Below are 107163 nucleotides of genomic sequence, written 5' to 3' on the forward strand. Positions count from 1 at the left end.
TAATAATTATTAAATAGTAAATTAATTAGCGAATGCTTGGCCTGATTAACACAGAATAGATATAATATGTATAGGTACAGTCTACAGTAACATAAGCCGTATTGATTGCGAAATACGGAAAAATTTTTATCTGGCATGCTTATGGAGCAACATAGCATGCTTTTGTCGTATAAAGATTTGAAATATTAACAGCACAATACTGCACTTAAATTTTCTGGTACTGCAGTGTACAAAACTCTACAGATAGTTGGCCAGAAGCTGGCCAAACCGCATTCACTGTAATTGTGCCACTGTGAAAAATGGAAACAGTGTCCCTTAGTGTCGATTTATTGCCGGCTTTTCTAGCGCGTTATGTGGTATCCAGAAGGTCATGGGTCATAAAGATCGTGTTGCTGATAAACCGAGTTCCACAAACAGCCGTAAACACATGTTGGAGCTCCTGTAGAATTATCGTATGTGGAACAAAATAAGCTGGTTGCAGTTAATACCAACCATAATACACGTCCGGTAATCGTAATATCTTTAGCGTATTATATAATATTGGCGCCTTGTGCCGCCCGTATTTAAGAGTTTTGTCGTTTCATCATGAATATAAAATTTTCCATATTTTATATAATTTTTATATATGGCCTCAGCAGTGTCTACGGCCAGTTAAATGCTACCACAAACTCCAGCAGTGATGAAACTTTGGCCTGGATCAACACGAAGGAACACTGGATATTGTACGTGGACCCGGCAAATGCAACCACCGCGAACCATACCGACACCGAACCGGTAAAAACCGCGACCGAAGCCACGCGCTTCTTCGGTACAAGTCCCCGTGTCACCCCTGCCCCGGATGACGAGGATTACCCGGATGAACCGTACGCCGGGAGCGGCGATGGTTCCGACGCTCGTTCGACATTCGGACGGAAGCGTAAGCAGAAGATTGTGCCGGCTACCGCTGTCGACACAGCACCACGGGTGATTGTGTTCCGTACACAACGAAAATCTACTCGCACCCCGCTGCGAACTCGTAAATCCAAGGGAAGGAAGGCTGCTTCGGGATAATGTATCCTCAGCTGTTTCTTTTTAATTTAACGTATGGTTTATTTGTTAATGTTTCGTACTAAGCAGCCAAAGTATACATTTGCTAGATTGAGTGATAATTCAGCCGTTCTCATGGCGGTTTACGATGAGTGCCTAATCATCGAGTTCAATCAATCAGGATAATCAGCGAAACGGCTATGATAAGTGAGTAGAAGTTTACCGCGTGTGGGAATAAATTGTGCGGTTGCCGTTTCTCTCGAAACTGTTCAGTTTTATGCACCTTAGCAAATATATTATTTGTTCGGGTACAGCGAAATAATTCCGTTTTTAGATGGCCATACAAAAGGTTTCATTGAAAAACGTAAGCCCAACATAACCGTAGCAATGAGGTGTTTTTAAACATGGTAACCATCCGAAATGGCCATGCCATAAATAATTTCATGGCGCACTATAACATTTCGTGACCTAACAGCAAGTTTAAGCAGCGCGAGCCACAATGGAAGGAAAACACGACATACATGCACTACACAGTATGTAACAGTTAAAAAAAGACGGAAACAATTAAACATCACAAGATTTCTCGACTAGATAAAAAGACGGCATGATGCTCAGAGCAGTGAATTTCTGGATTTATGGTGATCCTGTTTGGCGGTTATTGTCTCCGCAAGACATCTCCAAGTGGCACTCCGGATCGCCGCTGCAGGTCGCCCACTGCTTCAAACCAGATGACACGCCCAGTTTCTGGGTGTAGCACCAGGCATCGCCCGGCTGCATCTTGTCCCAATCGGCGTACGCCCAGCACCAGCCTTTGTAACAGCCACACGTACTCAGCCCGGCACAGGAAGTAGCGCTGCTTTCTGACGCTGCAAATAATAAAAAATTTATTGAGAAGCTGTTATGCAAAAGCACTACGCTGTAGGTACATTCAGCTAAAGCTAAAGCGAAAAAAACGTAAGCAAAAGCACAGAATACGTATAGGTATCTGCAGGCTGTATAATGGTGGACTTTAAGGAAAAACCCTCGATGATATTAACTTACGCAGATGGATTAGCATGCCCATCGCTACGACCATGGATACAGCAAAGAGCCGGTTCATTTTCGCAGGAAAGAGATATGAACTTTAAAAAGTATGACAAGTGGAAGACACAGATAAAGTACGAGATACGAACTCGGATGACAAGTTGAGGACACAGATTTTTTCGGAACAGAAGTGTCTTAATTGGTTTTTATGTGAGAAATTCCACTTATAAACCGGATCTGTTTTAATAGCGTTGAATCTGAGCGCGGTATCTACTCATAGTCGCAAGATCAAGATGTTTTTGAAAACTGGTACCTATTTGTCATGAAAACATTATGAATTAAAACATGCACTCTATCAATAACAACGTTTTTTCCACACACGAGAACTGCAATATGCCATGTATCTAGCTAATATTTCTGACAAGTGAGTGCAGGTTGTTCGCGTCACATTGAGCTTTATTTCGAACATCGGTATCACTCACCGCATTCCTTCTCCGATCGTTTCCGCTGTTGTTATATATTGTCCCGGGAAAACTCATTCATTTTTGAACAAACCAAACATTTTCGGGCAATGACTGTTTAGTCGCAAACTACAGTACACAACAGCCGCAAGCTACAATGACATAACACTTAATGATCCCAGTCAACAATTATCAACACCGCAGCTTGCATGTTACAGAAATGCCCAGATGACTCATTCGAAGTAAAAGTACTGCCGGTGTCGGTTTAACGTAACACTAAGCGTGACTGAACAACTAGACAAAACAATTCGAAGGAAACCGCAAATGTTAGTCCCCAACGTTGCTGCGTTACCTTCACGAGTCCAACAACAAAGCGAATACGGTTACTCATCCGGCCCTTTTTTTAAAACTGTTATTATTAATTTTATACCCGACAAACATTTCTCGCAGCCGACTGCAAAACATTTTTTGGTCTCTCATAACAAAAGTACTTATATAAAAGTAACGCTCGTGCGGCGAATATTCAACAGTCCCTCTATGAATGTTCAACAGTTTCTCTAGCTATCCATTGCGTTTTTGATAACTCAATTGTTCTCTACCACTTTGATTTCGAAGATTTGTTACTCGCTAAAATGACCCAAATTCTCGTTGTGTCTATGTTTATGGCGCTGGCCATGCTGCTGACCTTTCGTAAGTGGACTTGCCTTGCCTCTGGCTAACATTGCTGTTTTATCGGCCCATGAGAACATTATAACATGATCACCGGGGTTGCAAGAGTGCTTTAACATATATATTTAAATATTAAGTTGTAACTTAGCTGTATTTTACTTTACGAAAACTTTGGTTGTAGCATCGGAAGGCAGCGCTACATCTTGTGCGGGACTGAGTACGTGTGGCTGTTACAAAGGCTGGTGCTGGGCGTACGCCGATTGGGATAAGATGCAGCCGGGCGATGCCTGGTGCTACACCCAGAAACTGGGCGTGTCATCTGGTTTGAAGCAGTGGGCGACCTGCAGCGGCGATCCGGAGTGCCACTTGGAGATGTCGTGTGGAGACAATAACCGCCAAACCGGATCACCATAAATGCTGTAATGGAGAGGTTGCCCGGGCTGTCGTCTAGTCGCATACTATTGTGATGCTTGGCTTTTTGCTGTTTTCATCGCTTTTGCGATCTAGTATATATATGTAGTAAATACTTTAAAAGCACCATATCTGTGCTCGTACATTAATAATTTATCTTTCTCTCCATTGCACTGTGCTCAGTAATTAACATTGTTATTTTTTTGTATACGACTCGTACATCCCTAGTGAACGATTAAAGTACAGCTTTAATTATTAAGCTGACGGAACGAGCTGCAGCTGTAACCTGTCCAAGGGTATGGGAACATAAAGAAATCAACAAAAATATTTTTAATGCAACAGTAAGCGCTGATATTTTATTAACTGAACTGGTCAAACTGTACTGTGAGTGTGCACAGATTCTGCCTGCCGCCAAAGTCGATACCCCTTATTACACTCATACCATTTACTTTGTATTTATAATCAGCTTCAGTAGCGCGTAAAGTTAAATAACCAGGTGATCATAGTTTAGAAAGATCACACTAACGATAAAATAAGTTTCCACAAGCACGGTAAACGGTACCGGAGCTCCTGTCATTTTACAGCGAAGCAAAACAAGCTGGTTTTTATAACGGCTAACCATGAAGCACAGAAAGTATCCGTACATCAATTATAACATAAAACTATCGTCGCACTTTAGCGTTTGAATTTAAGATTTCGCACCATCATGTGTATAAAACGGTCCTTATATTTCATAATTTTTTTAAACGGTCTCACAATGAGCTGTGTCTACGGCCAGTACAGTGCGCCTAACATATCGCGCACTTTTCGTGACGACGCTCTAGCCTGGATCAACACGAAAGACTTCTGGCTACTGAATGTGGACTCGAATGTTACCGTAACCAATACAACCGAAACCACACCGCTTAAGAGCGTTTTCAACGAGACGCTTTTCCTCGACACTTCCGTCACCACTACTGGAGAAACACCGTTAAGCTCTACAACGGCCCGCATCATTGCCGTGGACGATGAGGACTTCACCGACGCACCGTACTCCGGGAGTGGCGAGGGACCCGTAGCAACATCCCTTCGTAAACGCAAGCAGAAGATTGTGGTGCCGGCTGTAGATTTCGAGACACCACGCTCCATGTTGATGTCGCGTAGCGGGCGAAAACGGACCACCCGTTTACGCACTTCACGACCGGCGCTGATGTCCCGTAGCGGACGGAAGAAGACTACGCGTATTCGTACTTCACGGCGCACTCGTAAAATCAAGGCAAAGAAGGCAAATACCACGGATTCAGGATGATACTTAAAGCGAACTGCCTATGAGGACTTTAAGGGGACGATTTATCTTCCCATTTTTCATACTAATCAGCCACAGAATCCATTGCTCGTGTTGCGATCGAACAGCTATTCAGCTACCTTCCGGTGGGTGCACGAGGATTGGCCTATTCGCCAAGTTTATTAAGCAAACTTAGGAATAACGAAGCGTTTATGCAACGTTTTATTAGATGTTTGCCTTAGTTTTGTGAATACAGTAAATTGTTTCCTTGTACTAGTGCAGTTTTGCAGTTGCCGTTTATTGAGAATGCATAGGGCACACTTTTTGTGTCGTTGAATCCGCTGTTTTACAAGCATTATGGGAGAGCTTCTTCGCGTACCTGATGCACAAATAACGCTGACATACAATTTCCACATATCCAACTACAAAGTGTTCTAAATGTGTGTCATCAGAAAGGTCATACTATAAAAACGCGTTCATACCATCTATGCTGACAAGCAAGTGTTGGGCCGACAGTTTAAACAGCTAACTTCAACAGCAATTATTAGGTTAGGCACCTGTTAATAATTGATGCTGTTGCAACGTATGTCTGTTTTTTCTCCGCATGATTTCTTGCCATATACAGTGCTCAATGCTCATTAACTAATATTATTATTTCTTACTAGACATTTTTTAAGCTCTATTTGTCAGATCCGATCATCCAGTGCATATTATTTAATTACACGCCATTCAGCTATGAAAGCCTATCAAACAGCAAGTACAGTCAGCAATCACGTACAGAGTCTGAGTATCTGTACATTATTGCTCGCAACAATAGAGGACCACTTATTTTGTCAAAGTATTTTCAATGTAGAATCCCAGTTTACTTGCTACATGATAACTGCTCACACGCCCAGCTGATATGCATTATAAGTATGCTTACTTCCGGTATCAGCAACTTAACGTTTTGTTTTACCGTTTTCACTGATAACGCAATTATTGAGTACTGGAAACGGAAGAAGTCGATGTGGAAACGGAAAAAGGCTTTATAACGATTTCTTGTCGATTAAGTAAGAAAAACATTGTGTGTTCATTTTGTAAGGCTTGTGTGATCATTTTGAAGCACAACAACGGAATTAATGAATTCCCCTGAAGCCCTGATGGTCAACAAAACCTCAGCAACAAACATCATCAACACCTCAATCGTCCAGTACAAGTTAACGTTCGCATCGTAGTCCACACCCATCGAAGCAGCACTGGCCACGGTCGCGTTCCCGGCCGCGTCCACGCTCGCAATCCCGGTCTCGCTCACATTCATTGAAGCGGTCCTTGCGGTCACAATGACGATCCCTATGCTATAAAAGACGAAATTACCGTGGTTGGCCTGCTGCAGTCACTTCCGCTTGCATATATATCAAACGGGTTATTTCAAGTTTAAGTTACTCACTCTGCAGTCCCTCGATGCGCGCTTCTCTAGGAAATGTGGGATATCCATTTCTTCAACTTTCTCTGCCACAGAAATTTATTTTTTCATCAAAATTTTCCGGCTCTTAATTACTATTTTTCTATGACTTATTTTATGAATTAATTATTAAAAAGCATTATTGTACTACTGCTTTATTTGGTGCTGCGCTTCCCACCCAGTCAAATTTTTCCATTAATAAAGCAGTAAAATTATTTTGGAAGCATATTTTTGACTGTTACAAAAAAATTGCATAAAACTTACCGGCAGAAACTGTTCCGGCCAAAACGACCAATCCCATCAAGAGAAAGGATATTACTATAATTTGCTTCATGTTGCACACTGCTCTGTACAAAATGGCAACGCCAACCTGCATGCAATTATCGCACTAAAAACAATGAAATTTTGGCTGATAGCAGGTTAACTTTCGCTTTTTTATCGCTTAGCCGAAGCCACTGATCAGGTATCTTTATAGCGGCGACACTAACTGCAAAAATCTGCAAATCATTGTTTTGGCAACACCTGCAGGAAACGCAAGGTGTTTAGTATGCTGTTGCGCGAGTATATAGCGCAAGCGTGTTCTGTGGGTCATGAGCAGCATGCATCATGAATCACATACATATTCATCATCATAACGGGCGTGCTTAAAATGGATACAGTTGCGGATGCGGTTGAATGCGGTTGGTTGTTGTGGTTGAGTGCAGGATAGTTTGTTGTTGTGAGCAAGTCAAATGTTGTGGTTTGACGATAACAAGCAAATGATTGAGCGTGAAGAAAGGAATGAATCATTGTGTGAACCAATAGTGTGTCTTTGTTGTCTGCAATGTTTTATCTCTCGTAACATGTATTAAGTGCCTGGCTAAAAAAGTAGTGTGCGATGAAGTTGTCAAATGATTTAGTACATCACCATCCAGCCTCGGAACAACTTCTCTTGGAATATCTGCCTTTATCTTTGGATGCCATTTTGTTAGCATTCGAGTGTTGTCTGCTAATCTGCATTAAAGGTCATCGGGTCGGATCAGCCGCTGTTGTTTATCGTTGTAGTTAGTGGTAGAGAAAGGTCATATCCACCGAGTCGATCAGCACCTTTAGTTACGCGACATGGAGGGCATGTGTGCGTAGCGAGTAAAGGCAGCTGAAGGTGTGGAGCTGCGAGGAAAGGTTAGCATATTTTAGTAGTGGTGAGTTTATGACCACTGCAAGATTTTTTAGAGAAGCAGTTTTGCTAGCAGCAGTGAGTGTGTCCTGTTGCAAGTGAGAGTTTATTAGTAGTGGTGAGCGCAATACCACTATGAGTGCTAATTGTGCGGCAACAGTGAGAGTTATTCTGGTGCTATATTTGCTGATTGATATTGTGTCATTGTGGACGCTGTGAGACGAGCGACGAGTGCGGATTGTGAAAGGTCACAAGTGTCGCTTACAGCAAGCCACGCGTTGTATGAGCGAGTGGGAGAGCGATATCAAGTAAGAATACTTTGCACTGCTTACAAACGACGTCGGTGAATGTTTTAAGGCTCGTTAGTGCATAAGTTGGTGCCGGCGTTCTGCGGTTCTTTTGTCGGAGCGTACAACGATAGGTGTGTTGGAGCGGAAGCGGGTGCAGGTGGTCGACAACTAACGGGAGCAACATAACGGCATTCCTCTGTAAGTCGTATGGCAACTTATCATTTTTGCTTTCTCTTCGTGGGTCCTTTTGTTCATGACATATTTTAAACAGGATAAGTTAATAACGATGTGCAGTTGCTTTCAGTTTGTTTTTTTAAAATAAAGTTTGTGTCAAAAATAGTCATTTAGTTGACTTCGGACGAATGTTTGTTATTAACTGGTTAATGATAAAAATTGATCTTATGATTAAGTTGACCTTAGAAGATAGTCCTAATATTACTAGAATCGTAAATCATCAGCTTACTATAAGGGATTTCGATCATTTTAACAGTGTGTGCTCTAGATTGTTTGCGGATTTTCCCTGTATTCTTTCGATTTCTTTTGCATGTAAAAAATACAGCGTATATGGTGAGACCCGCTTGGAAGGAAATATTTATAAGCAGGACCAGCAGAGTAGAAACAGTAATACTTAAGTACGTATTTAGGTATATTTCGATGCCGTCTTTTCATGCCATTAATTTTCGAAAAAAATCGAATTAACTCTTAAATATCTCGATTTGTAGAATAATTAAGTTTTTTATCTGCGCAAGTCAAAAGTCCTGCTGACGTACCAGAAAGAGCGAATCTGTAAATCGTCGTAACCGATCGTTTTGACATGCCCCTTTAAAATGCGATTCTTTAATTTTTTGTTGCTGATGATTAAAAAATCTCTGATTGCATAAATCTAAGTTTAAAAAAAGTGCTTGTACGTGAGATGGCAGGAATTCGCCTTAGAGATTTACCAGTATTTGGTGGACAGTCCACCGAATCTGCAGAAGACTTTATGGACAGGTTTAACAGAATTAAGAACTATTTTTCGTGGAGCGATGAACAGTCTTTGGTGCATTTCGGTTTGTGCTTGACAAATGCTGCCTTAAAATGGTTCAAGAACAGCGAATCCAAACTGAAAAAATTTTGCGACGCAGAGCAGGAATTTTTAAAAATCTTCGGTAGAAATCTGTTAGACTTAGATATCAGTAAATTCATGTCAAAAAATTCCGCAGTTGACGAACCCTTGACGTACGTATACGGTGTGTTGGATTACATTGCTGCAACCCATGTCAGCGCTGGAGAAGAAGAAAAGGTCAGAATTCTTTTCGAAAATTTGCCGATGCAGCTCAAAGCAGATATGATACAAAATCGTCCCAAAACAGTCGAGTTATTTACTGAAAGGCTGCAGGAAGTTCGTAAGAAGTGTCAATATCTAAAAGCTGATGGGGAGGTGCCCGATGATTGTAAAATTTTCCCGCTTTCTAAGATGTTTTGACGTGCTACTGGAATTTCCAACTAGTTGTTCGCTTAAAAAAAATAATTCAAAAAAACAGAAATAATTCTTAGCTCAGTTAGCTAATAATTCATAAACACTAGTCTAAGTATGAATCAATTAAATTGTAATTATGCAAGTAATGTTCTTTTGGAGGTGGCGCAATTATCGGTACACCAATAATGCAAGAGAGTAAAACCTTTATGTACTTTAGCGCTGTGAATGATTCAGTCGCTTTGCTTAATTCTAACAGTTTTGCTGATTTGTGCCAAAGTGTTTTCTTTGTAGACGTTTAAGGGGTGCATTTTCATAAATATCTAGTCGTGGTTTATCAACAGCGTTTGTCAAAATTAAATAAAAAAAAACTAATTTTCTTAATAAAAAATTTTGAAATTCGGGTCTAATAATTGATTTGCACCGTACAATCGCCGTAGGTAAAATCTTTGACAGCGTATAAGCCGTTAGTGATGACTTTTTTTTACAATTTTGTTTTTGGAATCGCTGACTTCTGTTTGGAATTTAGTTGAATGTTTTAAAGTTGTGCAACAAAGCTGAAAAGAGAAATAAATGAGGATGTTGTGAGAGAAAGATGAGTAAATGAAATGGGTCAATATTTTGAGCACACTTTTATTGTTGTTCCAGCTTGCGCAAGCACTGTCGCTTGAATAACAACATATCAGAAAATTCGAGAACATTTTCGCATCGTTTTTTTAAGATAGCATTATGTTTTGGTACCTTTTGTCTGCTCAGGTAAAATATCCACCATGCGTTATGTTTTACACTAGAACGCTTTAATAACATGAATCGCAATTACTTATGCACTGGGACGCCTCTGCATATGTTCGGGTTATTCATGAAAAAATCGGCAGACAATTTTCAACAACAAATATTCTTGTGTGCAAGCTTGCCGGCAGCCCACTCAAGAAAATTGTTTCATAGCGGCAGTAGAAACATTAAAAAAAAGAAGAGAAGAATTTGGTGCTCAGGGTTCAGATTACAGTACATTAGTATATAAATTCCAAAACATTGTCGCTCATTCGGCTAAAAGATCCTGTCTTATTACGCAGTAAAAAAAAGCGATTCAAAATCAGCGTATGGGTTAATTCTAAATTCTGTATGAAAACACCAGTTCGCAAATTCGGTGCACTGCAATCAAAAAAGCGCAGGGTAATTAGCGGAAAATGGAAATTGAAAAAATCATGTTCATTAAATTGCACGAAGTCGGGACCACGATTTGTTTTTTTCTAATCGGAAAATTATCTGATAAAATGCGGCATTTCTTTGTACGTTTACATTGGTTGCGTTGTGCTCGTTTATTTAGGCTTTAGCTATTGAAGGTAAAATATTGTTGCATAATTTTCTGACCATCGAAACTTTTAAAACAGAGAAGCTAAAGATATTAATAGCTACCTTTCATTGTTGCCATCACCCATTAAAGCTCAATGCACGAGTTGCATATGATTCCTCATATATGCTTGATTTCTATTGTCGCACCCGAACCACACCCCATTGTTAAGTACGCTCTAAATCATATCATATTGCTCTGCGCTTATTAACGTAAAATATTGGCCTCAATATTCAGTACATCGGCAGCACTTAACTTTCCTTTTTCACTTTCTTCATGTTACTTGCTGGTCAAGATGCAATAAAAAGGCAAAATAAAGTTTACTTTCGGCCGTAATACTATGCTTTCATAAGCTTTACACTGCATTAAATATATTATATTTTTATATAATCAGTGTTTGAGTAATTGTCTACCTCAGCTGTACAGTTGTTGGTATTGGGAATTATCGGGATCTGTATTATTACTGAATTTTGTAGAGTACAACGTGCCATATTCACTACGTCAACTCGTATCTTTATATTCATACAATCCTACCGTCCAAAACGTAGTCAATTTTTTTTTATGGATTCGTCAAAGTGTGGTCAGTTTAAGTCAAACTTGGTCTTAAAAAAATCAATATTTTCCTGACCAACTTATTCTGAATTTTGATTTTTTTTTAAAACGTTCTGGTCAGAAAATTGTAGGAGTTGGTTTTAAGCGAGCAAAACGCAAGTGCAGTACTAAGAATACTTTACTATTGTGAAGCACAGTATGTAAAAAGTACAAACGGTACTGTAACCATGGATATGGATCTGTAAGTACACTTTGGTCAGTACAGCAGTTAGGGTAATGTGGATTTTTACGTAGTTCAAATTCTAAACAGCCCCCGACGACTGCCGGAACAGTCTATAAATTCAAACCTGACCTTTCCAATACAAACGTGCCGAGCGTGAAAGCGCGAGGCTTATCTTGTACTAACAATCATTATGCTTATGATACTCGTAAAGATTGCGCAATGTGCAAATGATATTCGTACCAATAATAAGTCTTGGAGATGTTAGTTCTCAGTGTGAGGGTCTAGTAATGGTGTAATTATTATGTGAGTAGGTGAATGTTATGCTTGCGTGTGAGGTACTTTGTAGAAGAACTTGTCAGCGGACAGCCTACGACAACGGGAAAGCCGGCTAACAAGATTCTGCATAGTCTGCGGTTTAAACGTTTCATTCAGCAGCGCCCTAGCCGGAAGAAGCTGCACAGCTGTTTTGTCGCACCAGCGCACAGCCAACTAGCGTGGCCAGACGGAAGGAGTATCTACCGGCGGTGCCAGCGGAAGTAGTGCTGCTGCGGTGTCCACGTCTAGTGCGAGTTGCAGCACTAAAGAGACGTGAGCCAGTGCAAGTAACAGCACGCGCGGGATATTGAGTGCCGTGATTGGTTCGAGTACGAGCGCTGAAACTTGACTTGTGCGAGTGCTGGTGCTGGCGCGGTATCCTTTAAAATTGTGTGAGTGGTGACGTTGGAGCATGCAATGCAGGTGACAGCATTGCGAGTGCTTGTGCGAGTGCTTGTGCGAGTGTTGGCATGAGCGAGCGTGAATTTAGTGCAAGTGTTAGCACTGAGAGTGTCCGTGCGAGTTGTGGTATGGGCAAGGTGAAGTCCTGTGCGAGTCAGTGCACAGTAGCGTGTGTGTCCGGCGTGAGTCATGGCGCGGGCAAGTTGGTTAATGGTGGCAGTTGTGACACTGGGAAGTCGATATCCAGTGCGAGCGATGGCTTTGCAGAGATGGTGCCGGTCAGTACGAGTGCCAACACTAGCGAGTGCAATGTTAGTGTGAGTGGCAATACTGGCGAGGATGGCATCGGAGTGAACGGCGCGAGTGGTCAGTGTGGTGTCAGTGTGAGTGGTGACAGTGGTCAGTGTGGTGTCAGTGTGAGTGGTGACATTGGCGAGTGTGGTGTCAATGTGAGTGGTGACATTGGCGAGTGTGGTGTCAATGCGAGTGGTGGTATTGGCAGCAGAGTGGTCAGTGCGAGTAGTGGCATTGGCGAGTGTGTGTGCGTGGGGAATACAGATTCAGAGAACATCAACAAACATGACGATATGTTGCGGACGTGTCAGGAGTTGTTAACCGGATACGTAGACCGGATGGGAGACTCATTACCATTTCCGGCTGAGTTTACATGGATGGCGGAGGAGTTGGCCCGGATTTGCGTGCAGTTAAGAGCATTAGTCCCACATGGAGCGCGGTTTACCCTGGAGTCACCAACCGATATCTGCTACGGACGCCACGTAGTGTACGATTTGGATAAGTTCATCTATGGACAGTTTCTTTACTACCGTGGAGACGACGGAGCGATGCGTTATGAGAGCAAATACGGCTTTGTGTACAAGGAGTGTGGCGCCCAGAAGGAGCTAGTGTTAGTGGGAGAACATCCACGATTCTTTAATCCATTTAAATGGTTCGTGGAAGAGGCAATTCGCAATACGTACGGACCGCGCTTGTATCACATTACACTCCCGGAGATGCGCCTTCAACACATCATGCGGGAGGTGACGGAGCGGAGAGCGCAAGTTGCAGCGGATGCGGCGCCAGACTATAGTGGCATAATGGAAACGCTGGACTTTGCGGATCTGCTAGTGCGAGGGGGGAGCGCGCCGGAAGTTGTGAGCGAACTAGACGATGATGCCGGTTATCACCAAACGCCGGCTGAGTCAAGTGCAAAGGCGGTAACAATGCAGCCTGCACCGGTAGAGAAAATGGATACGGATTCGGTGGATACCGGACCGGAAGGGGGCAAGTGCCATCCGAGTTAAGGGATGGCAGTCACCCTCTGGGACGGTCGAACTCGAGTGTCTGGACGGATTGCGGAGCGCGATGGTGTATTAAAGCGACCCATGACGAGGACGTCATGATTTATAGGAGAGGTGTGTTGCGCGAGTATATAGCGCAAGCGTGTTCTGTGGGTCATGAGCAGCATGCATCATGAATCACATACATATTCATCATCATAACGGGCGTGCTTAAAATGGATACAGTTGCGGATGCGGTTGAATGCGGTTGGTTGTTGTGGTTGAGTGCAGGATAGTTTGTTGTTGTGAGCAAGTCAAATGTTGTGGTTTGACGATAACAAGCAAATGATTGAGCGTGAAGAAAGGAATGAATCATTGTGTGAACCAATAGTGTGTCTTTGTTGTCTGCAATGTTTTATCTCTCGTAACATGTATTAAGTGCCTGGCTAAAAAAGTAGTGTGCGATGAAGTTGTCAAATGATTTAGTACATCACCATCCAGCCTCGGAACAACTTCTCTTGGAATATCTGCCTTTATCTTTGGATGCCATTTTGTTAGCATTCGAGTGTTGTCTGCTAATCTGCATTAAAGGTCATCGGGTCGGATCAGCCGCTGTTGTTTATCGTTGTAGTTAGTGGTAGAGAAAGGTCATATCCACCGAGTCGATCAGCACCTTTAGTTACGCGACAATGCATTTTAAGCAGGTCAAAACCCAAGATGCCGGATGATGAGTAATGGAATTTGATTTATATATTTCACCGGCAGCTCATGGCAAAACACACCAACACATCGGCTTGTTGCTATATAAATTTCGTTATTGCATTGATTAATAAGCACGGCTTACCGGTAAATTACTTTGAAAATACATAAAACTTATACGTAGCCGACTTACGAGCATAATACCGGTGTACTGTATTTTGAGTTTTGACGCTAACGACAATCAAAACAGCATCTACAAATACATAGCTGTATGATCAGCTTTCATAATAATTATTTACTGTACGTACACGGTACATATCTGTACAATACCTATCGGCTGCTGACACATTCTTGTTTAGATCTTTAATTTTCACAGTCCAGAAGAACAAATAACATACAACTGTAAGTTTGTAACTGAAAATTGTACAAGAGAACTTTGTTGCATATTTAAGTAGTGAAATACAGATATTATAACAGTTTGCAAATAAAATATTTTTATAATCTCTTCTGAGATGGAAAATGTTAGGGAAATCACTAGTCGAATCCATGCTGCGCGGCCTGTGCCATGAAAATACCACAATCCAGGTTAAGGAAAACAGTTATGGCTGATATCGATAACGGTGAAGTGACGCTTGAGATTACCGCAACCAAAGAAATCATTCCCGGCGCGACTTTATACGGAAAGCGTCGGAAATGATGAAATCGAAATGAACGCTAATCCCTAATGGCATGTGTGTCCACAACTGGTTGAGCAGCATTTTTTCCCGCTCGGGCAGTCTTTGCTGCTTTGGCATCCCTTCGCCGCGCGTTTACACACGCCAATAATACCTTCATTCTGAAAATAAAAATGTAGGTTCTATATTGTAAACACGTCACAGCATTTGTAATACAAAACACATACCGGATTACACGGTGGCACTGAGCGTTTTGCGATAAAATGGCTGATATCGTATTCTGCAAAAGAATCTGTCAAGCCAATTTTTAGTAACGGTATATGGCCATAGCGATCCCGCTAATCAGTAGGAACACTATGCTTTTTTTAAATAAATGGAATCGTGGAATGTGGCACCATATATACCGGCAGAGGCAGTTCCTGTTAGTAAAAGGAGTCCACAGAGAAAACCGATTGCAACGAGATTACGGGTCATTTTTTTGCGCAAAAATTGACCTGGAATTTGGAAAATATTCCAAACTTGTAATGTGCAGTATTACGAACAATACACAGAAATTAACTGCAGCTGACTTTTATACGGGAAAATATCTGCACCAGCTGAGATATGTATTTCTATTATGAGAATGGACAGTGTTCTATGCTCATGCAGTATAATATCAAAAATTTATTTCCCGCCACAGGGCTAGAAAAGGAAATCACCCAAGGGTATTTTTTACGTTGTTTTTTCGTTCCATCTAAACATTCAGGGGAAAAATAAATAAAAGCGGAAAAAGACTTATAAAATTCTGAAAACAGAATTCGTCTTGTGCATATATGTGCAGATTGTGCAAATATGGTTGGAACCAAATAGGCGAAATTGAATAGGAATACTGCAAGTTGCTGTAGAAATTGTATTTCTTATTTGATTTTGCAAATTTGCCTGACGCAAACAAGTTTCAGAAACATCATGTTCCGGCTCTTCTGGGTACAATCACTATAAACACATTTTTATGTAATTGTTACGAGTATAAATGTGGCTATATAATTATCCGGGATGGTGGGGAATAGTGGAAGATGGCAGTAAGACTAACCAACTATACTCGCAACAAAACAGCAGCTAGTGGCAACTCTTTACTGATAAAAAGTCCAAATGAACAGAGAGCATTTTCTGGCAGCATCGCAGGGCTGCTTATATACTCTAAGCATCACGGATAGAAAATCTAAATCAGCATAAAAACAATTAAGAAAGATCTAGAACGTTATTTAACAATCGGGTGTGGCTCGGGTGTGACAACAGAAAATAAGCATACAATGATGAATCTTATGCAACTAGTGCATTGATCGTTATTGTGTGATGGCAACAACTTAAGGGTCAGCTTTAGCTGCTCTATTTTAAACGCTTCGATGGTCATATAATTACGCAGCAATATTTTACCTATAACATAATCCAATAGAAGATTTTGCGCAGTGACCGTTTAGACGATTATTTCGTAATTAATCCTTTAGCTAAATTATTAAACCATGGAATTATAATTTGATTTTTGTAGCCATACTATTCAGATTTACCGGCTTACTTTTCAGATTGTAGAATTTGCAGATTTAGAACAGAAAATTTGCAGCGCACGGAATAAGTTATAAGGGCAACCTTGTTCTTTCGTCTATCGTATAATAAAGAAGAATAAACATGGCAAAATTAACGAAATTTTCAAGTTCCAGATAAACATCATTATGGCGTGAGTGGAACAATAAACTGTCCAGTCGTATGTTCTCAAAACTTCCAGACAAAAGCAAAACAGGACGTAAATGTTCGCAGTTCCTATTAAAATTTCACCACTCCCGGATTTATTTGCCGTGGCCTCTTGCCGCTAGAGCAGCGCAACTAGATTAGCCAATAGTGGACAATCGCTTATGTCGAATGGTTGGAAAATCTGGCATCCGCATTGACGCCGATTGTTGCTGTAGCATATATAAAAGCTTTTAAAGACTGGAGAAATCTGCATTCTGTTTGATTAAACTGTACTAGAAACTTTTTCGTTGCCAACTTGCCATAGCCTTTCGGTTATTATTTTGTAACGATTCGTAGACGTGACCTTTCATTAAGATGCATCGCAGTGTTATCGTGTGCGCCTTGCTGATGAGCCTGCTGCTTATGGCCGGAACGATTTCTGCAGGTAAGGTTATTCCATAGAGTAAACTTTCAGCGCATAACGTTCTTGATACTTTTGCTTAAAGTTTTATTTCATGTTTTTTTATGACTGATGGAAACGATAATAGTTAATCGATAAAGGTCATTAGGCTGAACATTTATATTACTGTGATGTCGCTAAATAACGACGCCTTTTGTGGTGTAGGAGCCATCGATCTCGAAAAGGTCCTGGAAAAACGGGAAACGCGCCGGGATTGCAGGGTAACCCATTAATTGATACTCGCTACTACGATTAATTTTTTTGTTTTGTTTTGGATAACATTTTTGAATTCATAAGAAACCAAATTTTGAAGTGACATTAGATTACGGCTGATTTAATTTTGGTTACTAAACATGCATTGAGATCGTTTCCATTACATTGGTTAATCACATTGCGCTGTTGTTTATCTAACTATTACGCTAAAATGCAATGTCACGATGAAATTTGAAGTAACTTCAGAGTTTTTTAAATTTTGGTCATTGGCTACCTAATATGCATCAAGGTTGCTTTTACTGGATCGGTTAATTATTGCGCTACTGTTAGTTAACGATTACGCTAAAATGCAGCATCATGATGATACTAACGTTTTTACCTTTTGTTTGCAGAAGCGGGACCATCACTGCGACCGCAAGGACCGTAAGAATTTCTGCGAGCATGATCGTGAGTGCGGACGCGGAAAATGCTGCTTCGATGGCTGTAATCTGCATTGTGAGAATTAAACCCATTTCTACCGTGTACTGAGTACCAGTTGCATGTATAAACCGTCCCTGAGTACCGTGCAGTTTTAAATTCATGAGCGAGCTTTTCTCTGATTTTCCCAATAATGGAATGTCTTTAACATTTCGGTGTGATTAGATGTTATTAGAATTGTCGGATATGATGGAGTTTCAGTAATGATAATATCTCAGTATGAATTGTATTTTGCTTCCGCGTTAAATCACCCTAAAAACTACCGGCTAAGAAATCGTAACGTGCGCCAAATAAAACACATGCATTAAGGATTGAAAAACGTTGATTTTCTTAGTTGACGAAATCCGCATCCGGTGATTCGGTAGAATAACAAGATTTGTCAAAAATCGGGCCGTAGTACCGGTGGAATATCTATGAATTTCGTTTGTAGTAAAATCGAAAATTTTCTGCACATCTTACGTTAGATAATTACATTTTTACTGCTGCCGTACTTCTGGGACAAATGATTTGTTTATCAAGGCACTGCATAACAGTTGTGCTTAACGCATAAGGTTTCATCGCCTAATTTTATTTGCACTTGGGAGAAAAGTTTTCACAGCGCGCGTGCCAAAAATGGGTCATCGCTCTCGTTGGGTGTTGCACAAGACCTTAAATTACATCGGCACGAAAATCCCCAAAATTTTTTCTGGACTGTGGTCACGTCGAACGTTGAATCAACATGACAAGTCCACTGCGTATAAAGTACTGTAAACTTTTCCAGCATTACGTTAGTCAGTTTTAAAGTCCTGTGACTATTTGATTTCCGTTAAAAATATTTTGTTTTTTGGAAAACAAAAACACCTGGAGGCGTTTGAAAATGTATATATTGTAATGAAGTACTGTTGTGTTGCACAAATAAACGTTAACATGCATAATGCATAATCGTCATTTGTCAACAAATAGCTTCGCCATACCAGCAGCATTTCGCGAGAATTGATTTTATTGCATATTACATTCAGTATAGATAATATTCCATTTCTGCTTGGGATAACATAGTGCCGCAGTCATATTTAAACGATACGCGCAAAAGTTCCGAATACGCGTAAACCACAAATAAAATATGTACAATTATGCCAGGATCATTTTTAAGAGTTACAGAGCTTCGCGGTCCGTAGCACTAGCCACTACTTGCACTGGTTGCCGCAACCCGTACTGCAGCACTTCTTCCCGCCCTTGCAGTCCTTGTTGCTCTTGCATCCCTTTCCGCCGGTGCACTGAGTATCGAAGATACCTTCATTCTGCAAGAATAATATGAAATGATTAAGTTTTATTAATGCGCACCCACGATACAATACTTGCAAAAACTAAAAAGCCGAGTTTTGCAAAAAGCCGTCAGATTGTGCACTTGAGAGCTTTCAACAATTCAACTCACCACATTGCACTTGGGCAGCGAGCGCTTCTCAATGTCATGGCTGACGTCGTCTGCAATCAAAGATTAATAACTAACTGCAAAACAAAATCCGTGTATGTAGCCAACCTAGCCAACCCCAATAAAAAAGGTTAAAAAATAGTAGCGTGTAAGGTGAATGAAATTAATTATGCCTGGGAATGCCGAGGATAGTAAAAATTTCTTACAAGTCGTTACTGTTCCTGCCAAAAGGAAGAGTAGCCCCACAATCAGGCTGACAATAAGGATATTTCGTTGCATGATGAGAGAGCAGGATCAAGCGCCACGTTAAGCAAAGATCGTCTGTTTCGAAATAAACGAGGCAAGCATTACAATACTGCAGTATAAATTGTCGGCGGTTTGTGTGCATTGCTGTGTTTACCGGAACTTTCCACTTGGATAACCTGATATGCCCGAAGCGCAAATACCGGATCTGTGTTCTGTATATGCCGGTGTGGTCAGGGTCTCTTGAATGTTAGTGTATATTTTGCAAGTGAACTGCTAAACCAACCTTTCCAGTACGTCGCTATGTGACATCCACAAAAAAAGCAACCGGCAAGGAAGTTTGGACTTCTGAACTTTTTTGCCACAGAACATTTCGCAGATTAAACTGATTTTAATTAAAAATATTTTCGAATAGTTTAAAGGTGAAGCCGGTGTCTTTTTCGAACATCATTACAGGTTTTAATTTACAGAGTACCAATGCATCAGAATAAGAACGGGGTTTACATAGTAGTTATATGTATTATTCAGCAAAAGCGGCACACATAGCAAAAAACTAAAAAGCTAAGCATCACAATATATTAGACTAGACGACACCAATGAAATCCTTCCAAAAAACTTCCATGACAGCATTTATGGTGATCCGGTTTGGCGGTTATTGTCTCCGCAAGACATCTCCAAGTGGCACTCCGGATCGCCGCTGCAGGTCGCCCACTGCTTCAAACCAGACGACACGCCCAGTTTCTGGGTGTAACACCAGGCATCGCCCGGCTGCATCTTGTCCCAATCGGCGTACGCCCAACACCAGCCTTTGTAACAGCCACACGTACTCAGTCCCGCACAAGATGTAGCGCTGCCTTCCGATGCTACAACCAAAAATTTCGTCATGCTAAGTGACAACTACGTTGTAATCTATTTATTACACTTTATGGGCATTTATTCGTTATTTAATAAAAATCAAAGACTCCAGGAGAGCATTTACGAAAGGTCATCAGCATGGCCACCGCCACAAGCATAGACACAACCAGAATTTGGTTCATTTTTGCGAGTAACTGACTTCCAAATAGAATAAAAAACGAATGAGTTATCGAAGAACGCAACAGACTGTTAAAGAACTTGTTAAGTGTTCAAGGATGAACTGTTGGATATTCGTCGCATGAGTGTCACTTTTTGTACGGTTTTGTTATAATCGACAGAATAATGTTTTGCAGTCGGCTGCAAGAAATGCTTGTCGGGTATAAAATTAATAGTAATAGTTTTAAAAAAAGGCTGGATGAGTAACCGTATCCGCTTTGTTGTTGGACTCGTGAAGGTGACACAGCAATGTTGGGTCCTAACATCTGCGGTTTCCTTCGAAAGGCTTGAATTGTTTTGTCTACCTAGTTGTTCAGTCACGCTTGTTATTGCGGTACACCGTCACCGGCTGTAGTTTCACTATAAATGAGTGAGTCATCCGTGCGTTCTTGCAGTATGTATGCTGTTTTAACATTCGCATAGTATCCACAGCTGTTGAAAGTGCGATAATTAAGTTGTTGTTGCTGCTCACGGCTGTTGTGTACGTAGACTTCCAATTTCGCAGTCATTGTCCGAAAATGTCTGGTTCATACACAGATGAATGCACTATTCCCGGTACGGCGTAACAATAACGGAGATGAATAGCGAAGGAATGCGGTGAATGATAACTATGGTCAGAATAAAGCTGAATGTGACGACAAACTTCACGATACAACTATATTAGTAATACGGCATGTTTCGTTTTCCTGAATGTAGAATACATTTGTCGGTAAATCACGATATCTTAAGAACAATATTTTCATCATGACAGATACTCGTACACGTTTTTAAAAACATTTCTCAAACTGCTTTTAATTAATGCTTTCCAACTCAACGCTAATAAACCCGATGCCGTATATAAGCGCCGCAGCTACTGGCCCAAAAACCAACATTTCTTTTCCAAAATCTTTTCTCTCTTTCACTTTTCATACGTTTCTAAGTTCGTATACTTACAATCTCGTTGCAGTAAAAATGAACCAACTCTTGGCTGTTTCCATGATCGTAGCGATGGCCCTGCTGTTCGATATGCGTAAGTTAATAAAGGTTGTTGAGAGTTGTTCTTTGATATATAATTATAGATAATCAGTGTTTTTGCATAACGGTTTCTTTCGCTTTAGTTAATAATATATGTACTGTATATACTGCTTTTGCATGAGAGCTTTTTAAATATTGTTTCATTTGCAGCGTCCGAAACCAGCGCCACATCCTGTGCCGGGCTCAGTACGTGTGGCTGTTACAAAGGCTGGTGCTGGGCGTACGCCGATTGGGATAAGATGCAGCCGGGCGATGCCTGGTGCTACACCCAGAAACTGGGCGTGTCATCTGGTTTAAAGCAGTGGGCGACCTGCAGCGGCGATCCGGAATGCCATCTGGAGATGTCGTGTGGAGACAACAACCGCCAGACCGGATCACCTTGAATCCTTAAATTCACTGCTGGGAACGTCCTGTCGTTCTTTGCCTAGTCGAGAAATCTTGTGATGTTTAGTTGTTTAGTCTCTGTTTTTTTTGCTGTTTGCTCAAATACTGTGCATGTACTTATACCGTGTTTTCCCTCCATAGCGTCTTATACAATGCTTTTTACGTTAGGTTACGATATTAAGTGTAGGGCGAAATGTAAATCTGTAACAAATACTCTTTAAACCTTGATATTTTACAAATCTACGCAAAGATTAATTATAAATAGCAGTATCGCAAAGTTGAAAACATTCTTTTCCTTTGCCAACAATTTGCATTACGGCGTATCGTTGCAAACTACTTCATTAATTGACGTGAATTGTCTAATTTCTATTCTTTGCGAGATTATGCAGGTATTAGCATCTTATTTGTAAGAAAAGGATGAGAATTTCATAAATTTTTCCCCGTTAATACGAGCACTTTCGGTTTCATAAGGAGAAGGTCGGTTTCATAAGGAGAAGGAGAACGTAACCGAAAACCATCTTACATCAACGTGCACCGGCAAACCGGGGTTTCTTATTGCTAATTAAAAAGCCGGCCCGTTTATTGTTACCGTAACCTTTGCGTGAAAAGTCTCGGATAACACTCGCCGAAGCTGGCATGGATGTACGGCCTACGAAAATATCGATCTGATCTGCAAAAATATTGATCCGATACCGGTTCGGTCATATGGTCTCTCCTCGCAGGGAGATCTATTATTGCAGTCACCACAGACTTTATTACTCGAAGAGCAAGGTTAACAAACCTGCGTTACTCTGTCGCATGGGAATTACAGATAGGCTGAGCAGATTTTCCGGGATAACATTTAAATTTTTACAGCATTATTACTAACTCATATAGACATTTACAGCTTTGTTAGTTAGCTACGCCTGGCATTTAGCTGCGCATACGTCACGGTGAATATTTTAATCTAGCAGTACAGTAATATTAAATAATTATATAAGGAGCTGACGGCAGCAAGTGCTCAGCTTAGCCTTTGCCAGCCCCTTTTTACAGTCATAGCAAAATTTAAAAGGTTTTAACGGTAACACAACGTACAGTGCGCTGCAATTTTGCGAACGTCCGCTTTCAACTGTTGACGCCAGCAAAATCAGCATGGTACGGTCCACAAAGTCAGAGGTGAAAAATCTGACCTTACTAACGTCAAAAAATTATGGTACCATTATGAACTAATTATGTGTTGCATCTGTGTGGCAGTCCAAGCTGGATTACTATGTGAAGTTTGTTGATTAAAATGATGGTGATTCCGAAGTGCGTATGCTAGAACCTGCTTGACGGTCACAGGGCCGGCACAAAGAAGGGAGCGAGCGAGAGGGGCGTAGACCACGGTGGGCTGTTCAGCGCTTCAAACTGGCGGAGGGCCATAAATTTTGAGCCATCCGCCGAGGAAGGTGGTCATTGTATTAAAAAATTAAAAATGTTAAAAACTTCTTAAAAGAACCCCAGAAAAGGTTGCAAAATTCAATAAAGTTAATAAAAGCTCCGCAAAAATTAAAGAATTCTGTTAAAACGGGCGAAAACGTTTATTAAAAACTTTTGAAAAATTCCGAAAAGAGTGCCAAAGAAGTGTGATTTATTCCTCCGCTGGATACCACCCACCCGGTTTTTGAGACCGCCCTCTGGCGGTAAAAAATCGAAAGCAGGGGAGCGGATAATCCCCGCCCCATTTCCTTTATGCCAGGCCCTTGGTCACAGTTGCCTTACGTAACTAAAGGGTAACTATGTAGGTGCTGTTCTGTGAAAAACAATACCCCTACTTGTACAGGAATACTGTTTTTAATATTGATATTGCTATTTGTTCCTTACCATCCCATTCGCAATAGTTACTCAAGAATTCCAAATCGTGCGAAGAAAAAATTTCAGCAAGAATTCTTAAATCTGAATTTACTTTTCAGTTATGTATCTCTACCTACTTACTATACGCATAGTTAAACGCATAAGCTTTGTAAAAAAATTTGTAGACCTGGCGCTCGAAGCTGCCGCCACGGCATCGAAGCGCTTACGTAATTAGTAATCTAGCGGCTTAAATTATCGAGAATCCTCTATTAATTTTCGATCGATATTTTAAACGTGTACATGTATGTTCCTTGGACGTGCATTACGCTCCAGTGATTTGGAAAAATCTACCAAGTACACAGCGCCTCGATCAACAGTTGCTGACGTGCACCGTTCTACCATTGAATGCCAGGACCATTCTCCACCTGCTCACACGTGCTCTGGCCAATCCTACCGGTTCGGGAAGGTCGCAGGCAGGTCGTATGGCCAAGTATTTCACTGCTACTTTGAGACAGTGGCGAACAGATTCCTTTTCCGTTAAATCGTTGTACGGTTTCCATTAGGCTCCGATCTCGCTAGTGTCGGTTTGGATTTGATTACTATAGGCTCCAACACGTATATTCTCAACTGCAGCGGTTCTATATGTTTTATCTACGTAGCCGACGTTTTGCGGGCGGTTGCATTGTGTGGCTGGTAGTGGTGTTGTGGATGGCAGCGCGCATCTACCGAAAGGTCAAGGTTCGAAATACCGGAATGGGTTTGGATGCCAATCTCTGTCGCATCTGCAGTGTCCCTCGATCCACGCATGGATTGCTGCTGGGAGCGAAAGCATGCAATGGCTGCGCGGTAAATACGGTAATTAACGGGGTTATTATTCAGAGTGGTTACGAAGACGGGGACAGGCACTGGCTTCTTAGAGTGGAGTGCCGTTAACCCCCGCCACTGCCCACTGTATGCGCGGCAGTTGAGCGGGTGGTAACGGTACTCGCCTCTTAAACCGGGGCTGCAACGTGTGTCCACCTTCTCGTAACCAATTTTTCCGTTATACCTAACTAGTTACCTACTCTCCCTTGGAGAAACAGGTATGGGACAGATTAGTAAAATTTTAATAACAAGACCGACGTTCACATTAATCGCAAGACAAACCCGCTTCTCCCATCTTCAGTCAAAAAACCGGTTTTTGCAAAAAAAACTTCGCACGCAAATGCTGCACCTGTGGGTAAAATCATAACGATATATTTTTAATAATATCGAAATCATTTTAAGTTTTGATAAACACTCTGTGCATCGCTTCCTTTCACTCTGCAAAAGGTAGCGAAAGGGAGTGTCCACCACCTTAAATTTTTTGTAATGTTAGATAAAGTGAATTTTCGGTCACGTTCTACGTAGATGATAAAACGAAAAAAACCTTCTATCATCGACTAAACTGCAGTCACTAGCAAAAGCCGGTATGAACGGTTGTGTTATACTTTTCAAAATTTAATGACTTTCACTTGTGTATGCTTCGCATAAACACAGAGGCATTTGGTTGCGCTTCAAACAAAATTCAATATTGTTACTACATGTGCCAGCACCAATTAATGGTGGAAAGAAAACTGTTATTGCTCTTAACTGTTTGTACGGGAAGCGGTGAACAATACGTGTACTTGAACATATCGCTTTTGGGACAGGCATTTTTTTCACGGGCGATAAAAATTCCACCCGAGCGTTCATTGAAATGCCCACTGTCCAATACCTGCTCGACCGCATTCAACATAAAACGCGTCTGTAAAGCGTGCCGGTTGAGACGCTGTATTGAAGAAGGAATGAAGAAGAAGCCACAGTGTGTAACAGGTATGGTGATGTGTTTTTTTTCCGTTACCTTTATTCGCTGGTTGTTTTGCACAGTTCTCTTTTTGATCCGATACACCGTTTGTTCTTAACGACTTCTTTAAACTAGAAGCCATTTGTGATACTACGGTGCGGTCCGCCACTGGGATAGGGTAACGACGAGTCTGTGAAATCGAGGCAGTTATAAGCGGCAAAGGTGCTCTCACCGGCAGCATTCGCTACAACATTTTCCTACAATCGATTTCACATTATCGTACGGGGAATGTGTGCTGCTCACTTAAACCTAGCTATGAAACGGGTACGGTTCGATGAGACAGAGAAGTACCACAGTCCCGTTCTGTTTAAAGTGTTTTACGTCATGAGCAGGCAGATCCCTACAGAGCTTTCTGATTCATATGCTCCATTGGCGAGTAATACTGTACTCGTATTTTCAAGAAGTGAACTTGCAGCTTTCTGTTGAGCTACAATCTACACGTTGGTTTTGGTTCCCCAAATAAGACACCCCACTGTCCTTGACGCCGCATAATTTACCTGACGCAAGCGGTAGCGTCAAAGCAAAGTAGGTCATTGTTGCAACTTGCAGGCATGTGAAATGCATCAGTGACGCGACAAAAAACGAGATGCTCATTTTAACGCATCTTCCGCATTCAATCACTCTTCTGCTCGAATGCTGTGTTGAGTTTCTGCAGCACACTGTTTTTGATTTAGCTTTTAAGTTTTGAAACCGAGGGCCGACTGGCGAATTCCGCTTTTTGGCCATATGTTATGCAAAACTAAAAGGAAACGGTGCTCAGAATTTGAAGGCAGCCAGTGCGAAAGGACTAACACGCAAGTAAAAAAAAAAGAAACTTACAGAATTTTTCAAATTAATAAAATCTGCAGTACGCCGGCACACCAGGCGCGTGGGACCTCTACCGGCGCCGGATGCCCTCAAAGGCTCAACCTCTTTCATTCAAAATTTACAGCTTGCAGATTTCGCGTAGTACAAATGCAGGGAAACGGAAAATTGATTTTGACAGGAATACAGGTTGACCATGAGAAGATCGTCCATGTGCGTCATAGGCTATGCTTTTTGCAGCTGACGCGCGAGTGTTACAGATGTTCACATATACAGGTGGAGAAAAAGCCCAGCCCAGCGACCTCCTCTCCCTGTCAGCCAGTTCCAGTACGGACATCGTTCCCGCTTGCAATCCAGCTACCGGCAACGCGTATTCCAACCTGCCAGCCGGGCATTTCAGCGAAGCTGCCGCCCGCACACATCGCAATAATTTTATGGATGTTTTGGAACTGCGGAAATCTGTCGGTAATCTGGTGTTATTTAATTCCTGTAGCGACGGGACAACGCTTTCTCTCTAACGCCGGCCGTAATACGTCGATATAAATGTTACTATTGATGCCGGCAGGTGATGTTATGACTTTAACCATGATGTACTGCGTAGGCTATCAAAATCTTCCCAATCTGCTCATCTGCTCCGGTTATACGGCACCGTATGCGGGTCGGTATTGGTATCTATCCAGAGAACGCAGCGAGATGCTGCAGACAGCCGCATTAAACATAACAGCTGCCTACCAGGAAGCGTACGGGGATTTACTCCACTCCTTCGATGTGCTGCAAGCATCGGCAGCACAGGGATTCCTGCCGGTAAGGAAAATGTTGAAGTATGATATAGTGGAATGTTGTACAGCCTTTTACATAGATTAAAATAGTTAATTTATTTAATAACAGAAGATTGCTTATTTGCGGTATAAAAGACCTCGAACGACAGCTTCCCTTCATGAATGCCACATAAGCTGCAAGCCACACCTTCAAAAGCTTGTTTAAATGCAAGCTTATACAATGCACACTCTTATGTGATTACCTTCTATTTAATAACAGAAGATTGCTGGTATACGATGTTAGAGACAAACGTTTGCCTTTGCAACTGCAGCACCAACCGCAAGCCACACCTGCACAAGCAGTTTGGGCAGCTAAAAGAACGCTAGAAGATCGCATGTTCCGATTATGCCGCTTCACTGCTATGCTGCCGTCATTTCAGAACTTGGGTAACGAGGATAGAAGAACGTTACTGGCGGAAAAGTATCTGATCTCGATCATGGTCATTGCAATGTTTCCGAATGACACTGAACCTCGCTGGTGCGTTTTAGAACACTGACTGGTCTAATATTACTTGCAGATAACCAATGCCCGATATTATTACCGAAGCGGCTATTACATTTATCTCACCGGCTCCGATCCGGCCGATTGTATCCACTACTGCCGCGACGTCAGGGAACAACTGCAGTTAGACCCTGATTTTGTGCAGTTTATTGACAAGTTCAATGTCATGTTCAATGATCTGGGATTGACGGTGACAGAGACATACATGCTGCTAACCGTCGCGCTCTTCGCAGCAGGTTGTATAAACGATCGATATTTTTGTTGGGGAATCGTATCGAGTACAAGCAGCCAGGTCTACCACTACGATTAGAAACACTGCACGTAAGATGAAATCAAAAATTTCCCTACATAGCGAAAAATTTATTAATTTTTGGGACCGGCATTAAAAGAGCTGTTGCCCGTTGGCTAATTTCGGTGTTGGTTGATTCCTCTTCGTCGAATTTTGTATAAGCTGGAAATTTACCGGCTGAGAACGGGTTTCCCATACTTGCTGCCGCCACCCGGCTGAAGCGTAACATTGCGACTAATCGATGAAAACAAATATATTTACCTAGTTTTTGCTTACCTGAACGATTTGTCGCAACGCCACGCCCCAATGGGTTAACGGCAGCGAGGGCTGCGGTTAGTAGTATTTATTTACGATCTGACTGCAGTATATTACAGGAATTTCAAAATGGCAAAACTGTGTTTCAGATGTGACCGAAATCGTTGACAAACCGACCATGCGCTATCTGCACGCTATTTACTTGGACGCTCTGTTCTATTTGGTGGGACACCGGCTAAATCCCGCGGAGCGACTGCCGGTGTATGCCAAAGTGGAGACGTTGATGACCATGTTCCCACTGGTGGATCGCATCACCGCTAACTACCTAAGCCATGTGAAGATTCCCAGTATTCCAATGAGACCCGAATCAGTTGTATTTCGCGATTGCGTAGGACAGTGAACTCATACACTTCCTCGTATGCAATTTGTTTTTCTAGACTTATATGGTGAAAATGAATTTACATAAATGATAAAGCCTGGTTTGATGCTTTGTGAGCTGGCGAGTTAACAAATTGTAATTTTGGTGCCCTGCTTGGTCATGTACGTTCATTAGTGACACTGTTCTTTTACATTTCTTTAGCGCGAAATTACTGGTGTATTTTGTTCTGAAATATCTCAGCTTTTTGTTAACATCAGCGGCATGCTATTTCATACGCACAAAACGAAAACGAAGGTTGCATGCATAATACGAGAGCGCAGTCGGACATTCATTGCTATGAGGAGGTTAAAACGCAAATTTAAAATCGGCGTTCACATTGCAAATTACACCCGTCAAAGCAGCAGTTTTCACGGCGACCGCAATCACGATCGCGCTGGCATCGGTTGACGCGATCCCGGCGTCCGCAATGGCGATCCCGACGCTGCAGATACACGGTCATTAAAACCAATCCTCGTTGCAACAAGAAACTTATTTATTCACTTACTCATGAAAGAGAAATCGAATGTTTATGTACGAACATAAAACTGCCGTAATGTACGTACCCGACAGTCCTGGCGACCGACCCGTGCCTCACGCAGCAGAGGATGATCGAGATCAGTGTTTTCTGTCAAAGAAAAACTATTTAGCTTAAGCGAGATTAACAGAAGGTTTAGCATAAAATCGCCGGTAATTGGCTACACGCTTCATGCTTGTAAATCCATTTGCGAGTATGTGCATAATCATGCACAGTTACCAGCCACCAATACTCTCAGAATTAAATGTACAAGTACAGCAATGCACTGAAAGAAGCACGTGAAAAATCTTTCCAATAGGTAAATTTCAGAAATTATTTTAATCAAGGGTTAATACAACAGAAATACATTTAAAATTTTTATTGTCGGTTGTTCTACAAATTTACCGGCAGGCATCGCAGCAGCCACAAGGATCAGTCCCAGTAATAACGCCGATATGACGATGGAACGGTCCATTTTGCAACTAAGCCGGGAAGGTCGTCAAAACAAAACTAAACGTGCCCAAATGAAATTATGCTGATGGAAATTATAGTGAATCTCGAAGTGTATTGGGAAAAACTCTGACATCAAATGGAATTAAATTAAAGTGCTAGAAGAACCCATAAACGACGCCCTCCTTTATATCATAGCACAATTCAAATTGCGGATGTCCGCTCAGTTACTCTTTGGAAAACATTTCCCTCCGCCTTATCTCATTGCGAAACATCTGTGCACATTGCCCTGTTCAAATAATGGGTTATATTCCGAAAGAAACCAATAACACCGGTATCTGCTGCTATTCCTTGCATCGGTCAGTATTGCGCAGTTCGACCGAAATGTCCGGTTAGAAAAACCTTTTGAGTGTAAGCTTTCAATATTTCTTTATTTCGTTTTCTTCAACGATCTCTTCCTGATTTTTGCGAGTATTTCTTGTACGCATTGATCTCGTGATTTCTTACCCGTCTTTCGCCCTCGTGCCTTTTGTGCTATGCACTAAAACGCGAACTCCACTGGCAATAAAGTTGTTTTTGGTTATTTTTTGTTCCTTTTCGGAAGCTCTGACTGGTTAGAGCGGCGCTTGTCAGTAATGCCTTTCCGGGAAATTCTTACAATTCATTGTACTGGTTTAAATAACAACCTTGAAAAACTTAATTGCCGTAGCTTATCATGGATGACCTTTTCAGCTTGCTGTAAAATTAATTTCAAACATCAGTATTTCAACTATCTGACGAGAATGCGTAACAGCGCCTAGGGGACATTTACGAAGCGTTAATTTTTGAAGATTAATCTTAGTACTTTATTTTTCTTCGTACCAGTTCTCATTCACAATTTTGCTTTACAACAGTAGGAAAATTACAATCATACTGTACTTGCGATAAAGAGTCATGATTATAGGACAGATTCTGCAATTCGGTGAACACAAACAGTTAGTCACAATGAAATACAATCGTTATAAAATAACTTTCCAATGTTGAAACAGTAGAATCGACGTGCTGTGCTTCATGACTTGTTGCTCGAAGACTTGGGAAAACATTCCAGGCCGCAATCTCGCAAACAGCATTTCCCTCCCGGGCAACTGTCACTGCTGGCGGTGCATTGGTTCTTTCTGGGACCTTTGCATTTCGATGGATTAGGGTGATCGTTCTATAGTTTAACACACAAACAAGTCAACATGTATCTCTGTGGCGGGTATATCATAGCTGTATAATTGTATTACATGGGTTATACTGTAAATTAATATAAGCGACAAACCAAACGTAATTAGTCGTTATTCCCTATCCTCGTATTATCTGCTGCCTGTTAGTGATATACCAAGCTCGCTAATACGACCGTGCTTTTCCTTACCGGACTGCACAAGGGAAGTGTCCGCTTGACAAGATGATGGCTGATGTCGTATTCTGCAAAGAAGACAACAGCCGGTTAATATACGTTCAAAATAAGAGCAAAATAATTACGGTTTTTTAAAATTATTCGTATCTTCATGTATATTCAGAAAAAGGGGAATTTTGCAGTTACCAGCAGATATCTGTGCGGCTAGCAGGACAAGCGCCGCTCCCAAGATCAATACGAGTGTGCTGCGATCCATACTAATCAAAGAGGCCGGTTAATAATTTTTAGTTCCGAATGTACGCTGTGCAAAAAACGCGATAAAGTTACCAGCAAACAACCAATTTAATAGTAAGTTGTTACACTGAAACGTTGACGGCCTCGATGCGGTTTTTTACCAGCGAGGTTGATCGCTACCGGCATTTTAACACCATGTTTTTTTTAATGGAATTACCTAGAAAAATGTTGCAAACGGTTTTGTCAACAGCATTTCTGAAAAAAACAAGCGACTGATTGTGAATCCTCTCGTAACTCACAGCTTCACAGAAAAAATATTTTCTTTTTTGCACTTGCGCTGAACTTAAGGTTTCCCCACCCGGGACTTTGGTTTTTCGTGACCAGGCATGCACTTCCCAAGTCCTTAACTCCCTAAACTCAATATTGTGATGCGCACTGAAACATCAAACAATGTATGTAGACAGGGCACATTTCAATAAACAATTTCCAAAACAACCCAATTAATTTCCAATGGCTTTCATTTAAAACACGAGTAAGCAAAAAACAACTTTTGGAAGCGCACCTTAGCGCAGCGTATAATATATATCGTAACCAGATGTTGCATCACACGCACATGTGAACATCGTCTAACGAGTCGGTGCTCGAGACGTGTGACCGTTTGGCACGCATAGATTTGGAATTTAAATTTTTATTATTTTTGGTAATGCTCTGAATTGGGATACAAAACAGCGTGTACATTGTACAGTCGAAAAAAATTCAAGAGAGTGAAGTTGCGAACTCAGGATGTTCCCTTCCGGTTTTGTGTATTGCTTAGGTTTATGGAGCAGTGCGAGTAAAGTTAGAGATAGCAGACAGGAAAACGGAAGACCGCGAGAATCCTGGTGGAAGCCTTATTGTCCAGGCTGGAGTTGACAATGGGTGTTTATCGATGGGATTAAAGGCTGTCCGTATGGGCGCAGCTGATGTTGATGCGAACATGATTAAACCGCAGTGCATAAATGCACAAAAACTGTGAAATCCTCTTCAAGTTGTCATTATCTCTTTTACTGCTCTGTCGCTACTTCTGTATAGAAAGAAAACTTTTATCTGACAGGAAAACGTTTCTCAGACATGACCTTTTAAGTCGTCCTATGACGCTAGGCCGTACTCGCAAAGCGTAGGTTGCATTTACATACAGCAATTAATTTTTACACTTCTTTACTCAGCTGTTTTCGTAACTGGCAAACAGTGCTTTTTATCAGAGAAATGTAGGGTGGAATTACAGTGAAGCGCCACTCCGATTCACAAAAACTAGAGCAGACTTGATGCATTTCATGACTTGCTGCTGGAAGATATTGGAACGCATTCCAGGCCACAGTCCCGCGTACAGCATTTGCCCTTGCCTTTGATTGTGTTACAGTGATCGCTGCTGGCGTCGCATGAGTGTTTTCTTGGACCGTTGCATTTTGACGGGTCAGGATGGGCGTTCTGCAGTGCAAGAAATAAACAGATTAAGACTCGTTTTTGGAGCGAGTATGGCAGAACTTGCTGTAAAGTATAGTTAGATATAGTTTAGGACGATCAGATGTGTTAGTTACGTATTTGATACTTATGTGTTAGTTACGTTTTTGATACTTTTTATGTCGTGGTGTACAGTAATAAAGATGTAGCCAGTGTACAGTAATAAAGATGTAGCCAGATAGAAGTTTACCGGGCTGCATAATGGAAGTGTCCGCTTGACGAGATGATGGCTAATATCGTAATCTGTAAATAATATGGGTCAGGTCCAAGCGTAACTGCGGTTTTGAAATTTAACAACCATTTCGCTCGATGCGCTAGAAGCAGAAACGTTATCGCGGCGGAAGTAAAAATTACCGGCAGATATCTTTCCGGCTAGCAGGATAAACGTCAACCCCAAAAACAACAGGATAACACTGCGTTCCATTTTATAGGAAAGTGTTTTAATAATGTGGTATTGGTAATGTACTTTGCCTTAGTTCCGCTTTTAACTTATCAACAGACAACAAAGTTGGCTTTCAATATGAAACTTTGACTGCCTCAGCTCTCTTACAGTATTGTTATTATGAATGAACAAGGCAGATTGCTAACGGCACTCGCACCGCATGTTGTTCTGTATAACTGGAAATCACCAAAAAAAATGCAATGAACGGTTTTGTCAACAGCATTTCTAACCCAGCCTGATTATTAAATTGTTTTTTATACATAAAAAGAGGAAACATGATATTAGCTCGAAGCATTTCTTCGTTACCGTAATTGAAAACAGTGTTGAAAACAAGCTGGTCAAATGTAAACAAACCAAACTACTCGTAATACACCAGCTTTATAAATTCCATAAATTACCAGCCTGCATAAATTGTATACCCCGTTTTATATCAAACATATTCTGCACTGTGCATTATGTGAGCAATTCTATAACCTGTGAGGTCGAAACAATGAGCAATTTCAAAACGAACTAAGTAATGCCAGCAGACTACAAAGCGCAACCTTATTAAAATGTTAAACTCGAAAATTTTAAATCATAAAAGCTCGAACATGTACAGAAAAAAGTTATTTCAATTTTCTAAAGTGTCCTTATACAGTTATACTGCAGTGCTGCACTTGCGCTTTCCACACCGGCCATTTCTTCGTGACCACGCATGCACTTTTCAAGTGCTAAAATATGTTATAATACAGTACTGACTACAAGTACTTACTGTACCATGAAACGTACTGCAACCAGCACACATTTTCATCATAATTATCAGAAAGACACTACTAACTTTCAACAGGTTTCACTAAAATTCGAGTAGGCAAAAATCATCTCTCGGAATCATAGCATATGCCATATGGCAAGTCCATGTTGAGGAAGATCTGCTTCTGTCAGAGGAATTGATTTTTTGGAGTGGCAGTCCGATTTCAGGTAATATGACCAATACAGTGCCGGCGCACAAAGCTGACAGTATATAAAGAAAAGTAGCCCCTGTAAAAACCCAATAATAAGTACCTTCAAGCGACGTTGTCATATGAAACCAGACTTTTTCTGACTTTTTCTAACTTTCCTCAATCTACTCAAGCGTCAAATCATCATGAATTACTCCTTAGCAATCATCGCGTTATTCAGCTGCACGGTAAGCCGATGAGCCGTTTCTTATCACCCTATTTTAGTGACCTTTGTAATAACTTTTAACCACTGCTTTATCACCCTATTTTAGTGACCTTTGTAATAACTTTTAACCACTGCTAATAATTTTCGAGTATCACCGTTAGCGAAACAGTTACTTACGCTCATGTTGCGATACATTTATTTATGTAGATTGCAAGTCGCATGCACTAACATTTACACTCCTTCGTAGATGCTGTTCCATGCGTGTGCTGCCATCGAAGAAAATCGCTACCGAGCCGGAGAACCACAAATTTCCGCCGAAGAAGACACTCCCTACCGAGCCGATGAACCGCAAACTGAACTCTCCCGTGCCGCTCGCTCCGTGGACAAAGGAACCACTTATGACCACCAGATCCGAGCTGCCCGCTCCATGTGGTCTTCCGAAAGTTCCGATGAATCAACCTTCAGCGACCGCCCTTACCGGCCTCGCCAAAGAGGGTAAATAAAGATACTTTTGACCGGAATAGGCCATCATCCATACTTTGCTGCCGGTTTGATGTTTATAAAGACCACAATGTTTTTCGAATCCCGATTTTTGCATATTGCTAGTTTGAACCAAGCGCATAACATTTCTGATACCATGGTGTTATGCTCTGCATCGGTTGTTTGTACGTGGCTTTCTTACTGATTTAAAAAGCTGATAAAAATGTTTGCAAATAACTAGCTTTCCGCATTCATGACACTTGTAATTCGAAATTAGCGTTAAGCGCGAGTTATCTGGAGTGCGGCTGTACTTTTTATAACATATTAATAATTTTGTAAACAGTTCAACAATAAATTACTTTCTTCACATACACTGTAATTATCGAAGCCGTGCAATCAACTTTTGATGCCATCAACTTTCTCACAATTAAACGTTTTGATATACCAGTCACGCAGATTGCTACCGGCATTTGCGTGGCGCGTAGCCTTTGTGGAAGATTTCCAAGAAAATTTCGTGAACGGTTTAACTTTGGTATTTAGCATTTCCGGATGACCGGTTGATTGATTGCCACTGCTTTAAAACCAGTGCAACAAAAACAGAGACAGTACATCAGCTCTGACATCTCTTTCATTACTGCATTTAAAAATGACATTCGCTAATCAAGCTGGTTTTATGTAAACAAACACAGTATTCCACAAAACACCGGTTTTTATAAATAATCTTACCTTGGTTTGTATCATACATTTTTTTCGTTCTATCCTGGCATTCTATTTTCTGCCCGTATTTTAGGGCAGCGTTTATGTATAGTGTACATATAGCTGTTAACTTACATTATACGAGCTGATATTGTATAAACCACTATACATATCGAACTATGAGCATCTCAAAACCGAGCTTAAGGAAGCAGATTTATGACAATGACCACGAAAGCAGCAACTTTCCTTAGATTTATAACTTTTAAACTCTAAATCATCACGAAACACCCAGATTTACATGAAAGAAATTATTTCTCTTATGTGCTGGCGCTGCACTTGCGCTTTCCCAACCATCCATTTCTTCGTGACCACGCATGCACTTTTCAAGTGCTAAATAATACTTAGTGCGTACAAGTACAATGTAGGACTAAATGGTCGCATAGCCCCATACCCAGCATTCTGTACGCAACCGGTGCAGTGCACTTGTACGAACCGGATATTTTGAACTCAGCCGTACAGTGCACTGCACTGCATTCGTACTGAATGTGGAGATGTTGGGTATGCGACCATTTTGTCCTAAGCTGTACCTGTTTTATCCTGAAACGTAATGCAACCAGAACAACCTTTCACCAACAATTTCTAGAATGGCACTACTAACATTAAGTGAGTTTCTCAAAAATCCAGTAAGCAAAACCGTTTCTAGGTAGCGCAGTATATTATACCTGTTTAGGAAGACCTGCTCTTGTCAAATATATTTACGCGTATTTTTTTGGAGTGGCACCCGATTTCCGGTAGTTCGACTGAAACAGCGACAAGCGTGTCACTGTTTAAGCGTGCAGCTGGTAGTGTTACTAGTATATAAAGAAATGTAGCCATTGTCAAAACTCCCCAGTCCCCATAATAATTTCTAAAAGCAAAAAAGCATTCCAGTGAGACTGTCTTATTAAGCAAACACCTCTAACTCTCATTAAATCCACGCAGTATCAAGTGTTGACCATGAATTACGCTTTAATGCTCGTCGCGGTATTCGGTTGCACGGTAAGTCGATTAATTAAAGTCGTATGGTACTGTTTCGGGGCTCTTTGTATTAACGTTTTGCACTTGGTCAACAACAATACTACATAACCGTTAGCAAAACGATTTCGTCCAGTTATGTCGCGATACACTCGAGTACTTTGGCAAGCCGAGTTCGATGACATTTAGTCATTTATACTCGATCGCAGATGCTGTTTTACGCGTGTGACGCCACGGAAAACGAAAATCGCTATCGAGCCGAAGAACCCCCGCTGGAGCTCTTTCACGCCCGTGCTCTTCGCTCCGTGTGGACCCCCGCGGACAAACCACGCTACAACGGCGGCCACAACATCCGTCCTCCTCGGTCCCTGTTGGCGCTTGCGGACGAATCAGTCGGTCTCCGTTTCCGCCCTCGTCGCCCATGGTAAATTGAAAGATAGTTTTAACTGGAACCAGCGAACATCAAGATTTTGCTGTCTGTCAAATATGTATAAAAAGTGTAAAGACCACCATATTTCTCGTATTCTGATTTTTGACTTCTCCTGCTTTCGTGCAACGGACATATGATTTTGGTACCATGGTGTGATGCCTGTCGGCGGTTAGTTTTTAATAGTGTCTTAATAAGTAAAGAACTTCTTTGGCCCCTAAAGTAAATACAATGGACTAACCTTCCGGGTGCATGACAATAAATTCCACACAGTTCTGTATTATATGGCATAGCCTCTAACCGGTTCGATTTCGGTAACATGCAACCTGAATTTCAAGTTGTTTCCCCTCTCTCATACGCCAATATTTACTAGCTACCTCTACGTTGGCACTGTGATCAACAAAAATGCCATCTACAATAATCAGTCCGAAACTAATACAGCTTCCATTACTGGCTTGGTAACCAGTGTTATTCGGAAAACCTCTACTTTTGAAAATGTCTGCCGCGTCTGCTGCATTTATTTTATTAGCTATGAGCCTATGACCATATTCCTATATTTACTTCCATTGAGGGCGGTAAGGACAGTCATATGTTTTGCAGGATTAAGACTGCTTTGCTTAGTTTTATATTCTGTCGTTACTGCTAGCAAAGTGATTGCATCGCATTCAGAAAGTTTTTTTTGGCATTGGTATTCGCTTAACTATCCCGCTATTTGGCGACACTCTAGAGTGTCGCCAAATAGCGGGATAAGTAGATAATAATGATGTGTCTAATATTACTATTAATGACGTCACATCCGTCTAATCAGGCGGCAGGCGAACACTTTGAACAGTAGCACTCACAGTCAAACAAACCCATTGAGAAATTGCGCGCATGCCGATAATTTCCCGAGTAGTAAATATTGTGGCGATTAGATACGTCCTTGCCGCTCATTAATGTGAGATCATCCCTATGACCCAATACTATCGTGAACGGTGTGTTGAGCTGCATCGTCACTTTCAATAATATAGAGTTCGCTTTAACAAAAATCTCACTCTTGATTTCTATATTAGTTCATTCCTTCATTCAAAATTTCTTTCCGTGGTGTATAGCATTGAAAATCTATATCGGTACGACTTATTTCCGTACAGTTTATACAAGGTAGCGGAAGAGACAATAACTGGACGAAGATTTTGGTACACGGACAAATCGCTGCTGCGGCGCTGACGATTATAATCGCGCACTTCTGATCATGTCCGGCTCGTCTCAAGATTACCAACACTTCTATACCGTGCAGCCGTTGGATTCATCGGAGGGCATCCGTTGCCATCTGCAGATTAAAGAAAGAGACTGCCCACCGAGGTTCTCCTTGAGTTTCCGCCAAGCCTGCTGGGTCATTCACGACTTATGCTGTCTCATACCGTGCTATGTATGCTTCCTTGGCTGTGGCTGGTGTTTAGATTGTCGGGCAAATTGTTCACAATGCTACAAAATACGTTCCGAAGCGTGCTCGTGCACCTGTTGCAATGCTTCTGACGCAAGTCCTGCTGGGCTAACGCGGACCCAGAAGCCGAATGGTGAAGAGGTTACCCCAGACCCAAGATAGAGATAGCATCCCGTTTACTGCAGCTTCTCAAGCGATGCAAAGTTTTTTGGAGTTTTAAACGAGTGCAATGTGCAAGTGAAGCTTCAGAGCATGTCAAATCACTTTTATTCTCAATTTTCTGAGGAATCGATGGGAAACTGTAGTATACTGTATATTTGCTCCCAAGAGTAAATAAAAATTTGCCGGTAGATGTACATTATGTAACGCGCAATTATAATGTGCTTTGTTATTACTATTTGTAAACGAAATATCGAGGTGGTGTTACGGTATTATTTAAGTCCTAGCAATAACAAAACATCCTGAGGATGCAAGAGCCGCCACCAGGCAAACTGCTAAAACATAAGCTACGGAGAACTTCCGACCAGCTTCTTAAACTCGTTATCCGAACTTCCACCTGCCGCTACCGCAGCGCGCGCCTGTTCCTTCATAATCCCGCAACATCGAGTGAACTCGCTCCCATACGGCCCATTGGACCATCCGGTCAACTCCAGCACCCGCTGCCCAATCTGCTGCGTACTAATCACCCTCTCAAACAACATGCTGGTGTTTGGGATCTTCAATGCAACGCCTGAATCCACCAGAAACTGACTGTTCTGGTGTTGGTCCGCCGCCATAGGCCAGGCTACTACTGGAACTCCGCCCCACACACTCTCCATCGTACTATTCCATCCGCAGTGCGACACGAAGATCGCCGTGGCCGGATGCGTTAAGACAAGTTTCTGTGGAGCCCAACGGACAATCAAATGATCCGTGTCGGTTTCCGGGAGATTCAGTGCCTTCAAACAGGTTTCTTCACGTTCTTTCAAAACCCAGAGAAACGGTCGATTCAACGATATCAGCGTCATCCAGATTTCGGTTAATTGTTTCGCTGGGAAGTCAATCAATAGACTGCCAAATGACACATAAACAACGTTGCGATACGCTTGTTTGTCGAGCCACTGCACTACAGTGTCGTCCGAGTCGGTGTCAACAGGAAACAGCGGTCCGACAAATAAAACATCTTTATCTTTCGTAACACGATGACCGGCAAGAAAATTGATAGCCTGTGGTTCCAGTTCACGTATGGAGTTCAGGATAATTGCTTGTGTGTTTTTCATTGCGGCTTGAATGCTCAGATTATTTTGTTTCATCGATTCGGGAATTCCGTGCGCCCCGATATCCGCGTTCCCGTTGCGAGGATGCAGAAACTGTTCATCCGGAATCGTCACCGTGGTTTCGGTAACCGCTAGTTTATTGCACAACGCTGCCGCCGACGCGGTGTGGAAGACACCGGTGGCAATGTTCCGTGCATGACACGCATCCAGAGACGCCGCAATCGGGAAATCCGCAATGACAAAGTCCGCCGCGACCGTGGCGTATAATTTCCGCAACGCTTCGTTTGAGGCATTGGCGATAACACTCAGCTGGCCAGCGCTGACATTTTTGTCGTTTTCCGGTGTTAGTCCGTCTTCCAAGGGAAGGAAGGTGATGGGGTACTCACTTAGTGGCGGCATTAAATTTCGCTCGCGGATGACGGAGAGTTTCACAGCGGATACAACAAACGTTACATCATGAAAATGAACAATTTTCTTGGCCAGTTCTAATGTAGGGATGATGTGCCCGAATGCTGGAAACGCAACCAACACGAAATGTTTTCGTGGATTTGACATTTTTTGGTGGAATGTATGGCAGTAATTCAGATCAATGAGAAATCTGCAGGCATGGCGATGTGATCATTATTGTGAGGCCTTTTTCGGCGGTGCATGTCGAGATAAACGCGCTCATCGCTATTACCTTGAGCGATAAGAGATACTACTTGCTACAGTACGAGCCGGTTCGTTTACAGATATGTACATACGGTATATTTTTATATTTGCACTAAAAACCGGTTTACGGCTAGCGGCGTTCATAAGCCACTTACACTTTGTTAAAAAAAGTGCGCTGGTGTACTGTACAATTGTACATAATTATCTAACAATATGTTTAACGTATGTACTGTACATATCGAGACAGGTGCGGTTACGAACAATCTATAGTTGTTACAGCCTAAATTTTCAATTAGTGACAAGAGTATTGCAGAGTGACGGCTTAAATTGTGAGCATTAAATACTAAAGGGCCTGCGAAACGGTACCACGTTAACGCACAAATTTATCGGCATCTTCTTCCGATACTTAGACACCGTACGTTTATACAGATTAACTGAACTGGACGGTGCTTCTTTAGGTCATCGTATATCGATTTGGTAGCTTGGTGGATGGCTCACATTCATGACAAGTTGTCAACCATTCACTTACTTAAAGAAAACTTTAAAAGGAATTATCGGAGATAATGAATGTTAATTCTGGCGAGCGGCATGATTTGCAAAGATTTTTGATGTAGTTCACGTCGAACGCAATTTTTCGCGTTCAAACTTCCATGCTGTTCTGCTGTACTCACGTATAGATAGTTACAGACAGATAAGTTCTTGATTTCACCAAGTGGTTGATTTGTAAAAATTTCTGGAAGAAATTCCATGTTGCTGTGCTTTAGTGTATTTGCTACTGCCGTATGCTCCTGCATTATGTTATGGCGTAATCTCGTCCGCGGCATATCTTGTCGACAATTATTACGTCGTGTCTCTCATGACTTGTATATAGCCGCTTGTGTTTCGTACATCAATTTTTGGAGGTCTTTATTTACGTTTTCTTTATCGAGGATTAGTAATAATTTGCATTTGCACAATATATTTGCTTTTTATTTGTGACTATCACCATATTGGCGGTTGCCCTGTTCTTTCAGCCCGGCATATTGCCGGGTGCACAAAACGCCTAACTTCATTTGCTTGCATTCTGGCTACCATTCTAGAACGTGGACGGCCATCTCGCACGTCAACATTTGTTATTTCCATTAGGTCATTCCTATATAATACGAGCTTGTGTGCTCCTGATCTATTACATAGATTTTATATTTGTACATAGATATTAGTATTATATATTAAATTATTTTTATATTGTATACATGTTGTAGGCTTACATATTTGTGATATGCATTACAACATAAATTTTATTATTGGTTATTATGATTATAAATATTATTATTATATATATCATCATTAATATTGTTATTATATATATTGTTATTATATATAATATTATCAATATCATTGTCATATTATTATTATATTGCTTGTATCATTATATCACAATCTTCAAGGGATTGGTCATGACGATAAGTTTCGTCATTTTACGGTTTTGCGATCATTAAGTTTCCCGTATAATCCTACTTTCCAAAACTGACCAGTTCTCTTATGGTTGTACAGTATATTTTAACCCTGCTAATTCGTCACTTGTACAGTTTCTGTACTTATTTATTCTATATTCCTACTATTGTGTGTCAATCGACATTTGGCGCTGATGCACATTTCTCTGCTTTATAATCAGTCACCGTGATTTCCGAATTATTTTGAGCGCAGTTTGCGTCGTCTGTAACCGGCATTGCCTTCCTTTCTACAGTTTCCGTATCAGTGCTGCAGCTGCCACGTTGGTCATTGATTGGATATTCTTATGTTCCTGTTTGGGGGTTTGTTTGGGGCGTTGGTGCTTGTTGTTAGATCATTGTGTTTTTCGTTGTTGATTCATTGTATTCATTAAAATACCCGGCAAACCCCGTCGTCGATCGGTTACAGCACACGCGAGCAACAGAATTAAAAGGAATTATCGGAGATAATGAATGTTAATTCTGGCGAGCGGCATGATTTTGTCTCGCCTTTGACATTAATGTGCTGTCGCGGTTGAGATTTATTGCTGGCCATCTGGGTGGTCAGATGGTATTCCTTGAGATTGCTCTGGCTTCATGCTGCCTTTAGCAGCTTTACATCTCAGTGTTCATTTGCAAAGATTTTGATGCACTTTGATTTTGATTGCACTTTTGATTTGCAAAATCATGCAGTTCTTATCTGTTTAATTTTATTTCATTGTGTCTCATTGTGTTTCAATGATTTTGTCGTTTGGTTCCGCTTGATGCCTCATAATCACTTAATGCTTATATCCGTTGGACACATGTGTTTAGTGGAAACCCGCATCATGATTCCTTTGTTGTCGTTTCGGTTCCCTTTGATGGCTTCTTATTCGGGTGTACAATATGCATTGCCTTCTGCTTGCATCTCAGTTCCCTTCATTCCTCAGTGATGACCATACTGTTCAGTTACGTAACTTGCCGCCTGATGACAGTCATAATGTTCTCCTAATCGCTTTATACAGTGATTCATAATTCTAAAATTGACCAGTTCTCTCGTCATTAAACAGTTTTGTTCTTTAATCCTGCTGATCGATCTGGACATTTGTTGGATATCAAGTGCGTTCTCGTCTTGTCGCGAGATATTATTTGCGTCCCATAATTCTGCTTATACAGTCCATCACCATGTATTGAGCCTATTGGCTATTCACGTCGAACGTCGAACTCGAAAAAGAACGAACGTCGAAACGAACGTCGAACGTCGAAAAAGAATAATATTGAATATGAACAGATATATAATAAATAACAGGAATACGAAAACAGGGATAATAAAATACTATTATAGCAACAGTGGAAATGAGGATACAATAAATAACAGCAGTAACAATAAATGACAATGAATAACACATATAAGACTGCAAGAGTAGCCAGAGTGTGAACAAATGAATCCATCAATACTCCAGACTGAAAGAACAGGGCAATCGCCCATGCGGTGGTAGTCACAAATTCACTCCGATTTCGAATTATAGAGACACCGTTTACTGAAACTTCAATGAAGAGAACTTAAATAGGACGCTCTAAAGTAACAACAAGAGCAGGGATGTAAGGATAACAGAAATAAGGATATACAAACAATAAGAACCGGGATGCAACAAACAATAGGAATAGAAATAACAGGGAGAAAGAATAAGAATCGCAATAATTATCACACGGATAACAAATATCAGGGACGACAAATAGAGAAATAAATAACAGGGTAACGAAGATAAAAATAATTCGGATAACAATAGGGATAACAATAACAGGACGAATAAAAATTATAACAACAAACAATAGTAAAACGGGAAGATAATACAGCAATTATAACAATAACGATCATGACCACAGCAAGAGCAACGGTACATAATAATAACAATAGTGTTTTAAATAAAAATAAGAAGGGTAAAATAATAATAACTTTAATATTACCAATAACAACAAATAATGATAAAATAATAATAATAATACATAAATAATATATATATAAATAAGGTAAAATTTTGTACACAAATATCAAATATGTACTGTATTCGCTCGCACATCCTGGACCACAGAGTGTGTGTACGGGAAAAACGCGCATTCAATATACACACTCTAACCGGGCCAAACGCGCGATTCGCGATTTGATAAATTTCTGATGTCTTACAACATCTGGACTGGAGAACTTCTTGAATAATGAAAAAAATTAGAGCTCTAACAATTTTTATCATGTTTAGGCTCGAAAGCAGCCATTAACATACAGCTTTGGCGTAAGCACGAGTTACAAACGGATTTTGTTGTGGTTTTGGGGTGCCCCTGGAGGGAGGGGTACGTTCCGCGTCAACATTCTTGATGGCGATGAACCACCGAACAATGCGAGCTTTCAGCTACAGAACCTTTTTTTCCAGAGTGAATTGCCATTTAAATGAAAAGACTTGATTTAATAAACAAAAATTCACAAGAAGAACTGTTCATCTTGAAACCAAATGAGGAATATTTCGTAGTCGTGCATTTTCGTGCATTTTGATGCACTGCAGTCGCAAATGAAAAGTGCAATTATGATATATACTATAATATAATATAATATATTGTAATCGCGTTCGACGTGAATAGCCAATAGGCCCAATACATGGTGATGGACTGTATAAGCAAAATTATGGGACGCAAATAATATCTCGCGAACAAGACGAAAACGCACTTGATATCCAACAAATGTCCAGATCGATCAGCAAGATTAAAGAACAAAACTGTTTAATGACGAGAGAACTGGTAAAATACCCTGCAACAGAATTAAAAGGAATTATCGGAGATAATGAATGTTAATTCTGGCGAGCGGCATGATTTTGTCTCGCCTTTGACATTAATGTGCTGTCGCGGTTGAGATTTATTGCTGGCCATCTGGGTGGTCAGATGGTATTCCTTGAGATTGCTCTGGTTTCATGCTGCCTTTAGCAGCTTTACATCTCAGTGTTCATTTGCAAAGATTTTTGATGTAGTTCACGTCGAACGCGATTTTCCCACCCACCCTATCCCTTTTTCCTGGGAAGGGCTGTGGAAGGGGTGTTTGCTTGTTATTGGTTCATTGTGTTTTCTTTCATCGTGTTCAATATTCCCCGTCGTCGATCGGTTACAGCACACGCGAGCAACAGAATTAAATGGCGTTTATGAGCACTGACGCCCTTAAAAACGCTTTTCAAAACGTCAGCACAACATCCATAAGATAGACTCTGTGCCACACATTTGTAATAAACTGCAAGCATTCTTAATCATTTTAGTTCTCCAGCTGTTTGATTTTGTCTTCAAGATATGGAATTGTGGGGATCTAGCTTCTGGAGAAGGGGTTGCTCCAGCGCACTGCATTCGATTGCTGCTAGATCTACAATGAAAACAATCAACTGTGTTTTAGCAACAACGATAAGTTCTACCAGGATCGGCTTCGTCAAGGACGGAGGGCGGGGTTGTGATGAGATCTTATGTACTCGTAAGAACCTTCCGGCACTGGGCTTATGAGCCGATGAATCCCATGTTAAATATTCAATTTCCTTAAAGCAACCTTTCTTCTTTTATTGCTTTAATATTGTTCATCTAAAAGCATAGAAATATTTTTTTTCTTTTGAGATATAGCGCGCCCGTATGTGATCAGAACTACAAGAAATAGTTTTTGGTCCCTTAAATTGATTAATCATTAATGTAGGGATACATAAACCGTGTCGTATCCTTCGTTACATGACTTTTTCGGGTCTCCTGCACAAGTCGCTCGTGGTTCTACTATTGCAAAGTTACGTTACCTGAAGAAAATTGCATGCTGTCTTCTGGGTTTACATTCTGGATACCACTGTGTACGGAAATGTCAGTTATTGGCTCTGCTGCGCTCCTAAAAATGTCGAGCTGGGCGGGATCACACAAGCCGACTGCTTGTGGATTAAGAAAGAACTCGAGCCCATTATGCTCCACCTCCAGCATAAGTTTGGGATTGTCCGATGCGGACGTCCACAGCGCCTGCACCGTCAGCGTGGCCCCAATCAAGCTTGCAAGGGCCGGTAACCAGCCGTAAAATTCTTCGGTTTGCACGGCCTGGAATGCAGTTTCCATGAGGATTACCCGAATTTTATCGCCAACCTGGACGAGAGAACCGTCGCCACATAACACTGTAAAAGGGAAGGATTGTTGCTTTTCATCGTTAAAGACGGCTGCTAATAGTCCTTATCTCCTCGGAATGCAGTTTAAAAGGCTGTACTGACCTTTGCCTATTTTCCTTAGTGCTTTCCGATTGACGAAGCTACTTGTCTTGTTTACTCTGACGCAGACATCGCCGTCTTCATTAAAAAATAGGATATCGCACAATTTTCCCGTCGAAACCCCATGACCATTATCCGGTCTAGAGGGCCTCGGTTGTAAAAGATCGGCAGTGTCGACTTTCCCTACGATGAGCGCAACATCTTTGGCCTTAATCACTTGGCCATCGGCATCGCGGCCCTCATAACCATCTGCATTTAAATGCGTTAACGTTACGAACCTTCGAATAATAAAGCCAGTTTCTCATTAGCTGCGTACCTCGGGACATAACAACTAGGGTTTCGGGATGACAGACTAGAAGTTTCCACGCCAGGGATGGTGCGGTGATCATCTTTAATATTGCATCACCGCTAGACGTGAACATCTCAACGGTTCCCCAACAACTACACATCCCTGCTTCGAAGTCCAGATTGTGTTCCACTTGTTTCCTCCGCACTAACGCTGGGTCTTGGCGAATAATAACATGGCTACCCACTACGGGCCGGCCCATGCGCAGTGCATACTTCAGGGTGTAATGCAGCAGAGTCCCGTTGACCATATGGGGTTTTATCCGCATGGCTGTCTTCAGTGCCTCCGGCGCTACATTAAAATATTCTAAATTTGTACCTGCATTTATATATCTGTATAACATTCGTGCATAAATTTTGTATAATTGTCGTAACAAATACGGAGCAAAAAGTCTGCCTTATATTGACATCATACGGAGCGCCGTTCAACGTCAAACATACCATTTGACGGGTCCAACCTGCTTCGCAGCACCGCATGCCGTTCCCCCCGAACAGCATCACACATGGTTTGCGCCAAACGGAGATAACCCGTACTAATGGCAAACCGCATACACCGCCACACATCATCCACCGCATACCGGTCAATGCCACCGACCGCTATCAGACAATCGACCATCTTCTGGTTGCCGAACATGGCCGCCATCCCCAGAGCGTTGACCCCGTGTTCGTCCTTCAGCGTGGGATCACACTCAGGATGAGCCAGAATGGCGTTAATCTTCTTAATCCGATCTTCTTCGTCCACACTGCCACCCGGAAAGGCACACATGGCTAACGCCGTTATCTTGTTGAAACCAGTTGAGGTCATGTTGATATCGATGAACGGAGTGTCCACGAGCATTTGGACAATCGGTATACTACGTCCAAAAATGGCCAGCATCAGCGGTGTTAAGCCGACCACTTTCTGGTTGACGTCAGTGTCTGATTGCTGCAGGATTTCTTGGACGGCGACAGTGGATTCACGTAAAATGGCGCAATGCAGTGGAGGTATATTTTGCTCAGGTTCGACTGGATGGTTAGCGGCGTCAACCGCCGGTTCGTTATCTAAAATTTCTGCAGCCACACAATTTGATTTGCCAAATCGCTTACCAGATCAATACTACAAATAACTTTATCACTTCGATCTAGATTTGAAATAGGCAAAACGAATGATTCTCAGTCGTAAAGCACCATACTGTATACGGCGTACGCGAATATTTACAATATTATGGGTGCGAAACCAAACCCCTGTAAATGCAACCAGTAAAGTAAAATTTGAAGCTGAATTTAGCGGAATATGACCTCTGCTGGTCATAAACGAGCAAAATATTTTCCTACTGAAAATAAATCGCATGACGGCATAGTAATACAGTTCATTCATTCGAAAATTTTGACTGCATATGATGAGATGGCTTTGGATTTGTGCATTCACATGCGATCCATTCAGTTTTAAAATCAGTTTGAAGCTGTATAGCACAGCATATAAAACGCGCATTATAACCTGAAGAAAAATTTCCAAAAGAGTTGTACTACATAATATACGTTACGCATACAGCGCCCTAAAACCCTTGTCGTTTCTAAACGTCGTACGGTGAGTGACCAGGACAGTGATCGTACAGTGAATGACCATCCCTAATGATCGCTGAGGCCGAATTCTTGTGCATATTACACCCGTTCCGAAAGTGAAGTAACTATTAACGTGAAGTAAGTTATTTGTGGTTGCATTTTATAAACGTACCCTTTGCAAGGTCCAGTAGCACTTTCTGAATCCCCTCCGGAACACTGTCCAAAATCGCAGCCACCAGATCCACGTTGTCGCTCTTCACAGCCCACGCACCCATCCTGATTATATCTTCCGGTGTGTACTGCGTAATTCGCTCACCGGGTAACAAACACCCAATAACGGCGAAGTTCTGTGTGAGTAGCGCCATTTCCAGCGCAGTTCGATTCTCGCGATTCCGTAACGCAAACCGGCATCGGGGGTGTGCTGCTATGAGTTCCGCTTTCTGCAGGATGCTGGTTTTGGAACTGAAGAGACTTGAGAGCAGCACGGCGGTCATCAGCGGAGTGTTTTGCAGTATTGTGGTCGGTTTGTTAACTTCCAAACGTGGACACTGTAGTAGCTCACGGAGAACGGCAATATCGACGCAATCCCGCAGTGCAAGCGTCAAGGGTGTTTCACCGTTACATTCCTGGTTGATTACACTAACTTCAGCAGTCGAGCAGAGGTGGCGTACTTGCGACACGTTCGCTTCAGCAACAGCTGCGTGCATAGGTCCAGCTAAATAGTCCATACATACCTCAATACTTCAGTGAATTAACGCTTTAATGGGCTCGTAGGTAATAACCATGCCAGGACCGGCAAAACTCAATAACAATTTCTAATTGCTCACAGTTTAACACAGAATTATTCTAAGTAGCGTGCTACAGGTTTATCGAAGGTGGAATGACTGGAATCTAAGTGAGACAGCTGAAGACGAATATGTCGCACATCCTCGACGCGTAACACAGCACGCGGAACCGGAAATCTGCACAGTGCTAGCTTACCTTCTGTGCTAGCTGACGCTCCCATGTTTCAATACAGACGTAGTACAGATCCCGTTACATGGAGATTGCTGGTACGTACCACTGCGAAACGTTACTAACTTTATGTTATTCGTTAAGGAGACATGATAACTGCTCAGTGTAACTACATATCTCGGATTTAATGGTAGCGGCATACGTATTATCGTGTATTGAATATTAACTGCCAGTGCAGTTTCTTATCTAAACACAGTTTTGGTTTTTACCGATATGATCGCAAGGCTTCCACGCGCTATTGTTCACAATAAATCAGATAGCCGACAAGCTGAAAGTATGTTATCAACACTTCGGTGTTCGTCTGTGTCTTGTGTTCCAAATCTTATCACTATAAGATATTCCTCTTAAAATCCAGCCTCCTAATATTGGGGTGCGTGAATACCTATTCGCCCCCATGGAGGACCAGCAATCTGTGTTTGCTGCATTAATTTTAAGTCATTTTAATTAGTTTATACCTTCCCACGTTAAACCGTAATGCGAGCTCACGCTGTTATGTAGACCGGATATTGCCAAAATATAAAAAAGTTGCCGTTGTTTTGCTAAAGTAGATCGGTAAGAAATTGTTTATGAGAACGGGCGAGAGTCGTTCAGCTTATTTTTTGCTTCAGAGTTTTAGTTTCGAAATGATGCGTGGTAATGCTATGAGCGTTTTGTGCCAAGTCTCATTCCGTGTTAATTGGGACAAATTCTTCATCTGATTCTATGTACGGAGCGCAGCTCGCTTATATGCATATTGAGAAATAAAAGTTCTACGTTATATTATTATGTTTTCCTATGTTATCGGGATGTCGTTAGTAAAATGTCGGTGTTCATCAAAATGATCAAATGTAGTCTGTTAGCAATCGGCTTATCATCGAGCTGTGGTTTCAACAAGCTGTCGGCTAATCTTTTGTTGGTCAGCAAAAAGTCGTCTGTAAGTTGTCGGTCAGCAAATTAGCGGTCAGCAATATTGTCGGTGTACCGAGCAAGGCACACTTACATATCTGCATACGTCCTCTTGAACGCCTGCATATCCGAGTTACCGGTATTACTATCGGATATTACTAGACTATTTGTGCAACAGGTCTTGGTAACGTTATTACAAATTTCGGGGTGCTTAAGCAACAGTTATCAGAAATTCTATGAATGTGTACCTGAATTCCATGAATGTGTCATTCATAATAATATGCTATCAAGTTTGTTCTATACTGTCAACCGTCTGTATCTGTACTATCAATTTTTTTGCTGATAATCAACGGACAAGCGTTTACTGCGCGGATGCAACCGATTAAGTAATTCTACTGGCTCACAACATAATTTCTTGTTTTTACAGCATAATCTTGTTTATCATTAAGTTTAGCACACGCTCAACGTCCAGATTTTAGACTCGAACAAGTCCATTTCTTATTGGCAAGGCAGACATCGAAACAGGGAATTTCAAACTCTATGGTACACAGCGGAAAATGCCATCAAAGAAAGCTCTGTTTTTTTCTACCGGCTCCGCGTTGGTCGGGCTGGTTTGGCTTGTATCCACGTCTCGGTACACCATGTTCTCCGCCAGGATTTTTGTCAGACTGCCATTCCAACCTAATTTAACCAACCGCACAGTGGATATTCTGGAAAATCCTTTGCCAGAAATCACCAATGATTTGGTGAAACCGGAAACCGTTGGCTATTTGCCGGTACACATTGTGCGCTTTTACAGGACTGTACCCAGTGGAGACAGCCATAGTTTCTGCTGGACCGAATGCATCAGTCTCTTGTCGGTGCTGCTGTACGTTCGCCCATCGGTCATCTACATTCACACTAATTATCCGGATTATTGGCCTTTAGGGCGGTGCTACATGATTACTGATTATTCAAAGATCAGACTGATCTATCGACGGCGACGCATGGTGGCCCACGGCCGACCAATTAAGCGCGTTCCTCACGAAGCCGATATGGTGAAGTATAGCGTTGCCTACAAATATGGCGGAATTGTTATGGACATTGATGTGTTCTACTTGCCGAAAATGATGCGTAAGTATTTGTAGACTTTATTCACATGCAAAAGTTTATCTGCCGGTTTCGGACCAAATTTGTATTCGGCTAAGTAAGAAGGTCGCTGATTTTGGTTAAACATAATCAGCAAAGGTTACCATAATTCAATACACTGGTTTGTACACACGGTATGATAAAAGACTGATATGGCGATGTATAGAGTACGTTTGCATTTTAGCCTTGTTAAAAAAAAAATGGAGAGATGGAAAGTACGAATGTTTGCTTACGCGGGAGGACCGCGTGATGAATAGCGGATTTATCGCGTGCCATAAAGGTCATCCTTATATTCGTGATACTCTTATCCGCTATCGCGATGATTACCGCGACAGCTGGCTATACAATAGCGGCAGCGTTCCCTGGGAAGTTTACAACAAAACTCCCGAGTACAAGACGAAACTGTACGTCGACCACCAGATGGGCAACCACAGCAACACATACCGAGGACCCATTCGGTACAGGGAAATACCAGCGTGGCATTCGTACTTCCACGGTTGCAAGCAGAACGAGAACAATACCATCCAGCAAGCGGTTAACTCGACCTTTTGGGAAATGCTGCATTTTATAGCCGCGGAAGGTTACGAGGCCTTCCCTTATTCGACTACGCCGAAAAGGACAACTGCCACCACGAGAAAATCAAGGACTGCTACGCTGCATACGAGAATCTCAGCTGTGCAGCCAGAACTCAGCCGTCATAAGAATGTGCCAAGCGTAACGTCACTGCTGGCTCTGCGTACATTTCAAGTAACGCCACGGCAGGCCACTGAAAATCGTACTGCGCCGCATACGATGACAAGCACGGCAGTCGTCTCCTCGACCGTGTCATTCAAACCGAGTATTTAGAACCACTGGACAGTCGAACACCAGGGCGCCTTGAATACCACAGCGGCTGGAAAATGGCCGCAGAAAATTCCCGGAACTAAAAATTCACACTGCGCAAACTCGTTTCATACCTGGATAAGTAGAGCAAAACGTAAGAAAACGAGGGAATGGGAACGAGGGAAATAGGAATTCAGACTGGTCGCTTGGCACTCATGATCCGTCTCGTACCATGTCAGTCGTGCTAATCGCTAGCTGATACGGTCGTATTATTATCGGTAAAAGAATAGATTGCCTAGGTATCATGGTTGCCTGTTATTAACCATAGTACCTTTGTTCATTAGAAAAAAGGTATTTTAAACTTTGCTATATGGAAATAACTGAACGTTAACGGAATACTCGTACAGTAACGTAACGAATAGATGTTCACGTACGTACAGACAATTCACCGTAAATATTTTTGGAAAGTGCCCTGTAGTGTCTACATTGAACACCCTGTACGAGTACACTTTTATGCGACAAAACGTTCGGGACATCCGAGTGCTTCTATAGTACTGTAGCAACAATAATAATAAAACATTTTTTATTGTATCAAAATGTTTTCTTCGGCCGTAATAGGAGCAAGAACAATAAAACGACGTCATGATCGAAGCAACCAGGCATAATAATGGCTGGCCATGATAAGTTTTGCGCAAATATAATCCGGCGCAGCCCATCTTGACCCTGTTACACACTGACCGAAAATCACGAAATTTTTTGATTATAAATTCAACCATGAATCTTTTCATGATGAATTAATTTGCATAAATTAACTCTTGTAAACAGACTGAGAACAGCTACCAAAGCCAGGTCGATTGGAGTAAATCAAATGGCTACGACGTTGTGTAGAACGGAATTTGTGTGGTGTCGCACCGGCAACCGCCTTGCCCACACCGTGCGTATTCACCATATTGTATGTAGTCAATGACCAAGCGGTGGAATTTTCACCTTTCACCCTTCAAATTTTAAACTACTGCAGCAAAAATTTGAAAAACTTAGCTTAAGTTATTGTTAATCTATGGCATGAATTTCAACTTCGGTAAAATAATACGTATAATTCTGCTTTCGTAAGGTTTATTGATATCACCGTAATTAGCATGTACCGGTAGTTACATGGCTAAAAGCGCAAAATCACAGCATCCGGTAGAAATCCGGTAGAAAACTTTACACACTGACCGCACTCTTCAGTACATACAGTGATACACACGTGCATACACATGCATTATTAAATAGATTTACTTATTGATTAATAAACCGAGCTTAAGCGCGGACCAACTTAGGCCAAAACGTGGTTGAATTTCCGCGATCTCGCAACAAAAACTGGCTCTACCGTACGTAACACCAGCTGCTACCCTGGGAAGCAATTCAATTAAGCTCTTTATGGAGCTTCCAGTTGGAGATCCTCTCGCCTTGTCGTCTGCGTCCCAGACCAGACGCAACTGACGGGCAAATAAAAATCAATAAACTGCGGGTTATACTTGATACCGCGGCAGTCTCGAAAAAATTTTCCTTGGAAAAATTTTCTAGTAATTTTGTTTAAGCACATGATAGCCAATACTGGGAACCCAGCCTTCCACATTCCTTTATCACATTTGAATTCTATTCCGAAATGAAGCCTCCTCTGCCATATAAGCCTCCCCAATACAGTTTGCAGATTTAGTAGCCACCTCGGTATTAGAAGCCTCTTTCCGTAAACGGCGTTATTTTCAATGCTTCAAGTTATTCCACAATACGAGATCTGCTGCTGCTGCTCCAGAAACGGAAGGATTAATTCAAAAAACACGGCAAGTATAGTTCTGCATTTTTTAAAAATGTAATTATTCTAACATTGGGCGAATACACAATTTTTATATTGGCATATTTGTATTAGTGCTGCATGAGCGATTTATACTATGCTTATATTTATATGAATATACTTCTATTTATTTATGCAGTATTTACATTTAAATAGAAATGCAAATCTTGCCTGGAATTTCCGTTCTCATGATCGGAATGGCCATCGGAAAGGCAATAAGAACCGAAAATAGCTATTGGTGGCAGCAACCAGGCGAAGTACGAGATACCTCCAAGTCTCCAACCAAACCGGCGTACGCATGGATTCCATTATTCTGGAAAGATCGCGGAACTCTTCCAAGCAGAATTTCAAATCTGAAACTCTGTTTGAAAGAGTTCCGCGATCTTTCAAAAAATATCGAACGGAAAGAAAGCTGACCAGAATGAACAAAAGAAAGATAACGGCAAACTGTTTATGTACGGAGGTGTTGGAATTGGAATAGGGACATAAAGACTATGGCGCTCCGGTCTCAGCAATTCTTGCGACAGTTACAGTAATTGTAGCAAGAATTGTTGAGAGTGTGGCGGTATTATAAGCAGAAAAAAGGCTCCATTGGATGGAGCTGTCTCCGCACGAAAGCCAGATGAATTGTTGTTTTCTGCAATTTAGTTCGATTTTTTATTTCGCAAAATTGTTAATTCAAACCGATCTAATTTTAAACTTTTGATTCTTGTGTTTTTAAGGTCATTCTACTTTTTCCCATTTTCTTTCTGTTTAATTTTAATCTTTATTTCAATTCTCTTTTTCATTACTTTTTCCCAGAAGGAGCTCGAAGTGCAAAGAATTGGATGATCTGAAAGGCGGGAAGCACTTGATTAATTGATCATCAACCAGATCAGCGGCGCGGAAGCCCGGTTTCAACCAGCGCCTAATGCCAACGCTAAACGACGTCATTATGTTTAAAACGTTTTATTCTATGGTATAGAATATAACAAACAGAATACGTTTCAAACATAATGTCGTCGATTATAATATTGCAAGAATCAGTTGGATTTTAGTACTCAATAGAAAATAAAAGTTATCAGGCACGGGTAACGTGTTGCAGTGTATTGCATGCAAAAAACAACAAGTAAGCCACTTTTAAGAATGCCGTTTTCCAGCACATTTTTTCCCTTGTAGTGATGGTGAGTGGTAAAATGTACTAACTGCTTATACTAAGTGACTGCAGCGCAGCGAAACTAATTATATGGCACAATTCTCATCTATAATAAATGTCATTCTGAGCTTAATCGCGCGTATTCTGCATCGCAATAAGCACAAAACTGGCCTGGATTTCCAGGACTTGAATAACTAATCCCGACGCTCGGGCGTCGGTATAAACACGCTCTCCTTCGTCGTTGAGTGATTATCGATCGCTCATTTCCGCATTTCTCACCCAATATATATCGTACAAGCCTAGTCACATTGTAAATTTGTCACAAAAACAGAGTTAATTATAATAGTAAAATTTCCCTTAGCAGTTTCATCCATGGTTCCGAAAACGGATATCGCGTTACCCCGTTGAATTTCAGTTGACAGACGCTGGCATATGAATTTGTTCGGTGAGCATAGTTAAAATCTTGCTTTACCTAACCTACCGAAATATACACACAGCCAGCAATAACAAACTCGTACATACAACGGTGCAAATACTGCCTGTATTATGTATAAATCGAAAAATACGTACGATAGCTACGATTATTAATCGGCAGGTGACTGCAACAGCACACCGGCGAACCTAAGAGGATGATGTCCGGTTCGCAACAGTACCGCCATGTGTTGCTGATGCGCAGCTCGCTAACCAACCAAAGAGGATTTCAGTTGATCAACACCCGCTCCTTCCGTAGTGCCGCAGATGGGCGGGAAGCAGCAATGGAATCCACTCAAGTTCACCACCAGCACGGCATCCTCAAAATCCTTACCGGGCAGTGCTGTACGTTACCCTTCTACTCTATTTCACAACTGAGTACGCTACACACACCGTGACACACGTAATTCATGGATAACTTGCGGATTATTTTCTGGTTAAGTTTCTGTTAGCCTGGGTGAGCCGATTAGGAAATTGCATGTACAGATGTACTCGCACGCTGTGGCGATGTACTATAGACGGTAGCATTCACGCAGGCCACACTGATCAACATTTTCATAACGTATGTATTCATTATTCAAGATGGTCTAGAGATCGAAAGTACAGAGTACGTACTTCTGTAAACCAAAATTTAACCGGAATAACGCAAAGAAATCTCAAAAAAGAATTTGATATACACTTTAAAACCGTTTTTGTTGCAGGCTGAATTCACATCAGCCGTTTTACCGAAGGTACCTCTAATATAAAACAAACTTAATGTTATTTTTTTACAAACCACAAGTTTTCTATAATAATCGACTATTAATTGTGTTTTGGATGCGCATTGATGTGCGATTTCGGCTTTTTCCGTTGAATTTTTCGATTTTGGCCTGATTTTTCAACATAATTTTGTACTTTTCATACCAGATACGGATATCTGCATTCTTCAGTCACTGTGAATTTAAACTAGAGCCACCATTACCAATCACAGCAGCACCGCCGGGAAAACTGTTAATTAGATGACATTTCCCTTTACAGTCTTTCTCTACCAACAACTGGATATTGTCCATCTTCGCCCGTTCGATGGACTGGGCTTCATGATTCTGCTAGTACCAAATACCAATACCGATACCGCTAATGCCCCCCGAAAGTATCAGCCACTGTGAGGTACAACCTTTTTTAAAGTTTGCAGGAAGCAGCGGTTTTAAGCTCGTTTAACATGACGGGATTGTCGAGGTGATGCAAAATGCAAACGAAAGAAAAGTGTAAGCGCATGAAGGTAACAAATCAAGTACTGAACGGGATTAAAGAGCGGAAGCTGTATGCATGGGAAGAAGCGTAGGGCAAAGGTCACAAAACGCACAAAAGACGACGCATGAAATACAGATGGTGTAGCAATTAATCATTTGGCGGAAAAAGAAACGAAGCGCAGCATGTACTAGATATTATTATTGTTCAATTATTGACGTTGCAGTTTTGAGAACCAAATTTCGGACATTTGAGAAACAAAGTTAGCACAAATTGTGCGGTTTTTCCGTCATTTTTTAACGATTATTGAATATTTATATGCCGGTAAAATATTCAGTCTTGGGTTGTATCAATATATGAGCAGGACCTGATGCCGCACCAATTACGTCAAATTTAGTCCGATAGCCGGCAAAAATTTAATACGCATCAATCCATCGTGGCATCCAGGTATGATCGTGAATTACTTTTCAGTTTTCTATAATTTCAGTGATGGGCCGCCGTATGCTGACATAAATGGATTGAGATCTATATTTCTTGACATACAAAGAGTTCTGACAGCTGAAGAGTGGATTTGTTGATTTTTTAGCACGAAGCCGTCATTTGAACCACGACAAATAAATACTCGTACCTCAGTAGTGGCTTAAAAGTTGCAGGATTACCACTGTCCGCGTTGGTATGCCGAACAACCGAACGTAAAACAGTTCTTCATAGTACACAGTTAGCAGTCACCTGCTGGGCGTGCTACGCAGAAAACATCAATAAATTCTTTTCCCCGCAAATTACAAATCATAGCAAGCACTGGTTTCCGGTAGCTTTCGAACCAAGGCAGTATCGGAAGTGCAAGTTAAGGAAAAGATCACACTGGTTTAATCACGTGATATTATTGATTAATTAATTAGCGCTGCTCAGATCGGGTTTGGAATAATTTGGATCCAGTTCCTGAAGCAGGGCCAGCTCCAGTGCATTGCGCTGCAAGGCTTCCAAATCTAAATAAAAATACCTAACAATGTTTTATTATCGGTAGCAAGCACTCAGATTAATAATCATTGCATACCACATTCAGACACATGTAGCGTTACCTGAAGAAGAAATGCCGCTGCGTTCTGGATTGGTACTCGGGGCAGTAGTTTGCATCGGTGCTGCAGTTACCGGCTCTAATACGTTGCCGGTCACGTCCATATTAGCGTTATCAAGCGAGCCGACTGCTTGTGGGTTGACAAACACTCGGCGGCCGTTATGCTCTACTTCAAGCACAATCTTGGGGTCGTCCGATGGAGATGTATACATCCTCTTCACTGTCAACGTGGCCCCAATCAGACCGGCCACAGTAGGTGACCAATCACCGAACTCCTCGGTTTGTACGGACTGGAATGCGGCTTCGGTGAGGATTACACGGACCTGATCGCCGACCTGGATGCTGGAACCGTCACCGCATGGAACTGTGATAAGATCGATCATGCACATTGTTAACTACAAAGAAAACCCGAACGAAGAGCAAGCCAGCTACTTTGAGCAAGCACTTAGGTATACCAGCCAGACAGCATCGATAAAACCTCTTTCTCGTTCTGCAGCCATCCATAGTCAGTAGTGCAATATGACTAATTTTGAGAATTTCTGTATTGAACTTGAAGACTGACTGACCTTTATCCACTTTCCTTAGTGCTTTTGGATTGAAACAGCTGACTTGTTTGCCCACACTGACTTGTACATCGCCGTCTTCATCGAAAAACAGGATATCACCCAATTTTCCCAGAGCGTTCAGATGATCATCATCTAGACCGCCGTGAGTCTTCTGCAGCTCACGAGCGATGTCGATTTCCGCCACGACGCGCACAATATTTTTGGCCTTGATCACGTGCCCATCGCCGTCACGGCCTTCGTATCCGTCTGCAAGTTAAAGACTTAGGCATTTCTATAAGTTTCGCAACATATTTAGTTTGGAATATCTTTTAAGCGGTGCTCCAAATGCTTACCTCGCGATACAACCTTCAGGGCTTCAGGATTGCACAGTACAATGCGCAAAGCCGGTACTGGAACGTTAAAGAGTTTTATTTCCGCATCACCGCTTGACGTGATCATCTCCACAATTCCCCAGCAACCGCACATCTCCGCAGCGAAATTCAGGTTGTGTTCCGCTTGTTTCATCCTCACCAGTGCCTGGTCCTTGTTGATAACAACGTGGCTGCCCACCACGGGCCGGCCCAGCCGAAGGGCTAACTTGATGGTGCGATTCAGCAGTTTTCCGTTGACCATGTGCGATTTTAGCAGGATGGCCGTCTTCAGTGCTTCCGGTGCTGCATAAGAATAATTTATTTAAGCATGTACAATTTACGCACGCACTGACGTCTGATTTTAAATAAACCAGTTAGCCCATTTACAATACTGCGAACGAAGCTAATACTTCTTTACTGTATCGATACTGGCGCGGAGTGCCAATCTTCCTTTCTAAGTTCTACCACAGCTCTTAAGCTTACCTGTTGGCTCCAAAATACGGTGCTCCTTACAATTTTAACTACATAGTACAATATTATACTGTACACTGCCATACGTACCGTTTCCATTTTGCGAACGATCCAATCTCATAGCCAACACCGCTCTGCGATCATCCCGCACGGCATTACATAAGGTAAGCGCCAAATCCTTATGCTCCGCACTGATGGCAAACCTCACGCACTGCCATACATCATCCAGCGCATACCGATCGATGCGCCCGTCCGCTATCAGACAATCGGCCAGCTTGTCATTATCGAACACAGCCGTCATGCCGAGAGCGTTGACTCCGTCTTCGTCCTTTAGCGTGGGATCACATTGCGGATGAGCCAGTATGGCGTTCATCATCTTGACCCGCTCTTCTTCATCCGCAATGCCACCCGCAAAAGCGCACATGATTAATGCTGTCGTCTTCTTGAAACCGGTGGAGGTCATGTTGATGTCGATGGACGGAGTGTCGACGAGCATTTGGACAATAGGCGGGCTGCGTCCACAAGCTGCTAACATTAAGGGCGTTAAGCCGGCGACTTTCTGGTTGACGTCAGTGTTCGGTTGCTGAAGGATTTCTTGGACACCGGTAATATCTTCTCTCATAATGGCAGAATGCAGCGGAGGTATGTCTTTGTGGGTTTCTATTGGTTGTTTTGCCCGACTATCTGCCTCTTCGTTATTCAGAACCTCTGCAAGCAGATGCTACTATTTTTTAACTGGCCCGGTTCTAAGCGCCTCGATCAGCTAAAGCAGTAAAAGTACTGTTTTTAAATTTTTTAAGTTTGTTCAACAAAATTTAAACTGTCGTTAATTTCATTACCGAGTATATTCGTAATTTCGCTATTGCAAAACAAAACCCGAATTCTTAGTTTTAAATTTTTTCCGTCGTACCTTTCGCGACTGCCAGAAATATCTTCTGAATCCCCTCGGGAACACTATCCAGAATCGCCACCACCAGATCCGCATTCTCGCTCTTGACAGCCAATGCACCCACCTTAATGATATCCTCTGCCGCATAGTGCTTGACCCGATCACCGCGTAACAGACACCCTACAATTGCTGGATTCTTGGTTCGTACCGCCATCTCCAGCGCTGTCCAGTTCTCGCCATTCCGCAACGCTAACCGGCAGCGTGGATGTGCTGCTATGAGCTCCGCTTTCTGCAGAATGCTGGTTTTGGCACTGGGATGCCCTGCCAAGACTACAGCGGTCATCAGTGGAGTGTTTCGAGCGCTGGTGGTCGGCTTATTGACATCCAGACGTGGACACTGAAGTAATTCACGGAGAATGGCGATGTCGATGCCGTCACGTAGTGCTAGCGTCAACGGTGTCTCCCCGTTGAATTCCCGGTTGATCACGCTGCTGTTGGCCGTCGAGCAGATGTGACGCACTTGCAGCACATTCCCTTCCGCAACAGCCCCGTGCAGAGGTCCCGCTGCAATATCAGTGAATACTTTAGTGATCTGTTTGTGTTTCGTATGCGGTTCTTAAACTCTATATATGCACAATGAAAGCATCTGTCACACAGGGTTCTCAAAATGCACATGTAACACGGAATACTCGGAATACTCATGATCATTTCTAAGCATTATATGTCTTTAACCATTATATGTTGGGCGCTTCCTTTACGGTACTTTAAAAGTACATCGCGCAGAATGCACAGGTCATTTTGATTGCGTCTATTAAAAGTTCTCCTCGTAAGAAAACGCTTCCATCTGCATTCGTACAACTAAAAACCCACAATGCTAAAACAAACCCTTCGAATTCGCGATGCACAATTGTAGCTGACTCTCATAATAAGACTTATGGTGGGTCTAAGGTTCGAAGCGAATCTGGTTGCGATACAGCAACTCCACCTCGCGAGGTGGCTTCACGTACTGTATCTGTAGGCGTGACCACCTCGTGCGGTTGAGCAACCTTACCATAGCAAATAGCAAGATTCGCTTTGAATCTGAGACCCACCCTTACACTGCCACTACACTGTATATATTACAGCATACATATTTAGCTCTACAAAAGCTCTTTGAAACTACAAGCACTACCTCCAAAAAACGGAACAGTGCGTGCGACCGGAAACACGCAACATAACACTAGCTTACCTTCCGTGCTAGCCGACGCCCCCATTTCTCAACCTTGTACGGATGGTTTTTTGACTGAGATCCTATGTAAAATTAGCAACCGTATGCTAACTGTTAAGAATTCATAATTACTGTACAATGCAGGAAATTCGAATGTGGCAGAAGTTTATCGTCTACGCAGCCTTTATTGCCGGATATACGAGAGTTTCTTATCAAAATACATAATTTTCGGTTTATACCGATATGGTCGGATATTTTGTTATTATCAGTCAGATAGCTATAATCACAATCAGACTACGAATCCCAGTGAACACATGACACCACTTACACACAACGTGATGAAATGCCGTAAACAAGTTACCGGAATTTGGGTGTGGAGTGACCGTCATTGACGTAATTGTGCCAGTATGTACGAAGTCATTCATTTGTTACTAACGCGATAAAGCATTTGTGCCGCCTCTTAATATTTGTATATACGCAAGTACTTACTATAGTAAGTTCTTGATATACGACAATCTATGCGATTTTGTAGCGTGTTTCTCAGCATATGCAGGTGGTACAAAGAAGGCATACGCATTGCAACAACAACAACAACGTTAAAAACACTTGCTTTAAAAGGCGAGTCATCATGATTATATTTATCAACCCAGACAATCTACACTGGTATACTGTAAATTGTCCCGTTTGGTTTATCCTTAACTGGATGCCAGTGTTACAATCTTATCAGCCTGCAAAATATCATCAGGATTGTGCTGGCAAAATGACGGTTCAAAATTACTTGATAAAATTGTATGAATGCTGTCGGTGCTACTGCTTCTTGGTTTCTCTTGTTGACCTTGAGTTACTCTGTACATGGGCATACCGTTAATAAGTATCTTAATACGAGTACAAACTATGTACCAACTACCAAACAAACGGCATTTATAACAGAAAAACTTCCTCTATGCTATCCTGGCCGGGGAGCGTACCCATAACACAAATCGCGTTTCCCCGTTGCTGATACCGCCTTCAGGTGCGCGACTACCTCCTGTGAAGTCCGTAGTGTAGTCAGCCTTAAAAATATATATACATATATATATATACAAGTGTCGGTCGCGCTAGCGCGCGACCAGTTATGTTTGAGGTATGGAAGAATGAAAGAAATACAAAATATACTCTTACTTCGTAATAGCAATAAAAAAAATTTTGAGAAATATTTCAAACATAAAAGCTCTGCGAGGTCAGCTACGAAAATATTTTAAACATGTAGAAATGTGGAAAGTTTATTGGTTTTCAAGCATTCCGGTTAAATTCGACCAGCTTTATGAAAACTATGAAAGCCTCCGTAATTTTTCTTTTTTCATGGTTGTTTTTAACGTTTTAAAATCGGACTACCCGTTCGTCCAAACATAATTTTCTTAGCAAAGGCCGTCATAGCTGTTACGGATGTAGTTAACTATATATACATATATATATATATATATATATATATATATATATATATATATATATATATATATATATATATATATGTATATATAGTTAACTACATCCGTAACAGCTATGACGGCCTTTGCTAAAAAAATTATGTTTGGACGAACGGGTAGTCCGATTTTGAAGCGGTAAAGTGCGCCAGAATCGTCGCAACGACGCGGGTAATGTTGCGTTATCGCCGACCCAATGCGCCTCGAGGGGAAAGCAGGTGCCTCAAAAAACAAATTGTTACAATGGGCCTGTCAGCCTCGGCTCCAGACATCGATCTCATCTGGTTAAAGCAAAGTATTGTAAACTATGTTGACTGCTTATTACTTCCGGGTGTAAAGTAGAGGGCGCACCTCGGCCACCGGCCTCCATGCGTAAGAAACCCAAAATTTATCCGGAGAGCGTTGACAAATTATAATGTATACGTCCGACGCCGTATTATCATACAACTGGTTACGGATGTAGTCCTCCGTAAACTGGTTTATCTACATCCGTAACCACGTATACACTATTGACAATGTAGCCAATGTTTGGGCGAACGGCTGAACCGATTTCGACACGGCCAAGTGCGTTAGAATCGTTTCAACGGCGCGAAGATTCATACGCTATTGCGGAATCGATACGCCCCAAAAGGGAAGGAGTAGCCCCAAAAAACAAATTGTTGCCATGGGCCCAGATAGAAATACATGGGTAAATGCTTTGTCTGTTCGCGGACCGTTCGGAAAAACCGAGACAGACCGCGGCCTTCGGCATCGGCAGGTTACAAAGTATTGCAAATTTAAGAAACATATGCAAAAATTAATCGCAGTCAATCCCACCCGCGTAATCAATACTTCTATACCTCGTATTCTTTCATATACAATATTTCTTAGATTTCTTAGGTTTCTTAGATTTCTTAGGTGTATTAGGTTTATTAGGTTTCTTAGCGTTTCTCAGGTTTTTTTAGACACTTTGCCGACACACTGGGTCCCCGACACTTTGCCGTTGTAGCGAATGTTCTCCCGTTCCACACATCCAATCTGCACGCTCTAAAGTGCTGCAGAATCCTCACAGTGTCTAGAGTGTTCCTGCATCATCAATTTTCTGGAAAGCCCACTACCCACAGTCCAGTGGTCACTCAAAAGCTTGTTACCATGGTGGCCATTAGCTTAACATGGGCTGCTTGCAAATTGCCAAATTCCCAGATTGTTACTATGACGTGTTATTATATCGAATTGTCACTTAACTTAGCGAACTGCGAATTAGCAAAAATAACAGGTTCTGCTCACGCCTGTTTTTTTTGTTCGTGCCTCCTTATTGTAATAAACATCGTGCCATTATTTAATACATATGCAGTTAACCTTTTTACATGCTCGAAATCCTAAGACATTATTCATCCGTGCTGGGCTTGTTATTATATATTCTATAGATATACCTACTTCTATATACAGATATCTAAATAAAGGGCCAAAGGGAGGCTGTTGCGATGTGGCCACACGTTGAACAGCGAAAGCTTTGCTTTGCGAACACGATAGCTTTGCGAACATTGTGTCAGATAGCCCGAATTTTGGAATGATTTATGATTTTTGGTTAGATTTATGTAAGTAGCGCCCTTGTTTAGGTTGGAGATCATAAAAACAGTATAGTTCGACCGAATACAGAGACTCCAATATTCCGCATGGCAAAACTGACTTATAACTATTCAAACTGAAGTTTCATTGTGTATACCAATGTGCACATTGAAAATTGATTACAAGCACAGAATGTCCATAAGAACGTTGTAAACTGTTGGAGGAATATCTCGAGATTTTATCCCTTTCGCTGTATGAACCAGCGAACCGAACGGTTGACAGAATTTACTTTCACTGCATTGAATGGGCACGGTCTCGCACTTATTCATCCTTAACCCAACCGCACAGGGCGCACACTCGCATCTATCCTGGATGAAACCAAAAACCGGCTGTATTGCCCGTTAAGCAGCCGCGCTTGTAGGGCGGGATTGCTCCTGCAGCGGAGTGTTCGTTTCGTCGATTCATACAACGAAAGTGTTCGGTTCGTTGAGAATCTCGAAGTAGTGATTTTGTTTTATCAAAGCCATAATGTGAAATGCGGCGAAAACGCTTGTAATATACGGCGACAGTCGACATTATTATTGTAGGCTTTTCTGCTTATCCGACACACTCGCATAAAAAGTATGCCCTTGAAGTCGAAACAAGTTGTGAGTGATGCTTCTGCACGGCATCTCAGTTTCTTGATGAAATTTTGACCTGATTATTAGACACACTGTCAAACACCTTGAGGATAGACATTTATAAAGCAAACAGAGCGTGAACTGGAAGCCGCCATTTGGCCAATCATGGATGTGTGATTTGTGAATTATACCGGAAACACCTCATTAATTGCACTTACACCTGCTTACATTAATGCGTAGATCTGTTAACCTCATACGGCGCCGCTTTACTGTGGAATATATTTGGTGAAATCCACAAAAAAATTAAGTAATCAAAAGTCATTGTTCGCAGACTTAATTTCGTCTACAGTAAGCGAGTAACACTACAAGTAACGATCGTGAGTGTCAAAAAACGAACCTCGAAATGTAACGTTTCTTGATTTATAAACCACAAGAAGCTGCTTTTAGAAAATTAATGTTACAACTATGTATAAAAATGCGCAGTAATTAACTCCCTACAGAATATTCTTTTTTTTCAAAAATGGCTCTTCGTTTGAGGCATATTTGGTGGTTTTTTGTTGCTGCTGGTAAGTCCGTAAGCGGTTCACCGTAATTTGCTACCGACGTTTTATACAGTAAACAGATACACTGTGCCGGTTTTATAATATCCGCCTGTGGTATTGACTATAAGCTGTGTTTTTCTACATAAGTAAACCGGTCAGTGAAAACCTTTATGATATTTCTAGAAAACTTGTGACTGTTGTACTCTATTCCGAATTAATTTTTAAAGAAGATATGGATATCCCTCATAATTTTCGATGAATTTATAACGGACTGGTTTTGATTGTTACTTGAAACAGCACATTATATAAATCGTGGCAAACGTTTTTTTAGTTACCGGAGAATAGTAACGAAAAAGTTGTAGCGATTCGCTAGAAATAAAATAGCCTTTGTTGTTTGTTGTAGGCGTAGCAGATGTGGTCCGCGGGCAGTCGTCTGGGTGCGCAAGCAACTATGTCGGCTTAGGTGGTTATTCCTCGACCGGGTACGGCACGAATCCATCCTCATCTAACGGTTTTTGTGGAATTGGCAATGCTGTCAAGGGACAAACCGTGGATCTCGATAGGGTACACAATCTTTTATCTACACTGTAATTAGAGCATTGACGACGCATTTGATACTATCATGTTACGCTTATTTTGAAATATTTTCACCATTTTGCGTAGTACTTAATTCATAAAATGGCTAGGACCGTTATTTTACCGGCTTGGTTAAAATTCCGTAGAAAGGTCAACACTGATGTTGATGCTTACATTTAAAACTAAATTTTGGATACAGTTATAGCGCTGTTAACATCAGTTTTGGTACCAAATGAAGAAGCGCATAAGCCACAGTGTCATACTTTAACGATTGTTTAACATCCCGTTTGACAATGTAGTTAACGGGAACATGGTACTCGTACGCCACCTGGACGCCAGATACCAATGCCAGCGATGTGGACAGTGTAGTCAGCAACACTATTAACTTCTATCGCATTCTGGGCAAAGGGCTCTTCCCGACGACCACGATACCGGCAGCCATTATGGTCCAGGAGCAGCTATTCTACAATAATGCCTCCGATACGACGTGCCGTTCGAGTCGGGAAATCTGCTACATGACCACCGATGGACGCCAGATCGGTGTGTACTTTAATCCCCCGAATCCTGCCCGAAACAGGAGCGAATCAGCCGGTATGTCAGGGTAAAACCATTATGCTTCCTTACAGCTTTTTTTTTACATGCGTTGCATTGTATTTTTATCTGCATGCTAGTACTTATACTTAATGCTATACATATTATTAGCAGCATGCAAACAAAAATAGTTGCTATATTATCAGTAGTATGTTGTATAAACGCTTACGCTTCGTTTTCGCATCATGATTACGCGAAAGTCTTCTAACCTTTGCGAATTACTCCTGTACGGTACTCTGATTCTCACACTTCAAAGTATGCATTTTTCCCCCAATTTATTACTTCGGTATCGCCTGCATTTTACAAATTGTGCTACACCTGCACCAGATGCCATAACGCGTGACTGCAAAAAAAATAACAACTGCATTTTCAAGAAAAATATCTCAAAGTACCTGTTCACACGAGAACCCTGCAAGATTTTAAATTCCTGAGGTGTAGGTGTACTGATAGGTGTCCGAATGTGAAACGTAAAAATTAAAAGTGAAATAAATAAATGAAAGATGAAAGTGAAAAATACAAGTGAAACGTGAAATATAACATAAAATAACGTGAAAAACAATGTGAAAATAACGTGCAAAATAATAATTATTAGTTCGATGGAGCAATAATGTGAAACGTTGTGCATATAAGACGGCAGACGTGAACTGTTTAATTTTTTTGCCCGAAAATTTCCGTGCAAAGAGTGGATCTCTAACAGAAAAATTTGTAATTAGGCGTATAAAGTGCGGGCGAAACCAGAACACTTGTTTATCGGTAAGTACTCTATTTGTACGAGTATACGTATGTCATGACGTTTCGGTTTTATGTCGGGCGTGGGATATAATGCCGTTGCTTGAATTTTTCAGCTGAAGACCTTTTGTTTCTGTTCTCAGGTGTGGATAGCTCCATTGTTCTGGCGACGGATTATGATACGTACGCCATTTTCTATTTGTGCTACGCGACAAACAGCAGTTCGGGTTTATGCGCTTATCCCGATATCTATGTTAATACCAGAAAAAAACCGACGGACATCACGGCGAGCGACCGGCAAACGATAAGCGGCGCCGTCAACGCTGCTGTGAAGCCATACTGTCTGGATGTCAACGCTTTTCAACTCTCGCTCTGGAGCACAAATAAGCCGGACTGTCCCCGGGTGGATCCCTCGCCGTGCTATACAACCGTAGCCAAAGGGTTCAACGATACGATAGAAGCCTTCCCGGACAAACAACCCGAACTGTGATTATATATACGGTGACATATACATAGTACATTTTATGGAAATCGTGGGTGCTTAATTTTGTCGTGGATGTTGATGGTTTTGCAATTTCGGATTAAGAAGATGATCTTGTGTTCAGTATTTTTGAACGACCGTCATATCGAAAGGTCGAGGCTTGTTGCATAATTCCTCTTAACAGGAATAAAAGTAATTACTGTAATTAATTCGTGAAATGTTGAATGCCGCCCGTTCCGGTTCAGAGCCGAGATTAACCTTTTCGTCGTGAGTACTGTATCTGTACGTAAAGAAAAGTTAAGCATGTGCGAAACGTTGGTCTTGCAAAGAACATTTTGATTGGCGTTAAAATAAAATAATACTGAAACTACTCGTACTTCTACAGGGATGTGTACAAATTTTACGGCTAGAAAATGATAAATCTAAATTCTTTTTAAAGAAACAAAGCCGTATCTACCACAAAATCGTATAAAATTAATTTCCGGTGAAATCATGAAATCCTAATTCGGACGCTCAAGCCGGATGCGGTGATGCTGGAACTATGTTCAGGTAAAGCCGCAATAATTAAACATGTACTACTGTAGTATATTGAATATTGATTATTTATGTTCTATTGATTTTATGAGAATTTTATTTAAAGAATTATTATTGGTTAATATTTTCTATTTATTTTATATTTATAAATATTTTACGAAGAAATGTTAGTATTTGTTGACATTAATTTCTTACAGTACTGATATTTCGTATTTACCTAATAAATATTTTCTAAATTCATATTTTACAACTTACGAATAAATATCTTTCGTAGCAGTAATATATTTGCAATCATTCTTAACGAATCAATAAACAAAAGGGATTAACAAACCAATAAATGGAAAATAAATGAATAACTGCAGAAATACAATTTTCTCTTATTTTACTTAGATGTTAGTTATCATACGAGTGCCTTTTCGCTGCGTTTCAGCTCCATAGCTATGCTAACTGTTGATTGAAACATGTTTGCAGAACGGATGGGCCTGTTAACGGATAAGTCTTTATTCGATGAAGACCACGCCCATCTTGTCCTGAACGACCTGACGATGGAACGCGTGAAATCCGTGGCCAAAGAAATCGGCTTCCTCAAGGCCATCATGGCGTTCTTCGTGCTAAAATTAGCCGCCGTCTACGTGGAAAAATTTGGGCTGGAGGGTGGTGACATGCGCACCGCCTACCGGGAGGCGGGGAACATTCCCCACTGCACGCTGCAGCTGGGGGATCGTCGCTGGAGCATCACGAGTCAGCGCGCCATGAATCCCCTCTCCCTGTGGGAACGACTGCAGTGTGTCGGGTTCAAAATCCGCACCATGCGGACGGTTATCTTCAGCCCGGAGAACGTGGAAACGCGCCGCTGGCGCGCTGTCGTGGAGGAACTGCAGGCCACATTCGCCGCGGCGTGTCCCACGGTGTACCGGGCCATTGTACAGGAGCGGGATGTCTGGCTGGCGGGGTCGCTGCAGCAGTCTGTGTCGCAGCCGGTGCTGACTGCGGAGGGTCCGCGGGGCCGGGTGACGGTGGGTGTCGTGGGGATCGCGCATGTGGCCGGTATCCAACGGGCCTGGAACAATCCCCCGCTGTCGCCGGAGGAGATGGCGAATCTGGAGACCATCCCGCCGCCGTCCGCCTTCCAGATGTTTGCGCCCGGTGTGGTGACGGGGTTGTGGCTGTCGCTCTGTGGGTACGGCGCGTACCGTGGTGGGAGGTTCGCGTTCAACCGCATGCGAAGACTCTACCGGTATTTATCCCCGGCGCGTCCAACGGTGATCACGGTCGTTATTACAAAGCGGCATGCGTTTCCCGGACAGCGCGGCAATTAACGAATTCGCAGGAGCTTGGACGAAGTCGAAAAACCCGATGATGTTTTCTTATTTGTTTTTTCCTGTTTTGTTAATTTTATATACCATATCTGGGCCGTTATGAAATATTTACTCACGGTTAGTTCAGAGAAGAGGTTGAAAATCGTCAAGATTTCAGCAGCGAAGCGGACAATTTTCAGCCTTTTGGAAAAATTTGACGAAACTTAACTGTAAAATTTCGGAAAATAATAAAGAAACTTAGCGATTTTACTAAGCCATTTAACAAAACTCGGGAAAAATTTTAAAAGATTACTTATTGAAACTCAGCCTACATTCCACAGAAAGGTCAACACCGACGTTAATGTTACACATTATTAGGCTGTCTCGCCACGGACTTTAAATGCGTTGTGTACGATACAGTGCCGGAAGTTCTGTGACTTTTTAATCCCACCGCCTTAACCGCTGATTGGACGCTAGAGTTAGGGTTTTCTGTGTCTGAAAGGAACTCTCCTGGCTCCGTTACGATATACTGTAGAACTCGCATTTTTTACCAAGTCAAAATTATTTTTTGATGTGGATGCACAGTCCGCCAGTATAGTCTTGCCCAACTACTTAATATCGGTTTCTCGTATAAAACCTGATTTTTATATACGTAATTAATATGTGCACTCAGCTTGTGCAGTAACAGGTGAGTGTTTAGAGCACACATGTGAGTGATGTGACACATCCATGCTTGTTTATTACAGTACGAGCCTACTAATATTTACTAAAACAATATTGTTCAACGTTATTATTAATATTAGAATGATTTTTAATATTACCATTATCTAATATTGTTTATTTATTACTGTTTAACATAATGTGACAACTTTTGGCACACCTGAATGCATTTGAACTTTTTGTGATGTTTTACCGTTATAACAGTAATAACACCGCAACCGGAAGTTAATTTATTTATATTTATTTATGTAATTCTTGTTTGTTCTTTTCTATATAATTTTACGCTATATTCAGAAGATATTGATTAAACATCTAAATTGGTTGTTTTGGTTGTTTTAAATAATATTAATTTAGATAATAATAGTTTTAAAGAATAATAATAATTAATATTAATATAGTTTTAACTCGAGCGTGTCTAGTGGCTGCCACCTGGAGTCGGCTGCCAAAATGTGGATTGCGCAATACCAAGGAGTAAAATATCGCTCTGTCTTTTGATTCTTTTAAAATTTTGATATGGCGATTTTGATTTTCATTCGGATTTCGCAGCTGTTTCTGTTTTTTTTTCTTTGGGATTTCACAGTTTTCCAGTCATGATTGTTTTATAACAAAAGGTTTTCCACTTGTTGAATTGAATTGAAAAACTTGACGCTTGTGAATTGCTTCGAACTACTAGTCCTCTGTGCATTACGGATAACTGAAACTCTTCATTAGTGACCATCCGATTGATTCCCACTGACATTTTCTTCGTTGGGCTGCAGTTTGCGCGGGGTTCATGGAAGCTTGACCATGTCGAAATTGTTTGTACAAAACCTTCCTAATGGAGTAAGTAATCATCCATGATGCGTTTTCTGCCAAAGCCACCAATGGAAAGCTGCTGCGTGGCCAATTAAACGCGGCTCTCATGGCGAACTTTGCCAGGGTTCCTCGCGAGTTTCTGGCCTTTCCCCTGGGTTCTATGTGGTCGTTTTATTTACCGCTGCTTTGAAGACACGATTCCATATTTATTTTTTAATTTTATTAATAGTCTTATCGATTTATTGTTTTGTTATTTTATTTGTCTTAACTGCTACGAAAGCTTTGTTTATCGAATTCTGTGTCGTTGCAGATAACCGAAGAGCGACTGAAGAGCATCTTTGAGCAGAAAGGCAGCGTGACGGACGTGAAGCTCAAGTACACCAAAAATGGGATTTTTCGCAAATTCGGATTCGTCGGCTTCTTCTCGGAGGATGACGCCAAGACGGCCATGGATTATTTCAACAGCACCTTCATTGATACGTCCAGAATTAAGGTAAAATTTGTATTGAATTTCTGCAGTTAATTTTTATAGATGTGTACAGCCTCCTCTTGAGATTCGCCAAAAACTAGATTATTTGTTTACAAATAATTTTATGGATTTGGCTTTCTTAATAATTTTCAATTCATGTATTCCATTTGTGTGCCGTTCCTCTGCAGAGAAATTCAGGGAAAATTGATAATTTCATACTTTTATATTGTTCTTGATTTTATTTGTAAATTTATTTTTTTTCCCATTTGAATTTCGGAATATTGTGCGTTTTTTCTTCTTTCGGGAAAATCCAGAGAAAATTTATAATTTGAATTTGGTTAATTTATTAATTTTGATTGATTTTTTTATTTTAGTTTATTAATTTGAATAATTTTTTTATTTTAATTTATTTATTTGATTGTAGTCTGATTTCGTTCTTGGTTTATTTCATTCGTTTGAGCATTTGAATTTTGTGCCGTTGTTCTGCATTTAGAGACATTCCAGGAAGAATTAAGTGTTATCATTTTATGTCCGTCCGATTCGGTTTCTAACTTTTGTTTTGTAGTTTTATTTGTTTGTTTTAAATTTAAAGTCTTGTTGGATTTGACATTTTTTAGTGTTTTTTTTTTCATTCTGAAACAGAGCAAATGTACTAGTTTTTCGGTTTTTATTCTGGCTGAAATTTTGCGCTACAAATTATTCGGCGCTTTATTTAAACCAAAGTACTTTTGTAAATAAAATCATTGGAGGATTCTTTGGAGGTTTTTTTTAATTGCGGAATTTCGTTGGGTTTTCAAAAAATTACGGCAAAAATTGAATAGACTGATTTCGGTCCTTTTTTTTATTCAATTTAATTCATTGAAATAACGTCGCAAGGATGGCAAGACGAATAATTTCCGTTTGTCCAGACAATAAATCCTGACATCAGTTGCATTGATATTATTCTTACAATTAGTTAAGTATAATAATTATGGAAATGTTCAACTGATATCAGTAGTTTATTTATGACATAGTTCACGCACTTTTGATCAGGTGGAATTGTGCCGCGATCTGGGCGATCCGGATAAACCGCGCGCCTGGTCTCAGCATAGCGCCGATTCCTCCCGTTTCCAAGCCCGCGAAAAAGCCCAACAAAAATCTACAAAATCCCCAGCGACACCTGCCGCGAAGAAACCCTCCAGAGTGGCCTTAAATCGTTTCGAGCAGCTGTTGCGGAATCCCTTGTTGTCGGAAGCGGAACGCGCCATGTTCGATAAAATCCGCGACAATCCCGAATTCGTGGAATTCCTGGAGGTGCAGCGGAAAAAAGGCAGTTTATGGGATAACGATGATGTCGGTGTGGTGCCGGAGAGTAAAGAGAAAAAGACGGAAGAGGAACCGGAAGTGGCGGTGGGGGACAAGAAGGAGGATTTCAATAAAATGAAATTCGCGGTGAAAATCAAGAAATTGCCGAAAGGCGCCAAGAAGGAGAGCATTCGGGAGTTTTTCAAGCCCCTGGTGCCGACACGGGTGCATTTGCCTAAAAAAGCTCGAGGTGGGTGTGAGTTCGCGGAAAAAAATTTTATGGTATACTGTATAAGATTCAGTGAATTTTTATACATTTCCTTAATCAAAATTTGGCTTATTTCTGCTTATTTTACTGTTTATTGTATTACTGTTTAACATTGTTTATTATTTCACTGTTTATTAAATTTTGTTTGCACATTTTACGGTTATTGTTGACATTCATTTTTAGCTGAGGTAAATTTTCAAAACATTTTTAGCGAATATGTTATACTCGTACTATCTTTGTTAGTGAGTAATTTAACTTTGTTAGTAAATTACCCTGTAGGCTGTATATATGAATATATTAAGCATGTTCGAGCGTAGTGCGATGCCAAAACAAACTTTGGCCAGTTATTAATGTGCCTTTAATACAGTACACAATTAATTGTACAAATTAGTGTGAGAATTTTCCTTTTCTCGATTTTATTTTATTTAAACATAATGTGAATGTTTGTGTTATTATGGCCGATATTCCTGATCCCGTAGATATCGCTTTCGCCCAGTTTAACAACGCGGAAGACGTTACCAAAGCGGTGCGGTATGATCAGCGCTTATTCAATGGCTCCGCCGTACACATTGTACGCTGCCAGAATGAGGAGGACGCCGATGCGGCTGATCCTGTGGACGCCGCAGATAATCCATCCAAAAAATCCCCCGATTCGGCTGTCGAACCGGTCGGCGATTCAGGCCGGTTGTTCATCCGGAATCTGTGTTTCCGCTGCACCAGTGACGATTTGGAGAAGCTCTGCTCAAAATTCGGTAAGACATTATTGTGCATATTAGGTAGGCTTTCTTTATCTTATGCAGGAACCCACTTTTTCATAATTTCCTTAGTGGTGTGGGAATTTACTGTTAAATATCCAACTTGCACGGTATTTGTTGTTCGGTTGTACTTTGTCTGATAGGCTGCCATTTCTTTCTAAATACTAACGACACATTAGCTAGACGGTAATTAGTTGAACATAGTACTTAAAATTGCGGTAATTGTCATGGCGTTACTGGTGTGTCGTATTATAAAATCGCTACTTATAATCATATACTTACACGTTGCGGTTATTTGTTGCTTTCGTGAAGATCACCAGTTTATCGATCGTGAAATTATGTTTAGAAAATAGAAAGTTGTAGTGCACTGCCACGAACGTGTACCAATTACCGTTGTTATCAATGGCTGTCTATCAAATGATATGTCAAAATAAAACAATAACGAAGCTAAATTTAACGAATAAGGAACATTCTAAACTTTTTCTTGACACATTATTGTATCGGATTGTTGTTATTGCAGTTAAAGGTGTGTAATCTTTGTACAGATGTACGTACCTGTCAGCAGTAAATTTCTGTTTTGTTGTCGCTTGAACTGATAACACAATTTAAACTGTTTGATCATTCGGTACAGGGTTGGTCGTGGAAATCACGCTACCCGTTGATCAGATGACCAAAAAATGCCGTGGTTATGGGATCGTCACGTTCGCTCTTCCCGAAGACGCCGTGAAAGCGCTCAACGCGCTGGACGGAAAAGACTTTCAGGTGAGTTCCCGTATACGCTTATTGCAATGGATTACATGTGTGTTTGTTGACGTGCTGAGAATCTTGCTGGAGTTGAATGTCGATCTAACGTTACCGGACTGAATGATTCCTTCGAAATGTTGTTTTATTTCTTGACTTTTATTAGTGGCAGGCGTTTTTTATTTGTAACTTGCGTCAAATATCAGCATTCGTTGCGTTTTAATACTGCATGCAAAATTAATTTAGGACTGCAAAATATTTGTAAAAAAGACTGCTAATTAATTGGAATATAGGTTTCAGTAGCATTTGTATGAAATTATTTTTTGGTCGATTATTTATTGCTGCTGATTTAAAATCAGCAGTGGGAATGCGAATTTTAAAATGAAAATGCGAAATTAAATTACAATGGGAATTTTAAAATTGTCCTACGGTTTGGTTTAGGGAAGAACGTTGCACGTGATGCCGGCTCAGCCGAAACCAGAGGAACAGCACACGGAGAAGAAACCTGCAAAAGAAAGCTCCTTTAAAAAGGAAAAAGCCGAAAAACAAAAAGAAGACAGTCAGAAGTATGGTCCAGTTTTTTGTTCTCGCTTGTCAGTTTCTTGACTCAAATGTGTGTACATATATTATATTTCTGATTTGTTTTTCTGTGAAATTTTCATATTTTTCTCCTGACTGCAGTCAGAGAGTTGAGGCGTTAGTCTTTATCCAAAGAGTTTATTATATTATATCTGAATTTTGTGGAAATATAAGAATTAGCGTGGTTACGAAATCTGAATAATTTTTTCTGAATTTCGCCGTGCGTTTGCTTTGCAGAGCGCACAACTGGAACAGCCTGTTTATCGGCGTTAACTCCGTGGTGGACGCCATGGCGCAGCGCTACAACGTCTCCAAGAGCGCGGTCCTGGACAGTGATGCGTCCAAGCAGAGCACCGCCGTGCGTCTGGCCCTGGGGGAGACGCAGATCGTCAACGAGACCCGCGATTTCCTCATCGCTAACGGCGTCAATCTGGACGCTTTTTCACGGGTATTTTGTAGTTTTATATTTATCACGATGGCCTGATAGTGCCACGGAGTTCTTTACAGTTATAGCTTAAGCAGCAGACGTATGATTCTTCTGTTCTTCTTTTGAAAAATTTAATTTAGGATCCTATTATAGGCATCTCAAAATTCCCGGTTTTTTTCTGGAATATTTTTTGCGATATTAATTGTGACTTGTTTACTGTTTTGAAAACGGAGGGATATAGTTCATGCATACATACAGCGGAAAATCGTAGTGTGATGGCTGGTAAATTCTAGGTCAAGATTTTACAGCATAATGTCCTTTGAATGTGTATTTACCGATTCGCGGTACCTTCTCTCTTTGGGAAGAAATTTTTTTTTGTAAAAAAAATTCATATCTGCTTTGTACAATGATAAAGTTTTTGGAATATTCATGTTTAATTTTGTTTTTATTTCTTAATTTCAAAAAGTAGTTTCTTTTATTGTTTCATTTTTTTTACGGCATTCGTTCGATTTGGTTGTGTTAGTCTGGCATTTTTGATTTCTGGTACATTTTTTGTCTTGTTTTTTCAGCCGGCGTCGGCGCGCAGTAAGACTGTGATCCTCGTGAAGAATCTCCCCGCCGGCACCCAGTCCAGCGCCATCCTGAAGCTGTTCCAGGACGAAGGCAGTGTGGTGCGGCTGGTGATGCCGCCGTCCGGTGTCAGCGCCCTGGTGGAGATGGCCGATGCGACGGATGCCAAGAAGGCCTTCCGGAAGCTGGCCTATATTAAGGTTTGTTGGTTTAGTACTCTGACAGCAAACTGTTCCAACAGCCTTTTATTTTGCCATCACTAGCGTGAAAATTTCCCTTAAATAACTTTCAATAGCAGTTGCAGTACTTTGCTATAAGTTTGCGTTGATTCTGTGGGAGATCGTAGTGTGATGGCATGGTGTCGTCCCGGCTATACATTCGGAAAATGATCATTAAAATGATTAAATATATACGAGGTATTTAACGCTTACGAGTGCAGTTTCTCCTTGGTAAAAATTTCATTTTTTTAGTATGAAAATTCCTGTTTGCTGCTAACGTTAATAAATTTATGGGGAAGAAGTAGGAGGAAGCAGGAAGGAGCTTTTCGTCCAGGAAATTTGATGCAGTAATTGCAGTACTAATGTCTAATTCGCTATAATATTGCACAAATACAGTGGGAGATCGTAGTGCGCTGGCTGAATCTGATTCCCACCATTAAATGTGCATGGTGCATTTAGCGCTTTCGAGTAAATTTTCTTCTGGGGAAAGTTTCCATAATTTTTATTTAAATTCCCGTTTTCTTCGGGCATAATTAAATTTATCAGGAATTTTTTCATGCATAAGAGATCTACGTTTTTTTGAACGATTCGAGTAACCCGGTTCTGTGCAGTTTGGCAGTGTATCACTGCTTTGGGAATAGCACTAAAAAATACCTTATTGCAGTACTACGTACTTCCCTATAAATGATGAATAAATTTAGAACAAGATCGTAGTACGATGGTTTAATATGCCTGATTACAATGTGCCAATAAGTGCTCATGTAACGGCTTTCGAAAATTTTCTTTCTTGGGAAGTTTCCGTAATTTTTTTGTAAATTTCTGCGCTGTTCGGACCTAGTTAAATTTATTCGGAATTTTTTCATGCAAAAAAATACAATTTTTTCGTGCGTTTCCAGTAACAAGGTTTTTTGCAGTTTGGCAGTTTACCGCTGTTTCTGGAATGGGCACCGGCGGATGCGCTGGGTGCGGCTCCTCTGCCTCCCGCCACGCCCGCCGCCAAAACACCTGCGGAGCCCACAACAGCCAGTGCGAAGACAGAAGTCTTGCCTGCGGAGAATGCCGATGACAGCGCGACGGACAGTGTTCCCGGATCGACGCTGTTCGTGAAGAACCTCAGTTTTAACACCACCGACGCATCGCTGCACGAAGTACGATGGCTGCCGAACGCTTTCGGGGCTGGTCTTTTTATTTGTATTATTATTCTGCTTTTGGTTTGCAGTTTTTCTCAGCTGTAGGACGTGTGAGAAAGGCGACTGTCGCACGGAAGAAAAATCCACGGCAAAACGGTAAATCACGTGATGTATACGTAAATGCGAATGCGTAAAAATTTGTTTCTTGTATTTGTTATCTGCAAGATGAGTTTTCTTTCATTTTCAATAAACATTTTCACTTGGATGTTTTTCTGTGCGTTGTTCATTTATCGCGTAATAATCTACTTTCCGGTTATTTTAATTAGTGTATTTTTATTAAGTTAAGGAATTAGCAGTGTTAAGGAATCTTTTAATTTTTTATTGAAGAGAGCAAGTTTTGGAAGAGTGTAAATTTTATGGCTTGCCAAGAAATAAAAGCATTAAAAATTTAATTGAAAATGATAGTTTGAAATAATTTTGTGGCAGTTTGTTTTGTGTGCGTAGCGATTTTTAAATTTTATTGAACAGCTGGATCAGACAATAAAATTTCAGTATTACCGTTACAACTGACTTGCATGTTTGCCATCACTTCAATGAAAATTTCGGCTTCTTTCGGAAATGAACGTTGTGATTTACCGCTAGAGGTTTTCCCAAAATATATGAAAGATCGTAGTGTGATGGCGTGATAGGCCGCTATATTGTTCTTGTGTTCTCAACTAGATTATTTGAAATGACCATGGAATGCACATTCAACGCTTCGTAGTACTTTTTTCTCTTGGAAAATTTCTTTTGCTGTAGGAGATGAAATGCGGCGCAAGACTGTTTTTTTTGGTAAATTTATTTACTTTTTTGAAAATTGTGAATGGCTCCCGTGCGCTTTGGGGAAACTGATTTTTACAATTAATCAAAGTTATTATTTTGTTTTTACAATATTTGCCGGAAGTCTCATGCTTTTCTCGCTGCACAGGCGGACTTCTGTCGATGGGGTACGGATTTGTCGAATTCACCACACCGCAGTCCGCGCAGGAAGCACTGAAGAAGCTCCAGCATCAGCAGCTGGATGGGCACGCCCTGGAGCTGAAAATGTCCGACCGCACTACCAAGTCAGTGAAATAAATCAATTATTAGCATTTTCAGAGCGTATACGGAATGTTATCCTGTTTAACTGTATTTAAATGTAATTTTTTCCCCATTTCTTAGGCCATTTTGTGACAGGAATGATCTGACTGATGAAATAGCCGTAAATTATTTTTAGTTGAGAAATAGCAATGATTTTTCGATGTGTGGGAAAATACTCATGTTTTACTCGTGTATTGGATGAAGAAGACAAGAAGTGTAATTAACGATAATTTTTTATGTGGAAGCACATGTTGATTACGACAATGGTTGGCTGGTGTGACTGCATTAATTTTATGATGGATTCTTTCTCGGATGTTTGAGCCTGTCAATACGTACAGTGCAGTGAAATCGTAGTGTGAAGGTTAGAACTGATTTATGCTCGCATAAACGGCCGGTGAAAATCTTGACGCTAAATATAATGTTACCGTGTTTGCACTTTTTGGTAGTAATATTTTTAATCTGGAAATCAGGACGCTGGTGTAAGTTTAGGTCTTATTGCCTTTCGCAGCTGTGATGTATTGTAAGTGTTAGCAGTTTGTTTTTGGCGAAGATTTTGTTGATAAGATGATTTTGCAGCAGCGCTTTTTGAAGCTAATTTGTATATTCGTGACTGTAAAATGAAATAGTATTTTTGTTTCACAGTGAGACGTCGTCGGCAAAGCGCAAGGAGATGTCGACCGCGCATGCCCCGTCCACTAAGATTGCCGTGCGCAATATCCCCTTCCAGGCGACGGAGAAGGAAGTGCGCGATGTTTTCAAGTATGTGGTTTTTGTCGCGATTAAAGATCATGTGCTGATTAGTAATTCTGCTTACTTAGTTTAATGAATTGCAGAAATGTATAATATATATTTTGCAGAAATTTCTTTATAGAGTATTTGGAGAATTGAAATCCGTTCGTCTCCCGAAAAAGATGGGCGAAGTAGGCACGCACCGGGGATTCGGATTCGTGGATTTCCACACCAAGGCCGATGCCAAGGTCTGTGTAATTGATTTTTTACAATGTTTTCTCTTGAATTCTTATTTTTTCCATATTAATTGGTATCAAGATATTGTAATTTGTCGTTTTTTTGTGAGATTTATATTTCTCCTCACTCCGTTACATTTTGTTTTGTTTGACGGATTTGTTGTTGTTAGCAGTTTGTAGAGTTTATTCCCGCACTAAAAATAATCGACGTCCATTTTTAATTTTTAAAATTAAAAAAATGCAGAAAAGATAACGTAATAAAATCTCCGTAATCAGCGTTTCTTGAAATTTGGAAATAAGTATTTTATTTGGATTTGTAGAGAGCGTTTGACGCCCTGTGCCACAGTACGCACTTGTACTCGCGTCGTCTGGTTCTGGAATGGGCCGCCACTGATGAACAGGATGTGGATGTGTTGCGCAGTAAAACCGCCGAACATTTTCGTGCCGGTACGTTTTGGTTTTTTATTTTTATTTATTTTTATTATTATCGTTCTTTTTTATTTTTATTATTATCGAACCAACAGTAGCCAAACTCCACTTGGGAGACTTTTAAGACTATTGGAATTTAGTTTTGGTATTTTGAAAATTTTATACTTTTTTTGGTTTGATTTTATGAGATAAAAGTTACTCATCTGGGAATCGAACAACGTAATATTCAAAAACGTAAAATTCCTTCATATATCCATTTAATGAATACATGGTAAATTAATTTAGATTCGTTGTATGTTCAACTTATTATTTTACATTTTATTCTATCTAAATTTTGCATGTTCTATAGATAATTCCAGCCGGAAGAAAGTGAAGAAAAGCCATATCCGACAAGAACTGGATGATAATGCGCAGAATGCCGATGGCATGGACGACAACGATTAAATTCGTCGCGTTCGATTTACGACACAAACAGTTGTTTTTACCTATGTTATGGAATTGTTACCCTGTGCATTTAATTAGTTTTAATTTTAATTTGTTTTCCGTGACCTGTCTGCTTTCAACAGAAATTACGAGAATAAATAAGGATCAGTAAATTAAAAAATGAAAAGCCGCGGTAGAAGAGAAATAAGTACGCTCGAAAACCAAACGAAAAATCAGGCGACGTATTTCCTCTGGTTTTGTTCAATCAGTCGACAGTGGAAACACGGAACCAGCCCGAACTTGACACACATTCAGCGTCCATTCATCACCGTGCAGCGGTTGTTAAATCAGGCCAGCCCAGTTTAACCCGGACAAGAGATTAACGAAAAGAATAGTCTTATGTTAGACAACGTTTTCTTCATCCTAAAAGGCCACCGAAGGGCAGCGCCAGTCCGTATCCGTTGTTCACACCTAATCCGCCCAATCCCACGGCGTTATTGTAGCCGTAACCGTAGCCGGATGCTGTGGACAATGATTATCAAAATTGGTCACAGTATTCGTGGATTGGATACACGCGTTAAATTTATTTTTTTAAGGATTTTTTTATTTAAAACACATTGTAAAACATTGATACGATATTGTAAAACAAGTAATATTGTTATTAAGACTCGTACTGTTATTTTTAGTGAGATTTCTAAAATTAATTATATTCGTTCGCCGGCTTTATTGTTATTGGTCAAATGTTTTGCAGTAATTATGGTAGAAATATTTAACAACTTTCTTAACGTAATTTTATTACGCTGATTAGAAAAACCCACGGACCGGACGATGCTGATCTTTGTGGGGGATTGAACTGGCAGTAATAATATAATTTGAATTAAAATCAAATTAAATGAAAATATTGCGTATTAACTTACAAATGCCTTGCAGTTGGCTCTGTAAACCGGCCAACCGTCCACCGTAGCCCATCCCGCCGCCGATACCCAGCTGGCGCGCTTGCCGTCCGGTGTTGGCTGTTTTGAAGGTTTTGATATTCTTGGTGTCCTTCGGCTCTTCTTTCCGGTGCTCTTCCGGTGCCTTGTCATCTTTTTTTATGGATGCTCCTGCGAAAAATTTGGACGTTAACTTGATCAAATATTTTTGATACTAAAAGAATAAATAAATTCCGGTGGTACAAAATTAAAATAGAAATGCTAATAATAATCAAATAACAAAATTCAATCTAGAGTTAAATTAAATTCAATCTAGTGAGGATAACCTACTCTAGTTTATCAATGCCAGTTCGAAGCCGATTCCATGAACAAGGCACTGTGGTTTTCAGTGAATTATAATTCCAGTAAAAATTACTAATAATATATTCAGCATGCTGTATGTGAAAAATTAATTCACTGATTCGATTCTAATTACTTTGAAATTCATACATAAGTCGAAGCGGAGCGGGCTCGTGCAAATTGTTGCATTAATTAATACCGAGGAGTATGGACTTACCAAATGCCATGGCGAATATGGCCAAAAGTACGGCGAAAACTGTTAGAAGCTTCATTATGATAAATCTACACCGGCACACTCCAGAAACCTAACGAATTACTCGTTAAGCTGGTGCTGGTAAGATATTGGCGAAAGGTCACGCGTAAAGCGAAGCTAAATATAACTGCTTGTGATTAACAGGCGCAATAGTGGGCTTATAAATTAGTTGTGTAATGTTGGTGAAACAGGATCTAGTTGGTCAGAGAGGATCCAAGAGAGGTCAGATGAAATTTTTGTATCTGTCCGTAATTATATATAATACTTCTGTGTGAGCGTACCACAAAAGCCACAAAATACGTGTATGGGCACTTGGACCGGTAGATTCCGGTTCGAGAACTGGCTGTCTGCGTTTGAAGGATTTGATCATTATGATTCGCTGGGCAGTCGTAAAACATTAATGAGCGGCATCCTGTAATACATACTCTGGCACTTTAAGAAAAGCTGCAATTTTTTATATTCTGTGACGCAAGAATGATATTCCACTTGGATATCGAATGTACGAGTAATCAACGCTGGACCAGCGTTGAAATAAAGAATGAATTCCGACAGATCGTGAAACACGTGATCGGATAGATTGCTAGACCACAAAATTACTAATAATATATTCAGCATGCTGTATGTGAAAAATTAATTCACTGATTCGGTTCTAATTATTTTGAAATTCACACATAAGTCTAAGCGGAGCGGGCTCGTGCAAATTGTTGCGTTAATTACCGGGGAGGATGGACTTACCAAATGCCATGGCGAATATGGCCAAAAGTACGGCGAAAACTATACATATACATATTACGGCGTATACGTACGCGGCATTAATATAACGGTAAAGAATAACTGGAATAGTACACTATGTATTATGACCAAAAATAAATATAACTAAGTACGAAAATCCGCTTTAATAAAATTTTGAAAAATTAATTTAAATTACATCACAAATCTGCTTTTAAAGAAATAAAATTTAAATTACATCGCAAATACGTAAAAAATTTATATGAATTACATCAGCGGTGTTAGTAAAGCCACAGTGCCGTAATCTTATCTGTTACTAAGAGTGAGAGCCGTGGTTCCTTCTTATGTACATATTCCAAGGTGTACTCTTATGATTTTTTTACTCGCATGTATTTTGTTTGGCCTGCTACTTATCGGATTTTCTGTAAACAGCAACAGTCTGGCTCGACTATCTGCTAAAGACAGAAACGCTGATGTTTGTGCTGCAGTAACCCGTGACAGAAATTCCGTAGTATAACGGTTGAAAGATGATCGAAATCGGGAAAATTATGGGCAATAAATGTAAACGGGATGCTCGAAATTGTCTTCTTGATTTTTTATTGTGTAATGTTTATACGAATATAACAAATTATATTTGATTAAACAACTGGGAAGATGATGGTCGTCAAAACTGGGATTTAATTTTCTTTTATTTATTCAAATTGTTTACAAATTTATCTTCCTTAATTTTGTTACCATTAACTGTACCAATATGAGCGGATACTGTTGATCCATGCCTTCCTCATTATACAACAGTTTTATTTTCTTTGACAAGAACATTCTACATACACTTTTCTCAATTATCAGCATCCCGGCACCCGACCGAAACCGTCTGCACAACACTAGTAGAAAAAGGAAACACGGAACCAAGAAAAAATTTGCCAATGATTATGCGTACCAACACGATATCGATGGCACGAGTACCGAATACAGATGAGATATAAATTTTGATTAATTATTGAAGAGTGCACAGAGCTGCATGAGTATGTGAAAAGGGGTGTGACCTTTAATACTATAGTTTCTCTTTCCATCTCTTTCGCGTATGTGTGATTATTGGGCCATGGCCAGACTCTGCCAGACCGGTGAGTCCTGGCCGCCGCCCGCGGTATGCCCGTTGGGATTGGCGTGCAGGGCGTCGAAGCCGGGATGAGCATAGCCGTCGGGCGTCAGGGAGTGCGGGGAGGATGTCTGTGAGACCAGGTCGGCGGCGGCGGCGGCGAAAGCGGCTTCGTTCAGGCAGCTTCCTGCAGATGGATATTTCATTAGATAAGACACCAACAACATGTCGTATTCATGATACTTTTTTTCAACAACACTTTTGTGAAATAACAATCATTTTGACCAAGGTTTGACTGCATTTAATTTCCGTATTTACAATTGCCCGTAAATGGACGTTGATCATATCGTGCACTGTTGTAGTACAGTGGCATTAAGCGCGTTGACTACCGGTTAATCTTGTATTTTTGTTCTGGAACAGTTTAGCGATAATCAAATTTCGGTTACCAAATTTTTATTTGAAGGTACGGTGTAATTATTGTCCATTTACAAATTGTCTTTTCGTGTTGTTCCAGTTTTGATTCAATTTTTTGTTTTTACTACAATAATTTTTCTCAGTGATTTATAACAAGCTTGTGCGATTTATTCCTTTTTTAATGAAAAATGTGTTTTAGTAAATTCTTCTACAGAATACAACAGCTCACGAAAACGTTACTTGTATCCATAATCGACAACTGGTAACTTTTTGAATATTTTTCAAACTAGATACTATTAATTTTGGAATGTAAATATTAAATAATCTATATCCGTACCGGGCATTCCGTGTCCATTGGGCGACAGATCGACAAAATGTCCCATATCGCCGTTATTGTTGGGTCGTCCTCCAGCACCGCCGGGGAAATGATGGAACTCAAAAAGTCCGCCTGGACCGCCCATCCCCGGCGGATGTCCCGGATGAGCGTGAAAAAATTCCCCTGGATGATTTCCGGGACCGTCTGTGAATTACAAACACCAGGTCATTCTATTGATTCGGCTTCGTTTTTTGCACAAAAATCGGAATTTCACTACGAATTTTGTCAGCATAATTATATGTTTTGCTCTGCTTCGATAAAAATTCAGACCATGAATCGACTTGGTACAGCGGCAGATATAAATTCCAAAAATGACATAAAATATAACGCGAAAAAAGTTTTTTAGTCAGCTTTTGTTCCAGCCGTATCGCAGAAAATTCCGCAGCAGAAAACGCGGAACACTTAATCTATTTGCCACTTCACTACGCTCAACAGCGTTATCTACCACGTACATGCACAACCACACCGTTTGAATACGTACAGTTGTGTACAAATATCTCGGATAATCTGTAAATGTTGCAAATATTCTACAAAATTCATCGCTCCGTGCTGTTAACTGTACATAGTAAACGGCACGAAATTCTGACCGCGTAAAGGTCAACAGCGACGGAAGTGTTTGTGGCTGCACAATGCTGGCGCATAGAGCATTCTGCTCATGATCAGTGCTCAGTACCATCTGCGGTTGAATAACATGTCTTGCATGTGTCAGATTGGCCTGTCAAAATGCTAATTTTATATGTCAGATATCGCATGTTGTATATATGGCGCAATAGTGTATTTCTCTTCCCCCTACATCTTTTGTCCGCCACTCGGGCGATTCCGGTTAAATTATTCATAAAGGCGACGGCTTGTGCGTGATAAGCGGCATATTGTTATTTAATTCGGGATACATTTTCAACACAACTCCTTCGCAATTCGGGCATGTGGTAAAACGGGAATATTGTAAAAATGGCACAACCCTTCTCTTAGACGGCATTTTAATATAACTTCGGTGAACTGCTAACGATTTACCTATTGCACGAATACAATAACAAAAAAACTATAAAAAAACTCTTCTCTGCATTATTTTACATTTTCAGTATAATAAATGCATATATTAATACATTTAATCATATCAATATACATATTTTCCTACTATTACATTAAATTTTGCTAAACATATATAAATTTTTCATTGTGCATTTGGGCATTAAATTCCGTAATTTTACCATCGGCACAAAGAGATGTATTTTGCCTAGAATGCGCTGCAACACAACTCTCTGTCCTCGCTCGCATCAGTAAATATTGCCATTTAAAAATGGGATTCCCTCCGTCAACAATGGCCTATAGGTTTGTTTGGTCATGTTGAATCTGTGCACGCTCTGCATGTGCCGGGAGCATTGCTTATCTATGGCGCGTGTGTTCGGCACTGCACAAATACTCTCCCCGAGTCAACAACTGTCCAACACGCCGGGAGAAGATCAGGGATGCAGTGCGCCTTCGGACGCACATGGGTTTGCGGAGTTATTGACATGAGCAGATTTGCTGGCGATCACATTACTCTCATTACACTCGACAAACCCTCATTACACATATACAGTATCCAGCCACCGGCACAACAATCATCGTCATCCCTGAATTGTATATATACAGTACCGGCGTGGGCAGTTGTGCTTGCTGCACTTAATTACTCAGCTGTTCCTCTGCAATGTACGCCGTGTATATGCACTTAATTCCGCTGAGTTGCGGATAAATGACCACTTGTACGCTTGATCAAATACCCATGATCAACTGCACTCTTTTGGAAATTACAATTAAATTTTGTACCAGTTTTAACTGCTGATTTTACAGTTTGCAGGTAAAACAAAACGGTTCCTCCAGTGCTATATCGTAGTGCAGTGGTTCTTATGGAAAGGGTATCCTTTCAGTACAAATTGTGATTCAAAACCTTTCCGATTGTCCAATTGTTTCTTCTTTGTGAACTATTCTTTCTTCTTGTTTTTGAAAAAAAAACTTTTTTTAATAAAACCACAATGCTTTACTGCCTTTACTGTTTTCACATCGTATTACTTAATTAAATTTGCAGTTTTTGTTATTCTCATTAACAGAATTTCTGGTTTAGATTTCCTGACCAATATTATTAGGAATTTTAGGAACATGCGACTTACAATTTTAAATATCTCTTGCAATTAAAGGAAAAAATTGTAAACAATGTAAAGATACCAAAATTATGCGGGAAATGTTAAGTAATATGGGGGATGATATTATTCCTATGTTTATTCTTGCACCCGATTGACCAGCGTTATAAACCGGCCCCGGTGACCCCGGTTGTTGATTGCACCGGTTCCCGACGTCGCCCGCGCAGACTCTATAATTGCGTGAACAATTTCGCCGGTTGCATATATACTCTGTATGTACATATAAATCAGCCTTCGCGTAGCCCGCCCGCCTTTTAAAGTCAAATGAAGTCTTTTGACGGCGACCAAAAAGATTAACCAAACATCCCGGCCCCGCAAACCAGGCAACCACCCCCCGGGCAGCGCGCACTGGGGGACGGCGCAACGGGCCACTATTGTGCAACGCCGACATGTGTCGGAAAAATGCCATTCACCGCAATAACCGTGGGGGGTCAGCGCGGGGAAGGAGAATGGGTCCGTTTGGATTTCGCCTTTGAATAAATAACTGCAATGCTGCACAGATTGACGTTGGAATATATCGCCCGCGCCCAGGTTGCCAATGGGCCGCCAATCCTATTCTTCACGCTTGAAATGGCAGTAATTTACTTCGGTGTGAAATAAAAGCAGCAATAATCAAAATAATTAAAAATGGGAATTTTTTCAAATATAAAAGTAAAAAAATCATTGTTTTAATTTTTCGTTACTGACATAAAATCTTTTTATCAAAGTAAAAAAATCAGAAAAATCAATAATAAAAATAATGGGTGTGTAATAAAATTTTTAATTACTATACGAAATTAATTCAGGCTAACAAAAGCAACTGCTTGGGGGAAAAATCAATAAAAAATGATTTTACGGTTTTATTTTTTGAAAATCGCATATTTGTACAGTAGTTATAATCACGCTGCCAAAAAACATGATGGGCTTTTAATGGACTTTTGACGAGTCATTAAAGAAGCGTGAAATTTAAGCCCCTTTCCCTAAGTGCACGTGCTTGGTCTCCTTATATTTCCCATATCCCGCTAATCGGCAAAACAATGTCCGTGTGTTTATTTAGCCATTCCGCTGGCCTGATCGGATACCGCGGAAGAAATCTTTAATCGCCGGCATAGTTTTTGTTATCTTTGCCCCTCTTCCACCTTGAAGACGCGGTCGGTGCGTTCAATGGGGATGCCGGTGACGCGGGCCCTTTGGTGGTTGGCTAATCCGGGGTGGGATAAAGCCAGCCATTCCCTCGGCGGACCGGCGATATATAATTGGGGAGAGATATTTCTTCGCCATAATACCGTTGCCCCATAATCGCTTAATAAGATTGCGCCAATCTCATAATCCCACTTGGCCGTGCACGGCGCGGGCCGGCTGTGTGTTGGGCCATTCTCTCGGGGCTGCCGCTGGACAATGGTCAATCAACGGCAGAAAATGCCAATATTTATGGATTATGCGTGTACCATCGGGCAGAGAATAATAACATAATAACAATAATATTGTTGATCAGATTCGCTTAATTCCCACTTTCTCAATGAGATAAATTAGCGACCGGCGTAAACTTCCTATAGCCGAATTAAGAAAAATCGGCCGATTTTTATTATTACTTTTATTACTGAATAATAATTTTTTCCAGTTCTGGTTTTATTTTACAGTATATAAGGCATATATGGGCCCAGACGCTATTCAACGGAAAATTTTAAATTCAAAAAATTCAGCCAACTAAATAAGATTTTATTAAGGAATAGCATTTCATTAATATTATTACAATATATATACTGTAAATAAAATGATTTATGTGCTTGAAATAATTCGAGGCAGTAGTAAATAAAGTGCCCTTTATACACGAAAAACACTTAATTTCTCCTAATTCATCTCAAATTCAAAACGAGGTTAACCGGGCACACTCAAGCCGCTCATTTAGCCCGGCAAGACGTTTCCGGTGCAATTTCCTTTTTCGACCGGACCGGCACTGACCACAAGTGGAGTGGCCGGTTAATGGATGGCTGTCCGAATGTATATAATAATGCCCGAGTGTGATAGTTGATGCCCATTTGACACTCTCTTCAATTACAGCTCCCAATTTATACCCCCGCCGACACTGTTACACAGGACGGTATCCGAAATTGTTCCTGGGCCGGGTCTAAACGCGCCAATTATCGCGCAATTAAGTGTTACGATTCGGCACTGATTAACGCCGCTTCGCTCATTCATACATAAACACGGCGTTTAATCATAGACGTTTTTTCCGCCGACTTCTCACGGCGGCTGGTAATTTCCTTCAGCCGGGACAAGGGAAGTCACGCGGCCCGTGTCGAGAAAAATGATACCAAGGGGCTGTGTAATTACATAGTGGAGTGGCCGATGTTAATTTGGGATTAATTGCATGTCACACTTGAATGACTTGATTAAGTCACGGCGAAAGTTTCTCTCTTTTGCAAATCAATTTCTGTATTTTATCTCTTTAATTTCTTTCTATTTGCTGCAAAATTGCCGTTTCTAATTAAATAATAGTAATTATTAATTCCGTGCTGACAGGCACTATTTTATTTTAATTATTTAAAAAAACTGAATTTTTAAAATTTTATATAACTGAAACCTGCAAAGAAAAATAAATAAGTTTATTCTTTCTCCAATTTGTATCGTTCATTGAAATTATTGATAATTATAGGTCGATTACGATAAACACCGGTGCAAGGTGCCAAGCGATGACCTTTTGACCGTTTGAATTATTGCAGTGGAGCGGAAACGCAGTTAGCGTGTCAGCACGATGTTCGCCGCAAATTAAATATAAAGCGTGGTCGCGTGTTGGTCAGTGGCGAATACATATATAGGACGCTGCTGACCAGTGCTCCTAATTAACCTTCACTTACCGGGATAGAAGGCGAATCCGGGCCCGGTGCTGGCCGCCACCCCGGCGATTAAGTCGCCCGAATCCCCGTCAAAATCCCGCAGTGACCGGACGCCGCTGCGCCGCGGCCGGAATATGTGCCGGCGTGATCCCAGCGACGTCAGCTGCTTCATCCGGCGCTCTTTACTCCGACGATTTTGAAACCAGACCTAAGCGGAAAAAAATTTATCAATAAATTAATTGTTCACACAAACAATTTATTATTTAATTTTTCAGCTACCCTCATAATTTCTATTTAAATTTTTTAAAAAATAAACGAATCACGGTAAAAAAAGCCGGTAATTTGTGTGGAAGAAGGTGCCTGTGTGCAGTAATTTTACGCAACCGCTCTTTACTCCGACGCTTTTAAAATATTTTAACAAATCTGCAATAAATTAACCGTTCGAGCAAGCGTTTTTCTTTTAAATTTGTCCTCAGAATTTTGTTTTAAATTAAAAAAAATTAAACAAACCTCGCTAAACGTATAATATTATAACCGGGAATTTTGTGGGAGAAAATCTCTTTAACGGTTTAACCAACAATTTTTTGTAAATAAAACTAATCAGTATTTCTGATACGGCCCATACGGGAATATGTTTTTCGGGAATTTTTCTTGAATTTAAATGTTTAACTTTTAAAGCGTGTCAGAAGCTGTTTATCCGAAATCTTCATCTGTTTATAAATCTTCGACACTTCATTGAGAAAGGAAACACGTCGCTGTCTCTCCCACACATCATGCAGTTGTTGACCTTTCGCAACGATCCTTGGCGAATTTTATTTGCATTAACCGGGCGTTTAGTGCCGGCAGTGGCACATGATAGAGTCCCGTACACGGAGATGTGCATGTTCTAGTCGGATGCGTATCACGAGAGTGTGTATGTATGTATGCCGCCGTAGTGGCATTGTTCCGGACACCCCAAAGAAAAGAGGATCGCGGAGCATAGCGCAAATGTTCTCCGCTTGTCTAATCCTCGAATCAAGTGTCTATCAAATGTCTATCCGCATCAATTACCCGTCGCACACCGCTGCACTGGACATTGCATCCCGCCGTAGCAATGCCGCGCGACAAAAGCAGCTGATATAGCCGACGGAACAGAGAGAGGCTTTGGAGATAGGGAAACAGACAGAGTTAGCGCGAGACTGCGGCAGAGAGGCAGTCAGCCTGAACCGGATCTTGCACTCGTACGGCTTTGTCGCAGTCGACACAGCGGCCGACAGAGCTTCTGTGTGTGCGGGTTAACTTCGGTAGCGTGCTTATTGACTTGCATGTTTTCCGCATAACTTATTTCGCACCTGCTCCTCCTCATAACGCTCTCAACGGCGTTAGCAATTTTTCCATTTTATAAAAAAAATTGCGGTGATCGGGAAAAGAATTACGGTTTAGCAAGGAAATGATTAATATAGCCAGCGTAAGCGGAGTTTTTTTGCTGATGTTTATTTTTGTTTCTGGCAAGCTGGATGCTGATTGAGCGACAAAGGCCGGTGCCGTGTTCACGGGCCAGTGAACGTTGGCGCGATGATTCGATTTACCTGAATAACACGCATAGTTAGGCCGGTTTCTTGTGCCAGTTGCTCACGGATATGCCGCGTGGGTTTGGGAGTCGATGCGAAGGCGTCTGCAATATGCATAACAAAACCAGTCAGATGCATTATTTATTGCCGGAAGATCAACTTTACGATGAATTATTCAGTTAATTTTTATACTTAATTATTTATTCATCATTTGCTTAATGAAATTTTGAAAAATACTGGATTAGAATAATATGTACAATTATTTTTAACTCCCAAATACATTTTTAATACGAGTACTGCATTTACGAAAATCACTGGAAAAAAAACTGATTAGGGTAAATAAATATTCTAAAACCATTTAAAATAAATTTTGAAAAATGCAGTTAGATACACCTGATTATGAGCATTAAGTACTGCAAATTTTTTTTAAATGACCAATACAAATATTGTATTTATGAAAACAGATACAAAAAAAATTTACTTAGGGTACAGATTTTTAAAAAAAAATATTATAGACGCACTTAAAAGTGGGAAGATGCTTTGAAAATAAATTTACAAAATTGCGCCACTGATTCACTAAACTAAAATTAATCATGTCAGCGCACTTTTGAGTAGATCGAGTTGTTTGGCTTTGATGGTGGTGCGGGGCCCGCGGCGCTTCGCCGTGATGTTGTTCTCATCGTTGCGCGGCTCGGACTCATCCATGCTGGACGTGTCACCGCAAGCGCTCTTGGTTTCCAGTTTATCGCTGGCCGTGCCGTCCGTCGGTACGGTGCCGTTATGCTTGCCCTCCTCATCGTCGTCTTCATCGTCCGTTTCGGTCAGATGCGCCGCTGAACGACCGTTGCCGTTGGTGTTACGGGTGTCCACCGGGGCCACCGGTTCCGGGCCGGTTTCCAGGTCCGTCGCTCGCTGATTCTCCACTTTAATGGACGCCACGAGGCCCGGCGACGGATTTTCATTTTTAACTGCAACGAAAACATATTTTCACTATTTTTCTATATTTTTTGTATTTTTAAAGAATATTTTCCTTAATTTATCCACATTTATTTAGAGATCTGCAAGCCCCGCCTCCTGCAAAAAAATTTTTAGAACGTTTTAACATTTTATACAACGGAATTCACTGCCTTCTATTTTTTAAATTTCATTTTTTTGTATATAGTAAGTACGTGAAATATATTTTTTGCGTTGTTTATTTCCGACCAATCAAAATTCGATTCAAAACCGGCATGTTCTATTTATATTTTGAGTTTCCCAGTCGGCCGACATCTTTGACGATGCAGGGTGCATTCTGGAAGAAATAATCGAAACGGCAGCTGCACCCCGCGCGGGAACGATTAATATGTATTTATGTCAGTTAAATTACATCTTGAATATTTCCGTTGCCGGCGCTGACTGGTGAGTGTGCGCGCGGCTGCCTTGTGGCTCTGAAATGGAGCCAATCAGTTTACGGCTGATGATTTAATTATGTGTTGGTCTATGGATGGAGCTCTATGAATTTGCTGTCAGTTCGCATTAGCATCCAGCATTCACATGTCACAACATTAAGCCGCTAAACAGTATTATATCCATATCCATAACTTGCCAAAACGTTTTCTTTGCCGCGCGGCGACATGAAAAATGCCACCTACGCTAAAAATGTGGATGTGTGGGGGAAGCAAATATTTGGCTTCAACTGGGAACATTTGCGCAACAGTACGCATTGTTTATGCTTCTATCAAAACTTCAATGCTAAATTAAAAGTCAAGTTTAGAATTCTTAAATTTATAATTTTGTGCAGATTTAGTTTTTTATTTCAATGTAACCAAAAATTTCCAGAACATCTGCCTGCGAGTCAATCAAAATGATTTAAACGTTTGGAGATCACAGGAACGGTTGTAGAGAAGTGGCCTGCTCACTCCTTATACGTTATACCTAGCGATTCTACGGAAATGTACACACTGACACTGACACAATTACCGATTTAAACACTAATTAAATCCTTTCCATAGGAAATTTGTTTTTCATTAATTTGCGTGCTCGTATACTTACTTAACTATCATCTCATTTGGCTAACAAATTCAAATTTTAGCCGCAAACAGTAACACATTTTTTGAAATACACCTCCAGTTCTTCTACAGAAACACTCGGAAAACTGGCCGCTCGTGACTGGGAACGACAGTTATTGATTCTGGGCATATGTTTGCCAAAGTGAAAAGTGGAAGATTGTCCCGGAAGTTGATAGAAAACAGTGGCGGGTGCGTGTGCAGGGCCGCGCACGGCTCGGGACAGTGAAAACACACTGTAGCCTGCCACGGGATGAATGGTGAATACAGTAGTGGGGATGAATAAGATACAGAACACAGGGAGAAGCGGAGAAGGAGGAACACTATACATTGCCGGTTGTAGTCGCGTCAAGTGCGCTGCTTCGACAACAATATACTCATCCAGCGCCGGCACTCTTCGCGCGAGCAGAGCCCCACTTTATACCCACTTGTAGCATTGATTTCTCGCCGTCACGACCCGCAAACCGGACCATTCACTTGATTAACTAAACAAATTGCCCAAAAATCCCCTGGATAATACGAGAATTATATGGATAAAAGGTCATGTGTGCGCCGCGGCTAATCGTCAACAATTGCTCCGAGTTTCTGGTTGGGAGATGCAGTGAATGCTGCGTACTGCGTATCCGTCTGTTTTTAATACCGACAGTTCTTATCGAACAAATCGTAGAGGAGTGGCGTGCTTACATTAAAAGATCTACTTAGGAACTGCAAAAATATGACTCGTACTAAGCAAAAATTCTGTGTTAATGTACCTGCACCTGAAAATTTTTAATTTGTATTATTTTATCTGGAGCAAATATGTTTTTAATTTTCTGCAAATATTTACCGTTGCATCAAGCAGTCCTTAGCGGCGATGACAATTTTTATTGAAAAATTTATTCGCCGTATTGCAATGCGAAGTCTCGATTACGTCTTTAAAATCACTATTAAATCATAAACTGCCTTTTTTAAAAGTTAAGTTAAAAATTAATTGTTTTCATTGCGCTTGTTGAATAGCGATAGAAATCAATATACTCGTACGTCACCGGCATCCCATTCTCCGGTGCCGTCACATTGATATTTATCCGCCGCGACCGCGGCGCGAGTGCGGGAATCCGATAAGTGGAGCGCGCGCGCCGTCGCCGCTTATAGTCGGACTGCGGTATAAATAAAAAGGAGTTATTGACGCTGATATTTCACAATGATCCCATTGCTCTGATTTCCTCTCGCCGGGCCGGCTGGGTATAATGGGCATTGTGCGGGCGTGTTTGGACTGCGCCGCAGCCCCGATCGCCAGAATCTATGCGCCCCGAACGGGCCATTTTCTCCCTGACACATGGCCGATGTTGTACACCGATAACGCCAGCTGATCGTTCCTTGGATTACTCAGATAACAAACCCGCGCAACTGCGTACACACACAGGCACACCGCCGGATGCATAAATAACCCCACAAAAATCAATAAATTAAACAGCCCCGATATCTACTCCGTATACTGAAGTATAAAACATGCTTTCTAATGATATATTACGAAAGGTCACCTTTAACTGTAACAAGTGTAAGTTCGTTTCTTATTATTTTCCAAGCGATTACCGTATACTTACGACAAATTCGAAAAATTAAACTGCATTTATAGAGCGATTTTGCAGTGATGCTGCTCATGTAATTTTCGTGCTTGCGCGCTATACAAAATCCGATGATGGCAACCAGATTCCATCTTCTAATATGTACATGTGGCCAAGGTATCGTAGTGTTAGGGCTCACATGTTTTCAAAGATCTTTTCTCGTGCAGACCTTTTCGTAAAAAGAAAGCCCTAATTCTCGAACATTCAAATTAAACACTTTGCGGAATCACTTTTTTCGGCTGTCGTCACTTTATATAGTTCACGGTCTGATCTGCAAACACTGGTGGCAAAAAACTACAAAATATGATAACTCCGGCATTTTCCGAAAGGTCAGCGCGCAGTACCATGACGGTCATAAGCAAATACACGCGCAATAAATGGACAAAATCTGTCAAATATTTCTTTCCCCGTTTTGGCGCATTGATATGCAATGTCCACGGAATGGAAAGAATGGGAGAGATCCTCCATCGGAACTTTAGGGCCATAGAGTGTGCAGAATGGCGGCGCATTTAGCGGCTAATCTGCTGGCGATCTTCCCTCTCTCTGCACTACACCACGGCACAGATCGTCCTGTTATTCTAGCCCGGATTTCGTCTGATAATGCAATCAGACCCGGGACGGGATGTCGCTGACTGCCGTGTTTATGTGTGGCACAACTGTACGTAAGCGTCCCCAGGGATATGCAGGCAGGCCCGGCCCGGCCGCGGCAGCACCCGCAGCTGCCGGCCTGCGCGACGCGATGGCGCTGCCCAGATATATTTACGCGCTGCACAATGGATTACCATTTGCAATCTCTTCCTCTCCCTTTTCACTGATATATCGCTGCTGGACAAACTTTGCTGCTTCATATGCAGATGCTCGCTAAACATTTGGCTAAATTGACAGAAACATTGAAAAAACTAAAAAATGACAGGTTTTGAAGAATAATATTTAAAGGCTGCAGAACTGCGATAGCTTCTAGAAAAATAATAGCTTCCGTTCTACTGAGTTTATATCATATTGAATTACAGTTTGTATTAATTTTTATATTTCAGTTACGTATTCTCTAGTCCCAAAATAATTTTTAAAATTATACAAAGAGCGATGTTTGTTGAAATAAATAGTACAGAACTACAGAAACAGAAACGCTAGAAAATTGGACAATTATCGGCGCACATTAAGATTACTTTGCCGAAGTACGTAGTGTTGTGGAGATCTGAATCACTCAGTGTCCTTACCGACCACCAGTTTAGAATCTAAACTAATAATACGTCTTTCTTTCATTAAATATTTTCTTTTTTCCCTTTTTCCTTCGGCCATTTACACCGATAATTCACTTGACCTTTTGCTTTTCTCCAGCGGAGAAAAATTCCATTGAACCCGGCTTTTGAATGGTGTGTGAAGGCTCAAGACGGGAAAAGAATTCGCGGCAATTCAAACAAATATATAAGTATTTGTTAGCGCAGTTGAATGGATCAGCATGTGTCTGACGGAAAGGCAAAGCGGGCCATCGTACACATTTCTCACTGCAGCTCATTCACACAGGGGATCATAGAGCGACACAAAACGCTGATTCTTCCGCTGTCCAACGCTAAAACAATCGCTCCACCACCCGGACAATGCCCCAGTTGGAGCAGCATTTCGGTGAACACAGAGCGAAAGGAAAAAGTGAACAGAGGCCCAAGATTTTCCAGCTGGTCTTGTGCAGCGCGAGGGAAATGATGTGTTAACAATCGATTAACGGCTCACTACCGAAATGACTGGGAGTGATCTGATTTAAATTCTGCCATTAAAAAATCCTAAACTACCGATGCTTTAAATGGCAATATGAATATTTGGACTGTTCCCTGAATTAGTCGGTGTCATAAAGCGTTTTGGAAAAATACCGAATCAACTAAAAATTGCAAAAATATTACGAAACACTTTTTTAAGCTGCTGCGAAGTTTTTATCGAAAGCCACGCTAACTGCACTTTAGGATTGTGGACTTTGCGGGCCACTGCACTACAACAATCAAACATTCATGCAAATGAGAAGTCTGCAATTGATACCTGAATACAATATCCCTGTCCCTATTTTAAACTTGCATTTCGCATTTTATGTCAGTGTATGTACACGGCAAAAAAATGCTGAAATTGTTTATTATTATGAGTGCATCGTTTTTTCAAAAAATATATCCATTTCAAAGTACAAAAAACTACACAATAAAAAAATGCCAGTACTTCTATCAAGTTCTATGCAACATACAGGAAAAACGGTATTTACATATAAGCAGGAATTTGTTGTAGAGAAAAACACGATGAACTTGTCAGCCGTCAACATGTCGATCAACGCAGCATGCATCGGCGCATAGAGAAAAATTTGGCCGGGTTGTAAGTGTTGTCAAAAAACCAGGCTACTTTATGAGTGAAAAGAGAAGCTGACATATGTGTAGTGCACGCCAGTCGCGAGATGGATGCATATTCGTGCTTCCGTGTCATGTTTGGCCCATTCCAGCACATACACACACAAACACAGGCAGCCGCCGCTCGCCATAACAACCACTGCGCACACGTCAACGTCAACGATTTCTCTCTTTCTCTCTTTTAATCTTATTCAAGAAAAAAAAAACAATAATCACAACATATCGACGCGCAGCGGCCCATTGATGTACCTATCGTATTCTTGGCTACTTTGACGTGTATAGCGTTTTTTGCCCCGCAGAGACAGCAGCGTGCATGCTGGTACGGGAATATCTGACCTACATGTCCATCAAAAATTGCCGAATAGCTGCAAAGTGTCGGCGCGCGGCTTCGGGTGGCATTGTGACGAGTGCATAAATTGTCAGTTTATCTTTTTGGTGGCTTTTTTATTAGAGTGGATGATTGGCCCGTATATTGCCACCAGCGTCGAAGAGATTATCGTTTTGCAAACAGTTTAAGACCGGGTTAATTGTCCTTAATTAGAAAAATTTCTTGGCTTGCAGTCAAAGTCAACACGGCTGATTCTTGAGCAATTTCTTAAGCATACCGTATGTTTACAGCAAAAAAAAACAGTATTTTGCACTTTTGCGTTATTGGTTTCTTTATTAACAAAAGCGTTTGGAAGACTGAGCACCTCCTTACTCGACGCCACTACTCTACAATTTCGATATCTAAATGTTTATACTTAATACTCCATAGTTGTCAACAAAACTGGAAAGCCAAATGCAATGCAAAAACGCATTCTACAATAATTAACGTAGAGCAATTCGTTAAAAGATTGAAAACCTGTACAATTTCCAGCAAATCCACAGTTAGTACAGACGACTACGGATTTCTGCCATTTTTACAGCATGCTGAATTAAATATTCTCTCCGGGTTCCAAAACAAACCATAAAAATTCCACACTCTGTAAGCAGAAATATTTTACAGCGCGCTGCAAGCGTGATCAGCTTTCCGCCCGCGCAGAGCCATCGTAAAAAATGTTCTTAAAGTGTCGCTGAAGTGTTGTACAGCACCGCGCGCCAACCCTGCGCCTCGGCCAGTCGATAATGTATTGGCATTTAGATCGATTTTACAAGTTTTGTTCACAAAAGAGCGACTCTACATAAACTACACAAGGCAAACTGCCAGAGAGAACGACAGAGAGTCAGACAGAAACCCGGGAATTTTATGACGCCGACACATCTGCATAAATTGACAATTTACCCTCAACTCTATATTTCTATTGTCCAACAGATCATAAAACCACAATCTAACGCATTTGTAATGACAATTTTACGACTCAACTCACAGCTTTTCTTGTAAACCGACGCTAGTGTATCGCCAACTAACAAATTCATTGCGGAAGCCTGTTTACTTTGCCGTCTCCGTGATAAACCCAAAGGTCACCCAAAAGGTCACTTACCGGTAACGCTGCCCGGCCGCGGATGGTTGTTGATATGATGGTGTTCATTATTAAAATCCTCCTTACAGACAAACTTTCCATCCGGGATAACGTACAGCTCATCACCCGTGGTTAATTGTTTATGGCAGGTCGCGCACGTAAAACAGCGCAGATGATAAATATTCCCGCGCGGTCCCCGCTGCACAAGCTCCGACGGACAGATCCCCTCACCGCAGCTGAAGCATTTTATCCCGAATAATCTACAAGAAAAATCAGTCAACTACACATATACACACATACAAATTGCAATCGCATCATCGTGATAACACAAGAGCTGCTCTGATTGGTATCTGTACAAATATTTGCCAGTTTTAAGTGCGACACGTGTACAATATCTTTCGGTCCTTGTTAATCTCCGCGCGCTCATTGGCCGAGCGAAACTGGATATTCTGGAAAATTATTCCATATTTTGTCCCGGTTTTTATTAGAAATTCGGCTTGACCGTGAATCTTTTAATACGCCGGGGGAAGAAGAACAATACTGTCTGTATTCTTTTCAGCTGGGCAGATATCAAACACGCAGCGACCTGCTTTTTCATGTATGGACAATTGAATGAGGCAGAATGAGCATGAGCACATCGAAAGAGACAGGCACGGCCGCGCAAGAAAGTTGTGGCAGGGTGCAGGATTAACAAAATATTGCTCAGGATTACGGATTATCTGATAATCCGTTTTTGGCACAGGACGGAGTGCATACAGTGCAGTCCCTATTTCTGCGCCCCGACCATGCGCGGCATCCCTTCTCTCATACACGCTGACTGGCACATAGAAATCTCGGGGCCTTTTTGTCTTGCGCGCCTGACTGGGGACAGTATTCTTCTCTCCACCATCACCGCAACAAGACAAAACCGATAGACGCGTTTAATTGTTTGGAATCTGGACCAGCAGACAAGCATCTTGAGTGGAAACACGGAGAATTTCTCCGAAGACTTTCGCTTTTGGAAAGACTTCCCTTTCGCTTACTATAGGATTTTTCTTGTAAAAACCACTGCTCGACGAAAAAAAGCTGTAACAACTTTAACACTGGAATGAAGCTCCAATCAAATATTTGAAGTCATTGTCCGCAAATATATATTTGAAGACCTACTAGTTTCATAAATCTGATCATTTTTGTTTTGAATCACAGGATTTAAACTGGGCAAATATAATTAAGGAATAAAGTTTTGCATAAAAGGCGAATCATACGGAGACTAAAAATTGTAGTATTCGTAGTATAGCGGCAAAATACGCGACTCCATACGTCTGTTGGAAAAAAGTTATGAGCGACACCGGTGCATTACAGATATGTACTTCACTGGGCCCGTTTAGCTTGTTTGAAAATTTTTTTCTGAAGAATTTGTACTTTTTGTTTGGTGCTAATGAAACATAATTGGAAGAAATTTTCGTGGACCGGCACACGACCACTAGGCACTGGCCGGGGCAGCTGTTGCGGGCCTTAATGATGGTCGTGCGTGTTGCATGGCGTGTTAATTAATTTACGATAAGCAATTAACACGTCGGAGTCGACATGCTCAATGCCCGCGCGACTGCTGCAGCCGTTCCTAACCTCCGAGTTGATTAGCTTTAGTTGTTGATGGATTTGCAATTTTCTTTCATTCGCTTAATTCCGTCAAGACTGCTTGTAGCACTTACACGCCATCGATACGTCCATTGATATGTTATGCACTTAATTAAGTAACAATTGCTTATCTATTACCTCATTAATAACACAGGGTATTTTTATTGTAAACTCTACTTGGCTTTCTGGTAAATATCTAACAGGCAAAACAATTTATCGCGCAAGCAACGGTAAAGCGTCCATCTTTCGGCTGTAATACGGTAAACTTCTGGCGGTTATCGTAGAATTGTGGCTCAGTACCGGGTAACTGACTACCGTTACAATTTTCCCAGAGACTTCCAAAATAATTACTAAAGTTGATTTTTAGTTTATTAATACTCATTAAATTTTTTTTCGTGGTCTGCACATGCATATCGGCTATCAAAGCAACGTAAAATACCTGAAAAAATCATCCCGGCAGAATAGCTGCTCATTGCGCGCGAAACACCGCTCCTGCAGTGGACATTTACACTGGCAACACCGCAGACATTCCGCATGCCAATGCCGATCCAGCACCGTCATCACATACCGATCAAAGATGGCCATTTCGCAGCCGCTACACTTGTAGGTATTCATATTGGGCACCACCGCGGTGGGATGCGGCTGGAGATGATGGTGATGGTGGGGATGATGCTCAAAGGGATGATGATGGGGATTAAGCAGGGTACTGCCAAGACCAGCTGTAGCCGCTGCGGCAGCCGCTGAATGACGGTGCGTGCTACGGATGGGCATGATCATACAACAAAACACACGGCGCGATGGCGCGCGGCGACACACATACAACCGACCGGAAGATGTTGCGCTGTGTGTCTCCGAGATGATAATATTTTGTGTCACATACACAAACAACGCACAAACCGCCCCGCGTACGGATCACAAAACACCGTGTGTATTATGGGCGGAATATGCAGTGAAGATGTCGGTGTTTAGGAAAAAATGGGCATTGTTTCGGTTGGATATGCGTGAGTGTGTGTGCGAGAAGTTTGCGCGGAAACGCGCGTATATGCAGCTTCTGTTCCAATATCGGCCGATTGTAGGCAGAGCAGTGCGTGGTTCATATTGCAGCGGTTGGTTGGTCTGTTCTCTTGTGAAAGTGACGGCGCGGAATGCGGGCTGGGAGCGGATGCAGCCCGGCTCAGAACCGGCTTAAGAATAAAAAAAGTGTTTTTACTGTACTTGAAAGGATTCATCCGAATGTTATTTAATTAAGCTGCAGTGATATGCATCAGAGTGTGCAAAAACCATAGAATTTAAATTTCGTTTGTTTCCGTTTAAACTAAAATCAACTTTCCTGCAAATTCGGCACCCGGTTTAGATCCGGCTCCAATAAGAAAAAGCGTTTTTAAATACTTATTTATGCGCTAATTGCTAATGTTTTAAAACCAACAGCAGGTTTTTTTCAAGGCATGATCGAGAATCGCAAACGTTTTTAATGCACAATTTTTATTAACGGTTAATATTTTCTGTTCGTTTAGTGCTAGGCTGCTGGCCATATTGCGGCTGTCAGTGACCTTTTACCTGTACCGGCGTTGATCGAAATGTTCCGCATACAGAAATCTTTGGTGACCGTTACAGTTTGTTTGAATCAACTTTATTTTTTCTTTGTCGCTTCACTATTTATTTTACAGTATTCAACCAGCTGTTTCCTGAAATTTGATAAAGTACAAAACCAAGAAAATCGAAGCCATAGATTTCTTTTGGCACACTTTAGCCGCGTTGAATTTCCGTTGTTGAAGCCGTAGAACCGTCCGATCCGCAGTCGGTCTGGTGCGATTCTGGAGACAGCAGTCGAGTCAGAGCGCTGCACAGCGGGGCGCACTGGCATGGCAGATAGCTGTCAATAGAGCCCTGCCAATGACAGCTGAAGCCGTTTCTTCTTGTCCTGCCTTCGGGCTCTCTCGGCGCTGTGTGTCTCTCTCTTTCGTTGTGTCTCGCCCTCTCTCTGTCTCTTCGTGCGCACTATTGATCCTGCCAGTTTGAGCGGTTTTGTCTTACGCCATCGTAGCGTGTAATAATACGATAAGCTGCCATCGTTTCGTCTGCCTTTTGTGAGAATTCGTGAAAAAGTTAGCAAAACTCCCAAACAACCCATCACAAAGGTAAGGAACAGCTGAACATGCACGCCTTACCTTCGGCACGTTACGCCACCGATGAAAAAATTGTCAACCGCAGCCGAAAGCCTTTTATGGAATTTTACGATAGTTTAATGATAATCTTGACCCTTCTTTCCCGGCGTTAAAATTTGATCTAAAGAAGCCGAGAAATTCCAGCAAACAGTGGCGGCGTTCCGTTAGGCGCGCATGGATGCACGCGGACACTGGAAACACGGGTCAACAATGTAAAGCTGTCAAAGATTTTGTGTACTGCGAGTAAGGATGAATATGATGGCATCAGTTGGAATCACAGCCCCCTGAAAATCATTGCCCAGTGTCCGGCCCATAAACTTCCGGATCATTAATGTGAAATGGTTGTGATGTTTGTTAGCAACGCGAGCCAGCGTCGATAACATCAGCCGACATCAGCGCCTGTCATCCGCATCCATTACAAATCTGTATCATATAGCCGCCATTGCCGACACCCGATCAACTGACGCGGCTGGGAACAATGAATATTAAGCAGTTGTAAAACGGATTTAATTACACCAATGGAATAACATTTATTACCATATTTCTGCATATTATTACAAGGTCATTTTTCGTAATGCGACGGAATAGGCTGTCGTAAAACTGGATGCAGCTTCACATGAAAATAAATCAAATTCTGGCATGGATGCGGCAATTTATGAATAATAATTTTATTCTCTTTGATTTCATGTGACAAATAAGAAGATACAGAAACCGATAAAAATCGAACATGTAAGCGTGCATTCAACACCATAAAATTCGCGCAAAAATTTATTTTAATTCTTTATATAATATTATGCCGCTTAATAATTACAGATAGTAGCAAATATGTAAGTTAAAAAACACATGGTTTACAGATTTATTTGCTCGATTATAATAATTTTAGTATCATAGTAAAGCGATTTTGTTGCTGAATAAATAATTTCATAGATAAACCATTAATCAAAAAAGATCGTAAAATGACAGACATCTTGGGAACCGTTATTAAAACTCCATTAAAAATTTCCGCGGCACCGTGGTAACGTTACGAATAAATACAGAAAGGAATGCGACAGCGATTACGAAATTGCTGATTCCGCCAACATCTCATACGACCACTCTATCCACCCAATACGCAGACACGAATATAAATTACGTCCGCCGAATGATTAATCCCACATTACGGCCATGGATCAGTGGTCATTTCCGCTCGCATGACGGACCGGTGCATCGGCATGTCCGTCGAGCTTTACATGTCCATAACCCCGCGCGCTTTGGAAGAATTCCAGTGATTAATGGGACTGATGAGGCCGCGGTTATAAACGCGTATCTTCCTCATCCAATGAACATTCCGGTCTGCTTGAATAATTTGTTAATGATAGCGTGTACGGCCGGGGTCGCGAAGATGGCGGTGCAGTATGCGTATCCGGGTTGCTTATTAAACCGCGGCTGACCAATGAGGCTCAGTGCATATTTGTCATAACCGGGCAAACTGTGTACCGCGGAATATCGCGCTAATGATAGTTATCAGTTTAAAGTCTTGTTGGTAAGCCGGTTAGCTGGTTAAACAGCGCGGCTGGGGGTGCTGGCTGTGTGCGCAGGGGAGGATGGGTGATTATAGGGGCCTGGTCGTGTACAAACAAATGGATCGTTTTGCTTTCATGTCGTCTCTACCATGTCATTTTGTTGAAAAATATGTCCGATGGAATGACTAATGACCGGCAATTTTTTAAATGACAATTCCGATAAGGAATTCCACTGAAACTGTAATTACAGTTCGTGTTATCTATGCAAGTACTGTCACTGTTTATCTTCGACAAGAATTTAACTTTTCTGATCTCACATTACAAATGCTCTATTTGGAAAGCAAATTATTTTCCAAAAATTTTTACTATCCCTTAAAAAGTAATGACACGAATTACAAAGGAAAGTGAAACAAATCCATTTTCATTTTTTTTTGTTAATAAATATATTATTTTCAATTAAATATATTCACAAAAAATTAGTCAGTAATTACAGTAGCGTCATGATTAATTACAGAGCACCTTAATTAAACTTTTTATGTTTTTCGGTCAACCCGTATAATATTGTTCACTCTCGTTAATACCAATATTACCGCGCGCACATTCCACCTGGACGCAGTGAAGCCTATCACATAATCATGTTTCTCCCAACGCACTGCCGGTTATCGCCATGGGAGTGCGGAGGGGCGCCCCCGATATGTTTGTTTCCGCGTCTTCTGTTCTATAATTACAGACACACTGCAGAATCCCCCGGGTTGAGCCGGGGATCCGCTTCCACCGCCCCCGTACCGCGTACACAATGCCCGTGGAATTATCAGCTGTGGACAGTGGTGTTCGGACATGCTTGAGCGCAGTGCGCATGCTGTCGCTGTCAACCTCCGCGCACCGGGCAGCCTCCGGATGATGGATGCCGGGGCGGTGCACACTTGTGTATATATGCAGCGATCAGTGCTGCTGACCGGCTGGAGATATATATGGTGCTGCGGACACGCCCACCCTGCCAGGCAGAACAACGGCCTTCTGCCGCATTTTAGTCTGGTAAAGAACATTTGGATAATCAAACATATTCTTTTTTCCAAAATCGTTTGAGGTTAAATCTTTGATAGTTAGTTACTAATTAGAGCAATTTAAAAACAGCATTCTAGCTAGTAAAAATCACAGTATTAATTAAAGTAAGTAAAACCTTCTACTGTTAAACATCAATAAATTAGTAAAGCGTATTTACTGCAATTTAAAAAACTGAAATACTTCTACAATTTGGATTTAATTCCCAGATGTCAATTTAATTCGCAGATGCCGCACTAACAACATCTCAAAAGGGGTCTGGCATCGCCATTGCACTACGCTTTTCGTTAACCAGTATATTCCGGATAAACAAGCGATGTGTAATTTTGCGCGATGCACTCGACAACGGAGGAATGCTGTGACATTTGCGGCCAAGGCGTGAGAAGAAGGCCGGTCCGGGTAAATCATGTGATGGAAAATATATATTCCCACCGGTTTTTAAGCAGCAATTACCGGATGATCGGCTTTTTCTTGGATGGATATATATTCCGACCGGATAAAAGTGACCGCATGCAGATACAGCGGTTGCGTCGTAATCTGGACCGGTGGTCAGCGCGCAAAGGGGCGTGCGATTTCTCATCTGACAGCCGAGAATTGCGCGCGTTTTTAATCCGCTGCCAGTGCCGGTGTTGTTTAAGTGGGCGGTTAAATATAGGATTTTACCAACACCCACCCCGATGTTTCCGAGATTTGCCCAAACAAGATACCGCTTTTGACTTTCACGACCGCCGCCATCGTTAAACTGGAATTCTGAGCAAATTCGGAAAAACAAAATTCTTATTAATTTTAAACTTTTTTTCCTAAAGCGCGCCATAACCATGACGCTTCGTAAATACTGTGTCGATTAATTTAAGAAAAGAGATGCAGTAATAATAAATATTAAACAATTAAATAATAAACAAATTTTCCAGTTTTGTTAAAAATAAGTTTTTGTGTACCTTTTTAAATAACCGATATAAAGATTTTTAAAAAATCCCTTATGGTGAAGATATGCCTTGTAAATACGGAAGATATCGAACGTACATAAATTATATGTGTTATACTGAAAGCAGTCGCGTCTTTTCGACTCTTTCGAGTACCACCGTATAGGAATTTTATTGGGTGGGATTGTCGAAGGAAAATTTCTTTACAATTGATAAATCCTTTTTGTCCGCTCTGCGCTCTTTCCTGTATTATTCTCAAGATAAGTGCACGTGTGAATAAAGTAGCCACTAGTGTCGTCGTTGTATGGAAATATGTATTTTGGCCGCTGGGTGTGTACTGTGCTCCGTGGCTGCCGTACTGTGTAGTGTGTCGGATGCCGGCTGCATAATGGGTGGCAGACCGGGACAAAAGCCGCAGCAACATCTCCACAGTCCATCAAAAGCATGTTGGAGATTATAGAGCCAGTACAACATACAAGAATCTCTAGCGTTCAAATACGAAAAAGGCCGGCCAATATTTTTATTGTTTGTCATCTTCAAGTCGTAGCTCATCTTTTCACACTTTTAAGCACCACGAGAGAATCAGAATGGACAATTGCCGCTGACCGATGTGGATTGCCAATTGGCTCTATATACTCGACATACAAGTGGGAAAATTGCTCTTAATCAACACTTCTATTCACTGCCGAAATACCGTACTGTTATGCCCGTTTTCTCTAATTTTCGAATAAAAATTCCATCAGTCACGAAATTTACAATAAGCCCCGTTAAACACTATTATAGTAAATTAAAATTTCGTCAAAAAATGAGCATTAGCTGCAGCTAAAACTTAGCTGGAATGCATTTTTAGCTGCAATGCGTCTTCATAAATTATTTATTTCCGGTGTGCTCAGCATCGTCCATATATGGAGACTCATTCTTTTTGTGATTTTAAAATTTTATAGAATTTTGATTTAGTACAGATGGTATTAATATTTTTACTGCTCACACGTAAAACGGTTTACGATTAATAGATCAGTCGACAAGTATTCACAATTTTCCCAAAAAATAAACGTTTTTTTGTGTTCCTTTTGGCTTGGTAAAAAATCAACTGTATACGTATTATTTGGAAGTTAAGTGGCCATCCAAATCCATTTTACATTTTCCGAAATTAATTTCGCAAATTAGAAGCAACCCTTCGAGAAAAATCTAAAAGGCTCGTTTCAAATTATTACCACTATAAAGCTCCGATGCGTCTTGAAAAGAGAGTCGACACATGCTCTGCACGCCCCGTACATCGCCATTACACTACGGTTTCGGACAACTATTCGGTTATATTAGTCAAACAAAACAATTTGACATGTTCGCTGTTCGTGACATAGCAGCTCCTCATTTTTTGAAACTGCACAGTGCATTACCATGTTAATTGTTTTATTTTTATTGTTGCTTCTTATCATTTTGCAATGCTCTGGTGATGCTTGACTGTGTGAAATTTCTGCAATAGAATTCGAATGAGCAACTAATTCGTAGAATGATGGAAGATGATTGGCAGCGCTGAAAACTGTTGAAGAACAGCATTTTTCGTTAGCCAAGAAATATCTAAGTTTTTTATTAAATTTGCATACAAAATAGAAGCCTCTTAACTACATTAAGATCCCAAGATTAAACGTCCCTTCCAATAACAACACCACAACGAAGACAACCGAATGGAATTATCTTTAACCATTGCAAAAATAATTCCCAGTAATCCTCCACCGTATTGTGTGCCGGTTATAAGCTGGTAGAAAT

The 107163-nt window shown here is 41.1% G+C and overlaps 11 protein-coding genes and 3 long non-coding RNA genes across 16 annotated transcripts; 5 read left to right on the plus strand and 9 right to left on the minus strand.

The window, feature by feature from the left end:
* Nucleotides 1-6050: 6050 nt before the first annotated feature.
* LOC129596859 (uncharacterized) lies at nucleotides 6051-6657 on the minus strand. The gene is made up of 3 exons (XR_008691490.1): nucleotides 6560-6657; nucleotides 6281-6342; nucleotides 6051-6188 (listed from the first exon to the last, which is right to left on the minus strand). It is a non-coding gene; the product is annotated as an uncharacterized LOC129596859 (long non-coding RNA).
* Nucleotides 6658-14459: 7802 nt separating this feature from the next.
* On the minus strand, nucleotides 14460-15292 carry LOC129596846 (uncharacterized). Its single transcript, XR_008691489.1, has 3 exons — nucleotides 15095-15292; nucleotides 14918-14970; nucleotides 14460-14851 (listed from the first exon to the last, which is right to left on the minus strand). It is a non-coding gene; the product is annotated as an uncharacterized LOC129596846 (long non-coding RNA).
* Nucleotides 15293-18514: 3222 nt separating this feature from the next.
* Nucleotides 18515-19300, minus strand: LOC129596847 (waprin-Phi1-like). The gene is made up of 3 exons (XM_055494225.1): nucleotides 19159-19300; nucleotides 18956-19005; nucleotides 18515-18821 (listed from the first exon to the last, which is right to left on the minus strand). The coding sequence occupies exons 1-3, from the start codon at nucleotides 19229-19231 to the stop codon at nucleotides 18708-18710; spliced, it is 237 nt and encodes a 78-aa protein (XP_055350200.1). The 5' UTR covers nucleotides 19232-19300; the 3' UTR covers nucleotides 18515-18707.
* Nucleotides 19301-26371: 7071 nt separating this feature from the next.
* On the plus strand, nucleotides 26372-28408 carry LOC129596822 (uncharacterized). The gene is made up of 5 exons (XM_055494196.1): nucleotides 26372-26609; nucleotides 26746-26948; nucleotides 27235-27402; nucleotides 27481-27703; nucleotides 28158-28408. Exons 1-5 carry the CDS (start codon nucleotides 26372-26374, stop codon nucleotides 28406-28408), a joined length of 1083 nt encoding a protein of 360 aa, XP_055350171.1.
* Nucleotides 28409-30473: 2065 nt separating this feature from the next.
* LOC129596861 (uncharacterized) lies at nucleotides 30474-31062 on the minus strand. The gene is made up of 3 exons (XR_008691491.1): nucleotides 30955-31062; nucleotides 30784-30836; nucleotides 30474-30582 (listed from the first exon to the last, which is right to left on the minus strand). It is a non-coding gene; the product is annotated as an uncharacterized LOC129596861 (long non-coding RNA).
* A 7324-nt stretch (nucleotides 31063-38386) lies between these two features.
* On the minus strand, nucleotides 38387-40004 carry LOC129596808 (uncharacterized). Its single transcript, XM_055494178.1, has one exon. The coding sequence runs from the start codon at nucleotides 39936-39938 to the stop codon at nucleotides 38634-38636; it is 1305 nt and encodes a 434-aa protein (XP_055350153.1). The 5' UTR covers nucleotides 39939-40004; the 3' UTR covers nucleotides 38387-38633.
* Nucleotides 40005-44637: 4633 nt separating this feature from the next.
* LOC129596807 (uncharacterized) lies at nucleotides 44638-48742 on the minus strand. Of its 2 annotated transcripts, none has more exons than XM_055494177.1 (7): nucleotides 48607-48742; nucleotides 47798-48340; nucleotides 46525-47133; nucleotides 46055-46375; nucleotides 45742-45921; nucleotides 45289-45648; nucleotides 44638-44876 (listed from the first exon to the last, which is right to left on the minus strand). In XM_055494177.1, exons 1-7 carry the CDS (start codon nucleotides 48629-48631, stop codon nucleotides 44800-44802), a joined length of 2115 nt encoding a protein of 704 aa, XP_055350152.1. In that variant the 5' UTR covers nucleotides 48632-48742; the 3' UTR covers nucleotides 44638-44799. The 2 variants fall into 2 exon arrangements, with proteins under 2 accessions (XP_055350152.1, XP_055350151.1); XM_055494176.1 differs by having other exon boundaries at nucleotides 45742-45987.
* Nucleotides 48743-50165: 1423 nt separating this feature from the next.
* LOC129596823 (uncharacterized) lies at nucleotides 50166-51353 on the plus strand. Its single transcript, XM_055494197.1, has 3 exons — nucleotides 50166-50637; nucleotides 50837-51110; nucleotides 51224-51353. The coding sequence occupies exons 1-3, from the start codon at nucleotides 50166-50168 to the stop codon at nucleotides 51351-51353; spliced, it is 876 nt and encodes a 291-aa protein (XP_055350172.1).
* Nucleotides 51354-56700: 5347 nt separating this feature from the next.
* LOC129596805 (uncharacterized) lies at nucleotides 56701-60880 on the minus strand. Of its 2 annotated transcripts, XM_055494174.1 has the most exons (7): nucleotides 60721-60880; nucleotides 59514-60056; nucleotides 58694-59311; nucleotides 58115-58435; nucleotides 57783-58028; nucleotides 57221-57580; nucleotides 56701-57127 (listed from the first exon to the last, which is right to left on the minus strand). In XM_055494174.1, the coding sequence occupies exons 1-7, from the start codon at nucleotides 60743-60745 to the stop codon at nucleotides 57033-57035; spliced, it is 2208 nt and encodes a 735-aa protein (XP_055350149.1). In that variant the 5' UTR covers nucleotides 60746-60880; the 3' UTR covers nucleotides 56701-57032. The 2 variants fall into 2 exon arrangements, with proteins under 2 accessions (XP_055350149.1, XP_055350150.1); XM_055494175.1 differs by lacking the exon at nucleotides 56701-57127 and having other exon boundaries at nucleotides 57426-57611.
* A 3914-nt stretch (nucleotides 60881-64794) lies between these two features.
* Nucleotides 64795-67258, plus strand: LOC129596824 (uncharacterized). The gene is made up of 4 exons (XM_055494198.1): nucleotides 64795-64896; nucleotides 65276-65436; nucleotides 65748-66039; nucleotides 66912-67258. Exons 1-4 carry the CDS (start codon nucleotides 64851-64853, stop codon nucleotides 67256-67258), a joined length of 846 nt encoding a protein of 281 aa, XP_055350173.1. The 5' UTR covers nucleotides 64795-64850.
* Nucleotides 67259-68322: 1064 nt separating this feature from the next.
* Nucleotides 68323-69208, plus strand: LOC129596844 (traB domain-containing protein-like). Its single transcript, XM_055494223.1, has one exon. It carries the CDS (start codon nucleotides 68329-68331, stop codon nucleotides 69100-69102), a length of 774 nt encoding a protein of 257 aa, XP_055350198.1. The 5' UTR covers nucleotides 68323-68328; the 3' UTR covers nucleotides 69103-69208.
* Nucleotides 69209-70323: 1115 nt separating this feature from the next.
* LOC129596794 (probable RNA-binding protein 19) lies at nucleotides 70324-80135 on the plus strand. Its single transcript, XM_055494160.1, has 15 exons — nucleotides 70324-70623; nucleotides 70907-71089; nucleotides 72098-72599; nucleotides 73097-73369; nucleotides 74004-74134; nucleotides 74555-74679; nucleotides 74930-75140; nucleotides 75689-75889; nucleotides 76822-77055; nucleotides 77127-77193; nucleotides 78005-78140; nucleotides 78799-78915; nucleotides 79028-79133; nucleotides 79442-79568; nucleotides 79900-80135. The coding sequence occupies exons 1-15, from the start codon at nucleotides 70588-70590 to the stop codon at nucleotides 79992-79994; spliced, it is 2544 nt and encodes an 847-aa protein (XP_055350135.1). The 5' UTR covers nucleotides 70324-70587; the 3' UTR covers nucleotides 79995-80135.
* Nucleotides 80136-80278: 143 nt separating this feature from the next.
* Nucleotides 80279-81614, minus strand: LOC129596860 (uncharacterized). Its single transcript, XM_055494244.1, has 3 exons — nucleotides 81462-81614; nucleotides 80891-81076; nucleotides 80279-80495 (listed from the first exon to the last, which is right to left on the minus strand). Exons 1-3 carry the CDS (start codon nucleotides 81514-81516, stop codon nucleotides 80392-80394), a joined length of 345 nt encoding a protein of 114 aa, XP_055350219.1. The 5' UTR covers nucleotides 81517-81614; the 3' UTR covers nucleotides 80279-80391.
* A 1437-nt stretch (nucleotides 81615-83051) lies between these two features.
* LOC129596801 (LIM/homeobox protein Lhx1-like) lies at nucleotides 83052-100790 on the minus strand. The gene is made up of 7 exons (XM_055494168.1): nucleotides 100184-100790; nucleotides 98149-98387; nucleotides 91261-91623; nucleotides 90674-90759; nucleotides 89127-89313; nucleotides 84074-84256; nucleotides 83052-83509 (listed from the first exon to the last, which is right to left on the minus strand). The coding sequence occupies exons 1-7, from the start codon at nucleotides 100519-100521 to the stop codon at nucleotides 83316-83318; spliced, it is 1590 nt and encodes a 529-aa protein (XP_055350143.1). The 5' UTR covers nucleotides 100522-100790; the 3' UTR covers nucleotides 83052-83315.
* Nucleotides 100791-107163: the final 6373 nt, after the last annotated feature.

This window comes from Paramacrobiotus metropolitanus, unplaced genomic scaffold, assembly GCF_019649055.1.
Source record: "Paramacrobiotus metropolitanus isolate TYO unplaced genomic scaffold, Prichtersi_v1.0 Parri_scaffold0000096, whole genome shotgun sequence".
NCBI lineage: Eukaryota > Metazoa > Tardigrada > Eutardigrada > Parachela > Macrobiotidae > Paramacrobiotus > Paramacrobiotus metropolitanus.

Excerpts from the sequence above, each read along its gene's own strand:
- LOC129596847 (XM_055494225.1), bottom strand. The coding sequence starts at position 19,231 with ATGCAACGAAATATCCTTATTGTCAGCCTGATTGTGGGGCTACTCTTC. Across the intron at positions 19,006-19,158 it reads GGCAGGAACAGTAACGACTT|ACGACGTCAGCCATGACATT; the intron begins GTAAGAAATTTT and ends CTTTGATTGCAG. Across the intron at positions 18,822-18,955 it reads CGCTGCCCAAGTGCAATGTG|AATGAAGGTATCTTCGATAC; the intron begins GTGAGTTGAATT and ends TTATTCTTGCAG.
- LOC129596822 (XM_055494196.1), top strand. The coding sequence starts at position 26,372 with ATGCTTTTTGCAGCTGACGCGCGAGTGTTACAGATGTTCACATATACA. Across the intron at positions 26,610-26,745 it reads GGAACTGCGGAAATCTGTCG|GCTATCAAAATCTTCCCAAT; the intron begins GTAATCTGGTGT and ends TGTACTGCGTAG. Across the intron at positions 27,704-28,157 it reads CGCGCTCTTCGCAGCAGGTT|ATGTGACCGAAATCGTTGAC; the intron begins GTATAAACGATC and ends ACTGTGTTTCAG.
- LOC129596808 (XM_055494178.1), bottom strand. The coding sequence starts at position 39,938 with ATGTCAAATCCACGAAAACATTTCGTGTTGGTTGCGTTTCCAGCATTC.
- LOC129596807 (XM_055494176.1), bottom strand. The coding sequence starts at position 48,631 with ATGGGAGCGTCAGCTAGCACAGAAG. Across the intron at positions 45,988-46,054 it reads CCTAGTTGTTATGTCCCGAG|ATGGTTATGAGGGCCGCGAT; the intron begins GTACGCAGCTAA and ends ATTTAAATGCAG. Across the intron at positions 45,649-45,741 it reads ACTAAGGAAAATAGGCAAAG|TGTTATGTGGCGACGGTTCT; the intron begins GTCAGTACAGCC and ends TCCCTTTTACAG.
- LOC129596823 (XM_055494197.1), top strand. The coding sequence starts at position 50,166 with ATGTTCTCCGCCAGGATTTTTGTCAGACTGCCATTCCAACCTAATTTA. Across the intron at positions 50,638-50,836 it reads CTACTTGCCGAAAATGATGC|CCTTGTTAAAAAAAAAATGG; the intron begins GTAAGTATTTGT and ends TTTGCATTTTAG. Across the intron at positions 51,111-51,223 it reads ACATACCGAGGACCCATTCG|CCGCGGAAGGTTACGAGGCC; the intron begins GTACAGGGAAAT and ends TGCATTTTATAG.
- LOC129596805 (XM_055494174.1), bottom strand. The coding sequence starts at position 60,745 with ATGGGGGCGTCGGCTAGCACGGAAG. Across the intron at positions 59,312-59,513 it reads ATTTCTGGCAGTCGCGAAAG|AGGTTCTGAATAACGAAGAG; the intron begins GTACGACGGAAA and ends ATCTGCTTGCAG. Across the intron at positions 57,128-57,220 it reads CAGCGGCATTTCTTCTTCAG|ATTTGGAAGCCTTGCAGCGC; the intron begins GTAACGCTACAT and ends ATTTTTATTTAG.
- LOC129596824 (XM_055494198.1), top strand. The coding sequence starts at position 64,851 with ATGGCTCTTCGTTTGAGGCATATTTGGTGGTTTTTTGTTGCTGCTG. Across the intron at positions 64,897-65,275 it reads GTGGTTTTTTGTTGCTGCTG|GCGTAGCAGATGTGGTCCGC; the intron begins GTAAGTCCGTAA and ends TGTTTGTTGTAG. Across the intron at positions 65,437-65,747 it reads AAACCGTGGATCTCGATAGG|TTAACGGGAACATGGTACTC; the intron begins GTACACAATCTT and ends TTGACAATGTAG.
- LOC129596844 (XM_055494223.1), top strand. The coding sequence starts at position 68,329 with ATGGAACGCGTGAAATCCGTGGCCAAAGAAATCGGCTTCCTCAAGGCC.
- LOC129596794 (XM_055494160.1), top strand. The coding sequence starts at position 70,588 with ATGTCGAAATTGTTTGTACAAAACCTTCCTAATGGA. Across the intron at positions 74,680-74,929 it reads CAAAAAGAAGACAGTCAGAA|AGCGCACAACTGGAACAGCC; the intron begins GTATGGTCCAGT and ends TTTGCTTTGCAG. Across the intron at positions 79,569-79,899 it reads CGCCGAACATTTTCGTGCCG|ATAATTCCAGCCGGAAGAAA; the intron begins GTACGTTTTGGT and ends CATGTTCTATAG.
- LOC129596860 (XM_055494244.1), bottom strand. The coding sequence starts at position 81,516 with ATGAAGCTTCTAACAGTTTTCGCCGTACTTTTGGCCATATTCGCCATG. Across the intron at positions 81,077-81,461 it reads CATATTCGCCATGGCATTTG|GAGCATCCATAAAAAAAGAT; the intron begins GTAAGTCCATAC and ends AATTTTTCGCAG. Across the intron at positions 80,496-80,890 it reads GAGCCAACTGCAAGGCATTT|CATCCGGCTACGGTTACGGC; the intron begins GTAAGTTAATAC and ends CATTGTCCACAG.
- LOC129596801 (XM_055494168.1), bottom strand. The coding sequence starts at position 100,521 with ATGATCATGCCCATCCGTAGCACGCACCGTCATTCAGCGGCTGCCGCA. Across the intron at positions 84,257-89,126 it reads CGGATTCGCCTTCTATCCCG|ACGGTCCCGGAAATCATCCA; the intron begins GTAAGTGAAGGT and ends TGTAATTCACAG. Across the intron at positions 83,510-84,073 it reads CAATGGACACGGAATGCCCG|GAAGCTGCCTGAACGAAGCC; the intron begins GTACGGATATAG and ends ATCCATCTGCAG.